At 38.4% G+C, this 144,179-nt stretch overlaps 3 protein-coding genes across 9 annotated transcripts; 2 read left to right on the top strand and 1 right to left on the bottom strand.

Moving 5' to 3' along the window:
- Window positions 1-29,846: 29,846 nt before the first annotated feature.
- AP3S1 (adaptor related protein complex 3 subunit sigma 1) lies at window positions 29,847-99,355 on the bottom strand. 6 transcript variants are annotated; one of them, XR_004031443.1, is made up of 8 exons: window positions 98,732-99,355; window positions 77,691-77,782; window positions 73,962-74,073; window positions 48,909-48,980; window positions 41,099-41,206; window positions 37,246-37,286; window positions 31,793-31,840; window positions 29,847-30,565 (listed from the first exon to the last, which is right to left on the bottom strand). XR_004031443.1 is itself a non-coding variant. In XM_030817974.1 (7 exons), the coding sequence occupies exons 1-6, from the start codon at window positions 98,798-98,800 to the stop codon at window positions 37,251-37,253; spliced, it is 489 nt and encodes a 162-aa protein (XP_030673834.1). In that variant the 5' UTR covers window positions 98,801-99,355; the 3' UTR covers window positions 29,847-30,565; window positions 37,246-37,250. The 6 variants fall into 6 exon arrangements, 5 of the variants coding, with proteins under 5 accessions (XP_030673834.1, XP_030673822.1, XP_030673854.1 ...); XM_030817974.1 differs by lacking the exon at window positions 31,793-31,840; XM_030817962.1 differs by lacking the exons at window positions 31,793-31,840; window positions 37,246-37,286 and adding an exon at window positions 32,103-32,168.
- Window positions 98,998-110,103, top strand: ATG12 (autophagy related 12). Of its 2 annotated transcripts, XM_003259859.4 has the most exons (4): window positions 98,998-99,453; window positions 103,071-103,207; window positions 108,150-108,212; window positions 108,940-110,103. In XM_003259859.4, the coding sequence occupies exons 1-4, from the start codon at window positions 99,150-99,152 to the stop codon at window positions 108,997-108,999; spliced, it is 564 nt and encodes a 187-aa protein (XP_003259907.1). In that variant the 5' UTR covers window positions 98,998-99,149; the 3' UTR covers window positions 109,000-110,103. The 2 variants fall into 2 exon arrangements, with proteins under 2 accessions (XP_003259907.1, XP_030673877.1); XM_030818017.1 differs by lacking the exons at window positions 103,071-103,207; window positions 108,940-110,103 and having other exon boundaries at window positions 99,138-99,453; window positions 108,150-108,211.
- A 13,788-nt stretch (window positions 110,104-123,891) lies between these two features.
- CDO1 (cysteine dioxygenase type 1) lies at window positions 123,892-136,098 on the top strand. The gene is made up of 5 exons (XM_003259857.4): window positions 123,892-124,620; window positions 127,643-127,720; window positions 129,576-129,730; window positions 134,309-134,478; window positions 135,372-136,098. Exons 1-5 carry the CDS (start codon window positions 124,451-124,453, stop codon window positions 135,399-135,401), a joined length of 603 nt encoding a protein of 200 aa, XP_003259905.1. The 5' UTR covers window positions 123,892-124,450; the 3' UTR covers window positions 135,402-136,098.
- The last annotated feature ends 8,081 nt before the right edge of the window (window positions 136,099-144,179 follow it).

Here is a 144,179-nt window from a genome sequence, read left to right as displayed (position 1 = left end):
TAACAAAAGGCAGATTAACAAGAGAAAAACAAGCAGATGTTTATTTATATATATATTTCATATATATGTGGGAGACACGCAGGGAACAAGTAGTTTTCAAAAAGGTGGCTTCGAATACCAGCTAAATAGCATCGTGAACAAAGAATAGTACATTTTTAAGTAGTGACAAGACAAAGTGAAAGGATTTTAAGCCTCCAAAGGCGGCAACGCCTTAATCCTTCTCCTTGAGGTGCAAGTCTGAGGCCCCTAGAACATGTGACCAACTGGCTTCAAGTTGGGGTTTCATGACCCCTCTGGTTTTGACTAATTTGCTAGGCTGACTCACAGAACTCACGGAAACACGTATGTTTGCGAGTTTATTACAAAGGATATTTTAAAGGATATAAATAAACAGCTAGAGGAAGAGATACAAAGGGCGAGGTCTGGAAGGGCCCTGAATGCAGGAGGTTTTATCCCCGTGGAGTTGGGGTGCACCACCCTCCCAGCACATGCATGAGCTCTTCACCTTTCTATTGGCCTCTAGGTGTTCAGCTCTCTGGAAGCTCCCCAAACCCTATCCTTTGGGGTTTTTAATGGAACCTTCATTATAGGCAAAATTGACAACCATGTAGAAAGGTGATTGGACAAAAAGGGTGTGATCTCAGATGTGAGTTCATACACTGACGAGGAAAGCCAGGGAGGCCAGACCTGTTCAGATTTTTCTTGGCCTTTCTGTGCAGCATTCCTTCCTCCAGAGTATGGGGCAGGAGCCTCTCTGGAAGCAGGGCCTTTCGATCCACAATCAGATTAGAGTCCTGCCTTTAGCAGGCAAGAGGAGGACAGGAAAAGGTGAGAGAGAGAGAGAGGTTCAGTTTCCTGAGGCCTGCAGTGCCCCAAGATTATAACCAAAGACTGTAACAAGTGTAACAAGGGCTATGGGAGTTATGAGCCAGGAACTTTGGACAAAAGACTATTTCATATACGTATGATGATTATATTTATACACATACATAATATATATAATGTATATTATGATTATACATAATCATAGTATCACAATAAGCATAAGTATAAATATTTCTATATATATCCAGCTGTATTTATATTCAGCTAAACATGAGTTTCCGCAGATGTCTCCAATTCTAATCCATTACCACATATTTTGTAGATAATACAACTATGTAGAAGTATAAAGAGAACCTGACTTTCCCCTTTTCTACATGACTCACTTTTCCTATCAATTTTCTTATCTTGAAATTTAGCAACTCCAGCAGACCCTATATTGGAGTGAATTTCTGTATATACGGACATATATATTTTTTTCTTGCATCTCATGGGCCGTTCAGCCTGCAGACTCAAGATTTTGTTTACATCTACAAAGTTTATTTTTAAAATCATATTCTTTTTTAAATTTTATTACTATACTTTAGGTTTTAGGGTACATGTGCACAATGTGTGGGTTTGTTACATATGTATCCATGTGCCATGTTGGTTTGCTGCACCCATTAACTCGTCATTTAGCATTAGGTATATCCACTAATGCTGTCCCTGTCCCCTCCCCCCACCCCACAACAGTCCCCGGAGTGTGATGTTCCCCTTCCTGTGTCCATGAGTTCTCATTGTTCAATTCCCACCTATGAGTGAGAACATGCGGTGTTTGGTTTTTTGTCCTTGTGATAGTTTACTGAGAATGATGTTTTCCAGTTAAAAATCATATTGTTAAATACGTTTGGGGTTCTATTTATTCAGTTCTGTACTTCAGAAATACTAACTGTGTGACTGTTGAAATTTCCTTTATCTATCTTCCAAAACTATCATATTCTCTAGAATCAATTTTTATGTCCTTTGTTTGTTTCTGTCTCATTGTATGATTTTTCTTAAGCTCAATTTTTCTTTCTTTCTTCCTAATCTTTCTTTCTTCCATTCCTCCCTTCCTTCCTGCATCTCTTCTAAAGTATAATTATTTTTCCTTTTATTTCTTTTTGAGTTATCCAGGTCTTTTTATTTTCTTCTCTCTTATGTTCTTTAAATTCTCACATCTGTTCTCCGAGTTCTCTTTTTAGAGAAATCATGCTATCTAACATTTCTTTGAAACTCTACAGGGCTTAATTAATTCCTATGTCTTTGAGCGCATTTTGCTCTTTTCCTCTTTCCTTTTTTTGGTGGTATCTATGTATATATGCCATGTTATTCATTTAAAATCATTGCTTATACTGTCAACTGGGGTCAAAAAATAGTGTGTGGGGGGGTAGGAGAGTGTACTAGAGCAGCTGTCTTCTTTGTATCAGATTATTTCAATAATAACTTATTTTATTTCTTTTGGAAGCATGTCTTTTTTTAATTTTTAGATGTTACCATTCAAGAGGCAATGTGGCTCCCCAAGCTTTAAGACCCAGGCTCTGTGTGCTGGTATCCGAAGAGCAGGTCTTCAAATGTGGATTCATGTGATCTCCCCAGACAAGGAGGCTTGATGTGGGTGAGGGTGGCACATCAGCAAAGCTCTCCTTCAGCCCCATGGCCCGGCATCCTGTGGTTCCTAAACTGTCTCGAGGGATTCCCTGCTTCTCCCCTGGACCATCTACATCCTTAGGCATGACCACATTAAAAGATTTTTTTAGATAAACCTTTCTACAACATAACAATTCCTTGCAAGGAAATGTTTCCAGCTAAAGATCTTAGAAGGTAGGTTTAATTTTCACTTTTCTCCCTCGCTTTGCTTTCACAATATTTCAAGTATGCTTTAAGTTTGTGGCCTGGACTTAAGACCATTTCTTTATTTTATTGAAGATAGAGGGTTTTTTGTTTTGTTTTGGTTTGGTTTGCAGCGGTGGGAAGATCTTTTTGTTTCTGTCCTATTATTGTTAGATTTTTGAGTGAGTTTTGAGGAGAATGGTGTACTAAGAACGCTTATTCAATTATGTTTAACTGGAACACATAATTATTTCTTAAGTATTTCTTTTCCAAATTGATGAAGCTAGATATTTCAAACATTGGTTGAATGTGCATTTATCAAAAAAAAAAATTGTCAATGTGCTTAAAAGCTTTCAGGAAATAACATCAGAACTTTTTCAGCCTAATTTTCAAGGCCTAGTTTGCTTCTCAAACAACACACCCACCACTCCCTCTCTGCACCCCTCCACTCCTGAAAGCCTGATCTTTACTTCCTTTAATAAGCCAATTCATTCCAGCTCCTGTACTCTTGCTTACCTAATGCCAGGTGATCTAATATATATGACCAGCCCTGAAATAAGTATGGTGATTTAGCGTGTTAGTTATTTTTTTTATTTTTTTTATTTTTTGAGAAGGAGTCTCGCTCTTTCACGCAGGCTGGAGTGCAGTGGTGCAATCTCGGCTCACTGCAGCCTCCGCCCCCCGAGGTTCACACCATTCTCCTGCCTCAGCCTCCCGCGTAGCTGGGACTACGGGCGCCCGCCACCTCGCACGGCTAATTTCTTGTATTTTTTTAATAGAGACGGGGTTTCACCGTGTTAGCCAGGATGGTCTCGATCTCCTGACCTCGTGATCCGCCCGCCTCGGCCTCCCAAAGTGCTGGGATTACAGGCGTGAGCCACCGTGCCCGGCCCTTGTTAGTTATTTTTTACATTCACTTGATGAAAGTGGATTAAATGAGGGGAAAAGTCTGTTGTAAAGGTTACCACAAAATTGTTTCTATTTGGCTGCAAACTCTGGGATTCCTGCATTGAAAACTTTGATGATCATCAACCAGAGACAGGTAGGGCAGCATCCTCCCTGCTTTGCAAATGGAAATTGAATCCCTGGATTTTTAATATTCCTGCCGGACTGTTAATGTACAGGGAACTCTCATGGAGAGTCTACATTCTTTGTAAATTAATAAACCCTCTATTGAGGATACTTTCATCTTTGTAGATGCAGCCCACAGAATACAATAAAGCATTTCATTTTTATTTGCTAATGTGATCTTTATTGAGCAATGAATCCTTTGTATATAAGTCAGAAGTTTACTGAATAAAAAGGAAATGTCTTAATAGTAAGCACTTGTATCATCATGGCATAAATAAGCTTTGAAGTTTCACATTAAGAACTTTGTTCTACTATATTTAGTGGTACTGAAAAGTAATGGAGGGATCTACAAAGCAGACAAGCTTTAGGAAAACATTTTAAGGTTTTTGCAGAATAATTTAAATGTAATTTTAACAGAAGAAGGAATTCTTTGGGATTTTTTACTTGGGGTGAATAAAAGCAAGCACGCAAGTGCTAGGTCAAAAGACATGGCATTTACTGTTGGAGAGTAAGTACTGTTGCTTCACAGGCCATTCAAAGATAAGCCTGTGGCTAAACATTGCAAAAACTTGACCTTGGCTCACAGATTTTAGCTTCCATACTTTAGTCTTCCCATCTCAAAAGAATAACCAGTCGTGATTATCATAACTGCACTATTAGGAATGACTAACACCATTTTTCCTGTTTATTTACCCTATTGGGTCATATTATCTTAAGGAACAATGGATAACTGTGTGTGATGCCGGTGACTCCTTGGCCATCAGTGGAACACAGTCAGTCTGAACTTGCATGCATGCCACATGAATGTTCCAGATCGCCATATGCAGCTGCGACACTGGTGAAAGCAGCATGTCATGTTTCTAATAAGCCTGTGTGTTATTATAATACAGAACATACAGTCATAATACAGAACAGGTCACTTACCTTAGTTTGCACTTGCTGCCCTTTGTAGTCAGCTCCTTCCCTTATTCCCAACCTTTGATAACCACTGTTCTTCATCCCTATAGTTTTGTCTTCTCCAGAATGTCATCTAAAAGGACTCATACGGTATGCAGCCTTTGGGGTCTGGTTTATTTCAATTAGCAAAAATGCATTTGAGATCCCTCCATGTTGTTGGATAAAATCACTTAATATTCATATTCACATACCACACCTGCATAGTTTAGATTCTGCTCTGGTGAATCCCTTGAATACTGTTATTAGTTTTTTTTATTGCTGTATAACAAATTACCATAAACTTACAGGCTTAAAACAATTCCCATTATAACCTCAAAGTTTCCATGGGTCTGGAATCCATCCTCTGTCTAAGGTCTCACCAAGTTGCAACCAATGTTGTCCAGGGCTACAATCTCACCTGAGGCTCATGGTCCTCTTCTAAGCTCATTGGCTGTTGGCAGAATTCCACTATAGGACCAAGGTCTCTGTTGTCTTGCTGGCTGTCAGCTGAGCATCTCTCTCCCCTCCTCAGCTATCTCAGGCTGCTGCTTCCTGCCATGTGGCCCACTCTACGACATAGCTATTTGCTTCTCCGAGGCTAGCAAAAGTATGACTCTCTTGCTTCAAATCTCTCCCTGCCCCAAATGCTTAGACCCTACCCTCTTTTTTAAAACTTGCCTGATTAGACTGGAACCACCCAGGAAAATATTCCTCTTTGTTAATTCAAAATCAACCGGGTAAGAACCTTAATTACATCTACAAAAATCACTTTACCTTTGCCACATAATGTAATCTAGTCACAGAAGTAAAGTCGTATCATATTCCCACATATTGCCCACACAACGGGGAGGGGATTATTCAGGGTTTGTACACTAGGATGCAGGGATGTGGGGGACTATCTCAAACATTCTACATATCATAATATCCTACTCCTTCCTACCAATTTAAATGCTTCTCAAAATCTCTCTCACATCCCACTTATTTACAAAGTCTTTCAATGCTCATTTTCGTAGCTAACAAAATTGAGTCTCAGAGAGTATATGACAATGACTCCACCGATTAACACAGAGCCAGTACCACAGACTTATTTCACCTCTGTAGCCCTCACTTTCTGCATAGCAAAGGTAGGAGTTTAACGTGAAAATTTGTCAGGTTTCCCTGGCGCTAACAGCTATAGATGCAAATGGGATGGCTCCGTGATGACAAACTGGGCAGGTCACTGTGGGGGAACAGAGAAGTTCAACTTTCATCTTATTCACATATTGTCTATACCAAGTAAAATTGTGTGTGAACCAAAATTTCAAGAGCTTCATAAAAGGAGCTTGAACATGAGTGATTTAGCCTAATCTCATCTTATGGATTAGAAACACAAGGACCTTTCTTACTCAACATGTCCAATTCTGGGAAGTGAGATGAAAGCCTTAATTGAGGGGTTGATTTGAGTCAGTACAGAGAACAATGGCCTTCTCACAAAAGTAGAGCACAGATTAGGTGTGAAGATGTCCATGTCTTAATTCTTGGAATTTGTAAGTGTTGTTTTATATGCTAAAAGTTGCTTGGCAAAAGTGATTCAGTGAAGGATCTTCAGATGGGGAGATTACCTTGGGTTATCCTGGGGGGTTCTATGAAATCACAGGAGGCCCTAGAAGAGGGAGGCAGAAGATCAGAGAAAAGGAAGACAACATAAAGAGCAGCAGAGAGAGATTTGAAGATGCTATACTCCTGACTTGGAACATGGAGAAAGGGGCCATAAGCCAGGGAATGTAAGGAACGCAGCTCTAGAAACTGGAAAAGACAAGGAAAATATTCTCCCCTGGAGCCTCCAGGAACCAGCCTTTCATTTTGCCTTTAGAGCAGTGAAACTGATTTTAGATTTCTGACCTTCTGCAAGAGAATAAATTTGTCTTGTTTCAAGCTGCTAAACTTGTAATAATCTGTTTCAGCAATAGGACACTGATACGTTAGGCATTAGGAGTGAAGTGTATGTCCAGGGGATATGTTAAAATAGAACAGGGATTCTCAAACTTTTTTGACTGCAACTTTTGATAAGGAATACATTTTACATCAATATCCAATATAGTCAGAGGCATGGGAACCAGAGCAACTCCATCGTGAACAGGAGCTGGGTAAAATGAGGCTGAAACCTACTGGGCTGCATTCCCAGACGGTGAAGGCATTCTAAGTCACAGGATGAGATAGGAGGTCAGCACAAAATACAGGTCATAAAGACCTTGCTGATAAAACAGGTTGCAGTTGTTAGATATGAGTTCTAAATTTCTTTTCAAGGAATCAATATGTCAGTATGTTCAATTCTTTGCCTTCTACGTTTAAACTTAACTTCCTCGTAAAGCAACCTTTTTCGATTACCTGCTCCACCCTGACTAATTCCAATTACCTACTCCACCCTGACTCATTCTGATTACCTACTCCCCCTTGACTCATTCCAATTACCTGCTCCACCCTGACTCATTCTGATTACCTGATGCACCCTGACTCATTCGGATTACCTGATGCACCCTGACTCATTCCGATTACCTGATGCACCCTGACTCATTCCGATTATCTGCTCCACCCTGACTCATTCCGATTACCTGCTCCACCCTGACTCATTCCAATTACCTGATGCACCCTGACTCATTCCAATTACCTGCTCCACCCTGACTCATTCCGATTACCTGATGCACCCTGACTCATTCCAATTACTTGCTGTGTCATAACCATTTTTCCCGCCAAACCACTCACCACATCACTCTCTTTAAATTAGCCAATCAGAATTAGTTTAGCCTGTGAGGTCTAACCCTGGCCAATAGCAGAATGACACAGCAGCAGGGGCCACGTGCGTCAGTGATAAGAACCTCTTCTCCTGCCTTGTCCAAGTGTGTGCTCATCATTGCTCCATCTGTAAGGGTGCACCCTTCTGTAGAAGTACCTTGCCTTGCTGAGAATTAAAAACAAACATTTATATTCAAGTACTATTTCTTTTGTCGCACTGAAACTTTATAACACAGTAAAAGAGCCAGCGAAAACCCACCAAAACCAAAATGGCAACGGGAGTGACTTCTGCTCGTCCTCACTGCTACAATCCCACCAGCACCATGACAGTTTACAAATGCCATGGCAACATCTGGAAGTTACACTGTATGGTCTAAAAAGGGGAGGTATGAATAATCCACCCCAAATAACCATAAAAATGGGCAACCAGCAGCCCCCGGGGCTGCTCTGTCTATAGAGTAGCCATTCTTTTATTCCTTTACTTTCGTAATAAACTTGCTTTCACTTTGCACCATGGAGTCTCCCTGAATTCATTCTTGCACAAGATCCAAGAACCCTCTCTTGGGGTCTGGATCATGACTCCTTTCTGGTAACACTATGAATAAACATACAGTTGTGCACACACACAGAATAAAAAATCTTGCAAATCAGTATTATTCCACAAAATGTATTGATATTTTCTGTATTATTTTATTCTATTCCATTATTTCATTTTTTAAAAAATACTGGTTAGGACCCACTAAATAGATTGCATAATCCCTTAATGAGTATCTAACACTGGCATTCAAGGAAGAGAGTAGACTCTGAGAAGTGTAGACTGGGATCCAACTGAAAGGGGCTTTAAATGTCAGACTCTTGACAGCATATGATAAATGCCTCTTAGTAGCTCATAGTTGGTGCCACTGCCATCAGGGCCCTAACAAAGTACAGACTATATACCAAGTGTTTCTCTAGAACTCTGAATTCTCTCTGTCAGTAGTTCTCAATTGAGGTTGGCTTTGCAACCCAGACTCATTCCAATTACCTGCTGCACCCTGACACATTCCGATTACCGGCTCCACCCTGATTCATTCCAACTACCTGAAGCACCTTGACTCATAGTTGTCATAACAATGTTGGGCAGTGTCTGGAGATATTTTTGCTGTTACAACTTGGAGGGGAGGCTGTCGTTGGCATCTAGTGGGTAGAAATCAGGATGCTGCTGCTAATCATCCTGCAATGCACAGGACACCCCCCAACAACGATGAATTATCCAGCCCAAAATGTAAGTGCAGAGATTGAAAGATCCTGCTCTGGCTGGATCTTCTCTCAGTCAGTTGTGTCCAGCAGTAGTTCAATCTCTTTTGAAATCCTTCCCCAGCTGTGTCCTCCCTGTGCTCCAAAACTATGCCTCTCCTACCTGGTGTAAAACATCACAAGCTCTTATGAATTAGGCTTTTGATAAGTGATGGCTGCATTAAAAAGAGTTGATTATATAATGAATCTGAAAGTGGTGATTGTGGATATGTGCAAAAGATCATCTTGGCACATGGTGGCCTGTTACGGGTTGCCACTGTCAGTCATCTAAACAAGCAAATCTGCAAATTGTTTCAAATCTCCGGAACTACAAGGTAGCTAATTTCTGTCATCTAAACATGCATTTTAGGTTAGTAGATTTTACTGCAATCACATTTAAAGTACATTTAAAGATCATTTGAACAGGGCTTAGGTAGTACTGGTACAGTGAAAACTGAAAAGATAATGACTTCCACATTATAAAGCTGTTTAGAAGCTCTTTTTGCTCAAAAAATAATTTTACCAGTGTCTCTAATCCTATGTGGTCCATTGTAGGGCACTAGAAAGCAGCTTAAAGGTAGAAGGAATAGTCAGTAACCAGCGTTTGTTGTTTCTACAAATAACTTGCATAAAATATACCACATGTTTGGGAAATAATATCTAATTAAAGCCAACATGGGACAACTTTCTGGGAGGCCCAGGCCACATTCACAGGGCCAGCGCATTGGAGTGGGGGTGGGGATAGAGTGGTGGTGCTGGTTAGTGTCAAAGGATGGAATATGAAAATGATCTATTTTAGCCTCCATAATGAGGGGAGGGGTCTTTGAAAAACAAATGTAACATGTATTGCTAATAATTCTAGAATAAAGATTTTTTAGATTTGTGTATAGTATCTCTTCTAGTTTCTTTGGAACATGAAAGAACCTATAAAAATAAACTCCAGGAAGTGGAAGATAAACTACAAAGGGAGTTTTAAATGTAATAATTAGAACCTCTGCCCCTTCAAACTAAAATAGCTTTACTGTGGAAAATACTCTGATCTTAATTTCTATGTTGCAATATGTAGTCTCTCCCCAACCCTAAGAGAGACTGGCGTGGTGGTGAGGAAAGGTCTTAGCACACCAAAATTTGGGAGCTTGAATAGTTAAGATGGTATCAGAGAGAGAAGTTTCCAGATAAGCATGTTCCAAGGAACAAAGACTTGAAAGTGAAAAACTATTTACTAACCAGTGACTTGTTCCTTCTGTATTTGTATGGTCTTACTGCTGAAGCAAAGGCATATAAGTTAAAAAAAAAAAAAAAAGCTGTAATTTTATGAAATGCTGAACTTCTTTGTGTTTGGCACATGCTAAGCACTCTATGTGGCATGTAATCATCACAATAGTTCTATGAGGTAAGTACCACTGGCATTCCTATTTACAGATGAGAAAACAGACTTACAGAGATTATTTGGTTTAATTAAAAGACCAAACTAGGTTTAGAAATCAGGTGTTTTGACTCTAGAAGCCATGTAATTAATCACCCTCAGACATGCAGTACATGGAATTATTTCAAGCACTGACAGCAGTTTGTTTTATGATGGGCTCAGAGTAAAGGGAATTGTTAAAGTGTGGATGGTTGAAATGGTGGATATCAGTGAGCTTCTTTTTCTTTTTCTTTCTTTTTTTTTTTTTTTTGGGATGGAGTCTTGCAGTGTTGCCAGGCTGGAGTGCAGTGGCGTGATCTCTGCTCACTGCAACCTCTACCTCCTGGGTTCAAGCGATTCCCCTGCCTCAGCCTCCTGAGTAGCTGGGACTACAGGCGCCCAACACCATGCCCAGCTAATTTTTTGCATTTTTTAGTAGAGACAGGGTTTCACCATGTTGGCCAGGATGGTCTCGATCTCCTGATCTCATGATCCACCCGCCTTGACCTCCCAAAGTGCTGGGATTACAGGCCTGAGACACCACACCCAGCCGTCAGTAAGTTCCTTTTTATCTTTTTCCCAATCCTATTCATTTTACTAAGCAATCTATTATAGAAGCTAGTTATAACATAGAAATTATATTTCCCAAATCCTGTGATCTTACACAGGCAAGTTACCTAATATATAATAGGTTATATATATATGTATATATATATATACACACACACACATACATATACGTATATATATATACACACACATATATATATACGTGTATATATATATACACGTATATATATATGCAGTGGATAACTTGATAGGCTATATATATATATATATATATATATAGTGTGAGGAGGTAGAGTATGTTAAATGTTTTGGTTTTTGCATCTCACTGAGTGAGCTGTATTGCCAGTAGTAGCAGAGTCCTAATGAAATCTGCCTCCAAAATGGCTGTGATTTCCACTAGATGAGCCATTATAGCTACTATTTATGGTACTCTGAAAGACACTCTTTTGGTCAGACTTCAATGAGCTGTGGAGTAACAGTGGATGCAAACTCCTTTCTTTGCCTACTGGTCTCCTGATTTGAGGAGCCAGAAGGACTAAAAGACAGCTGTAGACTAAAAGCTAATGTGACTCTGGTTCTGCTTGAAAGCAGCATTTCCTTTTTGGGAACCAAGACTTCTATACCCATAGATCCTAGACTTGTGAGGACCAGAAGCACAAATTTCCCAAGTGGATCACTGGGAGAAGTGGGGCCACTCCTACTTTTACCTCTTGATGCCTGGACCTATGGAGTCTACCTACTGGAGACACAGCACCATACATTTGTTATGATTTAGGGTATATGTTACATCCTATAGAATATGTCCCTTTTCACAAGGTATCATCTCCAAGCTGGTGTTCAGGTGTCCATTTAAAAGGCCATTTCATTACTCTATCCATCCAGCAGCTTCTAGGTTTTGGGGCTTTTGACAAGACCAGTCAATCAGTCTCATTGATCTGTATTCACTGCTGTACCTCCTTTGTTGTAAAGCGAATTTCTTGGCCCTTTGTGAGGTTATGTAGGATCCTAGGTGGGTGGATCAAACCTTTTGTAGGTCTTTGGATAGTGATGTTGGCTGAGGCCATGCAGCCAGGAAGGGAAAGTTCATATCCAGAATATGTATCAATTCCAGTCAGAATTAATTTGCTCCCTTTTCAAGATGGAAGGGATCCAAAGTTACTTGCCACCAAGTGGCTGGTTTCCTCAAGGGAAGGTGTTGAATCAGGGGCCGAGCCTTGCTCTCTGCTACTGGTACATGGGATATTTGACACAAGCAGTAGCTCAGTCAGCCTTGGTGAGCAGAAGCCCCTGCTGTTAGGCCCATGTGGAGCCTCCATCCCTGTCACTACGGCTTCTCTACTCAAGTTCCTATTGTGCCAACACTGCAGTGGCCAATAACAGAGGCAGAGTGACATTCTAGTGAGTCATTCTGTCTGATTGTGTAAGCACCTCTTTGTGATAGATGCTCTTGGTCAGGTAACATACGATTCAGACTTTTCAGATACCAAACAAAAAGAAAGATTGAACTTTCATGCTTATTCCCATAGATTCACCCACATGCCTCTTACCCAAGCCTCCTTGTTCCTGATCTTCTGATCCGTTAACTAACCAGCCAAGCCATTAGCTATTGCCTATGCTTCCATATGTATTCTTACCTCAGGCCACTTTTACTTTCATTTCTAGTGGATGCCCACGTGCACAACTCAAAACTTCTGCCCATTGGAAGGGTTTCTCCTCACCTTTGTCTTACCCAGGAGCTGAGGGAAAGGCATTGGTCAACAGTGGAAAATGAAACTGGGGCCAGGATTTGTGCAGCTAATGTGTGCACTCTGGCCCCATTCTTTCCCATGTACACCACTTCCATTTTACTAGAGATTGTTGCTGTGTCTGCCTAGCCTTATGATTTTGTGGGCTGGACAGATCTCAGGTCAGTTCTGGAAGCATGATTCCTTGTGTCAACCAGGGCGCAGTAGCACCCAAGGAATTGTTTTTCAAATGGTTTATAATTTTCTACTATGGGTGTCATGGCTTGGTTGCAGAAATCTAGGGGGCCTGTGTTGTTATTCTCCAACTGGAACATGCCCAGAAACACCACACGACACCTTTTCCCATCACTGACCGCTCTAATATCATTGGGTTTGTTAGATAGTATGGTCCAAGAAAAAGAATCACTTGCCTTGTAGCCTGGACCTGCTGCAGAGCCCTTTTTTGTTCTGAGACTCATTCAGAGCTGGGTGCTATTTGTGTAAATGAGTTGGAATAGTGTTCTCTGTATGAAATATGCTTCCTCCAGAGTCTGAAGGGGCCTAACAACCACTGTGCTTACTTCTGAGTGGGGAAGTTATGAAATACAATATTCCTTTGACAGGGATATCACAGACCTTTGGATCCCAGACCCCTGAATCTTTATAGGGTTTCTCTTTCAACCACTGAGGGCATGTATCTTACCGAGGCCTTTGATATGTTTGTAATTTCTTGTTCGTGCAGTCCAAATCACACCATTTTATCAATATGTGGACTAATGTGATATAATGTCCAGACGATCCAGACCCTTTGACTATATTATGACAACGGGCAGGTGAGTTAATATTTATAGTTGACTGTTGTGCATCCAAAGTGAATGCGAACTTTCTAGACTTCCCTCCTATAAGGGATGGGAAAGAAGGCATTTCCCAGATCAATGGCCACATACCAACTATCTGAGAGCCTTATTAATCTGCCCTAACAAAGATAATACATCTGCCGCAGCAGCTATAATTGGCCAATTTGCAGTAGTCCACTGTCATCCTCCAGGATCCATCTGTAGGCAGCAGACTGGTTAATTAAGTGGGACATGATGGAGACCCATTCCTGAATCCTTTTAGGTCTTTAAGCATGGCATTAATCTCTGCCCTTGTCCTCAAGTTATAATATTGTCATTTACTTATTATTCTGGCTAAGAGTGGTGTAGGGGCAGTTTCAAAGATTCCACTTAGTATTCCTTTCTACTGTATCTCTTATCCCACAGACTAGGGAACCACTGTAAGTTTTTACCAAACGCTCATACCAGTTAGATATATTCGAGGATAAGGAAAATATAATAACCATGAGGTCGACCTGTGGACCCAGTAGACTCAATATAAACTACACCTGGGCCAGGACTAAATGTATTACCCAGCCCTCCTATGTTCCCAGTGAAATCGGGGAAGAGGCGATGAAGATAGTTGGTCCCTGGGAATCAATGGCAACTTGGAAACTGTGCCCGATAATTCCCAATACATTGGGTTTTCCATTACCCAGTGCACAGTTACCCAAGTAAGTCCCTTTAGGGGAAGCACTGAGAAAATAAATAGCTTATCCATTTGTGATGGTATTGCAGGGTCCTTCCTCCTGGAGATTCAGCGTTTCTATTTAATCAATGAGTTCTGATGCTAGTAAAGGGTTCATGACTTTTTATTCCAGCAGCTGCTCTCATCCTCCCGATGATCCATTCTTGATTTCTTTTGGTTGTACAGATTAGGCAATGTCTTTACTGGCTGCCCATCTATCTTACATCTACTGAAGCCATGTTCCATTAAACATCTCTATAGCAAACCGCAGACCACAACACTTGGCTGACACCTTGCAATTCATTAAGATAACTTATCCACTTTTCTCCTGGCAGTGAAGTGCAGAACCTAACTTCTGTTATTTCAGGACCCCATCATCCCTATTATTATCAAGGCACCCAATTCTGTAACATTTCCTACCCTCAGCCCTGGCCTTCAGAGGACAGCCTCTTCTGAGCTTCTGAATGATGCTGATGCCCCTTTAAACAGCACATTCTTTATTGCTTTGGTAAACAGTCACCTCTGGGCCTTCCTGCCTTACACAGTATATTCACTCTAGCACACGTACTTCTCTGAGCCTTTTGATCCTTTGGCTGCCTTGGTAGTTCTGGTTATACTTCACTTAGCTGGGCCAAAGTAAGTGGCTCAGGCTTTCTCCAAGCTTCCCAAAATTACCCTAGCCACGGGTTAGCACTGTCTTGCCAGATTATTATATCTTTTATCATTGGAAAGTGCTTAAATATAAATAACCTCTCATTCAACTTTATGTTCCTTCCGCCTTGACCCAGAACCCTCAGGATCCAGGCCCACCTATACTCCTTCAGCTCCTCCAGGTTTGTTTTGGCAAAGTTCTGCAGCCAAACTTAAGCCCTGGGGCTGCTCCTCAGCTTTCCTGTCCTCCAGCTGCAGGAGATGAGAGTTTTCATGTGCTGCCAAGGAGGCCCTCTGGCCTTCATAAATAGCCTTACTTGGTGATTAATTACTGTCAGCATTTCTCTATACAGTGACTGCCCAGAATAGCCATCCAATCCCATGCTCTTTATAATTACTACTTCCCTTGGACTTCTCAAACGCCTGAAACATTGTTGGTATCAGGTCATTCCCAGTAACCCATCCCAGTTCACCACCAGTGAAAGTTTCCACAATTATACTGTTATAGCATACAAATGGTTTTACTGCCACCAGTGATAGGGTCCTCCATTGCCAGCCTGCCAATACCGATCCAGCTCCAAAATGTCATTTTAGAATCTGCTTCTGGCTGGGCGTGGTGGCTCACGCCTGTAATCCCAGCACTTTGGGAGGCCAAGGTGGGTGGATCACCTGAGGTCGGGAGTTCGAGACTAGCCTGACCAACATGGCGAAACCCTGCCTCTACTAAAAATACAAAATTAGCCAGGCGTGGTGGCGCATGCCTGTAATCCCAGCTACTCGGGAAGCTGAGGCAGGAGAATCACTTGAACCTGGAGGTGGAGGTTGCAGTGAGCCGAGATCACGCCATTGCACTGCAGCCTGGGCAACAAGAGCAAAACTCTGTCTCAAAAAAAAAAAAAAAAAAAAAAAGGCTGCTTCTTCAGACCATTTTTGGCAATAACTGCTTTGATGAACTTCCCTGAGAAACAGACTCAGGTGGATTTATGTGCCCATTTACTATAGTTTGCCACTGGGATCAAAGTCTGTGAGAGTCTGAAGGGGGTAGGATAGGGCAGAGGAGGAGGTCAATTGCAGTGCAGTCACAATGAAGGCCTCAGCTGATCCCATGGGTAGCACTGGAGCTGATGGAATGGCCTTTCAGAGCTGTTGTGCCTTAGCTAAAGGGGCTAAGCTTTTAGCACTTGGATGCAGGACGTCCTTGTGAGGAGCCATGGCTTTGGGTGACGCAGCTCTCTCCAGCTGGTGGCAGTACTCAAAGAATAACTCAACGAGTGGTCACTGCCAGCAGCTGAAGAAATGAGTGCCACAGTCCTGACAGATGCACATAAGAGCATCCACTACAGGTGCCAACATACTTTCTCCTTAGCTTACCCCACAATCCACATACCCAGCCTCAGAAAAAAAAATATTACGAACACTATGATTACTGAAAACAATGTAATTTTCAGGGGTGTGGACGGCAGGTCGTTACTGGCATATGGTCAAGTGTTTTAGAGTTATGTGAAATAGTTCCCCTCCGGATGATTATGCCACAACTGATTGCATAGTTCAATACATTTGCTCTGCTTTCAGTTTTTAGAGGGTACATTTTCAAAATTTAAATGTATTTTACTAAGTGTGTAAAATATTTACATGGTTCCAAAACAAGGTACATTCAGACAAGTCTAGATTCTATCCCCAACCTCTGTCCTGTTTCTTTCCTCTCATACATTTAAAAAAATACGTACAGTTGGCCAGGCATGGTGGCTCATACCTGTAATCCCAGCACTTTAGGAGGCTGAGGTGGGTAGATTGCTTTGAGCTTAGGAATTCGATACCAGTCTGGGCAACAAGGCGAAACGCCATCTCTACAAAAAATACAAAAATTAGCCCAGCATGGTGGCATGCGCCTGAAGTCCCAGCTACCCAGGAGGCTGAGGTGGGAGGATTGCTTGAGCCTGGGAGGTAGAGGCTGCAGTGAACTGAGATCATGCCACTGCACTCCAGCCTGAGTGACAGAGTGAGAACCTGTCTCCCTCCCTGCCAAAAAAGCATAGTTTATCTTTCCATTTAAAAAATCTACAAAACTTACATACTCATTCTCTGTTTTTCTTAGATAATTGATAGCACACTCTGATGGTTAATTTCATGTGTTAACTTAAATGAGCCATGGGGTATCCAGATATTTGGCCAAACATTTTTTCTGGATGTTTCTGTTGAGGGTGTTTTTGGATGAGATTAAAACTTAAATTGGTGGACTGAGTAAAGCTGATTCCCCTCCCTAGTGTGGGCGAGCCTCACCCAATCAGTTGGAGGCCTGACTAGAACAAAAGGTCTGACCTTCCTGATCCTTCCCAGAGTAAGAGATAATTCTTTCTTCCTCACTGCTTTTGAACTGGGGCACTGACATTTTCCTGGCTTTGGACACGAACTGAAATATTGGCTCTTCCTGAGTTTCAAGCCTGCTGGCCTTTGACTAGAAATGCATCATCAGCGATTCTGGGTCTTCAGCTTGCTGACTCAACCTCAGACCTTGGGACTTGTCAACCTACTTAATCATGTGACCCAATTCCTTATATTTATAAATTATATATACTATGTATGTGTATAATCTATAAAGAAGTATATATATTTCTATATGTATCTCTTCTCTGGAGAGCCCTAATATGCATTCCATATGTACTCTACTTCCTCTTTGCTTTTTTAAGCTAAGACTATATTCTAGGAATAACTTTGTAACAATATAAAGAGATATTTCTCATTCCTTTTGGTAGCTCCATAGGACTCCATAATATGGATGTAATCTAGCTTTTCCATCAGTCTCCTTCTGACAAACATTTAAGTCATTCGAGTTGTTTGCTATTGCAACTAGTGTGGCAGTTACTACAATTTATTCAACTATTTCCATACTGGTGGGCATTTAATATATCTCCAGGTTATTTTTCTAACTCACAAAAAAGTTTGATATAATAAATACCTTTCTATACAAATAAACCAAGAAGTGCTATATAAACACAGAGTTCCCAAATGAAGTCATGGGGTATGTGTCATATGTGTATTTTTAATTTTTTTAAATTTCCACAGAACTTGACTTTTAAAAAAAAGTAGTAGTACATTACATTCTCACTATCAAAATATGAGAGTTCACATTATCCCATTATCTTTTCGAGTACTGGATGTTGTCATCTCTTCTAATTTTTGTCAATATGATAGGTGAAAATAAAATCTAATTGTTCACTTGCATTCCTTGACTACTAGTGAGGTTAAGTATCTCTATATATTTATTGGCCACTGAGATTTAGTTTTCTATGACTTGTCTATTTCTATCCTTAGCATATAATTAGATTGTCTTTTTCTAATTTGTGAGCTCTTGGTATATCAGAAATATCAACCTTCCTTTTCAAATTATACTAATTAGTATGCAGGCCCACAAAAAATATCTTAAACCTTGCTATATACTATAGCAACATAAAGCTTGCTCTTTTTGGGCATTCTACATATGCTTAAAAGAACTTCTAAAAGCTACAATATCTGGTTCATATTTATCCTGACATTCTATAAGCCTAGCTGTCTTAAAATATCAATTTCTGAAAGAGCCTCCCTCTCACCTCAATTTTATCAAACATTAAAGTTACTTTCACGTAAAAAGCTATTTCTACTAATATAAAGATTGAAATTACAGTTGCCCCTTGAACATGGGTTTGCATTGCACAGATGCACTTATACACGGGTTTTCGTCCACCTCTGCCACCCCTGAGACAGCAAGACTCCTCTCCTCCTCAGCCTGTTCAATATAAAGACAATGAGGGTGGAGACCTTTATGATGATCCACTTCCACTTAATGAATAGTAAATATATTAATATATTTTCTCTTTCTTATGATTTTCTTAATGCTTCTTCTCTAGATTATTTTATTGTAAGAATATAGTATATAATACATTTAACATACAAAATATATGTTAATCAATTGTTTAGGTTATTGGTAAGTCTCTGGTCAAGTAGCCCATTACTTATTTTTGAGGAGTCAAAATTATATGCAAATTTTAGGCTGTGTAGGGGGTCAGTGCCCCTAATGCCCATGTTGTTCAAAGGTCGACTATCAATAACTTACAAAATAATCAAGATAAATAATAATGTAACCCTACATTATATTTCTCAAATTTACTAAAATGTGTTTATTTTTTAAGTTTAATTTTAATTAATTTATTTTTGAAGACAGAGTCTTGCTCAGTCACCCAGGCTGGAGTACAGTGGCATGATCTTGGTTCACTGCAACCTCCGCCTCCTGGGTTCATGAGATTCTTCTGCTTCAGCCTCTCAAGTAGTTGGGACTACAGACGTGCGCCACCACACCTGCTAATTTTTTTATTTTTGCTAGAGATGGGGTTTCACCACGTAGCCCAGGCTTGTCTCAAATTCCTGACCTCAAGTGATCTGCCCACCTTGGCCTCCCAAAGTGCTGAAATTACAAGCGTAAGCCACCACACCTGGCCATGTTCTTTTTTAAAGAGCCACCTTTCCTTGAACTCTTCATTTTCCTGTTTCAATCTAGGCTAATTGTCCGTTAGGTCTGCCTACGGTTCTAAGCTATGGTTCTAAGATTCACCAACATCCTGTGACTTTCCTTCATCTTTCTCCTGTGCCGTATCTATTGGTTACTGGATCTCCTGATTTTTAAAAATAATGTATTCCTTTACTTTGGTGGTGCCAATCTTTCAGTAGCTTTCTGAGAAAGAGAACATGAGAAATGCATTTTTTGAGACTTTGCATGTATGAAAACATACTCATTATAACTAGATATATACCTGAACATTTTTCTGGCACATAATTTTGGGTTCAAAATGATTTCTCCTCAGAATTTTGAAGTCATTTCTTTCTCCTTGTCTTTTGGCTTCAGTGTTGATTCTTGATCTTCTGTGAATTGCTTTTTCCCTCCCTATCCACAGATTTTAGAATCTTTTACAATCGCAGTGATGTCCCTTGGTGCTGTGGTCTGAATGTGTGTGCCCCTCAAAATCTGTATGCTGAATCCTAATCTCCAATGCAACAGTACTAAGAAGGGGAACCTTTAGGATGTAATTAGGTCATAAGATGGGAACCCTCATGAATGAGATTACTGCCCTTATGAAAGAGGCCTGAGGGAGCTCATGTGCCCCTTCCTCATGTAAGAACGCAATAATAAGGTGCCTTCTAAGGGAAATAGGCCTCACCAGGCACTGCTGGTGCCTTGGTCTTGAATTTCCATCCTCCAGAACTGTAGAAATAAATTTCTGTTGCTTATAAGCTACCCAGTCTATGGTATTTTGTTATAGCAGCCAAAATGGACTGCTAGACACTTGGTATGGTCCTTTTTTTCATTCACTGCTAGGCAGCCTAATGGGCCCTTCAATCTGAAAACTCATGTTCTTATGATCTAAACAATCTTTAAAAAATTTTTTCAGAGGGAAATTTTCTTCCCTGTATTTTCTATGTTCTCCCCATCCCTCCCCCTGAATTTCTACTGGTCAGATATGGAATTACCTGAAGTGATCTTTTAATTTTACCTTTCACATTCCATCCATTTGTCTTTTTATTCTACTTTTTGAAAATCCTCTCAACTTTATCTTCCAATCTTTCCATTAAATATTCAATTTTATAATATTTTATATTATATCCAAAAACTTCATTTAGTTCCGCATATGTTCCTTTTTTGCTCTTATTCTTGATCTTTTATTTCCCTGTGTGTCGTTTAGCCTGGGTTTCCTGAAAGCAGAGCCTGTGACAAACACTTATGCACAGAGAATATTTGGGAAATGTACTCCCAGGAAGGTGTACAGGATATGAACTAAACAAAGAAGGGGGGGGAATTTTTTTAAAAAACGACATATTAGGGAGTTGGTTACTGCTCCAGGCAACTAGTTTTCAATCCCATGGGACTTACTGAGAAAGACTTTTGAAATACTCTCAACTGTCTGCTAAGGTATAAAACAGAAGTATTTATTGCACTCACAGGATTCAGAATGGTGTTAAATTTCCCTCATCTCCAAATTGTACATACATAAGTACCAAAAGGGTTCCTACATTTCAGCTGGGGTGAAGAGAAGGTCCAAGGCAGAAAGCAGGAGGTTATAGCTTGGGCCAAAAAGAAGGCAATATCCAGCTGTAGTTGAGCAAAGCTGGTCAAGACTATGAAGAATTAGTTACTACAGCAGTGGCCGAAGTGGTGGGCCAAGAAGATTCTGAAGAGGTGTCTAATATAGCAAGGGATAAGTGATGATAACTTTTAATTTTAAGATGTTTTTCGTAGTAATTTATGTTGTTTGTTTCGGCCTCTACCTTTCATGTTAAAAGCTCTCCTCAAATGTTTGGTGATTTTTGGCTTTCTGCTCATGTGTGAGGCCCCTAAACACCTGACTAGAAGCTCTGCATACATGGGAGAAGCTTTTCAACGAGGGGCTTTAGCGGAGGATGATACGGATGGTCCACATCAACGGGCAAGCTTAAAACATCATTAACTGTAGGTCTTTTCTTATGGGCTAATCTCCCCAGGGAAGAATATGCTAGAATCTCCTGCTTGTGGACAGGGTAGAGAAGAGTATAAGCCTGGCTACTAACAGTCTAGGAGCTGAGGGACAAAGTGGGCTGAGGTCCCACTGTTGAGAAGGTATTTAGGGTAATCTCCAGGCTCTTAGATCAGGGGTGAATGAGAGACAATTGCTAAGGTTTGTGATATGGTGTAGGGGATCTGAGAGTCTATCTGCTTTGATTTATATGACAATTTGATAACTGATAATTCTATTCACAGTTCCATTAGTACCTCTACTTCCTAAAGTCTTTCGGGATTCTGTGGTGCAAATCCACATGCTTTCATGATTATTCCAGTGCTAACTTAAATTCCAGCTTTCTCAGGTTTGCTCACTCATATACTACGCATTCATAAGCTTTCCAGCTTCAAAAATTTTGTAGCTATTATCACCTGTCTGATTCTTTTTGTCCATTTGGGTCTATGTCATGTAAGACAAATTCTTTACTGTCAGTTTAGCGTGGTTTGAAAAAGCACAAACGTGAATGTGTTTAATAATGTACATTTAACCAGAAGTTTATGCCTTGTTACTTTCCAAAATATCAGAAAGTTTAAAAGCTAATATCCCTTATTGTGTATTGCCCATGAATAAACATTGTGAGAGACGGACAATAGGAACATTAAAGAGCTCACTCTCCCTCTTGCCCATTTTGCTATTGGCTCCTTGCTGTTTCTCAAACGTCCCAAGCACGCCCCTGCCTCTGGGCCCTGCCATCTGCTACTTGCTATGTGGATTTACTCTTGCTCCACAATTTCCCATGATGCCTTCCTTATGTCCTTCAGGTTTTTGTTCAAATGTTACTTCATCAGAGATGCCTCCTCCTACCTATTCTATAAATCATAGCAACAGCCCAGCTCCTACCCCCTAACCCTACTACTCCCTATCTTTTACCCAGGTTTACTTTTATCCATAGCACTTATCACCTCCTGACATATATATTTATTGTTTCACCCCACATGAATTTATGTTCCAACAGAATCTAGTTTGTTCCCTGCTCTATCCTAGTACCCAGAACAATGCCTGGCACACAGCTAACGCTAAGTATTTGCTGCAGGAAAGAAAAGAGGGAGAGAGAGGAGATGAGAGAATGGAAGGGGAGGAAGGATGGTTGGTTATTGGGGCATTGTATTTGATAGAATATAATGGGAGATAAAACACACTTTTGACTGTTTCTTGAAGTTAAAGTACGGTCGGGCCCAGAGGTTTCCCTAATTTTGGCATATCCTAACCAAACCAACACTCAACCTTCCCATAATTTGTTTCCCCAAAAACAAAGAGAAAAGGAAAAGGGTGGGGTGGTGGTGAGGGGAGGGGGTACTGCTAGGCACTCTGTGTTACTGATATTGCTCCATAAAGACACGGATGGCCGGGCGCGGTGGCTCACGCCTGTAATCCCAGCACTTTGGGAGGCTGAAGCGGGCGGATCACAAGGTCAGGACATCAAGACCATCCTGGCTAACATGGTGAAACCCCATCTCTACTAAAAATACAAAAAATTAGCCGGGCGTGGTGGTGTGTGCCTGTAGTCCCAGCTACTCGGGAGGCTGAGGCAGGAAAATGGCATGAACCCAGGAGGCAGAGCTTGCAGTGAGCCAAGATTACGCTGTGCACTGCACTCCAGCCTGGGCAACAGAGCGAGACTCCATCTCAAAGAAAAAAAAAAAAAAAAAAAGACAAGGACTTGGGGGCGCACAGTAAACACTTATTAAACATTGTCAAATGACTAAAGACCAGGGACCTCCTGAAATGCTCTACTTTGCATAACCTTTCTCTAGGACTTTTTCTCATCTCTGAGCTGATGGAAATCCCAATAATCACAGATTAAATTTCCTGCTACCCTAACACGCTGGAGAGCTTAGAGACAGACTAATTTTATTTAGAAAAAAATAAAGTAGGGGGGGTGGAGCCAAGATGGCCGAATAGGAACAGCTCCGGTCTCCAGCTCCCAGCCCCAGCGACACAGAAGACGGGTGATTTCTGCATTTCTGCTTGAGGTACCGGTTTCATCTCACTAGGGAGTGCCTAACAGTGGGTGCAGGACAGTTGGTGAAGTGCACTGTGCGCGAGCCGAAGGAGGGCGAGGCATTGTCTCACTCGGGAAGCGCAAGGGGTCAGGGAGTTCCCTTTCCTAGTCAAAGAAAGGGGAAGCAGACGGCACCTGGAATATCAGGTCAGTCCCATCCTAATACTGCGCTTTTCCAACGGGCCTGGAAAACGGCACACTAGGAGATTGTGTCCCGCACCTGGCTCGGAGGGTCCTATGCCCACGGAGTCTCGCTAATTGCTAGCACAGCAGTCTGAGATCAAGCTGCGAGGCGGCAGCGAGACTGGGGGAGGGGCACCCGCCATTGCCCAGGCTTGCTTAGGTAAACAAAGCAGCCAGGAAGCTCGAACTGGGTGGAGCCCACCACAGCTCAAGGAGGCCTGCCTGCCTCTGTAGGCTCCACCTCTGCGGGCAGGGCACAGACAAACAAAAACTCTGCAAGAACTTCCACAGACTTAAATGTCCCTGTCTGACTCACAGCTTTGAAGAGAGTAGTGGTTCTCCCAGACGCAGCTGGAGATCTGAGAAGTCAGACTGCCTCCTAAAGTGGGTCCCTCACCCCTGAGCAGCCTAACTGGGAGGCACCCCCCAGTAGGGACAGACTGACACCTCATTCAACCGGGTACTTCTCTGAGACAAAACTTTCAGAGGAACTATCAGACAGCTGAATTTGTGGTCTCACGAAAATCCGCTGTTCTGCAGCCACCGCTGCTGACACCCAGCCAAACAGGGTCTGGAGTGCACCTCTAGTAAACTCCAACAGACCTGCAGCTGAGGGTCCTGTCTGGTAGAAGGAAAACTAACAAACAGAAAGGACATCCACACCAAAAACCCATCTGTACATCACCATCATCAAAGACAAAAAGTAGATAAAACCACAAAGATGGGGAAAAATCAGACCAAAAAAACTGGAAACTCTAAAAAACAGAGCACCTCCCCTCCTCCAAAGGAACGCAGTTCCTCACCAGCAACGGAACAAAGCTGGATGGAGGATGACTTTGATGAGTTGAGAGAAGAAGGCTTCAGACGATCAAACTACTCTGAGCTACGAGAGGAAATTCAAAACAACAGCAAAGAAGTTAAAAACTTTGAAAAAAAATTAGAAGAATGGATAACTAGAATAACCAATGGAGAGAAGGGCTTCAAGGAGCTGATGGAGCTGAAAGCCAAGTTTCGAGAACTACGTGAAGATTGCAGAAGCCTCAGTAGCAGATGCGATCAACTGGAAGAAAGGGTATCGCTGATGGAAGATGAAATGAATGAAATGAAGAGAGAAGGGAAGTTTAGAGAAAAAAGGATAAAAAGAAATGAACAAAGCCTCCAAGAAATTTGGGACTATGTGAAAAGACCAAACCTACGTCTGATTGGTGTACCTGAAAATGATGGGGAGAATGGAACCAAGTTGGAAAACACTCTGCAAGATATTATCCAGGAGAACATCCCCAATCTAGCAAGGCAGGCCAGCATTCAGATTCAGGAAATACAGAGAATGCCACAAAGACACTCCTCGAGAAGGGCAACTCCAAGACACATTATTGTCAGATTCACCAAAGTTGAAATGAAAGAAAAAATGTTAAGGGCAGCCAGAGAGAAAGGTCGGGTTACCCACAAAGGGAAGCCCATCAGACTAACAGCTGATCTCTCAGCAGAAACTCTACAAGCCAGAAGAGAGTGGGGGCCAATATTCAACATTCTTAAAGAAAAGAATTTTCAACCCAGAATCTCCTATCCCGCCAAACTAAGCTTCATAAGTGAAGGAGAAATAAAACACTTTACAGACAAGCAAACGCTGAGTGATTTTGTCACCACCAGGCCTGCCCTAAAAGAGCTCCTGAAGGAAGCACTAAACATGGAAAGGAACAACCGGTACCAGCCACTGCAAAAACATCCAAATTGTAAAGACCATTGAGACTAGGAAGAAACTATAGCAACTAACGAGCAAAATAACCAACTAACATCATAATGACAGATCAGATTCACACATAACAAATTAACGTTAAATGTAAATGGGCTAAATGCTCCAATCAAAAGACACAGACTGGCAAACTGGATAAGGAGTCAGGACCCATCAGTGTGCTGTGTTCAGGAAACCCATCTCACGTGCAGAGACACACATAGACTCAAAATAAAGGGATGGAGGAAGATCTATCAAGCAACTGGAAAACAAAAAAAGGCAGGGGTTGCAATCCTAGTCTCTGATAAAATAGACTTTAAACCAACAAAGATCAAAAGAGACAAAGAAGGCCACTACATAATGGTAAAGGGATCAATTCAACAAGAAGAGCTAACTATCCTAAATATATATGCACCCAACACAGGAGCACCCAGATTCATAAAGCAAGTCCTGAGTGACCTACAAAGGGACTTAAACTCCCACACAATAATAATGGGAGATTTTAACACCCCACTGTCAGCATTAGACAGATCAACGAGACAGAAAGTTAACAAGGATATCCAGGAATTGAACTCAGCTCTGCACAAAGTGGACCTAATAGACATCTACAGAACTCTCCACCCCAAGTCAACAGAATATACATTTTTTTCAGCACCACACCACACCTATTCCAAAATTGACCACATAGTTGGAAGTAAAGCTCTCCTCAGCAAATGTAAAAGAACAGAAATTATAACAAACTGTCTCTCAGACCACAGTGCAATCAAACTAGAACTCAGGATTAAGAAACTCACTCAAAACCGCTCTACTACATGGAAACTGAACAACCTGCTCCTGAATGACTATTGGGTACATAATGAAATGAAGGCAGAAATAAAGATGTTCTTTGAAACCAACAAGAACAAAGACACAACATACCAGAATCTCTGGGACACATTCAAAGCAGTGTGTAGAGGGAAATTTATAGCACTAAATGCCCACAAGAGAAAGCAGGAAAGATCCAAAATTGACTCCCTAACATCACAATTAAAAGAACTAGAAAAGCAAGAGCAAACACATTCAAAAGCTAGCAGAAGGCTAGAAATAACTAAAATCAGAGCAGAACTGAAGGAAATAGAGACACAAAAACCCTTCAAAAAATTAATGAATCCAGGAGCTGGTTTTTTGAAAAGATCAACAAAATTGATGGACCGCTAGCAAGACTAATAAAGAAGAAAAGAGAGAAGAATCAAATAGATGCAATAAAAAACGAAAAAGGGGATATCACCACCGATCCCACAGAAATACAATCTACCATCAGAGAATACTACAAACACCTCTATGCAAATAAACTAGAAAATCTAGAAGAAATGGATAAATTCCTTGACAAATACACCCTCCCAAGACTAAACCAGGAAGAAGTTGAATCTCTGAATAGACCAATAACAGGTTCTGAAATTGTGGCAATAATCAATAGCTTACCAACCAAAAAGAGTCCAGGACCTGATGGATTCACAGCTGAATTCTACCAGAGGTACAAGGAGGAACTGGTACCATTCCTTCTGAAACTATTCCAATCGATAGAAAAAGAGGGAATCCTCCCTAACACATTTTAGGAAGCCAGCATCATCCTGATACCAAAACCTGGCAGACATAACCAAAAAAGAGAATTTCAGACCAATATCCTTGATGAACATTGATGCAAAAATCCTCAATAAAATACTGGCAAACCGAATCCAGCAGCACATCAAAAAGCTTATCCACCATGATCAAGTGGGCTTCATCCCTGGGATGCAAGGCTGGTTCAACATACGCAAATCAATAAATGTAATCCAGCATATAAACAGAACCAAAGACAAAAACCACATGATTATCTCAATAGATGCAGAAAAGGCCTTTGACAAAATTCAACAACCCTTCATGCTAAAAACTCTCAATAAATTAGGTATTGATGGGACGTATCTCAAAATAATAAGAGCTATCTACGACAAACCCACAGCCAATATCATACTGAATGGGCAAAAACTGGAAGCATTCCCTCTGAAAACTGGCACAAGACAGGGATGCCCTCTCTCACCGCTCCTATTCAACATAGTGCTGGAAGTTCTGGCCAGAGCAATCAGGCAGGAGAAGGAAATAAAAGGTATTCAATTAGGAAAAGAGGAAGTCAAATTGTCCCTGTTTGCAGATAACATGATTGTATATCTAGAAAACCCCACTGTCTCAGCCCAAAATCTCCTTAAGCTGATTAGCAACTTCAGCGAAGTCTCAGGATACAAAATTAATGTACAAAAATCACAAGCATTCTTGTACACCAATCACAGACAAACAGAGAGCCAAATCATGAGTGAACTCCCATTCACAATTGCTTCAAAGACAATAAAATACCTAGGAATCCAACTTACAGGGGATGTGAAGGACCTCTTCAAGGAGAACTACAAACCACTGCTCAATGAAATAAAAGAGGATACAAACAAATGGAAGAACATTCCATGCTCATGGGTTGGAAGAATCAATATCGTGAAAATGGCCATACTGCCCAAGGTAATTTATAGATTCAATGCCATCCCCATCAAGCTACCAATGACTTTCTTCACAGAAGTGGAAAAAACTACTTTAAAGTTCATATGGAACCAAAAAAGAGCCCGCATCGCCAAGTCAATCCTAAGCCAAAAGAACAAAGCTGGAGGCATCACGCTACCTGACTTTAAACTATACTACAAGGCTACAGTAACCAAAACAGCATGGTACTGGTACCACAACAGAGACATAGATCAATGGAACAGAACAGAGCCCTCAGAAATGATGCCGCATATCTACAACTATCTGATCTTTGACAAACCTGACAAAAACAAGCAATGGGGAAAGGATTCCCTATTTAATAAATGGTGCTGGGAAAACTGGCTAGTCATATGTAGAAAGCTGAAACTGGATCCCTTCCTTACACCTTATACAAAAATTAATTCAAGATGGATTAAAGACTTATATGTTAGACCTAAAACCATTAAAATCCTACAAGAAAACCTAGGCAATACCATTCAGGACATAGGCGTGGGCAAGGACTTCATGTCTAAAACACCAAAAGCAATGGCAACAAAAGCCAAAATCGACAAATGGGATCTCATTAAACTAAAGAGCTTCTGCACAGCAAAAGAAACTATCATCAGAATGAACAGGCAACCTACAGAATGGGAGAAAATTTTCGCAACCTACTCATCTGACAAAGGGCTAATATCCAGAATCTACAATGAACTCAAACAAATTTACAAGAAAAAAACAAACAACCCCATCAAAAAGTGGGCAGAGAACATGAACAGACACTTCTCAAAAGAAGACATTTATGCAGCCAGAAAACACATGAAGAAATGCTCATCATCACTGGCCATCAGAGAAATGCAAATCAAAACCACAGTGAGATACCATCTCACACCAGTTAGAATGGCCATCATTAAAAAATCAGGAAACAACAGGTGCTGGAGAGGATGTGGAGAAATAGGAACACTTTTACACTGTTGCTGGGACTGTAAACTAGTTCAACCATTGTGGAAGTCAGTGTGGCGATTCCTCAGGGATCTCGAACTAGAAATACCATTTGACCCAGCCATCCCATTACTGGGTATATACCCAAAGGACTATAAATCATGCTGCTATAAAGACACATGCACACGTATGTTTATTGCGGCACTATTCACAATAGCAAAGAGTTGGAACCAACCCAAATGTCCAACAACGATAGACTGGATTAAGAAAATGTGGCACATATACACCATGGAATACTATGCAGCCATAAAAAATGATGAGTTCGTGTCCTTTGTAGGGACATGGATGAAACTGGAAAACATCATTCTCAGTAAACTATCGCAAGGACAAAAAACCAAACACCGCATGTTCTCTCTCATAGGTGGGAATTGAACAATGAGAACTCATGGACACAGGAAGGGGAACATCACACTCCGGGGACTGCTGAGGGGTTGGGGGAGGGGGGAGGGACAGCATTAGGAGATACACCTAATGCTAAATGACGAGTTAATGGGTGCAGGAAATCAACATGGCACATGGATACATATGTAACAAACCTGCACATTGTGCACATGTACCCTAAAACCCTAAAGTATAATAAAAAAAATAAAAATAAAAATAAATAAATAAATAAATAAAATTAATTTCAAAAAAAAAAAAAGAAAAAAATAAAGTAACTTTTCTTATATCTTAGGGTTGTTGGAGTAAAATTCATACATGTTGCAAGTCTATGGAAGTGTTTCAAAGAGAACATTTGAGGAAGGAGAACTAGAACTGTAAGGAAAACCTTAGTCTAACTGGAAAAGTAACCTCAGGTTACTCACTCACAGTTCATGGAAGACCAAATAAAATGTAGGCCAATTATAAGAAACTAGAATATGTGAGTGTTAGGACTTAACATTAGTTTAACTTTAGTTTAGGATGAAACAGACAAGTACAGCCCCAAGGGTTTTTGTATTCAAAATCAATTAGGTATTTGCTGAAATTATTTTTTACCATCTGGGCAAGAAGGAACAAGAGGCAAGGCTTAAAGCTATTTGCATAAAAAAGATTTTACATTTTCTCAATAACATTTTAGAAAGACTGTCGCCCCCCACTCCAGATCTCATCTTGCGCAATATGCCTAAGATACACTGCTCCTGATTTGTGAAATAATTGAGTTTCAGAATAATTTACTGAGTTTCTGAATATTAAAAACATGAGTATAAAATAAATCGACATTAACAGCTGCTTAATAGTGATAAAATATACTTTTATTTACTTTGTTGAGTCAGAGGGTTGTAAAAAAAATTATTGCTAAAGTAGATATGAGGCAAACAGAAAGGTGCTTTAGAAGTCCATTTACCTTGGAGTTTATTTAAACTAAGAGAAAAAAGTCATAATGTTTTCATGCAATACATACTTGGTTCTTTAAATAACAATTGTGTGACAAATAGCAGAAGGAATTAGGGAATGCTGCACTTGTGATCCATACAAAACACCAACATTTTAGGTTGTACATAATTAGAGAAATATCTGAAACACTTTTTAAAACACTGTAGTAGCCAATACATAGAGGCATGCCGTAGGTGGGCACAGGAATGCAGTTTAGAAAAGAAAAAAAAAAATCACATAGGACTACTAAATTTCTTTAAAATCACTGAGCAAGAAAAGCAACATTGAACTTTCATACTGATTTTACACAACTTCTATACAGTACCTTGACTTAAATCCAAGAGCAAAAGTTAAGACTCTCCTCCTCTATTTTTGGTAAACAACTGCATGGTAAACTTAGATGACTCTTCCCCCTGGATTTTACCTGGGAGTGGCCTTTTTACATTTTTATTTAAAAGAGGGCAGGTTTGGCACTTTTATACTGATGTCACCAATGTTAATATTTCTTGGGATCTCAGGAAGATTCATATTCTTTACAGCTGATACAGCACGGGCTGGAGCTCCCGCTAAGCCAGCCTGTATACAGAAGCAAATAAAAGAAAAAGAAAATGTACAACTCAGGTGTAGCTCATCATAAAACACTTACAATGGAAGACAATGATGAAAGATTTTCATATAACAAGCTTAGGGACCAGATGGTAGTTTGAATTTGTATGGAATGGTTACTTTGAAATACTAATCTATAAAGAGAAAACAGTGACACATTAAAAAATACAGTGAACACATGCAATGATAACAATGTAAAGATTTAAATACAAATTAATGTGCACTACCACATAATATTCACATAAAACCTAAATCTTCACCTATATCTTGATTTAACTGACATATAGCATGAAGCATGATTTATATTAGTTTCCTTATTAAATATCTCTTGCAACGATTGTGATAGATTTTCTTTTGCTTTTAAAATGGCATTTATTATCAATATGTGCTGTGAAATAAAAATTGCAAGTAATAGATCGTGCTTGTTCAATTTCTTTACTTTGGGATAAACCCTTAAAACATTTTAAAACAATAAAATTAGGTTTTTAAATTGTGAGGGCTCTTTTAAACTTTTCTAAGAAAGTTCTAGAACATTAAAAAAATAGGCTTTTAAGTAAAGCCTCAATCCAAAGAATATAGTTCTGCCTAAAGATGAAACTACACGAAGAGGATCATTCCAACCCTTTGATGCATTAGTAAAAATATAATGATTAAAAATGTTTTGTCATACAGCATAGATTCAGCAACATATATTCAGCTTACAGTTTACAAATTTAGAGAAAGAAAAACATAAATGCGAGAGGTAGTAAATATAAATAAATGAATTCTAAAGTTTCCAGTAAGTACCACTACTGCATAATATTTGGCTTTCCTATTAGTAGGAACATTTGTAATTTGTGAAATAATTTTAAAAGAAAATATGCTAACAAATGAAAAATGCATATATATCATTTTTCTCACCTACATTAACAGCCTTCATATTTGAGGTTTAATTTATATACCAATTACATTTCATTACTTTTTATTCAGGCTATGTAAATAAAGCAAAGTCAACAAAGACATCTGAGTTCAGTGGCATCATTTTGTACAAAAATAGACGACAAAAACGAATCTTCCACTTTGATTAGATTATATATAAGGCAATGTCCACAAAATTAGAAACACTAGCTTTAAGGTCCCTTTTCATAATTTCAGTTTTCTTTTCTTATGTAATCCTACCTTTGTTAATTAAAATAAAAATAATAATAAAGCTGTTACCTGAGAAAAATCTTGACTGATACAAAATAGGCCAGTGTAAACTATTTGCTAAATAAAGGATACAAACATTGTTAAGCAATGAAATAAAAGCCATGGATTATCAATTCAGAATTGGAAATAATAGAAAAACTAGTAGAAGAGTATTAATAATAAGTATACTTTACACAGGCAATAATAAGGGTGATACAAATGAATAACTCCATACCCAATTAAATGTTGAATAGGGCTGGAGAATTTTTATAATTTAATGGATATTAGTTATTTTTGATGTACAACTAAAAATGTGATTGACCTCTATACTTATACCTACCTGAAGCAATGAAGTTTTTGTTATCCCCCCTTCCTTCCTGCTCCCCCAGAGATGTTGGAGATACAACTAAATAATAATTAAGGCAGCATGTATAATATCTGAAAGGGTCTTTAATTTGATCATTTCCAGTTAAAGGTCTAGCTACGAAAATTTACAGTGGGTTGGGATCAAAGAAGAATCCAATTCAAAGAGGTTTACTATCTTTTGGCTTTCTTTTACCAGGAAGTATGTTGTCTACTAAGGAAGAAAAATTTACAAAATTGCAGACATCCTGGAGGTAGTATCATTTTTTAGATAGGAGGATTTTGTAATTTTTCTAGTTAAAAGACCAACTCGCCACTATTTTCACTTTGGAATTTCCATAAAGAAGACAAATGATGAACTGACTATAGAAAAGTATTGACAAAATATTTGAGTATAAATATTTTAAAGGCGTGAATTATTAAGGGATTTTATTGCGAGAGAAACTGTGTGTGCGTGTGTGTGTATCTGCGTATTTTATTGGACACTATGGTTTACACTTATAAATAGTAAACATAATGTTTTCAGTATTAAATGTATATGAAGCTCTCTTTTCCATAATATCCTGTACCATGAAGAGCTAAACTAAAGCAAAAAATAAAAAAAAAAAAAATTTAAAAACGCATCCTGTTAAATTTCATTAGATTGAGTTGTATCTTTGTGACCAAAGATGGTGTCGACTGTTGGCTGCTAACGAGAATACATAAAGTCAATATAGCAATTGATTTAAATAGCATATTTGTGCTTAATATGTAAAACCAAAAGAAGTTTCTAAGTACAACAAACTACAATTCTTCTAAACATAAGCAGCAAGCCATAGACATGCAAAAGATGGGAACTATTCAGAACACGCAAATGAATTAGGAGAATCAAATTATTTCTCAAGCATGTTCAATACTTTTGTGTAGTATGCCATGAATTTAAACGGTGGGAAAATTTAAAATTGTAATATGTACTTTAAGTTTTAATTAAACTAACGTTTTAAAAAGAAATCATATTATGCAAAATATAAAATGTGAGAAAATATGATAAGGACAATTGATCAATAGATGTTTAAACCAGCTAGCAATGTTTATATATAAAAATTTAGGGCTAAAAAAAAAAAGACTTTATGTCACTCAGTCAACACCAGAATGGCTATAAAACAAATTTCATTTTCAGACATTCATGAAAGTGATGCCTGAAACATTTTTATTAAAACACAAAATGCAAAGTAACTTTCCATTAGGGAATCAGTTTGCTGACACGGAGGTATGAAGTAATTTTCATCTTGGTTAAGATTTTTTTTTTTCCAGTAAGATACATTCAAAGCAACAAAATAACTTTTACTAACACTTAACTTTTCAATGCTAAAACTTACAGAAATTGTTTACCTGACTTGTTAACAGTACAGTAGTCCCCCCTTACCTGCAATTTCGCTTTCCATGGTTTTATTTACCCGTGGTTAACTGTGGTCTGAAAATAGGTGTGTACTGTACAATATTGTGATAGAGAAAGGCCTCAATCACATAACCCCCACCCCCCCCTTTTTTTTTTTTTTTTTAGAGACAGGGTCTCACTCTGTCACCCAGGGTGGAGTGAGTGATGCAATCATGGCTCACTGCAGCCTCGAACTCCTGGGCTCAAGTGATGTTCCCATCTGTCTCCTGAATAGTTAGAACTACAGGTGTGTCCCACCATGCCTAGCTAATGTAAAAAATATACACTTGTAGAGACGGGGTCTCACTGTGTTGCCCAGACTGGCTCAAATTCCTGGCCTCAAGTGAGTCTTCCGCCTTGGCCTCTCAAAGTGTTGGTATTATAGGTGTGAGCCAGTGCACCTGGCCTCACATGGCTTTTATTGCATTACACTGTTATAACTGTTCTCTTTTATTATTAGTTGTTAATCTCTTACTGTGCCTATTTTATAAATTAATTTTTATCGTATGTATATATGTATAGGAAAAAACATAGCATATATAAGGTTCAGTAGTATCCACAGTTTCAGGCATCCACTGGGGGTTTTGGAATGTACCCAACACAGGTAAGGGGGGATTACTGTAAATACATTTTTAAACGTAAAAGTAAGATATTTCTGACAGTACAACATAGTTCTTGAAGATTTAAGATTATATAGTTGACACATAGCAGAAATAAAAAGAATGAAATTCTACTGGAGAAATAACTTGTTTCCATCTATGTTATACTTGAGCACCACCATGGCAGGTAAAACTGCAGCGACTACACCAATAAAAACAAATATATGAATCCAAAGCAGTTAAGAATATGAACTGGATGAAAGAATGAAGTACAGTATATAAAAGAATGATCATGTTTTCTCTCCCATGAGATTAAATAAATTAACAGAATTAAGAGAAAGAAAACAAAATGAAGTCTGCAAGTATACCAAAATGAGGCCAAACAGATAAAGACTTATACAGACATACTCTTGGAAATTTCAAGCACTTGAATCACAAAGATAGTAATGGATGGATATGATTTGTTTTTGATTTTGTTTTTAAATTGCCAGACCCAAAAATAAACAAAATATGTGCAAGCAAAACTGAAAAAGCGGCATTACTAAAACATATTTCAAAGACCCTGAAAACTCCCTTTTCCTCATGCAATAAACAACAACTTTCTTGAAGGGAAAAGGAAAGTAATATAGTAATCTTGTTATTTATTTCATCTAAGACATAAAATACCAGCTTACCATCTTAAAATATTTTTTTTTTCAAGTTTGAAATACAGCATAATAAGATGGTAGTTGGAACAATTTGTACATATTAAAACCTTTAACCACCCTTCCTGCTGGAAGTTGCTATATGCACATTCGTAATTTTGACCTAACAGCAAAGTGAAAGAACACCAACATTAATAAACACAATATTAAATGGTTTCAGACTCAAAATCATTAACAAAATAATGGCAGATTTTGAAAGCATGTTTTTGAGCAAAAAAGAAAATGTCAATAGTTTAAAAAATTTCTCAATATGAGGTAGAATAACTTTTAATCTAGGGGTATATAATAGGCTTGTTCTTTGTTTTAATGGCAGTGCTTTAATACTGCAATTATAAACATTTAGATAAGCTCATGACAATTCTCTAGTGAGCAATAACTATGGTGTTTTACAGTTTTAACAAAATTAGAATGTTCAAAAATTTAAAAAACCTTCCAAATTATTAGTCATTTTGTACGGATTATCTTCAATTATAGCTTTAATTTCAAACATAGGACTTGACTGCATGAAAAAAAGAGAGCAGACTAATGACTTTCATGGATTTATTATTACTAGTTTTGACCATTACAAGTGACCTCAAGGGTTCTCATCATAATTTTGTAGAAGTACAAGACAAATGTGTACGTCAAGGTAGAGAGGCAGAACCAACTCATGAGCTGACCTTCCAACATCGGTATCTTAGAGCCACTTTTCTTATTCTCTCCTCTTTGAAAACAGAAACTTGAAATTGGCAATAATTTTGACCAATGGTGAGAATGAGACTACTATCTATTCTCTATACTAGGGACAAAATAACATGGATAGAGGGACCAGAAATGGTACCCCAGTTTTGTGATATAGCCCACAATCTCAAAATAAGATAATATAAAGCCACCTGTATGTTGTTACTTCTCAAATACATGCAGAGAGTAAGTAAAAATTTAGTGGCTAAAAGGCAATGCTTTGTGATATCAACACAATCATCAATTCTCAGTGATGTTTTTCTAATTAGTAAGTGCATAATCTAACTTCGTAAGTTTATACATTTTTTCCTCCATAGGACTCAATAAATTACTTTTATTTTGAATTTTTTTTTTTTTTTTTGAGACGGAGTCTCGCTCTGTCGCCCAGGCTGGAGTGCAGTAGCGCGATCTCGGCTCACTGCAAGCTCCGCCTCCCGGGTTCACGCCATTCTCCTGCCTCAGCCTCTCCGAGTAGCTGGGACTACAGGCGCCCGTCACCACGCCCGGCTAATTTTTTTTGTATTTTTAGTAGAGACGGGGTTTCACCGTGGTCTCGATCTCCTGACCTCGTGATCCGCCCACCTCGGCCTCCCAAAGTGCTGGGATTACAGGCGTGAGCCACCGCGCCCGGCCGTATTTTGAAATTTTCAATCAGAGACCTTATAAACATTTCTTTTGCTTACATGGTTTTACACAAAAGAGTTAGTTGCTCATCACCACGTACATGGAACTTTTAAAAAAGTAATTCACATAGTTAATTTATGGTGTGAAAAAACGTACAGGAAGTATCAGAAGAAAAATTAGTTTTGTAAAACTAGAGGTCTATTAAAAACATTTCCAATATATGCCAATACGCTTTGCAAAAATATTCAGGGTTTTTTATTCAATACTAAAACATTAATATATTTTTATTGATTCTGATTATAACATGTTTGGATGTCAGAAGGTTTGCTACAATGAAAATCCATTGTATTTTGGTCAATATATTTAATTCCATTTTTCGAGCATTCAAGTTTGAAATACAGTCAAGTTTTATAAGATTTCTGATCTTATTTTCTGATCTAATATGCACCTGCAGGTCAAAACTGTAAAAGCAATTCTGTTAAGACTTTGGAACTGAAAACCATTTGAGGGGAAAAAGTACTATTTAACAGTCACTATTCTAAGCCTTCACTGCTTCCCATTTTGTATGCAAAACTCTGAAGGTTCAGCTTTTGGTTTTTAAATTCACAGCTTCCAAAACCCAGCAGGCAATTTTATGTTAGAATCCTAATTTAGAGATGGAAAAAAAACAAATCTGTGAGAGTTAAATTAAGATTGGTTCTGCTATATAATGCTCAAAATAAATTTTACGTTTTTATATACAAAGTAAATTGTCATTTCTGCAAATGCAATTTGTCAGTTAGATGACAATGTTTCAAAAAAATTTAAACTTTCCTTTTACAATGCAGGCAGACAAAACAGAACAAACATGACATCAATGATATACTAGTAAAATACACTAAGTCCAATAAAAGATGAAGAAACTACAAGGAGAAACTAGAATGGAAAATAGGCTACAGGGACTATATGGGTTTATTAACACAAAGAATTTTTGAGTCTGGCCTAAATAATTAATTGCCTTTGACATCATTTTGCTTTCCCTTTGTTATAGTACATATTTCTCAAAGTCAGCAATACCTTGTCTACCTGTCCTGTCTGGGAGACTGAAAGATAAAGGTCTGTAAGAGAGAAGAATGGAAAGAGCTAGAAAGATCAGGATGTTCGGAAAAAAAAGAGGACTGACTTTCAAAAAGTAGTGACTAAATTCAGACCCACTTATCCATCTTAAGAATAACATGAAATACATAAAAGCTAACAGATCTCCCCAACCCCACCCCTCTACCTCCACCCCCAGGGAGTCCTTTTATCCTTAAGCAGGTTCCTGAGTGCCTCTTATACTTCCCCCGAATCCCATCAACCTCCCAGCTTAAACCCTCCTCTCCCAATATTCCAATGTTATAGTAAGCCATTTTTCTATCAAAACAGAATAGATGGAAATACATTCAGAGTATATCTTTGCTTCTCTCTTTCAGGATCTGGGAGAGCTTTGCTTCTACCTGTCCAGGTATTGGGAATTAAACTGGTTCACTTTTTTCCATTACCAGAAATGTACTAACTTTAGACCAACACAATAAAAGCTTTGATTTCTGACAAAGGCCCCTAGATAAATGCATGTTATGTTTAAAAAGCTGTGTCTTAATTATACCCAGACTGATTTTTAAATATAAATGATGTTCCTAAGATATTACTTAAATGATTTTTAAAAATACTGATAACCAGTTCTTTTCATCAATCAGGATATTCTCGATTTTAAACAAGTCTTTTTTTGTGTGTTTGTTTTTGAGATGGAGTCTTACTCTGTCACCCAGGCTGGAGTGCAGTGGTGCAATCTTGGCTCACTGCAACCTCCGCCTCCCAGATTCGGGCGATTCTGGTGCCTCAGGCTCCAGAGCAACTAGGATTACAGGCAAATGCCACCATGCCCGGACAATTTTTTTGTATTTTTAGTAGAGACGGGATTTCACCGTATTTGCCAGGCTGGTCTCAAACTCCTGACCTCAGGTGAGCAGATCACCTGAGTGATCTCAAAGTGCTGGGATTACAGGCATGAGCCACTGCGCCCAGCCAAACAAGTCTTTTAAGTTTGTGCTTATATAATAAATTTTAACTGAAATTTAGTAAGAAGATTAGTAAAAGTTTATACTTTGCTTTCAAGTAATTTTGTTTCATTCTGCAGAGTAGTATCTCTGGTAAATTTAACCAACTGAAGTAACATGGACATGAAACATATGAAAGCTTTTGACATTTCAATGTGTCTGGAATAAAGCTAGAAGCCTTTCAAACATACTTAAAATATACAAAAGCTATGAAAAATTAGTCTTCATAATTTTCAGTGCTGTTTTAAAAAGATGATCAGGACTAAATGGCCTCACTTTGACTTGAAATCCGATTTCATAACTAAAATATTAGCAGATGTTACATGTATAGAAAATATATAATTTTGTAGTTTATCCCCATTCAGACTTAAAACATACTTTCTTGTTAAAGACAAAAAAAGAGAAACTAATTTGGTACCAGATAACAATTATGTATGATGCAAGATGATCAGGGAATGAATAATAGAAGTAATCACCAGTATTCTAAACTATTTTAAATAGCATTATTTCTGTGAATAGATTTTAAGTTATAGTATTCTTATAACTATTTCCATTGAAATGTAAATTACGCATTTTACTGCTCTTTATAGATAAGAAAAAATTGCCTCATTAACGAAGTTTTATTCAACAATCAAAAAGCAAATACCCATTATGCAATAATTACAGGTCCTTCATGACTTTTGTCAATATAGCACATTAACCCATTTATGCCGGAGGTTGCCAACTTTTTTTTGTGAAAAATCAGACCTTGGGGATGACCTTGAGCAGTAGGATATAAATAACTCCCACAAGCTTAGCATTCCAATAATGGAACACCAGGCATAAATGTGTTAAGTAGCAGAAGAAAAAGAAGGACCACCACCAATGAAAAGGACTTAACTACCTGGAAAGGTGAAAATTCCAGACAACTGGTCAATATTTTTTACAGATGATTATACAGAATTCACAAATCACTAGATACTCATTCATTATACCAGTTATTAAAGGATTGCATCACTGTTTGTCCCTTGGCATTTAAAATCTATAACCATACAGTTTTGCACAGCAATGTTTAACAAATGACACACATTTTAAGTTCTTTTAAAACTTTAAAAGCAATAGCTCAGGGTTTATAATAATCTTTTCTTTACTAAATAATATATTGCAAGTCAGTTATATTAAATTAAATTATGAGTCTTTTTCCTTGTCCTAAAACAAAATTTTGTCTATTAACCTAATTTATGTTTTCTACATTCAAAAGCCAATATTTTAAAAATTGGCTATAGGACAAACAAAAAATATAGTCAAGATAATCTTAGCTCTAAATCACCATTATAAACTTCTCCTTTGGGAAACCAACAGGAATGGGAAATTGACATAAAGAAAAATGCAAGACTATTTTAAATTTAAAACAGAACATTGGAAAATGTTTTATAAGCTTCAACTGTTTCTAGATTTGAGGTTTATTCTTCATCCTGTGTTTTCTTCAATTAAAATGGACACAGAATTGAGTTAAACTGATCCTTTAAAATGCCAACAAGGTAAAATTTTTCAGAACTCACCTGTTGTAAATTAATGCCAGTGTATTTTTAATACCTTGATGCTTTCATAGTAATATTTACTTTAAATCAACGAAACATCTGAGCTTAACACTAATAATTATAAAAATAAAGTTTGTTTTTTCCAATCTGAGTTATGACTGCAAATACCAAATGTAAGAGTATCCTCAAACAAGTTGGGTGGTGAATGAGATATTAAAATTATTGATCTTTCTTTTTTTTTTTTGAGATGAAGTTTTACTCTGTTGCCCAGGAGTGCAGTGATGTGATCTCAGCTCACTGCAACCTCCACCTCTGGGGTTCAAGTGATTCTTGTGCCTCAGCCTCCCGAGTAGCTGGGATTACAGGTGCGCTCCACGTGCCCAGCTAATTTATTTATTTTTATTTTTATTTTTTTAGTACAGACGGGGTTTCACCATGTTGGCCAGGCTAGTCTCGGACTCCTGACCTCAAATGATAAAACTGTTGATCTTTCTAAACCTCTGCTAGGGTAATAAACAACCAAAATAATGTGAACCCGTGTGGCTCAGCTATAGCACCTGCTACTGATATTCAGACTCATGCTTGAGGGAAGAGACACTAAAATTCTGAAGTAGGGTTTTATACAATGCTAAAGTGCTGGTTGTTCCTCATTTATCCAATCTAAGGTTGACTCTAACAGCAGAAAGTTAGCTAAGTATAACAAACCGATCTTATAGAATGCAATAAAGACCATGGATATATATGTACTAATGTCTAAAATATGTGACTTAACTAACTTGTCAGTGAAATCTTAGGGAAAGATCTAGAATTAAAAGATTAAGGTATTGAATTTCTTCTTTGAACGTGAACTCAAACATGCTAGGCATTTATTAGTAACTTGAAACATTACTTACTTCCTTGTAAGAATTCCATTTCCTGTCCTTTCCCTTTCCAGAAGTAGTTTTGTAACACAAAATTTATATATCTTTAAAATATTAGATTTCCTTGATAATTACTGACTGAAGTTTTACAAAGCAAATATTAGATTCCATTATTCAGATAATTCTTTTAAGCAATAAGATTTGGAATTGTGCTTATTACCCAAGGCAGCTATGACTGTGGCTAAAAGAAGAATACACAAAGCTGTTTGGTAGATAATAGTCACAGAACCTTTAGCATACTAATATGTGTATATTCCATTTTTTAAAAACCGAATAAGCATAACGGCTGAACCTAAAGGGTGATACTGAAGGACAAACAGTGAAAACTACAAATCATGCGTAATCTGTCATCATGCTTAGAACCTTCCTTAACCACAGCATTTTCCATTCTTACCTCAGATTTTTCCAGTTTATTTTGTGCATCAATTTGTGTAACAATCTCATTCATATTTGTCTCCAATACCATTCCCCCCATCACCATTTCTGCAAGAATATTGTGAACCTAAAGGGAATAAAAGAATATATACCCATAAAGAAAATTCACTAAAAAGAAGTTTCATGATTCACTTTTTGTTTCAAATACCACTTTGTCTATGTTAAAAGTATGTGCGGTAAAAACAACTTGGAGAAAGGGCCCATAATCCACTTTCATCACTGCTGTGAAGCCCTAGGCAGTTATATAACCTCCTTAAGTCTGAGCTGAATGGGCTATAAAACAAAAACAATAGTACTACCTTCATAGGACGGTTGAAAGGAATAAACAAGGTAATCCAACGCAGTACTCAAAACAAAGTAAATGACTAGTAAACATTAACTACCATTATTATTATTATGTGAAGTTTAATACTAAAATATGATTTATAAGGGCCTTTTATGCCAGATTCTTAGCCAACAATAATTAAGTTGTTATTTTACACTCATGGTACTTAATGAAGCAATGTAGTACAGTACTTCTAACAGGCTCTAGATTGGAAAAAGGTAGAATTTTTTAAATTGTGGGTACTTTAATAGTGCTTTTACCCCCAAATCCTCTACACATGTAATATTCAGATTTCTTCTAATAAATACATCTTACAATGACTAAAAATGATGTCTTCCATTGGGGAGTAAAAATGTAACTTCATGTCTTTTCATAAGGTATTATTGGATCAAAAAATCAACAGTTCAGAGCTGAATTACATTTCACAGAAGAATCTACTCTGCTATAATTTTTTTAAAATAATGTGGTAAGGTTAGAAAGGGAGACTCCAAAATTAGATAAGTATGAATACTGACTCTACCACTTATTACTTGTAGCCCTTGAGCAGTTACTTCAGCTCTCTGAGTCTGTTACCTTATTTACGAGAGACAGAAATAATATAGGCACCTCCTAGGATTACCATAACAATTAAACAACTTATGTAAGTGCTTAGCATAGAACCACTAGGTATTATAAGGTAATTTTTTTTTCAAGAAACTCTTTTTAGGAGTTAAATATATATTACTCAATTTAAATTTCTTTGTAAGATTTCATGCAAATTTATTCATAATTTTAAAAATATCCCTGGAGGCTGGGTATGGTGGCTCACACCTGTAATCCCAACACTTTGGGAGGACGAGGTGGACAGATCACTGGCAATATGGCAAAACCCTGTCTTTACAAAAAATGCAGAAAATTAGCCAGGCATAGTGCCTCACGTCTGTACTTCCAGCTACTCGGGAGGCTGACCCAGGAGGACTGCCTGAGCCCGGGAAGTGGAGGGTGCAGTGAGCTGAAATCACACTACTGCACTCTAGCCTGGGCAACAAAGTGAGACCCTGTCTCAAAAAAGAAAAAAAAAGAGTCATCATTATTTACTATTTTTCACTTTGGAAACATGGACACCTCATGCACAAATTTGGAAGACAAAATTTATATAAATTAATTTTTCTAGCCAACCAAACCAAACCAGACATCACAGTGTTTTGAAAACTACCGTAACTTTAAAAAAAAAAAAAAAAATAGAATATAGGCAAATGACTAAAAGTTCATACAGAAACTCATGTATGAACAACAATAGTCCCTACCACACTCTGCATCTGTTATTAGGTCCCTTTATCCAAAGCTAATCAGCTAGCTGTATCTTAGGTATCCTAGAAAACTTGCTGTGCACATACTTGTTATACGTGTGTCTATGCATATCTAATTTACACAAATGAGAACATATTATATACATTAATTTTTGCAGTTCTGCAAGAAAATAAAAGAATTGAAAGAGGCAGGAAAGAATAAGAAATTAAGTTAGGAAAACCATAAAAGAGACTGGTGCCTGATATACATCTGACAGTGATAAATGAAACTGTGTTGGTAAGAGCAAACAAAGAAAAATATAAAAATTTAAAACAGTGAATCAACATTAATTATTAGACACATATTTTTATAATGCGATCTCTCACTGATCTCTGTCAGAGAAGCAAGTTGCAAATATGGAAAACGAGAAAGCCAGAAGAAATTCTGTAGTATTGTACTAGATTCTGAGGTATCAAGAAGTGGTCAGTGATTTTTAATATACATATCAAGATCTAGAAACAGCTGTGTGTGTATACATACATCTATTTCCCAGCTCAGTTCACTAAGAACCAGGAGTCATGTCACCCCAGTAACAATGAGAAAACACAGTGCCCAAATCGTCATTTCTAAACATCATTCTCTACTGAAAGAAGCCAGGGTTCCTTGGAGAAATGGCTGACTTGAGGGCTGGAGCAGAAAATATACAAGATGCTCTGTTCATTGAAAAGGCCAAGAAACAGTGAGCAGCTTCATAATTATGAGCACCTCTAGACTGTAGTTACTATATACCATCGTCAACAAAAAGGAATCAGGGCTCCTAGAAAAGAATGGTTGACAACATGTCTGGGACAGGAAATGAATAAAATGAGCTGGGAACATCTAGCTGGACCACAACACAAGACAGCTACCAAAGCCTATGACAGGGGGTGGGTCACGTCAAATGAACTAGCAAAGATAATCTGAAGGGGTTCCCACTGGCCAAAGATGGGCAACTTGAACATAAAAGAAAATAATGTCTGCAACTGATTAAAACAAATCAAATATATTAAAAATTTTACATCATAGGATACTAAAAAACTTAAATGATCTTTTTTGGTGAATATTAGAAAAGCAACCAGTAATGAAAATTGTTAACTATAAAGAAAAATACTCTAGAATTTATCTGGCCTTTCCTATATAAACTGTGCCTTTTATTTAAACCCATCTTTGTCTTCAGTGAATTATTTCATTCAATGCACTTTTAGTGTATTGAATATTATTTCTACCTTTAATTATACTTTCTCTTTTCTCCCAATATTTGTAAGTTTGATCTAATTTTATTACACTATTCTCTTCCTTTTAAATATGAGACTCTACTGTGCTTATTCTTCCCAATAATAAATATCTCTCCCTCTTAAATGACTTTATTATTATTTATAAAACAAATATCAAGTCTTTCTAGACCACTGAGAGACCTTGTTTTCCTACTAAAATACTTTAATTATTCCTCATTCTTTTTTCTCTCAATTGGATAAGACCCTCCAAGTATTTGTATAATACATGTTAAACGTGTCCTTCAAAGTCTCTTATCTTCTTCATGTTTTCTATCTTTCAGTCTTATGCTTTGGGATTATTTCCTACACTTGATCTTCTACCTTTAATTCAAGTCTCAATTGTGACCACCTTCTTTAAAAGTTTTCAGTCTGAAAAACTCTTTTCAAGCCCAAGAAGACTTTTCCAAATCTTAAGTACTTTTAAAATCATTTTAAAATTTCAAGTGAGGCCAGGTGGTGGCACACACCTATAATCCCAATGCTTTGAGAGGCCAAGGCAGGAGGATCACTTGAGGCCTGGAGTTCAAGACCAGCCTGGGCAACACAGCAAGACCCCAGCCATACCAAAATAAATAAATTTTAAAATTATAAAATTTCAAGCATTACTCTATCTTCTCCAGTAGTTCTTTTCCATGGAGTGTAATTTCTCATTGTTCAATCTGTTCATCTCTCTTGTTCAGATGGCAGTGCGTTTTTTCTATTGGCTTACTGTGCTCAGGGCTGGCTTCCAAGATGTTATTAATGGCTAGCTCCTTTATTTGGTGAAACTAAAAGGAGTCTCTCATTCTGTGCCTGTGGTTAAAGACCAGGCTATCCAAATCCTCAAGAGGGACCAGGTTGGAGGAAACCACTCTGCTCTTAAGTCTTCATTCTGTCAGCCTCAAGGGTAGGGAAGACACCTGGGCCTCCAATCAGATCTCTACCCTAATCACTTGTGGAGGCAAGCGGTGGAATGCAGAGAGGAGAAGAGAGTATATTAATAGCTGTCATTATCAAAGTCATACATTCTCCAAACCAACCCCTGCACAGAATCTTTAGCTCTCTCATTTTGCCCTGGATTTCGATGCTTTGTTCCAATAAGGGCAACAACACGGGGCCACCCAATTGGAGCCACACTATACAGGAAATGGGCAGATAACTCAGCAGCTCTCCCAGTAAATCCACAATATAGTGTAAGTAAGAAACAAACTGAATGATTCACATTTTAGGATTTTAGGGGTAATAACCACAGCATACCTTAGCTGTAAGTGACAAAGGGTCTGACTCCATTTTTGATGTTTGTCTGCTCACAGCCTTCAAGTTCTACTAGTCCCCATTCCTCTTCTGCCCCATATCTGGACAAGCTGTTAAGAAGGTCTGGATGCTCCTTCCTTTACACTAGTGGAAAGTTCAGACTACCTAAGACCTGGCCCACATGCAGAAATCCTCACACCCCATCCCCACCACCAAACCACCATAAAACCTAAGCCCCGTGTTGTTCTCTGCTTTCTCCAGAAAGCCTCATTATGTGAGTAATAAACCTTTTCGTATCCTCTTGGGGCACCTGTGACATTGTTAGTCTCTACATCCAAACCAACTGTGAGTAGGGGTGGGTCTGTCCCACTACTTCAGGGTGACTACACTAGCCTATGTGATTGACACAGTTACTAGCACGTAAAGATTTATAAAAAGAAACTGGTAACAACCACAATAAAAGAAAATGTGTGAGAGTGGTTTACAAGTTGGGCAGCTGGCCACACAGAAACTGTTATATTGGAGGCTGGAAAGTTACTGATCCAAGTTTGTAGTGGCAAAATATTTGGTACAATTATCATCTGTGATACCCTGAAAAGCAGACAAATTTACCCAATGAAAACTTTTTTTCTCCCTGACATAGAAACTAACAATGTTCTGGATAGTGGCAGCTTTGTTACCATGGATCCCAAAATGACAGCATGTGGAATACGATAAACATACTGTGTGAATGGGAAATAACCCTTTTTTGTTTTAAGGGGCTAACATTTTCATGTTCACTACTGCAGCATAAATTAGCTCATCCTGACTGATAACAAAAGGGGTATTCTCTACAACTTTCTCTTTTCATCTACTCAGTTGTGACCCAGAAGCAGTCTGAGGGTGGTGTGCAAACCTCCCTATGTCTTGCCTTTAAGAAAATGTGAGCTGTGGCCAGGCATGGTGGCTCACATCTGTAATCCCAGCCCTCTGGGAGGCTGAGGCAGGCGGATCACGAGGTCAGGAGATCGAGACCATCCTGGCTAACACCGTGAAATCCCATCTCTACTAAAAAAATACAAAAAAATCAGCCAAGCGTGGTAGCGGGCGCCTGTAGTCCCAGCTACTCGGGAGGCAGAGGCAGGAGAATGGAGTGAACCTGGGAGGTGGAGCTTGCATTAAGCCACCAAGATGGCCACTACACTCCAGCCTGGGCAACAGAGCGAGACTCCATCTCAAAAAAAACAAAAAAAAAAAAACGTGAGCTGAGCCAGTCAGAAGATCCCTACTGCTGGAAGGTCCAGAGCTGCTTAAAAGTTGAAATTTAAAAAATATATATATTTTTTAAGTTGAAAATAATTTTCATCAAAGGGCTGATGGCAAAGTTAGCACTGTCTTGGAGAATAGAAAGGAAATACTTGTTTGATCTCTGACTCTTGGTATCCTAAAACTTTTGTCTCCTTGCCTTGAAAAAATAAAACAAGATCTTAGCCCAGAGAAAAGAGAGACAGCTAATTTTGGCAGGTTCTAAAATAGTGATATAGTGTTGTGTAAAATGAACAGGCTAACACAAAATACATATTGTATGATCCCATCTTTATTGTTTTAAAGATGTATTTGTTTAAAGATTATTTGTTTTAAAGATGTAAAATCAAGAACTATACATATTCTAAAATGTTAACACTAGGCAATCTCTAGGATAGGGATGATTTTCACATATTTTTCTCATCTGTATTTTCTGATTTTTCTAAAATGAATGCATACTAATGAGAAATAGAAGTTTTAAAAACATTTTGTGTCATGTATGGAAGTTGCAGATGAGTACAGCTTAATTTCCTTAAAAACTTTTATTCTCTTTCTCTAGTGAAAAAATATAAGAACCTTACTCTTACCATCACATTTCACAAGAGAGTCCTCAATTTTCTTAAAAGATGGTAAATGTATTTATATAAGCTAATGGTGACCTCTCAGCATTCACTTTAAAACACAGCTTTCTAAAAATTTTAATCATGTACCAAAACATAAATTTTTTTCTTTTTTGATACAGGGTCTCACTCTGTCACCCAGGCTGAAGTTCAGTGGCACAATCATGGCTCACTATGGTCTCAGCCTCCCCAGGTTCAGGTGATCCCCTCTCCTCAGCCTCCCAACCAACTAGGACTACAGATGCATAACACCACACCTGGCCAATTTTTGTATTTTTTGTAGAGACCGGGTTTTGCCATGTTGCCCAGGATGGCCTCAAACTCCTGGGCTCAAGCAATCCTCCAGCCTCAGCCTCCCAAAGTGCTGGGATTACAGACATGAGCACCTGCACCTGGTCTTCAAACATAATTTTGAATATTGTGAACCCTAATGACTAAAAATAACAAGCGCCTCTGTAAGTGTGAAAAAGCATTAGACATAGCAATTAGAGAAAAACAGCAGAACACTAAAAACAGACTCATAAAAATATGCTTAAGTACTCTACCCAAAATGAATTAATTTATAAAATCAAACCACTTGGTAAATGAGAGATATGATCTAGAATATTGGCCAAAGAGAAAAGTATTTTTTTGACATTCACAAATAATGAAATGCATTCCTTGGACTTTGATTGTGATGCTGGTTACATGTACTATACACAGTAGTTGAAACTTGGTTTTGTAAGCTTAAAACTGTTGACTTTTAACACCTGTAAATTATGCCTCAATAAAGCCAATTTTTAAAAATCACACTGGATTTTTTTTCTAAAATTTTCAGACTCTTACTCAATAGTTGAATCACTCATAAAGAATCTCTTAGATTATACAAACTTAATACAGAAAAAAATCTGCACATAGTGAAAGTGGAATCTCTTCCTCCTGGGTTCCGTATCACAAGTATCTACTAATACTGGTAGAAATCTGTCATTCTTTCTCTCACCGTCAGCTTTCAATAAGCCATCAAATCCTATCAACTCTACCTTGTTCCAAACCTAATCTTAGAGTTTTTCCTTCTTTCAAACCTCATCGTAGTGTCTTAGTCATTTCTTTCTGGACTGCTGCAATAAACTCTTAATTGATTTCCATGTGTTTAATTTCCCAGCCTATCAATCCAATCTCCATAACACAAGAAAAAATCATTCTATCAAAAAAATATACCAACAAAGCAATAATAATGTCAGTAAAAACTTGTTTAAAAATATTAAATTGCCTCACAATAAAGTTCAAAGTCATGGCATTAATGGTTCTTTTAAATTAGGCCTGTTGATCAGTGTCAGTCCCTCCTCACAAAAAGGCCTATATTTTATATCTCTGCCAGGAGGACCATCCTCTCCTTTTCTATGTATGAAATACCTACTAATCCCTTAAAAATCCAGTTTAAATGTAATTTCCTCCATTCACAGTCTCCTAGGCAGAGGTAAGTGGTTCAGCTGTGTCCCCATTAACATGCTATACACACTATTATTATTTGTTAATGCCATTGTTTCCACCCTTAGATGTGAACTCCTCTAAGGCAGGATCTGAATCTTCTCCACCAAGCACAAAGCCTGGCTCACAGTAAAAACAGTTTATGAATTGAATAACAAAAGAATAAAAATAGAATTATTGATTAAAGCCATTTTTGCTATGACAATTATAAGTTAATGTTTTTCTTAAAAAGCTTAGATGTGACAATAGAAATAGTACCTTGTCTACATGGAAAATCAAATCCAGTTCACAGACATTTTCAAAACATTTGTCTAACGTTTCCACAAATACCTATGGAAAAAGAAAAAAGGTTTTGAGAACTGTTTAAATTTATTCAAACCTATTATCTATAAGGAAGGCAATTCTTAATTATGAACTAAAATTTTGTATTATACATTTACCTTTTTCAAACTAAAAATTGTATTAATGCAAAAAAAGTAAAAAAAGAATAGAGTCCTACCAAGTTTAACTACAGATAAACTACTTTTCAATACGTTAAGTATAGAAAACAAACTTTTTTTGGAAATGACTAAAACTAGAAAGTCTTAGCACCATTTCTTACAAAAACACTTAAAAATACTCAACTAAGACTCCTTATTTTGATGTGAGGGGGAAGAAAGCTCATTAGGAAATATCTATCAAGAGAGGTGAGGCACAGTCCAAGTCCCTACTGTATCTAATGTAGCCAGTAATTTTTAATTATCAAATCAGTATAAAAGACCACTAAAAACTACTTATGGAAAAAGCACAGACTTTGGAATCAGACTTACCTGGGCTCAAACTCTAAACTGAATAACTTGTATGACCTCGGATGGAAGAGTCACCTCAGCAGGCTTGCGTTGTTCAAACTCTGCACATTCCCATAAATGGACTGTTTTCAGGACTAGCCCTTGGCCAGCTCCTGAGAACTAAGCTCTGACCTTTCAGAAAGTTGTCTGATTAGAGTGTTTTCATATGCTGGAGGTCTTCGGCCATGCTGTACCAATTTGAGCAGGTACTTCATGTTAATAATGTGATTTATAGTGAATGCCTGCTTTTTCTCCGAGGATCTGAAGCTTAAGTAGCCAAGGTCAGTCATGCAGGCATGACATACCTATGTGACTCACCCCCACGGTAAACATCCCTGGTTGGGAATACTCTGTACACATTATCACATATTTTGGGGGAAATTAAGCATGTCCTGTGTAACTCCAGGAGAAAGGAACACCTGACAGCTTGCAACTGGAGTCTTCCAGACTTCATCCCATGTGCCTCTGCTGATTTTACTCTGTATCCTTTTCACTATAATAAACCATAGCATGAATATAGCAACTTCTGAGTCCAGTGCATCCTAGTAAATCATTGAGATGATCTTGATGATCCCTGATGCAAACCTTCAAAAATCAATCTCTTAAATTCCACCTTGCATAGTTGTCACTGACTATTCTATTCCCATTTCTATTCTCACCACCCCTTTCAGTGGTAACTTAAGATAAAGGGACCATATAATTTATCATCCGAAATGGGGTAGTATTAAAAGTAAAAAGGAACAGCTATTAATAATAAATTATATAATAGTATGCAACATTATTATAATGTAATAACAGCCTGGAACAACAGCTATAAACCAGGACTATCCCTAGTTTATTGAAATGAATAGTCATCCCACTATTCACAGGTGATCCTATGGGGAAAGGGGTAAAATGTAAGCAAGAAGCTTCTTGCTATAGTTGCTCCTATGTAGGGCACGTTTCTACATATCCACAATCCAAGGTTCCTTCCTGGCATCAATGTTAGATGGCTAAGTGGACATGTAACTACAGTTCATCCTTGAACAACATAAGGTTAGGGACTCCATCCCTCCAGGCAGCTGAAAATCCATGCCTAACTTTGACTTCCCCAGATCTACTAATAGTTTACTGTTGATGGAAGTCTTACCAACGACATTAATTAACACATATTTCATATTTCACAAAAAAAGGTGAAATAACGTTTTCATGCCTGCTGGGGTACGACTTCATGAAATTTCCTAAAAATTTCCTTTTCTTGTACAACGGTCTATATGTTGGATCCACTTATCTTGAAGTGGAAAGCAACCACAGCTGCAGATTTCAATCTAAGGTACATATCAAGTGATTCAACTTTTGCTGGTAATGTCATGACACTCTCTGCTTCTTGGGGGCACTTCCACCATCACTAGTGGCACTTGGTATAGGAGTTACCGTGGTGTTATTCAAGGATTACGATATTGAGTAAACATGATGAAAAATACACAAGAACCAGAAGAGATTACTTTTTGCTCATTGGGAAATTACTAGCAGGACATAGCAATTTAAGCAGATACTCAAAACACTTGACCTCACCACAAGGAGGTGACAACAAAATTATTATACTTAATATATACAGTTAATTTTGTCTAGCTATAATTTAATTTCTGTGGGTATACAATAGGTATATGTATCTGTGGGGTACATGAGATGTTTTGATACAGGCATGCAATGCACAATAATCACTTCAAGGAAAATGGGGTATCCATCCCCTCAAGCATTTATCCTTTGTGTTACAAACAATCCAATTATACATTTTTACTTATTTTTGAATGTACAATTCAATGATTGACTATAATCACCCTATTGAGCTATCAAATAGTAGGTCTTATTCATTCTATTTTTTGTATCCATTAACCACCTCCACAACTATCTCCACCTTTCTCCAACTCCCCACTACCCTTTCAAGTCTCTAGTAACCATTCTTCTACTCTCTATGTCCATGAGTTCAACTGTTTTGATTTTTAGATCCTAAAATTAAGGAGAACATATGATGTTTGTCTTTCTGTGTCTGGCTTCTTTCACTTAACATAATGATCTCCAGTTCTATCCATCCATGTTGCTGCAAATGACAATATCATTCTTTTTGCTAGTACTCCATTGTGTATATGTACCACATTTTCTTTATCCATTATTCACCTGCTGATGAACACTCAGGTTGCTTCCAAATCTTAGATATTCTAAACAGTGCTGCAACAAATATGGGAGTGCAGGTATCTCTTTGATACACTGATTTCTTTTCTTTTGAATATATACCCAGCAGTGAGCTGGATCCTATGGTAGCTCTATTTCTAGTTTTTTGAGGAACCTCCAAACTGCTCCCCATCGTGGTTGTGCTAATTTATGTTCTCACCAAGTGTACAAGGGTTCCCTTTTCTCCGCATCCTTGCCAGCATTTATTATTGCCTGACTTTGCATATAAGCCATTTTAACTGGGATGAGATGATATCTCACTGCAGTTTTGCTTTACATTTCTCTGATGATCAATGATGTTGAGCACCTTTTCATATGCCTGTTTGGCATTTGTATGTCTTCTTTTGAGAAATGTCTATTCAAATCTTTTGCCCATTTTTTGGTTGAATTATTAGGGCACATGAAAGTCTGAAATCCAGTGGGGGAGTCAAATCTTAAAGCTCCAAAATGATCTCCTTTGACTCCATATCTCACATCCAAGTCATGCTGATCCAAGAGGTGGGCTCCCACAGCCTTGGACAGCTCCAACCCTGTGGCTTTGCAGAGTACAGCACCTCCCTCCTGGCTGCTTTCACAGGCTGGTGTTGAGCGTCTGTGGCTTTTCCAGGAATACAGTGCAAGCTGTCAGTGGATCTATCATTCTGGGGTCTGGAGGATGACGGCCCTCTTCTCATAGCTCCACGAGGCAGTGCCCCAGTACGGACTCTGTGTGGGGGCTCTGACCCCACATTTCCCTTCCACACTGCCCTAGTAGAGGTTCTCCATGAGGGTCCCACCCATCTGTATCCTTTGTAATATTCTTTATAATAAGTGGGTAAATGTGTTCCCCTGAGTTCTGTAAAGTGCTCTGGGAAATTAATCAAACTGAGGAGGGGGGTCACAAGAATCCCAATTTACCATCACTCAATCAAAAGTACAGGTCACAAACTACTACTTGCAACTGGCATCTGAAGTGGGGGTAGCCTTGTGGGACTGTGTCATGGGATCTGATATTATCCCCACGTAGATACTGCGAGCATTGAATTAAAGGACCCCCAGCAGGAGAACTGCTTGGTGTGTGGGGGACAAACTCCCACACATCTGGTGTCACATGTATTGCATTGAGTGACTGTGGAAGTAGAGGCAAAAAAAATCTTGTATTTTCCTTTTACAACAGGTCAGCCACAAGTGAGACTTTAGTTTAATTTCTTGGTAGGTAAAACATTAGTATCATTTAGTATCCACCCAAACTCCCAACTTTATCTATTTCTCCTCAAGGCCCTGGTGACATGGTGCCTGAAATGACTTTACTCATTCTATTTCTAACTAATTCAGATACATTTTTCCTCTTTGATACAACAGACTCCTGTTGTGAGGACTGAATGCGGTAATGCCGCTTGAACACAGAGTAAGCAATTAACAAATATTAACTTTTTGGAGCGACTAATAATAGGAGTGAAAAGAGGAAAATTTTCACTGTTAACAGGGCAGCCCTGATGAAATGGCTGGGAAAGTTCTTCTCCTTACTGTTTTGCTTTAGACCCCTACTAATAGGCACATCTGCTTAAAGAAACTAGACAGCCTGGGATGATACCAGAGCTCTGGAAACAACTCAAGTTACTGGTGACATTTCCACTGAGAAAGAAGAAAATATTTACTTTGAAAATAGTCTTTAACTTAGAAATCATTTGAATACTTATTTAGAAAATCATAGTTAAAAGTTATGGAAAATAAAGCCATTTAAGTTCCACCCCCACTTAAGTATTTACTTAAGCGTAACATACACATAGAAAAGTACAAAAATCATAACATGCAACATAAATTTTCTGCATAATCGACACTCAAATCATGTTTTAATGTTACCAGCATTATAGAAGCCTTCACAGAGTCTATCAGTCACTTATCGACCATCAAAGGTAACCAATATCCTACTTCCTAACACTATGAATACATTTTATCTATGGCTGAACCATATTAAAATGAGATCATAAGATATATGCTCTTTTGTGAGTGGCTTCTTTTACTCACTGTTATTTTTTTGTGAGATTTATTTAGGTTATTACATAATACAACAGCTAATCATTCTTAGTTGTACAGTATGCCATTGAATTAGAATATCACAGTGTGTCCATTCTACTGGTGACATAAATTTGTGTTGTTTCCAGTATGGTACCATTACAATTAGTACTGTTAAGAACATTTCTTACACGTCTTTTAGTGAACATATATATATGTATACACATATCTACTGATTGTATACTTGGAGTAGAACTTGCTAGGTCAAAGAGTCATGTAGGTTAAGCTTTAGTATACAGTGCGCCAAATAGACTTTCAAAACAATTATACACACTTAGACTTTAAAGAGCAGTATATGAGAGTTTCTGTAGTTCTATAGCCTTGTCACCACCTTATGTTATCCATCTTTCAACTTTAACCATACTCAAGGGTGTGTGGTGGTATATGATAGTATTAGTTTGTACTTCTCTGATACAAGACTGTGTACCATTTCATCTGTATTACCCATTTAGATATCCATTTTCATAATGCCTGTTCAAGATTTCTGCTCATTTTCTATTGGTCTTTTTATCATTTTTTTTTTTTTTAAGACATGGTTTCACTATGTTGCCCAGGCTGGTCTCAAACTCCTGGGCTCAAGCAATCCTTCCACCTCAGACACCTGAGTAGCTGGGATTACAAGGGTCTGTATTTTCTTATTGATGTATAGGAATTCTTTATATAGTCTAGCTACAGTCTTTCGTCATACGTATTACAAATATCTTTGCCAGTTCTGTGGCTTGCCTTTTCATTCTCCTAACAGTGTCCTTGGAAGAATAGAATTTTTCCATTCCAATAAAATCCAATTTTTCAGTTTTCTTCTTTATAGTTAACATTGTTTTATGTCCACTTTAAGGAATCTTGGCTTACAGCAAGGTCAGGAAAGAGATTCACTCAGAAGAAAACAAAAGCTTTATTATTTTACTCTTCATGTTTGGACCAAATTTATCTGAAATTGATTTCTATGTATGACGTGGAGTGGTCTTACTTGATTTTAAATCATTATTAGATTTACTAATCAGAATACAATTTCCAGTATGACTTTATTTTTTCTTTCTTAATTTTTCTAGTTCCATTGATTACCTACGTGTTGCAGTCATATTTTTTTAACCATTAGAAGACCATCTTGGTAAAAATGCTGTCTAAATAGTTCCCCTTCACTTACATGTATTTATAAAAGATCAGCAGAACCTACTAAATGTGCAGATTATATTGGGCAAAAAAGAAAAAAAAAGTTGGTGATAGCATTAAGTGTGCCTCTGGTAAACTATGGAGTGGTAAAAAATATGGGTTGCCTATAGAGGCAGTACAGTACTGTGTTGAGGATACATGCTTTGAAACCAGGAAGACATACATGGCTTCAAATCCCTGCTCTGTGGCCTCAAGTATCATTTAACTCCTTTAAATCTCAGAACTATCAGATAGAGATAAAACTACCTACTTTTCTGGATTATCATAAAAATTGAGTTAAACAATTTAGATAGACTGCCCAGCATAGTTCCCAAGACCCATTTAATAAATGGCAGCCAGAATTATTTATCTGGCTGTTCAAAATACATGGTAATTATAAAATTAAAATAGAAATAGAAAATTATAATTCTGCTGATAAATACTGATATAAAAGGAAGATAACTACATGCCACAACTGCCAAGACACTGTGATTTGTTAACTTAGGAAGAAAAAAGTGCTGTCCACATTTAATCCAGAACAGTATAACATGTAAAAAAATGTGAATACTATAAAAAAAGTACCTGCAGCAAAATGTCGTTATAACTGCATGTTCTTAATTTATGAAAAAAATTCTTAAAATTTAAAGCACTCAGATACTACATTCAGTTTTAAAAAAATCAAAAAACCTTCTTCAAAAGACTTTCTAATTTTCTTTTGATTTAGCAAAAATTATTTAATATAATCAGAAATCTAGACCCCTAAGGTCCATTACACACTGATGATCTGTTACATGGACAATGCCAACAAAAAACAAATAATCGACAATCTGAAGTGAAGAAATTAAGGGAGAAAAATTAGAGTCTTGATGGTTCTAACCATAACAACAATAAAAAAATTGCTGTTGCATTATTATTTCACAAGGAGAAAGTTAAAAGGAGCTAAGACCTAGAAGTGTCATAGTAAATAGCACCCTCTTGTGCTTCAACTTTAAAAAAATATAAAGTTTAAAGCCAATTTCAATATAACAGGTATCTAACTACTACTGAGTAGCTACTCAGGTGCCAGGGATATAAAACCAAAGACCTAAACTCTGTCCTCAAGGAATTCAAAAGCTGGTGGGAGAAAAATTACTCCTAATTTACAAAAAGAATAAAATTTTAAACTGTCCTGCATTTTAATTACCTAGTATTCAAAAAATAAATATAAAAATTAAATAGATTCCAAAAAATGCCTCCTCCAAATATAAAGAGTCCTCCTTTCCCATGCTATTCTAGTTATAAAACATGCTTGTGTTTTCTTTACCTTTACATCCAAGCCACAAAGAGTAACCTATATATCCAGGCCACAAAGAGTAACAGGTATCTATTATGTGACAGCTTAGTAGTTAGCACTCAAGAGCACAAACTTTAGCATGTGTATACTCAAATTCTAGCTTTACCTCTAACTCTGAGATCCAGGGCAAGTTATTTAACACTAAGCCTCAGTTTCTTATCTAGGCATAATAATGGTAACCATATCATAGAGTTGTTTTAGTGATTAAATGAATAAATATAAAAGGCTTAAAACAATGTCTCACAAAAGAAAACACTCAATATACATTAGCTAGTATTATAATACCAAACATACGGAGAAATAAAAATGTACACAAGATAAAATAAAAATACCACAAATTACCCTTAAACAATACCACTTATTTGGCAGATCCCCTTTTGAGTTTCTAAGTCAAAAAAAAAATTGGTTTCTGGGTTTAGAAATTTCTGTTAAAATTCAGGAGAAACAGATCCTGCTGTTTTGAATCTACAATAACAAATGAAATAAAAAAGGGTTACACTGACATGTTATAAGACAGGGAAAGTCTTTAGTGTAAAAATAGGAGGCATAAATTTAAGGATACTAATACGCTGAAGCCAAAAAATTTTTTTTCATCACCAGCAAGATGTTCTAGAGAGAAACATCTTGGTTTAACTCAAACCAATAACTAAAAAATACCATTACAAATATTGAATGTACCAACAGAGCTAGGGAAGACAAACTGAACTTAAAATCAGATCATTTACTTCTGAAGAACAATTATGAATGTAGCCTAGGTACACTCTCCAACATGTACCACTGCATGTACCATTAAGAATCTTTAAAGTATGGTGTTTAAGATATGTAAATAGCACTTGACTCAACATATGACTGCATTCTGGAATGGATTTCTATTAAACCTCACTTGGACACTCACATGCCAGTGATGACAATGTTAGCAAAAACAGTCATTTATTGTGCATTTACTATGTACCATGCACTTAACACATAATGAACTCTTAATGTCAATATAGAGAAATAAAGAGCTGAAGAAAGGACCATCTAACTTCTATATCATGTCATAATAATTCTGAAAGAGTTTACATTAATGATTCTCTGTGATTTATAGAAAGTTCATGATAATAACAGCTAGCATTTAATTGGTACAGTTGATCTTTGAACAACAGTGGGGTTGGGATGCTGACTCTCCACACAGTTGAAAATCGGCGTACAACTTCTGACTCACTAAAAACCTAACTACTAATGGCCTGCTGATGACCAGAGGCCTTACCGATAACATAAACAGTTGACTAGTACACATTTTTTGTTATATGTATTATATACTGTAATCTTACAATAAAACGAGCTGGAGAAAAAATGTTATTAAGAAAATCATAAGGAAGAGAACATATATTTACTACTCATTTAGTGGAAATGGTTCATCATAAAGATCTTTATCTTTGTCTTCACATTGAGTAGACTAAGGAAGATGAGGCGTTGGTTTTGCTGTCTCAGGGGTGGCAGAGGTGGAAGAAGTGGAGGAGGTGGAATGGGAGGCACGAGAGGCAGGTACACTCAGTGTAATCTTTATCTTAAAAAATCTGTGTATAAGTTGACCCACACAGTTCAAACCTGTGTTGTTCAAGAGTCAACTCTACATAGTATTGTGGCATTACCACTGTTCCGACGGCTTTAAGTATATTATTTTATTTGAGCCTTCACAGTAATCCCATAAGGCAACTACTTTTATCATCAACCATTTGCAGAAGAGTAATCTACAGCAAAAGGTTAACCAATAACACTTAATGGTAGAGTCCTAACTGAAATCTCAAAAATCTAATTCCAGAACCCACATCAACAACAAATAATATGTTATTTCTAATGTAGTAAGAAGTGATCATTTAGAAAATATGGAAAATACAGAAAAGTATCAAGCAAAAATTTGAACTGTCCATACTTACAGCACCCACAAAAATCTACTGTTAACAGTTAAAATCTCATTCATAACATCCTTTTAAGTGAAGAAATAGAAAAAGAACTAACTACAAACACAGGCTTTTCACACCATTCTTTAAAGTATTTCATCCGCCTAAATCAAATGATAAAATTTAAGGAGAAGAAAATAAATTAACAAAAGTATTCAACACAGTGATGGTTAATATTAGCTGTTAACTTGAGTGAAGGATGCCTAGATAGCTGGTAAAGTATTGTTTCTGGGCGTGTCTTTCAGGGTGTTGCCAGAGGAGACTGACATTTGAGTCAGTGGACTGGGAGAGGAAAACCCGCCCTCAATGTGGATGGGCACCATCCAACTGGCTGCCAGCGTGGCTAGAACAAAGCAGGCAAAAGAAGGTTAAATAACCTTGCTTGCTGAGTCTTCTGGCTTTCATCTGTGTCCCAAACTGATTACTTCCTTTGGTTCCTCCTGCCCTAAAACATCAGACTCCAGGTTCTTCAGCCTTTGGACTCTTGGATTTACACCAGTGGTTTGCCAGGAGACTCTCTGGCCTTTGGCCACAGACTGAAGGCTGCACTGTTGGCTTCCCTGTTTTTGAGGCTTTTGGACTTGGACTGAGCCACTTACTGGCTTCTTTCTTCCCCAGCTTGCAGACGGCCTATTGTAGGACTTTGCCTTGTGATTGTGTGAGCCAATTCTCCCTAATAAACTAACTCCCCTTCATATATACATATATCCTATCAGTTCTGCCTCTCTGGAGAACATTGACTAATACAAATGGAAAGTCATTAATGTGTCTTTGGAACCAGGAGGAAGACACTGAAATATCTCAAGAAAGCAGAGAAAATGGAAAAACAACTAACGTAGTAAATTACATTGGCCATAATGTTAGTGCAGACTTCTGGAAGTAGAAAGAAGTAGTAATAGTTAAGTTCATAATATTAAGTCATATGGCTATGATTTCAACCTAGGAAGAACTCTGAGATCAACCATTTTTCTATGTGATAGAATGTCTGTATCAGTGTTCCTATCAGTGTGTTAGCAAAGAATCAATCTTGGGATCAGGCCAGGGCCTCTCAACTCAACATATAATAACCTCAGAAACTAGGGAAAAAAAATGGTTGCCTTACTAGTTAAGTGATTTTTTAACCCAGAAAAATTTAAAGTAACAGAAATTATGATGTGAACCTATAATATCAATATTTTCATGTTAAGTTTAGAAAGAATCTGTATAGTTGATATTTAAACACTTAAGCCTTAAAAGATGTGGTATTGTAAGAATACTTAACAGACTAGGCTTTTATAAATCTATGTAAACCTGAATATCCGATTGGAATGGGATTTTTGTTGTTGTTGTTGTTGTTGTTGGAGACGAGGTGTCACCCTGTCGCCCAGGCTGGAGCTCACGGCAACTTCCACTCCCCTCCCCACCTGGGGCTCAAGTGATTCTCCTGCCTCAGCCTCCCAAGTAGCTGGGATTACAGGTGCGCACCATCAAGCCCGGCTAATTTTTTGTGTCTTTAGTAGAGACGGGGTTTCACCATGTTGGCCAGGCTGGTCTCAAACTCCTGACCTCGTGATCCTCCTGCCTTTTGAAGCTGAAAAGTAAAGGAAAATTTGCCTACACTGATTAATGTATTAGAATATTTAAGATAACTTAAGAGTCACCATAATATATGAACTTCTAAAAATTAATTTGAGATATTTAAAAATTTGAGAAAGTTTGACAAAATATGAGCATAAAAATAAAACATATTAAATATATAAATTCAGTTTAAAATACAGGCACTCCTTGCTTTATACAGTACCACGTTAACAGATCTCAGCAACCACTGAACCATGCAAAGTGATAAACATGGTTCCTATAAACATGAATTGTTACCATGGTAATCTGCAAAGCGAGGACTGCTTGTACTATAGGAAATTTAATTCTGTTTCAGTCCCTCCATTTTAGTGACTTAATTTGATTTGTATGTTGAATTTAGAATTCTAAGAAAGAACAGGGTTTATGAATTTGTAAGGTTAATTAAGTATTATTAAAACTGAAAGTAACCTCTGAATAATTTCTTTCTGTGTACAAAACTACTCCTGAGAACATTTTTTAAAGCTCATATTGATATAAATTGTCAAAACTATATTTAAACTCCCAAGCAAAAGCTGATTTTTAAAATGGTATTTGGCCTAAAAATACATTCTTCTACCTATAGTTGAATATGGTATGATTGATATTTTGAGCAGTGACTTAAAAAGAGTAAAAATATTACAAAGGAGGTGGCTGGCAAGATGGCCGAATAGGAACAGATCCGGTCTGCAGTTCCCAGCGAGGTCAACGCAGAAGGCAGGTGATTTCTGCATTTCCAACCGAGGTACCTGGCTCATCTCACTGGGACTGGTGAGACAGTGAGTGTAGCCCACAAAGGGTGAGCAGAAGCAGGGTGGGGGCATCATCTCACCTGGGAAGAGTAAGGGGTTGGGGGAACTCCCTCCTGTAGCCAAGGGAAGCTGTGAGAGACTGTGCTGTGAGGGACGGTGCCACGCGGCCCAGATACTACGCTTTTCCTATAGTCTTTGCAACCTGCAGACCAGGAGATTCCCTCGGGTGCCTACACCACCAGGTCCCTGGATTTCCAGCACAAAACTGGGCGGCCATTTGGGCACACACCGACCTAGCTGCAGGAGTTTTCTGTCATAGGTCAGCGGCACCTGGAACACCAGCAAGACAGAACCGTTCACTCCCCTGGAAAGGGGGCTGAAGCCAGGGAGCCAAGTGGTCTAGCTCGCTCAGTGGATCCCACCCCTATGGAGCCCAGCAAGCTAAGGTCCACTGGCTTAAATATTTGCTGCCAGCACAGCAGTCTGAAGTCAACCTGGGATGCTGGAGCTTAGTCAGGGCAGAGGCGTCTGCCATTACTGAGTCTTCGGTAGGCGGTTTACCCCTCACAGTGTAAACAAAGCCACCTGGAAGTTCAAACTGGGTGGAGCCCACCACAACATGGCAAAGCCGCTGTGGCCACACTGCCTCTCTAGATTACTCCTCTCTGAGCAGGGCATCTCTGAAAGAAAGGCAACAGCCCCAGTCAGGGGCTTATAGATAAAACTCCCATCTCCCTGGGACAGAGCACCTGGGAGAAGGGGTGGCTGTGGGCGCAGCTTCAGCAGACTTAAACGTTCATGCCTGCCAGCTCTGAAGAGAGCAGTGGATCTCCCAGCATAGTGCTTGAGCTCTCATAGGGACAGACTGCCTCCTCAAGTGGGTCCCCGAACCCATGCTTCCTGACTGGGAGACACCTCCCAGCACAGGTCAACAGACATCTCACACAGGAGAGCTCTGGCTGGCATCTGGTGGGTGCCCCTCTGGGATGAACCTTCCAGAGGAAGGAACAGGCAACAATCTTTGCTGTTCTGCAGTCTCCTCTGCTGATACCCAGGCAAACAGGGTCTGGAGTGGACCTCTAGCAAGCTCCAGAAGACCTGCAGCAGAGGGGCCTGTTAGAAAGAAAACTAACAATCAGAAAGGAATAGCATCAACAAGGACAATAAGGATGTCCACACAAAAACCCCATCTGAAGATCACCAACATGAAAGGCCAAAGGTAGATAAATCCACAAAGATGAGGAAAAACCAGTGCAAAAAGTCTGAAAATTCCAAAAACCAGAATGCCTCTTCTCCTCCAAAGGACCACAATTCCTCGACAGCAAGGGAACAAAACTGGAAGGAGAATGAGTTTGATGAATTGACAGAAGTAGGCTTCAGATGGTGGGTAATAACAAACTCCTCTGAGCTAAAGGAGCATGTTCTAACCCAATGCAAGGAAGCTAAGAACGCTGAAAAAAGGTTAGAGGAATTGCTAACTAGAATAACCAGTTTAGAGAGGAAGACAAATGACCTGATGGAGCTGAAAAACACAGCACGAGAACTTCATGAAACACACACAAGTATCAATAGCCGAATCAATCAAGCAGAAGAACGGATATCAGAGATCAAAGCTCAACTTAATGAAATAAAGCTTGAAGACAAGATTAGAGAAAAAAAGAATGAAAAGGAACAAACAATGCCTCCAAGAAATATGACACTATGTGAAAAGACCAAATCTACGTTTGATTGGTGTACCTGAAAGTGACAGAGAGAATGGAGCCAAGCTGGAAAACATTCTTCAGGATATTATCCAGGAGAAATTCCCCAACCTAGCAAGGCAGGCCAACATTCAAATTCAGGAAATACAGAGAACACAAAGCTACTCCTCGATAAAAGCAACCCCAAGACACATAATCGTCAGATTCACCAAGGTTGAAATGAAGGAAAAAATGTTAAGGGTAGCCAGAGAGAAAGGCTGGGTTACCCACAAAGGGAAGCCCATCAGACTAACAGCAGATCTCTCTGTAGAAACCCTTCTGGCTTGTAAGCCAGAAAACAGTGGAGGCCAACATTCAACATTCTTAAAGAATTTTCAACCCAGCATTTCATATCCAGCCAAGCTAAGCTTCATAAGTGAAGGAGAAATAAAACCCTTTACAGACAAGCAAATGCTGAGGGATCTTGTCACCACCAGGCCTGCCTTACAAGAGCTCCTGAAGGAAGCACTAAATATGGAAAACAAAAATCGGTACCAGCCATTGCAAAAACATACTAAATTGCAAAGACCATGGACACTATGAAGAAACTGAGTCAACTAACGGGCAAAATAACCAGCTAGCACCATAATGACAGGATCAAATTCACACAAAACAATATTAACCTTAAATGTAAACAGGCTAAATACCCTAATTAAAAGACACAGACGGGCAAACTGGATAAACGGTCAAGACCCATCAGTGTGCTGTACTCAGAAGACCCTTTCACGTGCAAAGACACACAGGCTCAAAATAATGGGATGGAGGAATATTTACCAAGAAAATGGAAAGCAAAAAAAAAAAGCAGGGGTTGCAATCCTTGTCTCCGATATAACAGACTTTAAACCAACAAAGATCCAAAAAGACGAAGAAGGGCATTACATAATGATAAATCAACGCAACAAGAAGAGCTAGCTTTCCTAAATATATATGCAGCCAATACAGGAGCACCCAGATTCATAAAGCAAGTTCTTAGAAACATAAAGAGATTTAGACTCCCACATAATAATAGTGGGAGACTTTAACACCCCATTGTCAATATTAGATCAACAAGACAGAAAATTAACAAGGATATTCAGGACTCGAACTCAGCTGTGGACCAAGGGGACCTAATAGACATCTACAGAACTCTCCACCCCAAATCAACAGAATATACATTCTTCTCAGCACCACATCACACTTATTCTAAAATTGACCACATAATTGGAAGTAAAATACTCCCCAGCAAATACAAAAGAACAGAAATCATAATGAACAGACTCTCAGACCACAGTGCTATCAAATTAGAACTCAGGATTAAGAAACTCACTCAAAACCGTACAACTACATGGAAACTGAACAACCTGCTCCAGAGTGACTACTGGGTAAATAATGAAATTAAGGTAGAAATAAATGAGTTCTTTGAAACCAATGAGAACAAAGATACAATGTACCAGAATCTCTGGGAGACAGCTAAAGCAGTGTTTCAGTGGAAATTTATAGCACTAAAATCCCCACAGGAGAAAGCGGGGAAACAACTAAAATTGACACCCTAACATCATAATTAAAAGAACTAGAGAAGCAACAGCAAACAAATTCAAAAGCTAGCAGAAGACAAGAAATAACTAAGATCAGAGCAGAGCTGAAGGAGACAGAGACACGAAAAACCCTTCAAAAAAATCAGTGACTCCAGGAGGTGGTTTTTTGAAAAGACTAACAAAATATATAGACCACTAGCCAGACTAATAAAGAAGAAAAGAGAGTAATCAAATAGACACAATAAAAAATTATAAAGGGGATACCACTACTGATCCCACAGAAATACAAACTACCATCAGATAATACTATAAACACCTCTACGCAAATAAACTAGAAAATCTAGAAGAAATGGATAGATTCCTGAACACACACACCCTCCCAAGACTTAAACCAGGAAGAAGTCGAATCTCTGAAGCAGACCAATAAGAAGTTCTGAAATTGAGGCAGTAATTAATAGCCTACCAACCAAAAAAAGCCCAGGACCAGACAGATTGACAGCCGAATTCTACCAGAGGTACAAAGAGGAGATGGTATCATTCCTTCTGAAACTATTCCGATCAATGGAAAAAGAGGGACTCCTCCCTAACTGACTTTCTGAGGCCATCATCATCCTGATATGATACCAGAGCCTGACAGAGACACAAGAAAAAAAGAGAATTTTAGGCCAATATTCCTGATGAACATTGATGCGAAAATCCTCAATAAAATACTGGCAAACCAAATCCAGCAGCACATCAAAAAGCTTATCCACCACAATCAAGTCGGCTTCATCCCTGGGATGCAAGGCTGGTTTAACATATGCAAATCAATAAACGTAATCCATCACATTAACAGAACCAGTGACAAAAACCACGATTATTTCAACAGATGCAGAAAAGGCCTTTGATAAAATTCAACACCCCTTCATACTAAAAACTCTCAATAAACTACGTATAGATGGAACATATCTCAAAATAATAAGAGCTATTTATGACAAAACCACAGCCAATATCATACTCAATGGGCAAAAGCTGGAAGCATTCCCTTTGAAAACCGGCACAAGACAAGGATGCCCTCTCTCACCACTCCTATTCAACACAGTATTGGAAGTTCTGGCCAGGGCAATCAGGCAGGAGAAAGAAATAAAGGGTATTCAAATAGGAAGAGAGAAAGTCAAACTGTCTCTGTTCGCAGATGACATGATTGTATATTTAGAAAACCCCATACTCTCAGCCCAAAATCTCCTGAAGCTGATAAGTAACTTCAGCAAAGTCTCAGGATACAAAACCAATGTGCAAAAGTCACAAGCATTCCTATACGCCAATAACAGACAAACAGAGCCAAATCATGAGTGAACTCCCATTCACAATTGCTACAAAGAGAATCAAATACCTAAGAATACAACTTACAAGGGATGTGAAGGGCCTCTTCAAGGAGAATTACAAACTACTGCTGAAGGAAATAAGAGAGAACACAAACAAATGGAAAAACGTTCCATGCTCATGGAAAGGAAGAATCAATATCGTGAAAATGGCCATCCTGTCCAATGTAATTTGTAGATTCAATGCTATCCCCATCAAGCTACCATTGACTTTCTTCACAGAATTAGAAAAAAGTACTTTAAACTTCAGATGGAACCAAAAAAGAGCCTGTAGAGCCAAGACGATCCTAAACAAAAAGAATAAAGCTGGAGACATCATGATACCTGACTTCAAACTACACTATAAGGCTAGAGTAACCCAAACAGCATGGTACTGGTGCCAAAACTGGTGCCATACACACCAATGGAACAGGACAGAGGCCTCAGAAATAATGCCACACATCTACAACCATCTGATCTTTGGCAAATCTGACAAAAACAAGAAATGGCAAAAAGATCCCTGTTTAATAAATGGTGTTGGGAAAACTGGCTAGCCATATGCAGAAAACTGAAACTGGACCCCTTCCTTACGCCTTATACAAAAATTAACTCAAGATGGATTAAAGAGTTAAACATAAGACCCAAAACCATAAAAACCCTAGAAGAAAACCTAGGCAATACCGTTCAGGACATAGGCATGGGCAAAGACTTCATGACTAAAACACCAAAAGCAATTGCAACAAAAGCCAAAATTGACAAATGGGATCTAATTAAACTAAGGAGTTTCTGCACAGCAAAAGAAACTATCATCAGAGTGAACAGGCAACTTACAGAATGGGAGAAAATTTCTGCAATCTATCCATCTGACAAAGGGCTAATATCCAGAATCTACAAGGAACTTAAACAAATTTACAAGGTAAAAGCAAACAATCCCAACAAAAAGTGGGCAAAGGATATAAACAGAAACTTCTCAAAAGAAGACATTTATGTGGTCAACACATATGAAGAAAACCTCATCATCACTGGTCATTATAGAAATGCAAATCAAAACCACAATGAGACACCATCTCACTCCAGTCAGAATGGCGATCATTAAAAAGGAAACAACAGATGCTGGCGAGGATGTGAAGAAATAGGAACGCTTTTACACTGTTGGTGGGAGTGTAAATTAGTTCAACCACTGTGGAAGACAGTGTGGTGATTCCTCAAGGATCTAGAACCAGAAATACCATTTGACCTAGCAATCCCATTACTCGGTATAAATCATTCTAAAGGATTATAAATCATTCTACTATAAAGACACATGCACACATATGTTTACTGCAGCACCGTTCACAATAGCAAAGACTTGGAACCAACCTAAATGCCCATCAATGATAGAGTGGATAAAGAAAATGTGGCACACATACACCACGGAATACTATGCAGCCATAAAAAGGATGAGTTCATGTCCTTTACAGGGACATGGATGAAGCTGGAAACCATCATTCTCAGCAAACAAACACAGGAACAGAAAACCAAACACTGCATGTTCTCATTCATAAGTGGGAGCTGCACAATGAAAACACATGGACACAGGGAGGGGAACATCACACACTGGGACTTGTCAGCGGGTGGAGGGCTAGGGGAGGGATAGCATTAGAAGATAATGCTATCCTACATCTACCTAATGTAGATGACGGGTTGATGGGTGCAGCAAACCACCATGGCACGTGTATACCTATGTAACAAACCTGCACCTTCTACACATGTATCCCAGAACTTAAAGTATAATAAAAAATATATATATATATATTACAAAGCTTTTCCTCACAGGAGAATTTCAACTATTAAATATTGAAGGCATGATAGAAAAAAACCCCCATCATTTGGTAAACAGCACAAATATTAATAATTCTTTTAGGTAAGAATGATCAATAGATATTAAGATGAATTAACAAATATATGATTAGAAAAAGTATATTTATATAGTCTCAAATATTCCCCATAAAATACTAGCACCATGGGAAAATGAAACTTTATGTGCATAAACCTGTTGGACTCGACCTTAACCAAGTGATCATCACAAATATCACAAGTAGTGGAACAAATGGACATCATATACCTCTTGATATGATGCACTATGGACATAACATCATTTCTGTGGTATTCTTGCCAAAAATGCACAATCTAAATCATTAAGAAGTATCCAACAACCCAAATTGGGGAATAGCAAAATAACTGGCTAGTACTCGTCAAAAGGATCAGTATATGAAAGTCATGAATGAAAGACAAAGTTAATGAATTGTTACACAGTAAAGGAGATTAAGAAGACATGACAGCTAAATGGAATGTGTGAATTACATCCAGAATGAGAAAAAGGACATTAATGGGACAAGTGGCAAATTGTAAACAGGCCTACAGATTATATAGTAGTGTATCAATGTTAATTTCTTGGGTTAATAGCTGTACTGTGGTTAATGTTAAATTTGGGGAGTCTCTCCACCATGTCCAGTTCCTTCCTGAAAACCAATCATTCTACATTAGGACATGATGAATTTACCTTAAATCAAAGAAAAAGACCAACATAACCTGAGTTTTTCTCTTAAACCTACATTGAAGGGAAGAAAATAAATTTTAAGTCACTTCCAGCTCCAAAATTCTGACTTTAATCACTTGAGTTCTAAACTACTTCCTTCACTACTGTGAAGTAACTAAGAAAAGCGTGTCTACTATATTCTAGACCATTTGCTGGTCGTGTTTATATAAATTAGTTCTAATTCTTACAACAATGCTGGTGAGATAAGTATGAATATCAGCACTTAAAAAAAGAAAACTGGCGACAGATGAGGTTAAGTAATTGCCTAAAGTTATGTAACTGTTAGGTGACAGAGCCAACATTCAAATCCATACTACCCGACTCTAACACCCTGACACTCTAAACTTGACACCATGATGCCTCCTAAAAGAAGTGCTAAGACATCAATGAAACATGTAAATTAGAAAAGCAGTTATCATCAAATTTGATACCAGGATTTGTCAAAAATAAATACCAATGTAAATAACTGAGAATTATTGTATTTGCAATTGCTGGAAATTAGACTTCTCAAGTATGAAAATAACACAGGAAAATAATTTTAGGAATCCTGCACAACCCTAACAATCTGACCCAAACTATTTTTTAAAAAACTGGGGGTTGCCCAAAAATACATGAGAAACAAATCCTATTGAAAACAGAAAGTTTTAAATAACCTGGTAATACAGTGTAATGTAGGAGGCAGAATTTTCCTAAAATGATCCTGGGCATTCACTTCAGTGCCTGGAAAATAAGCTCACTAGGCCAGGGATCCCTCTTGCTCCAGCAGAAGGAACTGAACCAGAAACTCATCTTCCTCTGGGACCAGGAGTTAGTTCATCTCCAACAGGAGAGTTGCAAATTCCCACAATTTCCAACTGCTGGACAGTTGGTTTTCCCAGGCAATTTTAAAAAACAGGTGGTACCCAAAACTGCATAGCCCAAGGCTTAAACAGTGTATCTGTCAGCCCACCACCAAGTGTTCTTTCAGGCCTACCATCATGATACATGAGAACGATAATTGGGTGGGCCTTCATCCGCACACCACTCTATATTCAGTTGGTCAGCAGTACCTACCTCACCATAATTTGCTAGGTGATGCTGGGAAGATCAGAGACCTTTCTTCACTTAAGTATTCTTGGCTTATAAATTTCCCTAATGAAGACTATTTCTTATCACCTAAATGTGTCGTATAAAATTCATTCCGAGCCATCAAACAACATATAGGATAAAAAGATTCACAAATGCTTCTAACAATGAGAAAGTCAGATTAAAAAAAACATATTTACTTAATTCAGTTTGTGTACTAACAAAATAATATTTTATATGCCTTTCTTACAAATACATGCTTTAATGATGTTAGCTAAAAACCACTGACATGTTAACATGATTAACATTTAGTCACGGGTTTCACATGAAATTTCTTTTTTTAATGCTCACACCTACTCTGTGAATTGGTGTTATTATTATTATCCCTGCTTTGTGGATGAGGAAAGTTAGGGTCAAAGAGGTTACATAACTTGCCCAAAATTACATAGCTAGTATACGGCAGAGCTAAATGCTTTTAACCACTACAAGATAATAGATAGCTTTAATTCACAGGTCTTTCTAACAACCTCATGTCTGTAGGCAACATGTTGAAATAAGCATACTTTACAGTTAAAAAAAAAATTAAGGTCTATAAAGAATAAATAACTTGCTCAACATCATACTAAATTAGCATTCATAGCCACGAATAAAATAATTCCTCAAAAGGTAGTTTAACAGTACTATAATAATAACAAATACTATATATGGAGCTCCAGTTTAAATATACATTCTAACAACATGGTCACAATGTATCTTTCTAAACCTAAAGAAAAGTTTAGCTTTTAGTTCTCAATTTTGTCGTTTTTTTATCTAGCTACAACTGAATAAGACAGATGCTCTGATTACTGTTACATGTGGTACAGAAAACTATAACAGAAATTTGGAATTATCCAGTGAATTTATATGCCTCCATTATCAGCTTGGCATAATAAACTAATTAAGGACAATACGACTGCTTATAAATAACTCAACCCAATATTAATATTTAATAAACTTCTATTCTCATCCTGTAAATATTTTAACACTTCCAATAATAATATGCTACAACAGAAAGGACTCCTTAAAAAGCTAGCTATTAACTCTAGCATATATGGCATACATAGCAGTTAATATCACACTAAAATGGTATATATCAATAAAAAAAAGTCCACCCCTTTTTTCCAAACTTACAAGGAATTTTTAAAAAGAAACAAAAGAAAACAAAAACTGATCGTTCGTTTGGGTAGCTGGTGTAAATTCTGTGGACTACTGACGTAAATTCAGTACTGGTGGAATAGTGGTGTAAATTCCATATCGAATTTACTAATAATGCCTTCTCCCAGATTTTATACAAGATACAAAGTCATATTTGGGACAACATATGCATACCTTAGAGACACTAACTCTCTGCATTAAAATATATGCTTCCAGTTATATGAATGGTATCACTGTAATATTTAAAATATCAAAATTGTAAGCATAGGTTTAATAGTTACATGTTGAGTTTTCTTGCTCTGTTCTCTAAAAGAATATGCAAGACCAAGAGGTTTTGATGTAAACTCTCTTGGTTTATAATTTTCCACTTTTACTTTTTACATTAAAATTGCCTTTCTCAAAACTAGAGGATGAACAAATTAAGAAAATCAGTTCTCTCTGAATAGCTATTTGATGAAACAGAAGCAGGAACAATAAGCTACGCACTTCCATCTTTGTTTACTCAACTGATGTTTTTAAAGCGACTGACTCAGGTATGCTCAGTACACTCCCTCTTCAGTATTTGATGAACTGTGGTAACTGAAGGGGAAAGATCACAACCACAGAACTTCCAACATGTTCCTGGTAGTGACAGACATAGTACCTATAAGGTGAATTACAGAACTCTTCTGTTTTGTGACACAATACATCAGCATGTGGTAACTCAGGGGTATTGTAAAAACGGCTCTAGCCTACTTTAGTAATCGGAAAATGACAAAGTCCTCCTGAAATCCTTTCTTCTGTATGTTATCTAATATCAAAACAAATAATCAACGTGTGAAGCATGGATAAAAAATTTTGCAAAACACAAAAGATAGTTTCCACTTTCCATGAGTACATGACAGAATTTACTTTGGATATGATATATTAACAGCATGTTTGTTCTTTGAAAACTCCCCATCTAATCCCCTTTGGAGACAGAACTACTTTCTCATAAGAAGATCAACAACAGCATCAAAATAATAATCAATGGTGATGACTTAATCTCAGGACGCAAGCATAAAATACTTCTGATTTACCTCTAGGAAAAGACACATTTGTTTTGGTCTTTCTTAATAGCAGTATTTCCCTTCAGTAAGAGACTAAATTTGAAATGGTACACTTTCTCCTGTTTTTCTTCCTATAATTCTAGTGGCTAGGCTCAGGTAAATAAAAACAGTGTTTTGGAACATAGTGTGCATGTCTACCACTCTCTTCAGTCATGGGTAACAGAGAAATAGAAAGCACAGTTCTATATTAATTTTTTTTCTGTAAAAATATAATGCTCTCTTGACATAATGATAAAATGAATTAACTATTCCCCTAGGTAGGATAAACTAAGAAATGTAAGAATAAACAAAGTTACAAGGCAATGCAATATATAGTCCTGATCAACCCTTCGATGTCATCAAAAGTAAGATTTGGCTTCTTTTTCTTTACTAGAAAAGCCTTGAGAAAGCAAAACATAACTTAGCAGTGTTTCTCAAGTAGGCCCCAGGAGGAAAGTGAACATATACCCAAGGGATCTCGGGGCACCTTTACCTCAAGCTCAAAATTTCTTTCAAGTCTCCACTTAGAGCTTTAAATATCATGAAAAATTTGTATTCTACCTCATAATATATACATGTTTACGTTCATTTCCTCACTGCCACCAATCTTCGAAACAAAGAAAAAACATATACCAGGAATATGTGCCATGATTACCTTGTGGTTTCATTTAACTTCCACACCCAGCTCCTCCCAAAAACCCAGTTTAAGAATTATAGATTTAAGAGTAGCATGGCATACAAAGAGATCAATTTATCATTTATCTCCTTTTTTATTTTATTAACAATGTTTTTATTTCTATTTTTTTGAGACAGAGTCTCACTCTGTTACCTGGGCTGGAGTGAGCGGCACAATCTCAGCTCACTACAAGCCATCCTCCCTGGCTCCCGCCTCAGCCTCCCGAGTGATTGGGACTACAGGTGCAGAACAGCATACCTGGCTAATTTTTGTAGAGATGGGGTTGCCCAGGCTGGTCTCGAACTCCTGGGCTCAAGTGATCTGCTCAGCTCAGCCTTCCAAAGTGCTAGGATTACAGGTGTCAACTACCACAGCTGGCCACAATGTTTTTATTTTTAAAGCCTTAGCCACAGTACTAAGAATTTGTTACCTAAGTTGTCTGCTTGGGTTAATTTCTTGTCTATTCTGTAACACCAACTAGAGCTCAAACCATGCCACCTTCTTGCTAACTTCAAAAGCCAATTTTATCTGTGCACTGGGAAGCAAGGTGCTAGAAGTGTTAGATATTTTAGGAGAGAGGAGACTGTATGAGTAGTCATCTAGAGGTATGGGAGAGTAAACGGACTGGGGAAACAGAAAACGATTCTTGGGTAGCATAAAGGACTCACTGAGCTAAGGGATCATTAATTTAAAGTGAGACTGGTAAATATAGTTACTTTTTTTTTTCCTCTAGGTATGTTCAGATGTATGGGTGTGGGCAAGGAGTTCAGTGTACACAAGGCTATATCACTATCATGACTATGAAATTTAAGCTGGATAAGGAAAGTAAGGCATCAGTAAAATCAGAGTGAAAAAAATGATACATTTCTAAAACTGAGGGTTACAATAGGTCTAAAGACTTCAAAACTGTGAAATTGAGATTATGGAGGGGTTACAGTTTAGACAAGGATAAAATCTAGAAATGGGTACATAGTGAGAGGGAGTGGAGGGGAAAATTTATTGGAAGAGAGGAGTTTCAGATTTTGAAGACACCAGGGTATTGGGAGAATTATACATATGAACAATGGAATCACCAAGAATTACAAAACAAGCAGTACTGGAATGAATGCCAGTGAACCAAGAACCAAAATCTATTAGGAGACAATTTTACATGGATCTTGTGTTTCCACATATATTGTGAGCAGAGGCATTGACTGTCTTTGTTCTGGGCTTTTTAAGCATGCTTGTATATCAAACAGCCCTGGAAAATAGACAGTGTCTTCTTCCACAGCAAAGGATAGGTTTCCTTACACTCTTGGAAGAGACAGTCTCTTCCTTCCAAACAAGGGCAGACATGCTTAGTATCCATTATAAAAGATTCCAGTTCCCTAAGCTTGGCGTTCCTCATCTGTCATTTAATCCACTCTGTGTGCAGGTATCATCTGGACCTCTTCATATCACCCCTTGAGAATTAGAAAATTCGTGCAAGCAAATGCTGTCACTTTAGCTAATGTTTTTGCTATTAGTAATAAGGTCCTTTGTCTCTGGCCCAGACATCTCCTGCCTTCTACCAGCGTCCATGAAATTATGGCAGGTTAACTTCTTAGCTTGCAAGTAAAGCAAATCTCGGACCCTTCACAATTCTTAACAAAATCTCCAATGAATGACAGATGGAGATGAGTGATGACTATAACTAAATGGATAGAAGGTGGTATAGTCTGATAAGATAAAATTTGGAGGTGTTTGAGAAGAAAGAACGGTCTGGAAAATGCAATGAGAAGCTAAGAGTATACCTCCAGGCTCAAAGGCAGAAAAGAAGCAGGAGAGAAAATGGCCACTACTTGAAAGGGTTGCAGGTAGTATCACCAGGGAAGCAAGATTTAATTTAGAGCAAAATGTAAAGTAATATTAACAGAAGAGGCTGAAGATAAAAAGAAATTTGCTGATGACTGACCTTGAGTTCCAGGGACATTATGAAAGATTTTCAGGAGACAGGGAGAGGTAGGTTTTAGGGTTAGTTTTGGATACATGTGTTAAGAAACCCATGAGTCTTGAGCTCCTTGTTGTAACTTACATGAGCAAGATAAAACGTCATGATTAAACTAGTTATGACAGTTTTAATCAGATCAAATGTTTGCTTGTTTCTATGTCCTCTGACCTCTTTAACCAACACAGCATCTATCATGAAACGCTTTATTTCTTACTAACATCATTTTAGAAAATTTAGAATATATGTTTTTAAAAATTTAAGTGTCAAACTGTTATTTAAGATAGTAAGAAGCAAGTGTTAACTTACTTGAATTAGATCTAAAATGCCAAGTTCGCTTTCTGAAGAGTCCACACAGAAGACAAAATATAACGTTGCGTAATGTCTATAAATCAGTTTGTTGTCAGATCCTCCAATTAATCTAAATGACAAAAAAATTGTAATGTTATTGGAAACAAAATGCAAATCATTTTCATTAGCTCAAGCAAACTGACAATTTGTTTAAAAACCACTTGTCAAACGAAAGGTGACATTCAATGGCAAAGCATTTAAGTGAACTTATTCAGAGACTAGGTAAACTAAGATGGCTGTTTTCTTCAGAAATATCAAGTAAAAGAAGCCAGTGCTTAATTTCAGTTCATTCATTCATTCATTAAACTATTCTCTGAGTAACTACTATGTGCCAAGCACTGGTAGTGGGGAAGGAGCAACACACACACACATCAGAACATCATCAGATAGTGGCAAGTGTTACACTGAGAATCAAAATACAATGATGATATATTGATGGGTTCCCTACTTCAGGCTGAATATTAAGCAAGAGTGGCATTTAAGCTGAGATCTAATGATAAGGAGTTGGCTTGGAAAAAATTTAGAAAAGAGCATTTCAAGCTAAGATAGTAAGTAATAAAAGGCCATTTCATCAAGAACAAAGTATGTATGTTCAGGGAAGAGAAAAAAGGCCAGTAGATAAGAAAGGATTAGTAAATGATAAAGTCAGAGAAGTAGGCAGAAATTAGATCATGGGGCATTTGTAAGTGCTTACTAGATTTAACTCCATACATCACAGTAAGTTACACAGCTTAAGCCTGATTATCAACCAGAAAAAAAAGAAGAATGACACTTCTTAAGTTTTGGATAGGTTTACCATCAAGATCTCTTCTAAAATTACATTGTTTTGAAATATAAATGCAAGAAAACTGAGCTAAGATACTAAACTCTTTCATGAAATACTCTTATTTATAATGACTGGAATTTTAGTATTTTAAAAATAGTAATTTAGGAATCATTCCAAACATCTTATATTTTTCTAAATATAGTTTAGCTATTTCATAGTTAAGTTTACAATAATGAATTCACCTTCTTAAAAGACCCCGAAACACTTACATAATTTACAATCAAGGCTATATGTAACCAAAATTAAATTAACATCCATCCCAACAGAATATAGGAAAATGGCATCTTTCCCTCCCTCCCTCCCTCCCTTCCTTCCTTCCTTCGTTCCTTCCTTCCCTCTCTCCCTCCCTTCTCTTTCTCTCTTTCTCTGTCTCTCTGTGTCTCTCTCTCTGTCTCTCTCTTTCTTTCTTTCTTTCTTTCTGAGACAGAGTTTCACTCTGTCACCCAGGCTGGAGTGCAGTGGTGCTATCTCAGCTCACTGCAGCCTCTGCCTCCTGGCTTCAAGCAATTCTCCTGCCTCAGCCACCAAAGTAGCTGGGATTACAGGTGCACACCACCACACCTGGCTGATTTTTGTACTTTTAGTAGAGATGGGGTTTCACCATGTTGCCCAGGCTGGTCTCAAACTCCTGAGCTCAGGAGATCTGCACGCCTAGGCCTCCCAAAATGCTAGGATTACAGGCGTGAGCCACCACACCTGGCCAGCATCTATTTCTTACACAGTAAAAATAATACTAAACTTATAAGTTCTGTAGAAACAGCTTCTCAAGGTATATACTACTTCTATGTCTTCTAATAGCAAAAGGAGAAATGATCTTTGACAAGAATAAAAATTTCCTATATGCTAGATACTCTTCTAGAGAAGATGTTTAATTTAAAAATATCTACATGCAATTTAAAGATTCTGAGAGTGTATTTATAGACTATGACAGCAATTGTTCCTTGAAAGAGGCAAAAAGAACACAAATTGGAGGCTTTACTTCATTCTGAATCAGCGATTTAGTGATTATCTTAAAACTTTTGCTTTATTTAAAAGGAGAGCAAACTTCTGAAGAATATAAATTTCAAAAAGGCCAATAATGCTATTAAAAGCAAGCAAAATATTAATGTGGCAAGTACATACTTTGCCTTTAAAATATAATCTTGGCCGGGCGCGGTGGCTCATGCTTGTAATCCCAGCACTTTGGGAGGCCGAGGCGGGCGGATCACGAGGTCAGGAGATCGAGACCACGGTGAAACCCCGTCTCTACCAAAAATACAAAAACTTAGCCGGGTGTGGTGGCGGGCGCCTGTAGTCTCAGCTACTCGGAGAGGCTGAGGCAGGAGAACGCCGTGAACCTGGGAGGCAGGGCTTGCAGTGAGCCGAGACTGCGCCACTGCACTCCAGCCTGGGCAACAGAGCGAGACTCTGTCCCAAAAAAAAAAAAAAAAAAAAAAAAAAAAATATATATATATATATATAAACAATCTTATCTTTAAGCTATAGTATAATACTGATAAAAATTCCTGTACAGAATGTAATACATCATATAAAACCACAGGATTGAGAAATCCTGTTAGTCCAAATAACTCATTTTATAGAGGAGAAAACTGAGGCCTGAGAATTTAAGTAACCTGTCCAAGGAAATCAGCTGGTTAGTGACAAAACTAGGATTAAACTAGATGCGAGGCCTCCTCTCTGCTGCGATATTTGCTTTCTATTTTTTGTAAAGTTAAAAAAGAACAATCACAATTTCAAGCCACAATTTCTAATTCAAATAGCACCCTAGTTAGATGAATCAGGTTCTTACATGCAGTGCACTGTGCTGAGTGGTAAGTTTCCTAGGCGATAAGAAATCAAGAGGCTAGGATGAGAGGAAATGATAGTAATGTCAAAGACAACTAAAGTTAAATAAGCACAAGTAAAATTCAAAAACAGAATCAGGTACACTTGTCTCAATTGTTCAATTAGAAGCCTTGAGTTAACAGCAAAATTTATAAGTATGTATGGGACATTTAAGGACAGCATGATATAATCTTTCAGGAAACCGAAGTTAAGTGTTCCACATGATAAAAAGTAACTTATGACCATGGATTCCCTGTTATCCAGAGTATTTCTCATCCATCATACACAGTAAAATACAGAAAATTCTAAGTTTCTCTGAGTGATTTATGTTTGACAACACTGTTTTCATGGAAGCTATTAGTTTAAAAGTATTTATTTGTAATATTTGGCAATATTCTTATTCACTTTAAAAATAGAAAAATTGATTAGCTGAATTAGGTATATTGGAAAAACAGACTTCAGTCTTGTAATAGTAAAATAAAGAATGTAGTCTAATTTTTATGAACATTCACACAAAGGAATACTCTGTAGTCACTAAAAAGAATAAGCTTGTCCTAGATGTATTTATATGCAAAGCTTTTGAAAATACTGAGAACCAGCAACATGCAAATGAGCATTCCAAGTGTGATCTCATAAATAAAAATTTTAAGGTTGTATGTTAGTCAACACATAAAACATACTTTATATGTTAGTCAATACAAACAATTTTCTAGAAGGATACACAAGAAATTGGGTAGAAGGACTAAGTTTGAGAGATTCTTATTTTACATTTTATACTTCCCTGTAATGTTGGAATTTTTATGATTTAATATATTACCTTTATATAAAATTCCCTTCCGAAATTTTTAAGAGGAAAAAAGATTGCATATCTTTAAAAAATAATTCTTTAAGTTAGATTTATAGCTAACATAGGTGGCAATTAATTCACCTAATCCAATTAATCAAAATTAGAAAACTTTTGCCATAAACTGATTAAACAGTATATATTTTAATCACATAGTCAAAGCTTAGAAATGTCTATGAAATGCTTTACTTACAATCCTCCTTCTAGGAAATTACAAACATTTTCATCTCTCTTAGATACCAAATGGAAAGTCTCCCTGATGATTTGCTGTTGTGTATCTTCACTCTGAGGAAGAATAATTCATATATATTAGGATGGAGTGTATAGGTTTAATAGCATTTTAAGAATTTTTAAAATCAAAGGTAGTAATATCTGTCTGGGAAAAACATCTAAAAGAGGGGTCCTTGGAGAAGTGACTTAAATTACACCTTACAGAAGCAAAACCCAATATTTTTTGATGAAAAAGGAAAAAAAAACCCAATTATTTATATTTACCACTATAATAAAAGTAACATATTTCTAAGTTTCAAAAACCAACAAGAAAAAATATTAGATGAATTACATACACTGGTAAAAGGGAAACTAGATATTAACTAGTCAAAGCTGATTATCTTACAAATGAGTAAAATGAATCAGAAAGGTAAAGTTATAAATAGTGTAGCTAATCTATATTTGAATGGAGGAAAGAAATAGAACTATGGAGCTTCCAATTAAGTTTAACCTTTACTAAATATAGACTGAGGTAAGAGTCCATCCATCTTACTCATCTTTATATAAGCTGATCTAAAGCCAAGGATTGGGTCAATAAATATTTATTAACCTGGACCAAGCAATTCATATTCCAGTAAGAGTCAGCATCCTGGCCGGGCACAGTGGCTCACGCCTGTAATCCCAGCACTTTGAGAGGCCGAGGCGGGCGGATCACAAGGTCAGGAGATCGAGACCATCCTGGCCAACATGGTGAAACTCCGTCTCTACTAAAAATACAAAAATAGCTGGGTGTGGTGGCGCATGCCTGTAATCCCAACTACTCGGGAGGCTGAAGCAGGAGAATAGCTTGAACCCAGGAAGCAGAGATTACAGTAAGCTGAGATCGCACCACTGCACTCCAGCCTGGCAACAGAGTGAGATTCCATCTCAAACAAAACAAAACAAGACTAAGTTTCCTAAACACTGCAATAGAAAACTGAGCAAAATCATGAACACCAATTTCAAAGGAAAGGATGTGAATGGTCCACAAAGAAATGAAAAGATACTAAACCTCAGTAGTAATTAAGTGAAATACAAATTAAAACAACGAGATAGCTCCACATGTACCATATCAGCAAAAGTATAAAAATATGATAGTATAAAATGTTGACAAAGATGTAGAGCCAAAGAAACTCTCATCTCACCAGTGGGAGGGTAAACATATAATCACTTGGGGAAACAGTTTTATTAACCAGCACTTTCTCTCCTAGATACTATTCTAAACCATATGAAACCAGTTTTTGAAGATCAAAAACAATTGAGCATTGGCAATTACATAGACAGGTGACCCTTGAACCATGTGGTGCTTAGGGATGCTGATCCCCCATGCATTTGGAAATCTATGTATAAGTTTTGACTCCCCAAAAATGTAACTCCACTACACTTTTTCTCTTAACAATTCTTAAAGTAACCTAGAGAAAAGAAAATGTTATTAAGAAAATCATAAGAGAAAATATATTTACTATTCATTGAGTGGAAATAGATAATCACAAAGGCTTCCTCTTTGTCTTCATGTTAAGTAGGCTGAAGAAGCGGAGGGCGAGGAGAGGTGTTTGTTTTGTTGTCTTAAGTATGGCAAAGGCAGAAAAGGTGGAGGTAGTGGATGGGGAGGCTGGAGAGGCAGGCACACATGATGTAACTTTATGGAAATACATAGTAATTTCTGTCTGCCATTTTGCTTTTTCATTTCTCTGAAAATGTTTCTATACAGTACTAATCCTTGTTCCACTGTCTGCTTTAGTTTTAGCATCCATATTACAGAAGGGTCCATGTCATTAAAAGAAGTCAAAGCAGTCTCGAATAATTGGAACTCTTTTGCCAGATTGTCTAATGTCAATTTGTTTTCTGGCGCTGCTTCTTCTAAGTCTTCTTCCTTATCATCTGGCAGTGTTCAGAAGCACTCATCTCCATCAAAATGTGTTCTGCTAATTACTCTGTTGTGCTAATGCACTCTTAGATTTCTCTGAAACCCTTATCTTGAAACCTTTCATTCTCCCACCTTTTTTGCTACATTCACAATCTCTTCCATGTTTCTTTGATTGGTTCTGTCATAAATCCTGTGAAGTCATGCTCCACATATAGACACGGTTTTCTTCAGCAGGAATGCACTGTTTCAGGCCTCATGGCTTTCACAGCTTTTTCTCTAACAACGATGACATCTTTAATAATGTAATCGTTCCAGACTTGCATGATATTCTATCAAGATTCTCTTCCACAGTGTTGAAAATCCTTTCCATAAATACCAAGTGTAATGAGCCCTAAAGGTCCTTATGACCCCGATGTTTAGGCTGAATTACAAACTTTGTGACTGGGGGCAAGTTGACCACTTTAATGCCTTTGGTGTTGAACTCATGGGGTTCTGGGATGCCAGGGGGATTGTCCAATATCAAAAAAACTTTAAAAGGCAGTCACTTACTGGCAAGGAATTTCCTAACTTCAGGAACAAAGTATCTATGGACTCAATCCAGAAAACGGGTTCTCATCCACTCCTTCTTATAGAACCAAGAGACTAGCAGCTGTTGTTTATCTTTTCCCTTCAGGGCTCAGGGATTAGCAGCTTTATAAAGACAGTCCTCATCATAAACCTGAGTGCATTTGCACAAAACAGTAGAGTTAGCCTATCCCTTCCAACTTTAAATCCTGGTGCTTGCTTGTTCCTCTTCCTTACTAAAAAATATCTTTCGTGGTAGATTTTTCTCTTTTTTTTCCAGAATAAGGCACTTTCATCTGCATTAAAAACCTGTTCAGGCAGACATCTTTTCTCTGCAATGGTTTTCTTAATGGTGCCTGGGAACTCGTGTGCTACCTCTTGGTCAGCAACAGCTGGCTTCTCCTATCATCTTGACATTTTTAAAGTCAAACCTCTTTCTATAAGCATCAAGCCATCCTTTGCTGGCATTAAATTTTCCAGCTTTAGGTCCTTTACCTTCCTTATGCTTTATGTTATCATATAATGACTTCACTTTTTCTCAAATCATATTCTATAGGTATGCCTTTCTCACAGCATTCCTGTGCCCACATAAGAGTTGGATTTTCGGCCGGGCGCGGTGGCTCACGCTTGTAATCCCAGCACTTTGGGAGGCCGAGGCGGGCGGATCACGAGGTCAGGAGATCGAGACCACGGTGAAACCCCGTCTCTACTAAAAAAATACAAAAAATTAGCCGGGCGTGGTGGCGGGCGCCTGTAGTCCCAGCTACTCGGAGAGGCTGAGGCAGGAGAATGGCGTGAACCCGGGAGGCAGAGCTTGCAGTGAGCCGAGATAGCGCCACTGCACTCCAGCCTGGGCGACAGAGCGAGACTCCGTCTCAAAAAAAAAAAAAAAAAAAAAAAAAAAAAAGAGTTGGATTTTCAATAAGACATAAAAAGGGATTTTGCAAAAGGTGCAAAGTTTTCTCACACACTGGCATAGCTATAGCTACAGATTGATGAATTTTCTTTTTCTTTCTTTTTTTTTTTTTTTTTTGAAATGGAGTCTCCCTCTGTTGCCCAGGCTAGAGTGCAGCGGTGCAATCTTGGCTCACTGCAACCCACCTCCAGGGTTCAAGCAATTCTCCTGCCTCAGCCTCCCGACTAGATGGGATTACAGGTTCCCGCCACCATGCCCAGCTAATTTTTGTATTTTTATTTTTATTTTTTCGAGACAGAGTTTTTGCTCTGTTGCCCAGGCTGGAGTGCAATGGCATGATCTCGCTCACTGCAACCTCCGCCTCCTGGGTTCAACCGATTCTCCTGTCTCAGCCTCCCAAGTAGCTGGAATTACAGGCGCCCACCACCATGCCCAGCTAATTTTTGTATTTTTAGTAGAGATGAGGTTTCACCATGTTGGCCAGGCTGGTCTCGAACTCGACCTCAGGTGATCCACCCGCCTCTGTCTCCCAAAGTGCTAGGATTACAGATGTGAGCCACCATGCCCAGCCATAATTTTTGTATTTGTAGTAGAAATGGGGTTTTGCCATGTTGGCCAGGCTGGTCTCGAACTCCTGACCTCAAGTGATCCGCCTGCCTTGGCCTCCCAAAGTGCTGGGATTACAGGCATGAGCCACTGTGCCTGACCATGAATTTTATTTTCTTTACAATAGTCCTTTTGCTGGATTCATTTATCTTGAATACTGGGCAACCACAGCCACAGACCTATATCTAAGGTATATATCAAGCAATTCAACTTTTTCTTGTAGTGTCATGATATTTGTCTGCTGCTTGGGAGCACTTCCAACATCACTAGTAGCACTTCATATGACTCCCATAGTGTTATTCAAGGTTTATGATATTACAACAAACATCATAACAAACTACACAGGAATTGGGAGAAAGCACTTTTTACTGTGAGGTGTAATTTACTAGAGAGACAAATTGCTCACCAGGAGATGATTAGCATCACACAGCATTTTAAGCAGATTCTCAAAACACCTGAATTTACCACAATAGCAACAGAATGTTGGAATTATTACAGTAGTACACTACGTATGTCTGGAAGTGACGATAAAGAGAGTACTGTAAAATAAGGACTAAAAGTTTGTTTAAAAAGCAGAAGGATCACTAAATTCCCACTACCATCCCCAACAAAAGTTCTTAATTTTATTACTAGGAATAGATCAAAGGGAGGGTCTTCGGAGAGCAAGGGGTACTGTGGTAGCCAGAAAAATGGCCCACCAAAAAATGGCAACACCCTAATCCCTGGGACCTGTAAATATGTGTGGTTAACATGACAAATGCCTTTGCAGATGTGATTAAGGACTCTGAGATGAAGATATTATCCCAGATTATATAGGTGGGGCTAATTGCATCGCACTGTACTTTAAAATCTACTTCCCATGACCTTTTTCTCAAGAAATTACTAGAGGGTATTACTGGCTCCACCATGGCAGGATAATAAGCAAAGAAACGAAGCAATAGGAGGTCCAACACAGGAAACAAGCAGAAGGAATCCCCTAAAATAATAAAGATCCCAGCATGACTGCCATACAACTGGTCTGGATTGGTCCTAGTCAAAAGGCTCCAGAAGAGATTTATTTAAGAACATAAAACTGAGAAAAGATGTGTATGATTTAGACAACTGGCAAAGATGTAAACTAGTGATAAGTGCATTAAAAACTACATCAAATGAAAAGGTAATTACAACCTTTAAAGAGAATAAAGTGTCAGGAAAGAAAAAACAGTACAGTTAACAACATGGCTCAGCTGAAGATAGTGTTTACATAATAAATTAATGTAAACATCAAACACTGATCTAACCAAAATTATGAAATAACTATGAGGGGACTGGGAATTAGTTGTGGAGGAGAGGACAGCCAAATAATCATTTTTAATAGCAGAATAAATCAGGTCTACAAGTAATAAATCAGGCAGTAAAAACAAGTACATTATTTAGACACATATACATAAACACTGAAATCAGCAGCTAAAGGTAGTTACTTGTGGAAAGGGAGAAATGAAGAAATGTTATTTTTCATAACAAATCTTATGAAACTATTAGATTCTTTAACCAATATGTATGTATAACTTGAAGAAACAAACTAAAAGAAGGAAAGGAGGAGAGTAAATAATCTGCAACCAGATATATGGGTTTATGCCTGGATGTACTCTTTGTTAACTCTGTGACATTGAGCAAGTTACTTATCCTCTTTGTGCCTGAGTCTTCCTCATTTGTAGCACGGAGAAAGCAACAGTAGCTACCTCATGGTGGTGTTGTGAGAACTGAGTTCATACACTTACTTTATACATACATGTACATACTTGTAGAATGATATCTGGCATATAATAAGCATGCATTAACACCAACTTATTTTTAAGTAGTACCTCTGGGCCTTATCTGAAAAGTCAGCTCTAGAATTCTAAGGACAATAAAATCTTATAGGAAGTTTTCTTTTAAGAAATGTTATCTTTCTGCATTATGTTACTGCTTATTAAGGAAGAGGTTAACTGTGCTAACCATTAACTATGTTTCACTACATTGACAGTGAAAGAATTTCTCATACGAACTTCAACTGCTGCCCCTTGGAATCTAAGAATGCTGGCAATACTCAACTAAGAAAATCAGTAGTGGTGGTTACCAGGGGCTGGTGGTGGGAATAAAAGGAGGAATGGGGAAAGCAAAAATGTTGATCAAAGGTACAAAGTTTCAGTTAGACTGCAGGAATAAGTTTTTGTGAACTACTGAACTGCATGGTGACCACAGTTAATAATAATGTATATTTTAAAACTTCCAAAAGAATGTATTTTTAACATTCTCCCCACAAAGAAATAATAAGTTGTTGAGATGACAGATACGTTGCTGGGTGCAGTGGCTCATGTTTGTAATCCTAGCACTTTGGGGGGCCGAGGCCGGAGGATTGCTTTAAGCCAGGAATTTCATACCAGCCTGAGCTACAAAGTGAGACCCCATCTAAACAACAACAAAAAAAATGTCTTAAAAACTTAGTTGAGCACGGTGGTGGGCACCTGTAGTCCTGGCTACCAAGGAGGCTGAGCCAAAAGGATCCCTTGAGGCCCTTGAACCCTGGAGGTTGAGGCTGCAGTGAGCTAATGATCACACCACTGTCCATCAGCCTGGGAACCAGGGCATTCCAGCCTGGGAGACAGGGCAAGATGCTATTTCTAGAAAAAAAAAAAAAGATGCTGGATATATTAACTAGCTTGATTGAACCCTTTTATAATGTATACATAGATCAAAACATAACACTGTACCCCATAAATATGCACAGTTATTATGTCAACTAAAAATGAAGAAAAAAAGAAAACAATATAGGAAAGAATGCCTTAAAATTTTAATCAAACATCCAAAGGCTAAGCTAAAATTAAATAAGTATCTGCTGACATAAAACTATTTTCCTTATTTAACTTAACGGCTTTCATTAAGGAGCCTAGAACTTGCTTCAGGCTGATCAGATTTCCTAACAGTACAGTTTCACAAGAGAAGTCAAAAAAGCTATATTTCAGTTGGTCACAACTCCTAAATTACATCAGTCTAAAGGCAACTACAGTTACAAAAAGGCAAAAACTTTTATTATTTTAGTATTTCTTAATGCAGTAATGAAAAACAAAAATAAACTTTAAAAAAACAGAAACCCACTAACAATATTTTCTCTTTTCCTATGTTTCCCTCCTGTCCTTATGCATATATCACACAGGCAACTTTAAAACTTCCCTCTAATCATAGTCAATGTCATCCCCCATCCTCATCATTCTTTTAAAAATTTAGGAAAGTATTTTCTTAAAATGCATTCATTCACTCTGGTAAATGTTAAAATATAGAGGATTACCAAGATCAAAGACAAATAGATCCTTTTCTCAAACAGCTTATGATCTAATACAAGAAGTAAAATACAGATATCATTATTTTGAATTTATAGTTTTGTATTTTGCCTTTTTTGTATTTCAAAAAAAGAAACAGAATTCCTCATAATCAACTGGGTGCAGTGGCTCAAGCCTGTAATCCCAGCACTTTGGGAGGCCAAGGTGGGAGGATCACTTGACGCCAGGAGTTCCAGACAAGCCTGGGCAACATGGTGAAACCCCATCTCTACAAAAAATACAAAAATTAGCCGGGCATGGTGATGCATGCCTGTAGTCCTAGTTACTCAAGAGTCTGAGGTTGGAGGATCACCTGAGCCCAGGGGGATCAAGGCTGCAGTGAGCCATGATATACCACTGGACTCCAGCCTAGGTGGCAGAGCAAGGCCCTGGTTGAATAAAAATATTAAAATAGGACTGGGCGCGGTGGCTCAAGCCTGTAATCGCAGCACTCTGGGAGGCCAAGGCAGGCAGATCATATGAGGTCAGGAGTTCAAGACCAGCCTGACCAACATGGCGAAAGCCCGTCTCCACTAAAAATACAAAAAAAGTGGTCAGGCATGGTGGCGTATGCCTTTAGTCCCAGCTACTCAGGAGGCTGAGGCAGGAGAATCGCTTGAACCCAGGAGGTGGAGGTTGCAGTGAGCCGAGATTGCACCACTGCACTCCAGCCTGTGTGACAGAGAGATATATACATAAATATAAAATATATATTATATATAAATACAGAAAAAATATATATAATATATATAAATATAGAAAACATATAAATACACACACACATATATAAGCATACATATATAGAAAATAACTTTATAATAAAAGGTAGAGGGTGATTTGACATAAGAGTAGTACAAATAACATACTGTAAGAAGTCAAGAGGAACAATGATTTTGAGCAGCAAGATAGTCATCTTCAAAGAAAAGTGACAAATACAGAGGAAGGGCATTAAAGAATAGGTACAATTCAAAAATATAGAGAATGGGGAGTATGAAGTTACATGAAGGGCAGAAGTAAAATGTGGACAAAATCACAGAATCAAGAAAATATATGAAGAATAATAATAGTTTATGTTGCACTTAAAAAAAAAAAAAAAAGAGATGTCTGAGGACAAAGCCTCAGAGCACTACAAACATTTAGGAATCATGAAAAAGAGAAGACCCCAGCAAAGAAAATTCAGTTAGTGTGTTTTCTGCCAAGGTCTCTCCTAAGAAGTCTGGCTGGAGACTCTGTGTACATGGACAGGCCTAACTTTAGCCAGAGTGTGCAAAGAACCAGCAATCAGGATAGCAGTGTCCTTAAATCCCAAACAAGAAGAGACTAGGGCACCTACAATAGTAACTTAATTAGAACTCTGCAAGATATCTCACTAAATTTCTTTAGAGAAGAATTCTCTCCTATTTTCTCTTACAATGTATAAAAAATGCTTAGCATGCACAAAAAAGTACTCAATAAATGGCAGGTATAATTAACGCCCTAAACCACCATCAACCATTCTGCTTTGGTTTGAATGTATCCCCGAAAGTTCATGTGTTGGAAATTTAATCTCCAACGTAAAAGTGTTAAAAGGTAAGACCTTTAAAAGGTGATAAAGTGATGAGGGCTCTGCTCTCATGAATGAATGAAGGTCATTATTACAGGAGTGGGTTTGTTATCAAAGCGAGTTTTCTCCCACACTTGCCCACATGTGCATACCATGTGATGCCTTTCACCATGTTATGATGCAGCAGGAAGGCCCTCACCACACATGGCTCCTTGACCTTGGACTTCCCAGCCTCCAGAACCATGAACCAAATAAATTTCTGTTCACTATAAATTACCCAGTCTCAAGTATTCTGTTACAGAAGCACAAAATGAACTAAGACACATATTAAAATATTTCCCAATTTCAGTGGCAAACACTCTATTACTGAAATAACAAAAAGCTGAGAAGGTGACAGACTGAGTTTGAAATATTTAGAGAGTCAACCATGGTGGTAGCTGGAAGGTCTAAGAACTCCAAGAACAAGATAAAATTTGGGAGGAAAACTTGGAGTAAAGTACCAAGGCAATTCAATAGGGAAAGAACAATCAACAAATGGTGCTCAAACAACTAAATATCCACATGTAAAAGAATAAAACTTGATCCCCACCTCACACCATACACAAAACTAACTTGAAATGGACCACAGACCTAGGTATAAGAATTAAGGCTACTAAACTCTTGAAAGGAAACATAGTTACGAGATTTTTACCTTGGAGTAGGCAAAGATTTTTTAGATAGGATACCAAAAGCTCAAGGGAAGAAAAAAAGAGATAAATTAGATGATATCAAAATTCAAAACCACTGTGCTACAAGTGATAGCGGCATGAAAGTAAAAAGACAACCTATGGAATGGGAGGAGATACGTGCACATCATATACCTGATAAAGGATTTGCACTTAGAGTATATTAAGAACTCTTACAAGTCAATAATAAAAAGACAACTCAACTTAAAAACAGGCAAAGGATTTGAATATATATTTCTTTCAAAAAGATACGTAAATGGATGATAATCACATGAAGAGATGTTCAACATCATCAGTCAACAGGAAAATGTAAGTGAAAACCACAGTGAGATACTACTTGACACCTGTCAGGACAGCTAGAATAAAAATAACCAACAATAACAAGAGTTGGTTAGGATATGAAGAAACTGGAGCCCTCAGACATTGTTGGTGGGGATGTAAAATGGTACAGTCACTTTAGAATATAGTCTGGCATTTCTTCAAATAACTAAACATATTCCTACCATATGATTTGGCAATTTTACTCCCAGTTATGTACCCAACAGAAATGAGAAGATATGGTCACAGAAAAATTCATACATGAATGTTCATAGCACCATTATTCATAGTAACCCAAAAGTGAAAACAACCCAAATGTCCATCAATTGATAAATGGACAAACAAGATACAGTGTGTATATATCTCTCCATACTAAAATATTATTTAGCTATACAAAGTAATGAAATATTAATATATGCTACAACATAGGCAAATCCTGAAAGCACCATGTTAAGAAAAAGAAGCCAATCACAAGACTGTAATATTTCAGGATTCCATTTATATAGAATGTTCAGAATGGAAAAATCTACGGAAACAAAACAGATTAGTGGTTGCCAGGGACAGTGGGGAGTGGGGATTGAAGAGTGACTGCTAGTAGGTACTAAATTTCATTTAGTTTGATAAAAATGTTCTAAATTTAGATTGTGGTGATGGTTGCACAACCATGATATAATTCTAGAAGCCACTGTATTATATACTTTAAATGGGTGAATCTTATAGCATGTGAGAGCTACATTTTAATTAAGATTTTTTTTAAAAGGTTAGCTAATTTCGCAGAGAAAATGAAAGAAGCTGGGGCAACTTTTATAGCCATACTTTCTCCTATACAAGTCTTCTTACAGAACTTTTCTGTGGAAGAGTGTTTGAGGACTTTCCATTTTATAATAAGCAGCAAGTTCATTCCAAAACAGGGCCCACATACTCTGGTTTCTCTTCAGATCTTATAAACCTTTTGCCTTTTACCAAAACAGGGCCCATATAATTTAAACACTGGGGTTTTTAGAAAAAAATAAAATAAAAGAGATAATTCATTCTGAGAAAATACAAAGAGTATTTGAGAACAATCTCTGGTGTGTTCTATAGTCCTATGACTGACTACATGATCTTCCAATTAGAAGTAGGAAGTAACAAGCAGTAATAAAAGTAATCATTATTATTTACACAACAATTACTAAGTCTTTATATGTCAAGTTCCACAACCATTCTCTTATTTAATCTCATCAAAAAACCTTACTCAAAATTGAAGTCCACATTGATTGGTTAAATTATAGTATACTATACAATGAACTATTATATAGTAATTAAAAAAATATTTTCTGGGTATGATACCAAAAGCAAGCACCAGCAACAACAACAACAACAACAACAAAAACGTAAATCTCATTAAACAGTTGTGTGTATCAAAGGACACTATCAACAGAGTAAAAAGGCAATCACAGAATCAGAGAAAATATTTGCAAATCATATATACAATAGGAGACTGATATCTAGAATATATTTTTAAAACTCCTACAACTTAACAACAAAAACAAACAACTGAATATTAAAATGGGCAAAAGACTCAAATAGATATTTTTCCGAAGATATACAAATGGTCAATAAAAACATGAAAAGATCTGCAACAGCACTAGTCACTAAAGAAATGCAAATCAAAACCTTAATGACACACCACTTCATAAACATTAGGATGGCTATTTTCAAAAAACAAAAAATAACGTGGATGTAGAGAAACTAGAACCTTTGTGCATTGCTGGTGGGAATGTAAAATGGTATAGCCACTGTGGAAAATGATGAGCTGCTTCCCCAGAAAAAAACAAAACATAAAATTACTATTTAATCTAACAATTCCACTTCTGGGTATGTATCTATAAAAAGTAAAAGCAGGCACTCAAACAGATATTGGTACATCTATGTTCACAGCATTATTCATAATAGGCAAAGGATGGAAGCAACCCAAGTTTCCACTGACAAACGGATAAACAAAATACGGCATTGAGAAGGAAACATTTATCTGAGGAATGCAGGTCCTTTTAAATGATCTGGCCCAGAAAGGCATTAAAATGTGACAGCAATCACATCCTACTTCTCTCTTTTGAGCTTTGATAAATATTTATCTATTGAAACTGCTTTATACTGCCACAAGTAACTAGAAAATAACCTAATAATACTACACCACACACTATAAACAATTCCCTGTATCTCAACAATGTTAGTCAATCATTAACCAAAGTTATTTCTATAAACTAGCGAGAATTCCTGACAGACAACTTGGTATCAGCCCACTCCATGTCCCCTTTATTTAATGCCTTCACAAACCTGCTTGTTAACAGTGGCCAAGGGGAGCTCATATCCAAGGATACTTGAGTCTCCCAGGCAACTGTTCTCATTTTGGCTCAGGTAAACTCTATGAATCCTATTTTGTGCTTCAGCCTCTTCCTTTTAGGTCGATGGTATGTACATACATACAATGAAATATTATTCCGCCTTAACAATTAAAGAAATTTTGATACATGCTACACAACATGAGTGAACTTCGAAGACATGCCAAAAGAAAAGCCAGTTTCAAAAAGACAAAAATTCCATGATTCCTCCTACATGAGGTTCTTAGAGCAGTCAAATTCATAGCGACACAAAGTAGAATGGTGTTTCCCAGGTACTAGGAGAAGGGGAGAATAGGAAGTTAGTGTTTAATGTGTAAGGAGTTTCTGCTGGGAAAGACTAAGTTCTACAGATGGATGGTGGTGATGGTGACACAACAATGTGAATATACTTCATGCCACAAAACTGTACACTTGCAACTGTTAAAACGATAAATTTTATGTTATATATTTTTTACTACAATAAAACTTATTTTATAACCCTTTCATATCACACTAAGATATATTAATGATAGGAAATAGGATATGTATGCAGTAGAATCAACTGGTACTCTTCCTCAGTAAGCACAAGGTAATCAAAACAATTCAGTGGGTCTGGAATATTAAAAGTTAGCCCTTTCCTCCTGAGTAACAAAGAGAACTGTGACTGACAGCAAGTGATTCTTGTAATTACATCAGGCTTGCAAGACTGGAAAAATGTAAATGCTTTTCAGCACAATAGAGGTGGGTCTAGTGGGCTTCACATAAACTCTATTCACATATAATTAAGACAACAAGCTAAGAAAAAAATGGTTTTCTTCTTGAGTTGTGTTCCTTCACAGGTGACTTAGGAAAGCTTGATCACAGGTTTCATTGATAGAGAGGCTGTACAGAACTGGAGCACTCATGTTTTTTGTTTCCTTTGTTTTTGTTTTTTTTTTTAGGAGACAGGGGTCATGCTATGGTTGCCTAGCATGGCCTCAACTCCCGGGCTCAGGCAATCCTCCTACCTTACCCTCCCAAGTAGCTGGGACTATAGGCACACACCATGCCTGGTTTTGATGCACTGACTTTTACCTTCATTCACTGGCCTAGCAACCCCATCTTTCCAGAGCCTAACAATAACTGAGTAGAGAAGAAAGTAACTAATCAGAGGAGAGCCTCACTGCCCCTTCTGCAGAGGCACTGTTTAAATGGCAAAATGCAAGTATGATTCAAAGAAGAGTTGCTCCTCTTGTGGAGAACATGCTGGGCATGATGTCATCAAACTGAATTATGTCAAGGGGCATGGTGTGGCATACAGGCATGATCTGTCCCCATCGTTCTCTTTAGCTTCATCTCCTGCCTCTCTTCCCTGTGATTTCTCAGCTTGCCTTCTTGCTATTCCTGAACACATCAAGTGTGGTCCCATTTGAGGGACACTGCACCTCTTTCTGCCTGAAACATTCTTTTCTTTGCTGTTCTCATATTCTTCCTCTCTTATCTCATTCAGTTTTCCTCTCAAATGTCAGGTCATCAGAGGTATTCCCAATGACCCTATCTAATATAGGCTCTCCTCCATCAAGCTTTATTCCCTTATACGGTTTCATTTGTCTTCAGGCTAATTGCAATCTTAAATAATTTATTGCCTATCTCCTATCACCAGAATGTAAACCCATAGGGCAAGCGTGACATCTGTCTTACTCATCGCTGTATTACTAGTGCTTAGAATAGGGCCATACAAATAACAAATAAATACTTGAAAGAATATGGACAGGAAAAGAGAAAGAGTGTAATGGAGAGACAGATCAGGAAGTATCCAGAAAGCCCACCCCTCTTCCCAGAGGCCTATCTCTAGAAGGCCTAGTCAGAGGCCTAATTCTACAAGGGCTTCCTCCACTTGGAGTCTTAAAACAGTAGTTAGCTAGAATTGTCCTTTATTCACCTCAATATCCTTCTAAGAGTTGCCTGATTCTTTAGAAAAGAAAGCTGTTTTAACTATATTGTAGTTCAAAGGATTTGATGAGAGGAAAGCTGAAAAGGCAGATGGGTGAGGAAAGAATGTGTTTAGTTAGCCTAATGTGACAGTTTTATACAACAAGAAGTTGGAATGGGACTGCGCCCTCTAGACGGTAACAACTCAGAATCACCTTGAATTATAAACAGCAGTGACAGAATCCATAATCCACAGGTACAAAAAAGACTCTAAGTGCTAAAGGCAAGAATGAACTCTTGACTTTCAAACAAAAATTAGCAAAGATTTCCCTTTAGAATGAAAAAGACAAGGACAATGATAACCTCAGGTTACATAGGTAAGTTTAATTTTATACAGAAGAAAGATATATACACATTTCTTAAAACATGCAAATTATTAATCTGCTATTAACATATACTGTCTTTTTTAAATTTTAACAAGAGAGTGGCTGAATATTAACATATTCAGTTATCTTAAAGCCACAATGTTTAATAAATCCATCATCAACTTCAAAGCATTTATTTGTGTTATTAATGTCTAAAAGGTATGTCCTATTCCCTGGGACATTCTGAAAGGAAAAATAAAGACCAGGGGAAATACACTAAGTGTTAATAATTATCTGTGTGTGATAAAACCAAGAATGACCTTAGTGGCCTTAATACTTAATTTTCCACACTCACAAAAAAAGAAACTTACTTAAAATTGAAAACAACTTTGCCAAAGAATATAATATAGGTACGTTATGTAAGGCCTTCTTTTAGAAAAGCCATGAAATGACCTATAACATTGTCCTATTTATAACACTTCCCTCATAACCAAAAATCATTTTAACTTTGAAGACTTTATTTCCTCCTTTACAATTAAATATTCAAAAGGTTTAATCTTAATTTTTAAAAAGCAAGTTTTCCAGCATACTCCATATAAAAACTGTGAACGTATCAGCATTTGGGTTTTTCGAGGATACTTTGATATAAGGAAAACCTGAAATTAAGATCTATTGTGACACATGTTCAGTATTGCATATTACAAGGAACTACTCCTGATATTAACAACCTCAGAAGCAATCTAAAATTACAGAAAACTAAAATAAATTAAAAGCTAATAAAGAGGGAATAGTGGTGACAGATATGTTAGTTAGCTTGACTTACCCATTTCACAATATATACATATACGAAAATAGCATGTACACTGTAAATACATGTAATTATTTTTGTCATCTATACCTCAATAAAAATATATATATATTTTAAATTTGTTGAGACAGGGTCTCCTCTGTCACCCAGGCTGGAGTGCAATGGTGCAATCTCAGCTCACTGCAGCCTCGATCTCTGGAGCTCAAGTGATCCTCTCACCTCAGCCACCTAAGCAGCTAGGACTATAGGTGTGTGCTAACATGCCTCGCTAATTTTTGTATTTTTTGCATACAGACAGGGTTTTGCCACGTTGCCCAGGCTCGTCTTGAACTCCTGGGCTCAAACAATCCTCCCATCTAGGCCTCCCAACGTGCTGGGATTACAGGCATGAGCCACTGTGCCTGGCCATAAAAATAAATATTTTTTTTAAAGTTTAGAAGAAGAAATAGCAGACCTTTGTTTGCCTACCCACCATCCACTCCTTTCTTTCATCTTTCCAACAGAATATCCATTTTATTCCCGTTTTCACTCTCATCTTCAGCTCCAATCCAAAGTTGGATCTTGATTAGGGTAAGCTATTAATATTATCGGTCTTGGGTGGGTCTAACCAGAATGAAGGGAAAGACACAGTCCAGGACTGCAGAAACAGATAGTTGTCTCTTTCTGAATTGAACTGATTACCAAAGGAGAAAAACAGCCTTTGGATAATAGTAATTTTGTGATGAGTAAAGCAGAGAAAGAGAAAGAAATTGGATCTACAATAAAGTCATTGATTTGCTGAATCAAATACTTTTGGAATCGGTCTACTACTCTGCACTTCCTATAATGTACCTAACATAGTTCTTTCTAAGCACTTGAGTCAGGCTACATAAACCCACTTTATGTAGACAAATGCATTATAACTAATATGGAAGGAAACCAAATCGTATGGAATTTTCTTCTTAACAAAAAGCTGAAATGCCGTGTGTTAGTATGTGTTAACACCCTCATACTCAGGAGTGTTGATAATTCTATCTTGATCACAGAGATAAGTTTAATTATCCCATCTGCCACAATGTCTTAATAGTCACTAAAAAAAGACTATATAGTTCACTACTATCCATCCAGTGAACATGGATGGATCTTTTTAACGGATATTTTTAAAAGAAAAAAGAAGCTATCTATACTTTCACCACTTTGTATTTTTATGTTAAGATTAAAAAAAAAATGAGAAAGAAGAATCTTAGAGTTCCTCCTAAGGCTTGCATTTGGTTGACAGTTTAATTACATACAGTTTATTAAAAAAATTGAGGCAACTCATATAGGTTAATTTGAAAATTTTCCTGCTTGCACTTCATATGTGTGTGGTGTGTACGCACACATGCATACATACACACAGTATTTTACAACTGCAGAAACAACTAAGATAATTCACACAAAAGAAAGACATTTCCACTTTATAAAAGTAATTCACAGGCCAGGCATGGTGGCTCAGATCTGTTATCCCAGCAGTTTGGGAAGCCAAAGTTGGAGGATTGTTTGAGGCCAGGAGGTTAAGACCAGCCTGAGCAACATAGTGAGATCTTTTCTCTATAAAAAAAGAAAATTTTTTTAAAAGTAATTCACCAGAGGATACCCTATGGAATCATAACCCAAGGGATTTTTTTTGTTTGATAGCTATGTAAAAATATATTTGGTTTAGAAAATATAAATCTCATTAGTTATTTACAGTAATGCACAAATACTGTCAGGCAAGTATTAAAAGACTAAAGGTTACTGTTGCCAAGTCGCTGAAGCTAAGCATCAACTTAAAAAGACAAACCAAGCAAAACATTTGAATTTGTGCAGTCATAGACCAAGGATATAGAAGGCAAAAACAAAAAGGGATGCATTTTGAGTCCAAACTTGAATTTATTTTTTTTTTTTTTTTGAGATGGAGTCTCACTCTGTTACCCATGCTGTAATGCAGCGGCACGATCTCAGCTCATTGCAGTCTCCACCTCTCCAGGTTCAAGCAATTCTCCTACCTCAGCCTCGGAACGAGTAGCTGCACTTATAGGTGTGCGCTACCATGCCTGGCTAATTCTTGTATTTTTAGTAGAGATGAGGTTTCACCATGTTGGCCAGACTTGTCTCGAACTCCTGACCTCAGGTGATCTGCCTGCCTCGGCCTCCCAAAGTGGTGAGATTACAGGCATGAGCCATGGCACCCAGCCCACACTTGAATTCGTAACGTCTGACTCTAGCAGAAGGAACCAAAACTTCGGTTTAACAAAACAGGTGTGTAACTTCATATTTCTCACATATAACAGCTTGGAGCCACAATCGAATCTAACAATCTATCACAGCATGAAATGGAAATGTGCACTGTTAAAGGGCAGAGATGAATATATAAGTTGTTATATTTGAGGGAGATAAATGAGGAATGCAAATGCAGTGCAGTAGGATAAACTTGTTGGCAAATGGTTAAACATTTTTTAAACTGCCCAGTGTTAAACGATTACTGTTGGACTCAAACCTCAGCATCCTGCCAGCATATGGAATCGTTAGCTCAGTCACACCTCTAGATATTGATATTGTTTAATAAATTAAACTCAATATTTATTTTTTATTCATATTGGACATATACTTCTAAGAGACCTCTTAAAACATAAACAGCTGAGTAACAGATATTCCATCATTACTTTTATGCTAAAGGCAGAGATTCTTAAAACCTCTAGTTAGTGAAGGACTACATTTTAAGAGATAGAAGGAAACTCAGCAAGTCAACTAATCCCAACTGTATCCCAAGCTAGGAGATTATAAATAAATGCATTTAGCAAAGAGTTAGAGAGTTTTCTAGGTTCAAGACTCAGTGTTGACTGCTAAGAATGACAAAAATATACCTAAAATCTGATAAGTTCCTTCAGGTATTCTATAGGATGGCTGCCACGAGGAATTGTAGGCTGTGAACGAGAATACTGTGTCATAACAAAGATAAAAAATAAAACCCTAAAAACCAAGAGAAGCCTTTGAGCAAGATCAAAGGCTTCACAGAATGTTTAAGTGATGTTTGTGCTGGGCCTAGAACAAGGGGTTGAATTTGTACACGTGGCCATGGAAAGGAAGGACATTCCAGGCAGCAAGAATACAATGACGCCCTACACAAACAGACACTTCCAACTAATGTTCCCTTACACAGACTGCTCCTGCTATGTAGAAGTTCCTGGGGTTCTTCAAACAGGCACTCTCCTCAGGGTTTTGGCATTTGCTGCTCCTTCTACCTGGGATGCTCTTCCCCCAGATATCTGCAAGGCTGCCTTTCTTACCTCCTTCAAGTCTTTGCTCAAATGCCACTTTCTCAGTGAGAACTTACCAGACTACCCTATTTTAAACTGTCATCCTCTCACTCTCTAAGACGCTTACCTGCTTTATTTTTTTTCCACAGCACTTAATACTATCTGGCATGCTATAATATAGCCTACTCCTTAATAGCGCTATGTTTCTCACACAAGAGCGAAAGTTATCTGCTCATCTTCAGATTTTAAAACAGTGCCTGCACATGGTTGACATAAATTAAATATCCGTTGACAAACTGATGGAATGAATGAATGAAAAAAAATAACTGCCCTCAAAAAGGTTATGGTCTAGTGGAGGAAGCAAATATATAAATAAATAATCTTAAATTATTCCTGAAAGACAAAAAAAAAAAAACACTCGGCAAAACCCAACTTATAGAAACTTAATACATAGAAACAACTTCTCATACTCCACTTATACATGGCCAGTGGCCACCAGATTCTTCTTTTTATATCTTCTAGCTCTGTGCCCTCAGTGGCACTGTCACTCATACAATGGACAAAAATGCCACCAGGGCTGCCACTCCTGCCAAAACTGCCTCTTCCCACATTAACCGTCACTGCTACCTAGTAAGTGATGGTAAACAATACCTCTGTTCCCACTTTTGGACAAGGGAAAGACAGATTCCTGAGTTTCTAAATTAAATGCATTTTTCAGTAGATGGTTAAATTATACACTATACGAGTAGTATACACCGATTATATGGATTAGCCAGGAAACCCAGTATTTTGAATATTGCTTAAGTTTAGATATGGAAAAATAATTTTTTGAATTGTTTTACTATTGCAACATACCTTTTTTACACTGCAAATGGATGACACTGGCAAAATGGTTACGACAAAGACTCCTTCAATAAAGACTGGTACTATATTTTAACAAACAGGTAAAGTTAATGGCATTTTTTTACATTCGGGAGGATCAACTAGAACTTAATCTGGATTAAAGAATGATGTAGAATTTTCAAACAGACCATTACTATTCAAGTTATACTAAATTAAAACCACACACGAGTAGCAGAAAATATTCTTTATAGCTAGCAAAAGCAAAACAAATGAAACAAATGAAGAATAAGCTCAAGATTTCTCACTTCAACTAACACCTCCAGACTGCATTATCATTTTAGGCAAACTGACATTTTCACATATACTTTGTAATGGCAAGATTGATTTCCATCTGGGACTTATCTGCATAAAAGTGTTACCCTTGGCACAATTTCAAAATTGAATTGAAAGCTCATTTCTTGCTATAAGCAAAGTGCCACAATACCACACAACAGTTATACCTCACATTAATCCTACCACTGGGAGTCCAATTTTATGTGTTTCAGCTAGTGAATTTTGCCCTCAGATAAGCACATAACTCTGTAAAACACTTCCTTGATCATCAACAAATCTCTACTACCTTATCTCTACTACCTTAATGCCTCCTGCACTTGTCCATACTAAACAGTATTTACACGTCTAAAAGAGAAGTTCTGCAAATGCTACTATTCTTCATAAACAGAAAAAAACTATAAATGAGGGCAAATTCCCATACGTGGAAAAATGCCAAACCAGAAGCTGAAATCATAACTTTTAGGTATAGAACCACAGTTGCAATCAGTCAACTACAAACGTCGCCGGTTACTTGAGGGTAAATAATTTGCAGCCAGCTGGTAAAAAGCCTGATAAAAATATTAGGTCCTCACATATCTTCCTTTTTAATAAGGAGACACCAGAAAGTCACACTGGGCAGTCTGTCACGTATCGAAACATACAGAAGAGAGACTGTACAGAACATGCAGTTATCAAACGCAGGAAGCCAAAGTTCCTGGGCTATGAGAGGATTACAGTGAAAACCAGTAGCCCATCTGTTCAAAGAACAGAAAGAAGTCCACCTGGAAAAGCTAGGAGTCGGGGGAGGGGGGCGAGGAGAACGAGTTCCGCGCCGTCTTCCTCCTCCCCGGCCAACTGCAGCCGCGGGCGGCAGGAAGGCAGCCGCGTGGGGTGGGCTCTTCGGGCCGGGGCGCAGGGCTCTGGGACGCGGGTGGGCTGCGGCTGCCCAATCGGCGAGGGCCGGGCACCGGTAAATCTCCAGGGCCTCGCCCGCACAGCCGGGAAAGCACGCAGCCCACCGACGGGCGGAGGAACCGCCCGGGCAAAGCCACGTCGGTGGCTGACCGCGCGGCAGGGAGGTGGGCACCCCGTCCACACCCACCGAGAGGCTGACAGCTGGTGAGGGCCAGGCGGCCGGGACGCGAGAAGGGCCGCAGCGCGCCGGAGGGGGTCGCTCTGAGAAAGCCGCGCTGGGCGCTGCCCGTCGCCAACGACTCCCCCTCGCCCGGATCAGCGGCAGCTGGATACTCACATAGGGCTGGTAGAACTTGGAGAGCCGCGGCTTCCCGTGGTTGTTGAAGATTAGGATCGCCTTGATCATGGCTGTGCCGGACCGACCAGGTGGGCACTGGGGGCCAGGGCGGGGGCGGGCGCGCGAGCCTCGCCTCGTAATCTCGCCTGCGATCCTTCCCCACCCGCCCCCTCCGGCACGCGCCCGCGCGCGCTCCCGAGCCGCCGGGCGGGGCCCACGGGGCGGGGAGGGGCCTGGGCGGGGCAGGCACTGAGGAAAGCGGAAACATTTCTAGGTCCGAGCCAGCGGCCTAAGGGGAATGTGCGCATTCGACCGAGCACGGACACGTTGCCCACCGCTCCTCTCCCGAGGTCTGTAGTCGCGGAGAAACACATGTTGCGTTATTAACGTTCAGAGGTCTGCGACAGCTTCGATTTGAATGACTAGCCGGGAACACCAAGTTTCACTGTGGAATTGCGTCCTCCTACTCTGGCGCCTCCTTTGCGACGCTCCCTGGAGAAAAGCACGCCCACTGCACGCGCTCGGTCGCTACTTCCGCTCTGGAGTCTCTCCAAGCAAGATGGCGGAGGAGCCGCAGTCCGTGTTGCAGCTTCCTCCCTCAAGTGCTGCTGGAGGGGAAGGACTTACGGAGGTCTCCCCAGAAACAACCACCCCGGAGCCCCCGTCTTCCGCTGCAGTTTCCCCGGGAACAGAGGAACCTGCTGGCGATACCAAGAAAAAAAGTAACTGAATTTTATTTCCGGGCAGAGAGGCGGGAGGTTCAGATTGCATCTGACTAGGGTTGGCGGCCAGTAAAGAAGCAAAATTTGGAGGAGCTCCTGTCCTAGACCTGCATTTTGACCAGTCATCAGAAGAAGTGTACTTTTTTATTTTTAAGGCCTTTAAGTTGAGTGTTAAAATATCATCTCTGTCTATCGGTGTAGGGCCTGATACTTGACTGCCACACTTCTTTTTATACTGTATTTTTTGAGCCGGCCAGACTGCGAGCTCTTTGAAGGAGGGAGGAGCTGAGTGGGGGGTCTCGGTAATTCCGGGTACTTAACACAAGAGCTAATTATTTGAGTAATGTTTTCAGATGGTAGGGATGGTCATTGGCAAAGCCTGGATTAGAATTCACGCCTTCCAACTTAACTCGCTTTTGCTTTTTTCCGCCTCCCACTTGGTTGTGAATTCACTCCTTAAACCAAAAACCAAATTCTTACGCAAAATGAAGACTGCTAAGGGAAAGCCAAAGGCATAGATGTTACCTTTTTAAGAAACACATTTTGGAACCTTTGTGAGTTATTTCATTGCGTGAGCCAGCAATCCTCAACCCTTTATTACTTGAGAATGTTTCCCTTAGTAAAAGAGATTGCTAAGGTTACGTGTACTAAAGCACTTTGTGTAGAGTTAGAGTTGCCTATGAGAAAAGCAGCATAAAAGCATCCTCGATTCAGAGAGGCTGATTTTGTCCTTAGACAAGTTTTCCCCATTCTGTCTTAAGATGACAGTGGTCTCTGGCCGGGCGCGGTGGCTCACGCTTGTAATCCTAACATTTTGGGAGGCTGAGGCGGGTGGATCACCTGAGGTCAAGAGTGCGAGACCAGCCTGGCCAACATGGTGAGACTCCATCTCTACTAAAAATATAAAAGTTGGCTGGGCGTGGTGGCGCGCGCCTGTAATCCCAGCTTCTCGGGAGGCTGAGGCAGGAGAATCGCTTGAACCCGCGAGGCGGAGGTGGCAGTGAGCGGAGGTCGCGCCATTGCACTCCAGCCTGGACAACAAGAGCGAAACTCCGCCTCGAAAAAAAAAAAAAACACATTGGTCTCATTGCCTTTTCTTCAACTTCTGCTGCTGTGGAGGATAATTCTCTCCCAAGACTGCCCCCATTCCCCCTTTAAATCAGACTCCCATTTCCACGTGATGCACTATGAGTATTTCCATGGATAGCCAATAGAATCTTTCTTCAAAAGAATTCCGCAGGTTTTACAGTTTTTTGTTGCATTTTTTCTTCCAATTTACTATAGGCAAGAGCGGACTTTCAGAGATTCGTTTTAAGGTCTAACAGTCTTAGTCAAAACTTGTTACTTAACCCTGATGATAGCTGTGTAAAACAAAAGCTAAAAAAACAATGGCTTACAATCTAAATATTGCCCGAGGGCATATTTTCTTGGTCTGGACAGTATTTTTTTGCAAATTGAACTGTCATTTAAGGATGAGATTTTTATTTTCTGGCTCTCGTTAGCATTTGAGTTTGCCTCTCCAGTATATAACTTAGTTTCTAACTATTCCTACCTTGAGGTTGTCATCATTTGTTAAGGATAATATGATGAAAGCAGCTTAGCTGTTTTGTATCCTCAGCCTTTGTTTTAATCTACAGAAGAAAGATTGTTGAAACAGACCAAGGTTTTGGCACTGGCGGTATGTTAGGTTTCCTGGGGAGTAAGTGTTTCCCTAGTTGATTCTAATGTGTATCCGGGTTCAGAACTACAAGCAAATCACCTTTAAAATTAAAAAGAGAGGGCAGCTGTAATTATTTTCCTTCTCTAGTTTCTCATTGTCTTACACTTCTTCCGTGGTAGCATAACTCATGATATTTTCTGCTTCACTTTCTGGAAATGTTTAATTGCATTAATCGATTTATTGATAGCCCCAGGAGATTTGAGGGAGCAGTGAAGGGAGATATGAAAGATAGGCTAACTAAAATCCCACGTTATCTCCAAATTCATTCCTATTCCCAAGATAACTGGACCTAGGATAATTAAGTAGTTCTTTACTAGGAAGATAAAGTGTGCATGCATCATGTGTTCTAGATGCCTTCATTCCAGGAGTAAACTTGAATAAAATGACCTCTGATCTTTTGGCCCCAACATTTAATACCAAAAGAATGGAGCAAGAAGGGTGTAATAGAATAGAGTTAACTTTAGGGGGCAGCAATACACTATTTTGCTTTCAATGTGTCTTGCTTTTTGACTAGATTTTTTTTTTTTTTTTTTTTTTTGAGAGGATGTCTCAGTCTGTCACCCAGGCTGGAGTGCAGTGGCGCAATCTCGGCTCACTGCAACCTGCGCGTCACAGGTTCAAGCGATTCCCCTGTCTTAGCCTCCCAAGTAGCTGAGATTACCGGCATGCACCACCACGCCTGGCTAATTTTTTGTATTTTTAGTAGAGACGGGGTTTCACCATGTTGGCCAGGGTGATCTTGAACAAGAAGTTGGAAGGGGACTGGGCCCTCTTGAACTCCTGACCTCAAGTGATCCTACTGCCTTGGCCTCTCAAAGTGCTGAGATGACTGGCGTGAGCCACCACGCCCGGCCAGATGTATGTTTGTTTTGTTTTAGCAAATAACTTTATGTCTGAGAGACAGATTCATAGGGTTTGGGTTTGCATAATCTGTGTTTTGAATCGTTGAAACCTTAAGATTTCTCTTTCTGCAACTTCTTTTTGGCCTTTGGTTGTTCTATTATTGTTAATAACTTGTTGCTTTCCTTTATTAAGTTTATTACAGAAAATTTGGTAGTTACAGACAGCATAAGTAAAACCAAGTAATCATTGCCTACAGTGTCACTACTGAGAAATAACATTTTGGTGCATATTCTTCCATATTTATGTGAATGTGTTTGTGATGGTTTTTAATGAATTTGAGATATTGTACATGCTGTTGGAGAGATTAAATATCCACATATATACCCAGCAAGTGGCAGAGCCAGGATTCAAACCCCAGGTAGTTTAAAGTGTATGCTGCTTACTACATTCTATTTAATCAGTCACCTGCAAATACCCTTTTTGGATATTTAGGTTTACCAGTGTTTCATATAAAAATAAATGCTTAAATAGAGGTGAAATCTTTTTAAGTGAATTTTTACACATCTCATTTTCTTACACTAGATTCCTAGAGGTATTATTGAATCAAAGTGTACCTTTATTGGGATCTGTATTACCATATTGCATTCTACAAAGGGTATACCATTTTACATTCTCAAAAGTAGTATCATCTACACTGGTAATTATTCTAATTTTAACTAGTTTGGTGGGTGGAAAGGGACATGACATTATTTTACTTTGCTTCTTGTGAACTTAAATATTGTTTGTGTATTGATCATTTGTATTTCCTCTCTTTGGAATTGCCTGTTAAGATAAAATGTATTTTAAAAAGTAGTCCTGTTGGGAGAACTTCGTAGGATCAAGAAAAAAAATGATGGAAAAGAATCTAACATTTTTACACCTCTCACATATCTTCAGTATCATAAATACATAAGATGGATGTAGATTAAATATTTCTGGTTTCTAAGTCTTTTATATTCCATTCTCTTTAGATGTTTCAGTGTAATTGTGAGTAAATTTTATTCTTCTTTTACAGTTGACATTTTGCTAAAGGCTGTGGGAGATACTCCTATTATGAAAACAAAGAAGTGGGCAGTAGAGCGAACACGAACCATCCAAGGACTCATTGACTTCATCAAAAAGTTTCTTAAACTCATGGCCTCAGAACAGTTGGTATGAAACCAATGGTGAAGTTTTCCTACAAAAATTTGCAGTAGTTCCTAGGCGACAGTGAATTAACTGTTGTTTGTAGAAATGCATGTGGAGCCACATATGTTGCTTTTGTTATGCCCTTTTATCCCTTTATTTTTTTTTTATTTTTTATTTTTATTTATTTTTTTTTTTTGAGACAGTCTCATGTGTTGCCCAGGCTGGAGTGCAATGACTCACTGCAACCTTCTCCTCCTGGCTCAAGCGATTCGCCTGCCTCAGCCACCCTAGTAGCCAGGATTACAGGAGTGCACCACCAAGCCTAGCTAATTTTTGTGTTTTTAGTAGAGACGGGGCCACCTCAGAAGTGCTAGAATTACATGAGTGTGCCACTGTGCCCTGCCTTATCTCTTGTTAGTGGAGTTTATGTACTTTATCAAAGGATTCTCTGGGGAATTCCGAAATGATATGTTTTAGATTTGTTTTACAATGTGAACCAGTTTATTTTTTGCCTCCTGTATTGTTTTCCTCAGAAAGTCACTGAATACCCATGCAGAAAAATCTATCATAGAGCATTGCAATATCTGTACATTACTACAGAAGTTTTGGATTTTTTCAGTTTGTTTTGATAGCAGTTACTTTTTTCCTATTTTTCTTGAGGTAAGCAATGTATCTTTGCCATATATTGTGAAAGAACGAAAATATTTCATGTTACAGTACACGTTAAGCACTTCACAATGGCAGTTGTAGTAAAGGTTAATTCTTTAAATGCCACTGCATTTTAATTTGGCATTTGACTACAGAAATTTAAATGTCTACATGTATTTGGCACATTAAGTGTTTTATGTATATACATAATTATATATATGTCAGACACCTTTATCTGCAAGTAGATCACAATCTTGGATAGTGTTAACTGAGATAGCATGAGTGGATAGGTAGTTGAAGAATCGCTAAGTATTTTTTAAATAAAATCAGGAATTTTTGTGTAGGGGCGCTAGGGGGAAATATTTGCTTCTGAACAGGCGTGTGCGTGGGTAAAACAAGTGAACTATCATTAAAGCAGGACATGTTGGAATTTCTTTTTGTCAGGGAGGAGCAAAAACTGACTCTGATCTAAGAGTTTGGCTGCAAGTGCTTTCACAAAAGTGAAGCTAAATGGAAAAGTCAGGGGAATGAGGACATACACTTCAGAGAAATGAGCAGAGGCTGTATCTTTGCTAAAGACGCAACATGAAGAGTTGGTAAAATAAGAGTACTGAGTAATTTAATGCATTAGTTTAGAAATACATGGAGATTTAAGAAAAATGAAATGATACTGTGTTCTATGTTAAGAGTCTTGAAATTTTGTATTGCCTGTATTCATTCAGTAACCTGAAAGGACTTGATTGATACCAATACATAGTAGGTTGAACCATATAAAATTGCCATCATTCAACCATTTTACCCTATGAAAACAATTTCATAAGGGTTAAATTAAAGCCTCTGTAGTGAATATGATTATCCTTTCCCATTTAAGCAATAGGAAACATAAGAATTATTTTGTCATTTTCCTAGATTAAACTAAAACTGATATCTCCTGAATTTTATCTAGCAAAATGGACGTTAAAGGAGAAAAAGTAATGCTAGGAATTCTGGGAAGATAGTGGTATCAGAAGGTATACGTGAATCTCTCTGAATTCTCACAAAACTTAGTCAACTAGATAGCAAAACCAAAAACCCCTGATTAGTATTTGTAACAAAACTAGGTGATAAGGTATCCCCATGAGCCCCAAAACACATGTTGGTGGGGACAAACCACCAGCAACCACAGGACCTGCATGGTATCAGCATCTGTGCTGAAAGAAGCAGTAAGAAACAGGGTTGGCATCTGATAGCACTGAGAAAAGAAGAACCTCAAAAGCGCTAATAGATCCTGACTGGGAAGCAAAGTGAGCCAATTTAAGAATAGAAGCTGACTAAGGAGTTTTGCCGTCTCCTGTAGCACGTGATGACATTACATTTGCACTAAGGACTTGGAAGGGCTCAAGCAATCCCAAAATGGACCCAGGAGGGCTCCAGGACCCCATACTGAGGAGAAATTTCAGGAAGTGAAATGAAAATGGAAAAGGGTAGCGATGTGAGAAAGGAAGGAAAAAGAAAGACCAGATCAAAATGGAGGGGAACAGAGCCTGGAAAGCTCAAAGCCAGGCCTCCATTGTTTTGAATAGTATACAAAAAACAACGGGGAGCTCTGTGAAGTTAGAAAAACTACCCTAATTCACCTCATTCTAAAAGTTGAGGAAAACTGATTTCACATAAAAACAATAACAGGAATAACAAGGTCAAATTCCGTACAGTGTTACAAGAAAAAAGAGATGTGGAAAAGAACAACATCCCTAGAGACGACAAAATCAAGCCAGAAAAATACACCTATAAGACAAGTCGAAAACTGTAACCTTGTGTTTCAAAATGAGCTAAAAACAAGAAAATGGTATAAGACATGAAAGAATAACAATCAGCATTAGTAAAACTAAGAAATGAAGCTCAGGAAAAGAATTAGAAATAAAAGAAAATTATTTCAGAAATGGAGACTAAAGTAGGAGGAACATATTAAACGGATAATGTGTTAAGAAAAATAGAAGATGAAAAATATTTAAAAAGTGAGTCAACCTTTGGGCAAGAGTCTGTGAAGAAGAAAACCAGAGCAAGGGAACAGAAAAAATACTGTAAAAATGTCATTTAAGATAAGAGATTTGAAACTACATATTGAAAAAACATCCCAAGTACCTGAGAGTATCAACCCAGGATAATGAACACCAGGATGCATTCTGTTAAAATTACTGGACTTGAAATCATTTGGAAATGTAGGGGATGGGAAAGAGGGCATGACTTAGAAAATTAGGCTGTCATCAAACTTTGACAGCAAAGATGCTTAAGGAAAAAGTGTGAAATAAGGCTTTCATATCCTGCATAACTGACTTAATCGGGGCACAGACTATTAGCAGAAAATGCTATTCCAAGGAACCATGAGGAATCCACTAGACAGAGAGCTTTATAACCAGAATAACTAGACATCAATTTTAAGACTGCTGATTTAAAAGCAAAAAGAAAAAAAAGCTGATTTAAAGGCAAAGTAATAAAACTAATTTTGTCTGCCCAAGTTCTTTTAGTTTGGAAATAATACTTTCATGGAATTTTACTTTCACAAACCTGGAGTAACTACATCTACTTTAAAGTAACAAATTATAAGCCACTCAGCGATTCTACGGTGGAATTGATGATGTTAACCTGTTACTTATATAGAGCTTTATAGTATACAAACAGATTTATGGCTTTGTCACTTTTAAACTAACTGAATTGTTTTTTAAAATTTCCATTTAACACCTGTTACAAAATCACATTGAATTCCTTTGGTTGGTTCTCTGCTCCATCTAGTCTGCTGTTTTCTGTGAACACAACACCATCTTACTCTTTGTCTCCTTTGCCTACAAAGTCCTAATTACTGCTTTCTTCACCTGGTTAAATCCTGCTTATTTCTTATTTCCCGCAAAGCCATCATTGACCCTTTTGCTAGGCTAGGCTAGTGTACATTTCTGTACGCTACATACTTCATTAGATGTACTTTTCTCACCTGTATTTATTCATGTGTCTGCCTCTCCTATAGATTATAAGCTCATTGAGGGAAGAGATCACATTAATCTTCATAGTTCCATGTACAGTTCTCAGCACATCATAGACACTGATAAAATAAACTAAGCTGTTATTGAGAGCCCGTCCCCTCATTTATAATGTACAAGAGTAAAATCTGGATTTGCTCATAAATTGTCAGGCACTGAACACAAATTATATCTGTATTACGAAAAATTCACATTATAATGCACATTGTTTTCTGTTACAGTTCTGAAATTTTTGTGCCAAAACTCTACTCAGCCGTAACCACGAATTGATATTTCAGCATGAACTATTTAAAGATAATTTAACAATAACGTCTATTGAATACATATACCAGGCACTGAAACTTAGTGTATTATCTCATTTTGTCTTTCCTAACAGACCCAAGAGGTATAGGTCCTATTATTTTCCATATCTTACAAATAAAGAGGATAAGAGATTATTTGTATTTAAAGCCAGGATTCAAACCCAGATGTATCTCAGAGCCTATACACTTAATCACCACATTATATTGGCTAAGAGAGATGAAAGCAATATTGATGGTTCATGGTTGGTGATCAAAATAGTATCTGTCAACCAACTATTCTGATACTTTTTTTTTTAAATACTAAGTTTAATCCAGGACATTTTAGTCCCAAATTTGGATATTAAACGAAAACTAAATATGTTACCTGCAAATAAAGTTTTGTTTTCCAAAAAGAAAATTATTAGAAGGCACCTCGACATTGTGACTTTAAGTACTAGAAATATTTTAGTATAAACAGACTAAACTGAAACATTGAGCAGTGAATCTTTTAAAGAGCAAGGTTATAAGGTTTTAATTATGTTACTTTTTTTCCTGCTTCATTTGCCTGTAAGTGACTTTATTAAAAAACCTAAGTATATATGTCATACATTTACCCAAGGAAAGTGCACAAACTACCTTGAATATTAGACATACTGATTTTTGGCTGTGTGCGTGTGTAATTATCTTAGGAGAAATTCTTTGTGGGTAAGTGGGGACATTTTTACGATAATGTAATTTCTTGAATAGCCAGCTCTTTAAAAGCTATTTGTAAAAAATGTTTAAAAGTTTCTTAGTTGTAAAAAGGAACCACTGTTCTAGGAACTGGAATTGTGTTATTTTTGTCCTCTGGAGGAAAAATGAGATCTTCATAAAGATCTCTTTAAATTGACTATTTAGAAAAGTTAGGAGTTCAGAGAAGCTTTCTTCAATTGTGAAAACAATACAAAATAGCTAGCTGATTGGAATGCAGAAAAATGCAGATTAGGATACCATTAAACATCTCTGTTTTTCCTTCCTTCCTTGTAGTTTATTTATGTGAATCAGTCCTTTGCTCCTTCCCCAGACCAAGAAGTTGGAACTCTCTATGAGGTAAAAAAAAAAAAAAAAAAAGAAATCACTGCTTTTTTTCCTTAATGGAGTATGCACATCTGTATAATATGTATATTGCGTAGTATTGTTAATTCACATTTTTATTTCAAGAGACGGCATGCCATTCTTAATTCTGTGGGGTAGAAAAGATGACTTTCTTGTTCTGTTATCTAACATCTTGATCATGTAAGATATTAATAAATTATACAACGATTGAAGAACCAAGGAATAAATTACATTTCAAAGTCATCTTCGTAATTCTCAGAAAGTAAGGCTTTTTCTTTATCTACATTTGATTTCTTCTACATTGTTCTTCTAATCTGTTATCCAAATCTGCCCACCAGAAATTGAAAAAGCAGCATAAGAATGACTTTGTTAAACATCTTACAGGGTCATTGGAATAGTCATTAGAGTACACATACTAGCACCACTACTAGAAAACAGCTGAAATGACATACATTGTGGTTGGACATGTAGAGAAAGGACAAGATTAAAATACATAAGCTCATTCATGCCTGAGATGCTTAAAGGACAGATTTTATTAAACACTTGGGATTATTATGTGTCTGATAGAAACAGGCATCCTTTGAAAGAGATAGCCTGTAACATAGGTAACTTAATATATGTGTGTGGATATTTCTGATACATGTGGCATTTATTTTCTTAGTTTCATCTAAGAATAATAAAGATTGAGTTTGATTTATTGCCTTTTTTTTTTTTTTTGTAGTGTTTTGGCAGTGATGGTAAACTGGTTTTACATTACTGCAAGTCTCAGGCATGGGGATGAACCACAAAGAAAATCAACTTGCTACATAAAATGGATTTTCACAGAAGAGACAGCTCTGAAAAGTTTTGATGCTTGTGGCAAGAGACTTAACAGATGTGATCTATTCAGTATGTGTCTACTCTATGTTTATGCATAAGAAAACATCCATAGCATGAATGGACTCAGAAAAATGTGATTTGTATTAATACACCAGTCATCATAAAAGATGGTCATTATAGTACATCCATTGCTCCTACTTGTTACTATTATTGCTGCAGATCTGCCTCCAAGGTTGAAAAGGAGACTAAGACTGTATAAACATCTTCATTGCCAGTTCTCAAAATGACTGAAATGGTTTTCATGGTAAAAGTTAGTATACTAAAGGGTTCCTTTTTTTTTTAATGTTTACATTTGTGTCTGTGTTTACCTTCTTAGTCACATCGACCTGCTGGCTGAATACCTCAAATAGTCCAGTAGGAGGGCAGCCCACCAGGCAGAAAAGGTTAGGCACTTTGGTTTCACATCTTTGCTGGGGAATAATAGGGGAAATGGCTGTTTTTGCTAATTTTTAGCTAATATCTAGCCAGGAGAGCAAGCACATTGGACAGACTGAAAGACTGTAATTTTACACAATACACATGGCTTATTTTATTGGGATACAGAAAAACATAAATTCTGGACAAATAAGTCTATACCTGTTTTCAGTCCTATCATTTAAGGATTCTTGAGTCCCAATCACATAACTGTGGTGTTACTCTGTCATTTATATAGTGTCAAAAGCACTTGATGAGTAAACCCAGTAACATCTTTTTGAGTGTTTCATAATGCATTTTCCAACTTGAAAATACTCAATAATTGAAAAATAGCCTTATTCTGTATTTTATGCCATGACTAAAAGTGCCATTTTTACTGATGCTATTAGACTGATAATTTCTTGAAGTGAGATTTAACCTTTTTTTTCCTCTTCAGTATTATATTTATAATGCCATATTTTTAGAAAGCATTCCAGATCAGACATGGTGGCTTACACCTGTAATCCCAGCACTTTGGAAGGCCGAGGTGTGGGGATTGCGTGAAGCCACAAGTGTGAGACCAGCCTGGGTAACAAGGCAAGATTCTCAACTCCAGAAAAAAATAAAAAAAAAAATTATTAGGCTGCAGAGGCAAGAGGATCCCCTGAGCCCAGAAGTTCAAGGGTATAGTGAGTCATGATTGTACCACTGCATTCCTGTTGGGCAACAGAGTGAGACCCCATCTCAAAAAAAAAAAAAAAGGCATTCTAGTAAATCGAATGTAATGTGAATGGAATTTCAAAACAGGATCTAAGATGGTATGTAGTAGAATTCCAAGTAATATCATTTTAAAGTTAAATAAGTTGAGTGTGTAAAAGGTCTGTTCTGTAGTTTTGTCCAGTTCAGTTTACTGAAGGAATATATTTAATTATATTCATATATTTAACAAAAATATGTTGAATTTTTGTATTGTTTGCCACTGAGGTTTCAGATGATGGACCTCAAAAATCGAAAATACTGGTTGAATTTGTAGCATCCATTTAATTATTGTTTTTGACCTAAGTAACTTAATAGTTTATTAAATCTAAGGTTAGCTAAATATGTAGCTAACCTTATTTGTTTTCTTTCCTAACAACTCTGAAGAATACATAGGACTTTGCACTTTTTTTTTTTTTTTTAAGAGACAGAGTTTCGGTCTTGTTGCCCAGGCTGGACTGTAATGGCGCAATCTCAGCTCATTGCAACCTCTGCCTCCCGGGTTCAAGTGATTCTCCTGCCTCAGCCTCCTGAGTAGCTGGGATTACAGGCACCTGCCACCACGCCCGCCTAATTTTTTGTTATTTTTAGTGGAAACAGGGTTTCATCATTTTGGCCAGGCTGGTCTTGAACTCCTGACTGACCTCAGGTGATCCACCTGCCTTGGCCTCCCAAAGTGCTGGGATTATAGGTGTGAGCCACCGTGCCGGGCCTGGACTTTGTACTTTTTCAAATCATATTTAATTATTTCTTGGTCTTTACTCAAAGAATCATTCTGCGCTAAATTTGCAACATTAAACAATAATTAAGCCTGGATCTGATAAGTTATTGGGTGACTAGAACCTACAACACAATTTATTTTTAATTTAAACTCTCAAATCTGATTAAACTTGGGGGAAAAACTGAACATTCAGGTGATATTTTAAATTTTCTTTGTGACTAAATAGATGTGAATAATGTCATGCTTCATCTTACTGTGCATAGATGACCCATGGCACACAAAGTATATGTATAATATTACAATATTATACTTCCATCTTTAGAAATATGCCAAAGACTTCATAATGAATTCACCATATTTAAGGAATAAGGCAAATTAATGTTTTATCGGAAATCAAAATGAGATTGGATAATTCCTGGAATCTGATTTCTGCAAGTTTCTGTCCTAAAGGGACCTTAAGTATCTATAGAAGTACAGTGTATTTCTCAGATTACATGACATTAGTCAACCAATTTAGTTGTAACACAAAGTGGGAAAGCCTTAGGTGTTGAAGGAGTGTGAAAATAAAAATCTCTTTTCATGCAGTTTCTGCTTCATTTTCCAAGGATTATAATATGCTGAGTAAACTTTTGGCAATAAGGAAGCCAGCTACAGGCCACATAATGAAAACTATTCAGAAAACAGTTCAGCAAATATTACTGTTTGAATACTGTTCAAATTGTATTTATATAAATACTGTTTGCCTACATTATTTAACCCAAACTGGATTATTCACTATTCTTTGAAGATGCCTTGTGTTTTCTACTTCTGCTCTTGCAGTTTACTTACACCTTCACCCTTTCAAATCCTAACTCTTCTTCAAGTCCTGATTCAGATAACTTTTTAAAGGCTGTCTGAATCATTCAAGCAGAAGATACCCTTTCTCTCATAAAAACACTTAGCGCAAACTACCACTATTACAGCACTTACTGCGTACTGCCTCAGAGCCATGTGTCTAGTTATTCTGGTTTTTATCTGGTACCCACACACACATAATACTTAGTACATCTACTTATACATAAATAATTAGTAATGTAACACATCGAGTGAATGAAATTGTGATTAGCAAAGTATGACAGCTAAAAACAAAGGACATTTTATATAGTTTAAGTTTTTGGCCGGGCGCCGTGGCTCACGCTTGTAATCCCAGCACTTTGGGAGGCCAAGGCGGGCGGATCACGAGGTCAGGAGATCGAGACCACGGTGAAACCCCGTCTCTACTAAAAATACAAAAAATTAGCCGGGCGTGGTGGCGGGCGCCTGTAGTCCCAGCTACTCGGAGAGGCTGAGGCAGGAGAATGGCGTGAACCCGGGAGGCGGAGCTTGCAGTGAGCCAAGATCGCGCCACTGCACTCCAGCCTGGGTGCCTGGGTGACAGAGCGAGACTCCGTCTCAAAAAAAAAAAAAGTTTTTGTACAGCAGAAGGTAATGGAAAATATTTGCAACATATGACTGTTCTTATGTCTTAAATATATGAAGAATTCATTTCAATTGGTAAGAAAAGACCAACTGAAAAATAGGAAAAACATACCAAATTTCGATTCACAAAAAGATACAAATGGCCAATAAAACATGAAACACCTTGAACCCCATTGGTTACAAAAAATACAAATAAAAACAATGCTGATTAACAATAAAAATAATGTACATCTTGCTATTAGCAGAGTTGTGGGGAAATCCTGTCATATTTTGGTGAATAGAATATGAGTTGGTATATCACCTTTAGGGGGCCATTTGGCAATATCAAAAACCTTGAAATGTAAGTATAAACTTCAATTTGTTCGTATAACCTTTCATTCACATAATGAGTGCCTACTATGTCCTAAATATTGGAATAACACTAATAAAGCTCATAAGAGATTAATAAAGTCCCTGTTCTTGGAGTCACTTTCATGTTGACTCAAGGGGATAGGACAGATTTTCAGATTTGAATTTAAATCTCGAAGTTTTTAAAATTGAATTTTTAGAAATAATGGAAAGTAAAAATATTTGATACCTGATATTAGCTACTATACCCATGTTTTCATATTTAATATTAATGAAAGATAAAACATTATGTGAGTAAAATCTTTAGAGGAATCCTTATAAATCAACTCCCATTGTTCCTTCTGTCATCATAGCTGATAATACATGAATCTAGGTTGATTACTTCTAGTGATAGACAACAAGGATGTCTTGTCCATTTTGAGATGGCTCTATTTGTTTCATAACTGTCTTTCTTACAACATGGCAAAATCTGCCTCCTTGCTTCCTCCAAGTATTTGTTCCCAGTTCTTTTATCTACATCTACAAAACATACCTTTCCCCCTTTCCTGCCCCACTTTTCCCAAGTCTTAAGAATGATAAATCCATCCCTCTAGTTGCTTAGAATCTTGACTCTCTTCCAACCCAGTTTCAATCCATCAGCTTTACTACCAAAAGCAATCTACAGATTCATTGCAATTGCTACCAAAATACCAATGACATTTTTCAATGACATAGGGAAAAAAAAATCTAAAATTTGTATGGAACCACAAAAGACCCAGAACAGCCAAAGCCATCCTGAGCAAAAATGGCAAACCCAGAGGCATCACATTACTGGGCCTCAAGTTATATACTACAAAGCTATAGTAACCAAAACAGCATGATAGAAGCATAAAAACAAGACACAGGCCAATGGAACAGAATAGAGAACCTAGAAGTAAATCAATGTATTTACTTACAGTCAAGTCTTTTGACAAAGACACTAAGAACATACACTGGGGAAAGGACAATCTCTTCTATAATAAATGGTGCAGGCAAAACTGAGTATCCAAATGCAGGAGAATGAAGTTAGATGCCTCCCTCTCACCATACACAAAAATCAGAATAGATTAAAGACTTAAATATAAGACCTGAAATTATGAAGAGAAAATTGAGGAAACCAAAAGTTTAAGCTGGGCAAAGATCTCTTGTAAGACCTCAAAAACACAACCAATGTGAAAATGAGCAAATGAGAACATATCAAGCTAAAAAGCTTCTGCACAGTAAAGGAAACAAAGTGAAGAAATATACTACAGAATGGGCAAAAATATTTGCAAACTACTCATCTGACAAGGAATTAAAAACTAGAATATATAAAGAGCCTAACAGCAAAAACCAATTAAAAATAGGCAAAAGATCTGAATAGATGTTTCTTAAGATATCAAAATGGGCAACAGGTATATGAAAAAATGCTCAACATCACTAATCACCAGGGAAATGCAAATCTAAATGAGGTATCACACCCCAGTTTAAATGACTTATCCAAAAGACAGGCAATAATGGATGCTGGTGAGGATGTGGAGAAAGGAAAATACTTGTACACTGTTGGTGGGAATGTAAATTACTAAAGCCACTAAGGAGAAGAGTATGAAGTTTCCTCAAAAAATGAAGAATAGAAATACTGTGTAATCCAGTATTCTCACTGCTGGTTGTAAACCCAAAGGTAAGGAGATCAGTATATCGAGATACCTGCATTGCAGCAGTATTCACAATAGCTGAGATATATAATCAACCTGAGAGTCCATGCATGGATGAATGGGTAGAGAAAGTGTACATGATGGCATCTTCAGCCCTAAAAAAGAATGAAATCCTGTTATTTGCAACATGGAACTGGAGGATATTGTGATGTTAAGTGAAACAAGCCAGGCACAGAAGGACAAATAGCACATACTGTCATAATGTGGGAGCCTAAAAAAAAAAAAATGCTTTTAGGATTGGCTGGCAAGATGGCTGAATAGGAACAGCTCCAGTCTGCAGTTCCCAGTGAGACGAACGCAGAAGTGGGTAATTTCTGCATTTCCAACAGAGGTATCCTGTTCATCTCATTGGGACTGGGCAGGCAGTGGGTGTAGCCCACAGAGGGTGAGCCGAAGCAGGGTGAGGTGTCGCCTCATGCAGGAAGTGTAAGGAACAGGGGAGCCTACCTTTCCCAGCCAAAGGAGGCTGTGAGGGACTGTGTTATCTGGCCCAGATACCACACTTTTCCCCTGGTTTTAGAAATCCGCAGACCAAGAGATTCCCTCATGTGCCTACACCACCAGGGCTCTGGGTTTCAAACACAAAACTGAGCAGCTGTTCAGGCAGACACCGAGCTAACTGCAGGAGTTCTTTTCACACATCGATAGCTGAATTGATCAGTGGAAGAAAGGATATCAGAGATTGAAGATCAACTTACTGAAATGAGGTGTGAAGAAAAGATTGAGAAAAAAGATTGAAACGGAATGAACAAAGCCTCCAAGAAATACGGGACTATGTGAAAACACCAAACCTACGATTGACTGGGGTCCCTGAAAGTGATGGGGAGAATGTAACCAAGTTGGAAAACACTCTTCAGGATATCCAGGAGAACTTCCCCAACCTAGCAAGACAGGCCAACATTCAAATTCAGGAAATACAGAGACTACCACAAAGATACTCTGAGAAGAGCAACCCCAAGACACATAATTGTCAGAGTCTCCAAAGTTGAAATGAAGGAAAAATGTTAAGGACAACAGAGAGAAAGGTCAGGTAACCTACAAAGGGAAGCCATCAGACTAACAGTGGATCTCTGCAGAAACCCTATAAGCCCGAAGAGAGTGGAAGCCAATATTCAACACAGTTAAAGAATTTTCAACCCAGAGTTTCATATACAGCCAAACTTACTTTCATAAGTGAAGGATAAATAAAATCCTTTACAGACAAGCAAATGCTGAGGGATTTTTGTCACCACCAGGCCTGCCTTACAAGAGCTCCTGAAGGAAGCACAAAATATGGAAAGGAAAAACCAGTACCAGCCACTGCAAAAACCTGCCAAAATATAAAGACCAATGACACTATGAAGAAATTGCATCAACTAATGTGCAAAATAATCAGCTAGCATCATGATGACAGGATCAGATTCACACGTAACAATATTAACCATAAATGTAAATGGGCTAAATGCCCCAATTAAAAGGCACACACTGGCAAATTGGATAGAGAGTCAAGACCCATCAGTGTGCAGTATTCAGGAGACCCATCTCCCGTGCAAAGACACACATAGGCTCAAAATAATGAGATGGAGGAATATTTACCAGGCAAATGGAAAACAACAACAACAACAAAAAAGCAGGGATTGCAATCCTAGTCTCTGATAAACAGACTTTAAACCAACAAAGTTCAAAAAAGACAAGGGCATTATATCATGGTAAAGGGATCAATGCAACAAGAAGAGCTAACTATCTTAAATATATATGCACCCAATACAGGTGCACCCAGATTCATAAAACAAGTTCTTAGAGACGTACAAAGTTACTTACCTCACACATAATAATAATGGGAGATTTTTTAACACACCACTGTCAATATTAGATCAAAGAGACAGAAAATTAACAAGGATATTCAGGACTGGAACTCAACGTGCAAAAATCACAAGCATTCCTATACACCAATAAAGACAAGCAGATAGCCAAATTATGAGTGAACTCCCATTCGCAATTGCTACAAAGAAAATAAAATACCTGGCCAGGCACGGTGGCTCATTCCTGTAATCCCAACACTTTGGGAGGCCGAGGCGGGCAGATCACGAGGTCAGGAGATCAAAACCATCCTGGCTAACATGGTGAAACCCCATTTCTACTAAAAATAAAATAAAAGTAGTCGGGTGTGGTGGTGGGCACCTGTAGTCCCAGCTACTCGGGAGGCTGAGGCAGGAGAATGGCGTGAACCCAGGAGGCAGAGCTTGCAGTGTGAGCTGAGATCGCACCACTGCACTCCAGCCTGGGCAACAGAGCAAGACTCCGTCTCAAAAAAAAAGAAAATACCTAGGAATACAACTTACAAGGGACATGAAGGACCTTCAAGGCCCACTGCTCAAGGAGATAAGGGTGGACACAAATTGAAAACACTTCCATGCTCATGGATAGGAAGAATCCATATCATGAAAATGGCCATATTACCCAAAGTAATTTATAGATTCAATGCTATTCCCATCAAGCTACCATTGACTTTCTTCACATAACTAGAAAAAAACTACTTTAAATTTCATATGGACCCAAAAAAGAGCCCGTATAGCCAAGACAATCCTAAGCAAAAAGAACAAACCTGGAGGCATCACACTACCTGATGTCAAACTATACTACAAAGCTACAGTAACCAAAACAGCATGGTACTGGTACCAAAACAGATATATACACCAATGGAACAGAACAGAAGCCTCAGAAATAACACCACACATCTACAACCATCCGATCTTCAACAAACCTGGCAAAAGGAAGCAATGGGGAAAGGACTCCCTATTTAATAAATGGTAATGGTACTGGGAAAAATGGCTAGCCATATTTAGAAAACAGAAACTGGACCCCTTCCTTACACCTTATACAAAAATTAACTCAAGGTGGATTAAAGAGTAAAATGTAAAACCTAAAACTATAAAAACCCTTAAAAAAACCTAGGCAATACCATTCAGGACATAAGCATGGGCAAAGACTTCATGACTAAAACACCAAAAGCAATTGCAACAAAATCCAAAATTGACAAATGGGATCTAATTAAAGAGCTTCTGCTCAGCAAAAGAAACTATCATCAGAGTGAACAGGCAACCTACAGAATGGGAGAAAGTTTTTCCAATCCATCCATTTGACAAAGGTCCAATATCCAGAATCTACAAGGAACTTAAATTTACAAGAAAAATGAAACAACCCCATCAAAAAGTGGGCAAAGGATATGAACAGATACTTCTCAAAAGACGATATTTATGCAGCCAGGAAACATGAAAAAGAGCTCATCATCACCGGTCAATTGGAGAAATGCAAATCAGAACCACAATGAGATAGCATCTCACACCAGTTAGAATGGCAATCATTAAAAAAACCTGGAAACAACAGATGCTGGTGAGGATGCGGAGAAATAGGAACACTTTTACACTGTTGGTAGGAGTGTAAATTAGTTCAACCATTGTGGAAGACAGTGTGGTGATTCCTCAAGGATCTAGAACCAGAAATACCATTTGACCCAGCAATCCAATTACCGGGTATATACCCAAAGGATTATAAATCATTCTGCTATAAAGACACACGCACACTTATGTTTATTGCAGGACTGTTCACAATACCAAAGACTTGGAACCAACCCAAGTGCCCATCAATGATAGACTGAATAAAGAAAATGTGGCACATATACAGCATGGAATACTATGCAGCCGTAAAAAAGAATAAGTTTATGTCCTTTGCAGGGACATGGATGAAGCTGGAAACCATCATCCTCAGCAAACACTGTAATGGAAAGCCAAACACCTCATGTTCTCACTCATAAGTGGGAGGTGAACAGTAAGAACACATGGACACAGGGAGGGGAACATCACACACTGGGGCCTGTGGGTGGGTTGGGGGCAAGGGGAGGGAGAGCATTAGGACAAATACCTAATGCATGTGGAGGTTAAAACCTAGATGATGGGTTGATAGGTGTAGCAAACCACTATGGCACATGTATACCTATTTAACAAACCTGCATGTTCAGCACATCTATCACAGAACTTAAAATGAAATTGCTTTTATGGAAATAGAGTGTAGATGATGGTTACCAGAGGCTGGGAAGGGTAGTAGAAAAAAGGGAATAATAAAGGGTTGGTTAACGAGTAAAAAAAATACAGTTAGAAGGAAAAAGATCTAGTGTTGGGTAGCACAATTGGGTGACTATAGTTAATAATATACATTTCAAAAAATAACTAGAAAAGTGGAGTTGGAATGTTCATAACACAAAGGATGAGAAATGCTTGAGGTGATGGGATATTTCAGTTACCCTTATTTGATCATTACATATTGTATGCTTGTATCAAAATTTCACATGTACCCCATATATATGTACATTTATGTATCCATAATAATTTAAAAGCCTGACTGATTTACCTGCAAAACATGTTCAGAGTCCAGCCATTTATTATCTGCTACCACTGTGGACAGAGCCACTATCATATTTTTTTTTCACTCAAGTTGTAACAGCTAACTCGTTGGTTCCTCTGTATCTACTCTCTCCTCCCCTAGAATCCCCAGTGGCTTTCTATATTGGTGTAAAAGCTGAAGTCTTTACCTTGGCCTATGTGATACGTAGTCATCACTTTCCCACACTCTGCCACCCAAATGCTGTTACTCAAACACTAAGCTTTCTCCAATCCCAGGGCTGTTGCACTTACTGGTTCTTCTACCTGGAAACTTGCCCTAGACAAATGTCTTGCTAATATCCTTCAGTCCTTGCTCAAATACCACCTCAAGGAAATGTTCCCCTGAACTCCCTCTAAAACAGCAACTCGCCACTCTACATACCCAACTTCCCCTGTTTTATTTTTCTCCATTGTACATTTTATAAAGTATTTGTATGTCCATTTCTCCATGTATGCTGCATACAATATTTGTTCGTGTGCTCCTCCTACCAACCCAACCCCATTAAAATGTAAGCCCCTCTGAGGGCAGTGGCTTAGTTTTGTTAGCAGTGCCTGGCATATACTACATGCTTTTTAAAATATGTTGGATAGTTCCCTTCTCTTTATATCTACCACCATGTCAATGTGTGTCTGAAAATGTGAGTCACTGATTGCCCTAGGCAATTCAGAGTACAGTAGAGCTACCTCTCTGGATCTAGGTATTCTACTTATGTTAATAGAGTCTATAATGTCAACTTTTTAAAATGACTATAGTTAGGTTACAATATGCAACATTGTTGGGAAGAATTCAGATGCCCTTTGCAAAGAACCTGAAAAAAGTCTTTCCTGGATTTGAAATCACAACCCTAGGATCCTTAAAGAGGAATGAGGAACTAGATGAATTACTTTAGCCAATATGCTTTTACTAACTTCATTTATGCATGCACTTAAGAAATATTTCTATTTGTGCCTAACCTGCACAAAATACTGTGTGCTAGGCACCGATGGTGATATAAAAATAAAATATAAGAGGAGCCTGTCTTAAAGGTTCTCACTGTCAAAGTGATCCACGTAAGTAATTGCAATACATGCTGAGAAATGGTAAGTGCCTTAAGAAAGATAGTGATTGTTCCGTTGTTCAGGAGGAGGAGAGATGGCTCATTTGACAGGAAAGTAAAAGCTGGATCTTAAAATAAGATTGGGACATGTTGAAATGACTGGCTAGGATTTAAGCAGAAGGAAAAGCTTGAGCAAAAGAATGGATTTGGTAAGCACATTCAATTTGGCTGAAAGATAATATTCATAAAGAAAAATAATAAAAGGCAAAATATCAAGAAACGTAGTTTACAGCCAAAATATGAAAAAAAAAATTAATGCCAGGCTGATAAGACCTATTGTATAGGAAAGTTAGAGTTATTGGAAGAATGTGACCAGGAAACAACATCATCAGTTCTGTGCTTTAGGCTAATTAATCAAGCGATTGTGAATAAAGGATACATATGGGAGAAAGCTGGAACCAAGGAATCCAGTTCAGAGTCCAGTGCCATAATCCAGCCAAAATCGAATAGAGGTTTGAATAGTGGAATAGCAGTAAGAATACAAAGTAGAGAAAATGATAAGAAGATACAAAACTTGGCAATTGGTTGAATGGGCTCTGGATAATGATGCAAGGAAGGAGTAGGCAGCATTGGATGAGGTTTTTGAGCTTGGGTGCCTCACTGCAGAAATAGAACCTTTAGGAGCTTGGAAGAGCATTCTTGAGAGGAGTTTCACACATACTGCATCTGAGGTGCCAAAAGGTGTTGGAGATTGCAGTCTGCATGTAAAACAGGGAATATGGGAGGCATCCACACACAGATGATCAATGAAATCCTGAGTGTGGGGGGAGGAAGTTGAGAGAAGAAACAATAAAAATGTGTCAATATCACTACATTAAGAAAGTTCCTTGAGGTTTTTGAAGGTCAAGAGGGGGAGTCAGATGGACATAAAGATGGCAACAATAGACACTGGGGACAACTAGAGGGAGGATGGAAGAGAGCAAGGGTTGAAACTGTTGGATACTATGCTCAGTACCTAGGCGAAAATAACATTTTTACCAGAAACCTCAGCATCACACAATATAACCAGGTAACCTGCACATGTAACCCCTGAATCTTAAAAGTTGAAAAGAGGGTAGGCACAGTAGTAGCTCACGCCTATAATCTCAACACTTCAGGAGGCTGAGGTAGGAAGATCACTTAAGCTAAATAGTTCAAGCCCAGCCTGTGCAATATAACAAGACCACATCTCTACAAAACAATTAAAAATTAGCCAAGTGTGGTGGTGCACACCTGTAGTCCCTGCCACTCAGGAGGCGTAGGCAGTAGGCTTGCCTGAGCTCAGGTATTGAAAGCTGCAGTGAGCCAATGGCTCCACTGCACTCCAGCCTCAGTGACACAGCAAGACCTTTGTCCTAATAAACAAACAAAAGACAAGTCACAGACTGGGAGAAAATATATACAAATCACACATCTGACTTGTTTCTAGATTATATAATAAACTCTTAAAACTCAACAATAAGAAAAGATAATTAAGTTTTTAAAAGGACAAAATACTTGGATATTTCACCAAAAATTATTTACAAACAACTAATCACATAAAAATAAGCTCAACATCATTAGTCATTGTGAGAGACAGGACCAGTTGGATTTCCTAGGCCGACTAAGAATTCCTAAGCCTAGCTGGGAAAGGTGACTGCAACTACCTTTAAACACGGGGCTTGTAATTCAGCTCACACCCAATCAATTAGGTAGTAAAGAGGGCTCACTGAAATACAAATTAGGCTAAAGCAGGAGGTAAAGAAAGAGTCAAATCATATATCGCCTGACAGCATGGGGGAGGGACAATGATCGGGATATAAACCCAGGCATTAAAGCAGGGAGTGGCAACTCTCTTTGGGTGCCCTCCCATTGTATGGGAGATGTGTTTTCACTCTATTAAATCTAGCACCTGCACACTCTTCTGGTCTGTGTTTGTTATGGCTCGAGCTGAGCTTTCGCTCGCTTTTCACCAGTGCTGTTTGCCACTGTCACCGACCTACCACTGACTTCCACCCCTCCAGATCCGGCAGGGTGTCCGCTGCTTTTCGGATCCAGAGAGGCGCCCATTGCTGCTCCCGATTGGGCTAAAGGCTCGCCATTGTTCCTGCATGGCTAAGTGCCCGGGTTCGTCCTAGAACACTAGTAGCTGGGTTCCACGGTTTTCTTCTGTGACCCACGGCTTTTAATAGAGCTATAACCCTCACCGCATGGCCCAAGGTTCCATTCCTTGGAATCCATGAGGCCCCCCCAGTTCAGAGAACAAAAGGCTTGCTGCCGTCCTGGGAGCGGTGACCACCATCTTGGGAGCTCTAAGAACAAAGACCTGCCCGTAATAATTAGAGATATAGAAAATGAACAACACAATGCAATATCAGCACACCTCTATTTGGCCACAATCGATAAAACTGACAATACCTGGTGAGGATGCGGGGCAACTAGAACTCATACATTGCTGTTGAGAATGCGAAATGGCACAGACCCTTTGCAAATTAGTCAATTTCTTGCAAAGTTAAACATGCACTGACTAAATGGTCCAGCAATCTCACTCCTAGGTATTTACTCAGGTGAAATGAAAATTTGTATTCACCTGAAAAAACATTTTTTGAATAAATTAATGAATGAATAATAAACGAGTGGAGCTATCATAATGTAAGATGACTAGATAATATCTAAAATTGCTGAAACAAAAAAATATAAGCCTATTTTTGGAAAAACGAAGTAACTACCACAAGGAATAGTTAGAAGAGTTAAGAGACTGACTCTTTAAGCACAGGACAGATGGTCGGGAATGGTTAAAAGGGTCTGCTGCTTTTCATTGACCTTCCAGTACTATTGATTTTTTTTTTAACTATGTGAATATATTGCTTTCATAAAAATGTAAAAAGAGAAAGAGGAGTCAGAGAAAGAAAATGAATTGTCAGAAAAATTTGAAGTTTTATCAACTGAAATGCAGAAAAGATAAATTGTGCTTGCATTTTATTTTTGTTGTTCATTCCAAATATTTATGGATTAGACTAGCTGAAATGAAGTAATTAAGAGACTCAATAGAAAACATTGCCAAGAATAAAAAATAATTTGAGTAAACAACGAAAAGTTTACAGGTTACTCTGTCACAAAATACTTTGTTGATTCACTACCCCACAGCAACACACATCACCAAGGCTGGCTTCCGGAATGCTTTCTACCTGTAGCCGTTTTTGAACAATAGGTGATTGAGCTTTTAACAACACTGTTAGAATATAATGTAGTAGCGAGTTTTACCAGAGATGTTTAAGACTACCTGGCACAAGTCAATTTCATTGTATACATGTATATACACGAGGGAGGGCGATCTTAGTCTAGAAAAAAACAGGTCTTCAGAAGTCTAGAACTTTAATAACCTTAAATCCAAATTATTCCCTAGGCCCATCTATAATGAGAAGGAAGAAATCTACACTTGCATTTCTTCCATCTTTGACATCTTTCTCATTTAAATCCTACTCTTCTTGATTTGTGTTGTTACCAACGTACTAGGTGCTATGCATGACGTAGAAACGTGTTTCCTTACATGTATGTACCAGCAGGCTCCTTCAAAAAATATGTGTGTGTATACTTAAATATATATATTATATAATATATAAAATATATTATATATAATATTTATATATAATATTTATAATATATATATTTATATAATATATAATATAAAGTCTTGGACTTATTTTCACCTAGCCTGGGGCATATCGTGGATAGTTTCAATCGACAAAACAGACACTCTCTGGCCTAGGAGTGGAATCCATCCTCAATCTTCGCAGGCTCCTCACAATTCTATATTTGGAAGAAGTGTCCCTCTCCTTCCCTTTTCTTTTCCTTCTTCACTCAGCGTCAGCCCCCGCAGCCATCTCCTCCGACCCTTTTTGTCTACGTCCCAGCGTCGCGAACCACAGCGGCGGAGGTGGAGTGGGGAGAGGCGTTAGGCCGGGCGGCTAAAACGCGCCGTTAAAGTGGGGGAGAGATTGCGCGGAGCCCACGCGAGCCCTGGGACGCCGGAGACAACGAGGCTCTTGGGAAGGCGCGGAGCCCCGGGGAGCAGGGGATGTGCGCGTGGGCCGTTCCCGCAGGGTCTCCCCGCCTCCGCCACCTTTCTTTGGTGGCTCTCCGCCTCGTCCACCCTCCGAGGGCCGTTGGTACATTCCTAGTGACTCCAAGCGCTTAAAAGGGGCCCGGGAGGGTGAACCCCACAGATCTGAACCTGATTTGTGTGCGCGCCGCGTCTCCAACGAGCCCGGATCCACTGCGCTGCCAGGGGCGTGGGGGTGGGTCTCTTGCTGTCTCTGCGACGACATCCTTACGTTTTGGCATTCGAATGCTGGGTTTGTGCGTGTGCGTCTGCTTAGCGGTCTAGCGGTCTAGCGGGCTGTTAGGCTCCCTCGCCCCCAGCTCCTTGGCTCGCTCAGCTCCTCCACCGCAGCCCAGCAGTGAGACGCGCGCGCCGCCAGCTCCGCACGAGATGGAGCAGACCGAAGTGCTGAAGCCACGGACCCTGGCGGATCTGATCCGCATCCTGCACCAGCTCTTCGCTGGCGATGAGGTCAGTGTAGAGGAGGTGCAGGCCATCATGGAAGCCTACGAGAGCGACCCCACCGAGTGGGCAATGTACGCCAAGTTCGACCAGTACAGGTGAGCGCGGTGCAGCTTCAATGCCAGGCGGCGCCCACTCCCCCAGTCTGAGGAGGAATGGACGTGGGGGTCGCAGCCCAAGGTGACTGGTTCGGGAAGCTCGGGCCGCGCAGCGTCCGCCGCTCGCCCACTCGCTGGCGAGCCGCGGGGCTGGCACGACTCGCTTGGGGCTCCGCGGCCACAACGCAGGCGGAAGGTGGATCCTACTGGCCTTGCTGGCCTCCGGCCGGGGACGGCGGGCAGGCGCCGGGAAGGGAGGCCACCGCGCGTCTGCGAGATTTTCTGTTCTCTTCTCTCCCGCAAACTCCTCTGCTTCTAAATCACCAGTCCTCCTGCCCCTGGCCTCGGGAGCAGTGCCCACACTCCGAAGCCATCGTTAACCCCGGGCGCGGAGATGGGGAGAGACCGCAGTCAGGTTCGGGCCCGCCTGGCACCTTAAGGAGCCGTCTGGCCGGACTAGCAGCGGGTGCTCCCAGGAGAGCACTACATCAGCCATCGGGAGAAGTGGGTGATGTTGAAGAAGACAAGTCACCCGCGTCAGTTCTCCATCACTGCGCCTTTGGTCGCCTGCAACCGGGCACCTTATAGCAGGCATTTTTACTCATGTGAAATAGCGTCTTGTGGCCGTCAGCTGCCACTACGCATTTTCTGCTGTTCCCTTTCCCAAACCAATTCAACTAACTTCCCCGACTGCGGGGTTATTCAAATCCACTGCCAGGTTTCGCAAATTAAATATTCGACCGTCTTTTTTTTCAGCCCCCAAATGATCTGATTTCTCTTATCCTTGATTCTGAGGATCTGTAATGTAAATTAAAGACCCCTACTTCCCAGATGTACTTGAGTGAGGTGCCCTGGTAAGCTGGCTTTTTTGCAGCCCCGGCTTGGTGATTAAGCTGAATCTCTCTACCAGTCCTCCGGGGCCAGAGGTAAAATTTAATCACCCCGAAGTGTGAGAGCTTCTACTTTTTCTGAGCAGCCAGTGCGTCAGTCTTTATGGTTTTTTGGGTTTAGGGTTAGGAGAAAGGGGTAAGTGAAAGAAAAGAATAAGGAAAGAGTAAGTTTGTTTTTCTTGGGAGCAGGTTCTTTTAGTCACTCTTTAACATGTAGGATGTTTGGTAAAGTTTTGTTGGCATGGGCGGTTTCAACTGTATTTTAGGATTTGAAATAGAAAAAGTGAAGACCACTAAGGATCCCATTTTTCATACACGAGTGACTTGAGGAAATTCCTTTGGCTCCTGTCAGCTTAGTTCATGGTAGAGCCCTTCTGTAGCCGTGAAAGCTACCAGAGAGTCTAGCTTTTAAATTTTCTTGCATTTGCTTCAGGTAATTGAAGACTTGCTATGGAACAGGTACTGTTCCAGACACTTGACACATATGAGGAATGGTAGGCAATGAAGGTGAGGAATGGTAGGCAATGAAGGTGAGGAATGGTAGGCAATGAAGAGGTTGAATGACTTGCACTAGGTCTTCTATGGAGTAGCGGCTCCAGGCTCCGGGGTTAGCATTGTTGTTCCAGAGCCTACACTCTAAACCACCATTAAACCAGGATAGGTTGTAACAGTTTTTAATCTTTAATCTTTAAAACAAGTGTATTTTCAAGGACCTTGAATTAGTCTTGATTGACAAACTAAGCCTTTTGAAGTGCAACCAGTTGGGTTGATTGGTCTCTTCACAGATATCTGAGGTACAGCTCATTAACATAATGGATGTAGTCCTGAGGGGGCAGTTGGGGGAAGACAGGAGATGGGAGAGAATTCAATTCTACAGTATTTTTTTGCATTAAATAGGTGCCTAGCACTGTGAAGGATTCTGTTCTCTGACTTTGGGAGGGCCAGTGCAGAAGAATCAAGACAAAATATGCTCCAGTGTGGGCCAGGCTGTGAATTCTTTGAAAGAAGCTGCAGAGAAGCAAGCAAGATTATCCTAAGACTTCTGGAGGAAGAATTAGGATACTTCTGCAGGAACTCAGTTTACTGTGAATTGAAGGTTGTGTGCACAGCTTCTTGTTACGTCATAAAGGCTACAAAGTAGGGAAAACAGAGGCTAAAAAGCACTTACTAAGTAGCTCCCTCAAGGATCATGCTCTTCAGGCACCTCGGGGTGGGGAGGAATGGGACAGGATGGAAGGGGCATGCTGGACAAGAGTTAACTGATGACCAAGGGAAAAAAAAAAACTCCCGAAAAATGGAGTAAAGACCCCTTTTCTTTAACATGACTGTCTAAATGAATGTCATAATTATGAAACTTTGCTAACTAGATGCTGACCACAGTACACCTTGGACCAATAGAAACTTTGACGTTGGTTTTGCTTTCTTCATGGTCATGGTCGTGGTTTGCAGTTTGTTGGTGGTGGTGGCAGTGGTGGTGGTTGGTTGTGGTGTGTGTGTCTGTGTGTATGTGTTTGCCAGTTACTGGTTACTCCTAATTGTAAGAGGTTTAGAGGGTTCTTTAATTCAGTAATGTAGTCTTCTTTGTTCTGGTACTTAGATCAACCCCCACGGTATTTGTGGAAGACTTTTCATTATAAGGGCTTTTGAATGTGGTTTGTGTCTAGGCTTTAGTAAAACTAAGAATTCTAGAACAGCTATTTAATGAAACCTTGTTTCTCAAGTCCTGATTTAGCTACAGGCAGAAAAAAGAAAGAAAAAAAAAAAAGATAGCAACATTCTTGCCTGAACCAGTAATGCACTTCGGAATACTTTCTCTGAGAAACTTACTCCATCAGTTTGAGGCTGTCACGTTGAGAAACATGCAATTTCGCTTTTTTTTCCTGTTATTTTTCCCGTGCCATTAATTAAAACTGAGCAGCTACCTCTGTAAATGCAGCAGTTCAAAATGAACTGAGAAAAAGGATTTTTCATTTGCGTTGGATTTCTAATTAGAAAACTGCATTCAAAGTTGCTTAGAGGTGGAAATGTTAACATTTGTGAATAAATGGTACTTGGTGACACACTTATTTTTAACAGTGCTTGTTTCAGCAACCAAATTGAAACTTCTGAATATATTGGTTTTTTTTTTTTAGGTATACCCGAAATCTTGTGGATCAAGGAAATGGAAAATTTAATCTGATGATTCTCTGTTGGGGTGAAGGACATGGCAGGTAAAATAACCATTCACAGATATTTATTAGAGCAAGTTTTCTAGCATATGAAAAATATAGTACCAGGCTAGCCACAGGTCTTACAAGTAGTAACAAATCTCTTTTTTTTTTTTTTTTTTTTGAGACGGCGGTTTGCTCTTGTTGCCCAGGCTGGAGTGCAATGGCATGATCTCAGCTCACTGCAACCTCCGCCTCCCGGGTTCAAGTGTTTCTCCTGCCTTAGCCTCCTGAGTAGCTGGGATTACAGCCATGCACCACCATGCCTGGCTAATTTTGTATTTTTAGTAGAAATGGGGTTTCACCATGTTGCTTAGGCTGGTCTCGAACTCCTGACCTCAGGTGATCCACTCACCTCGGCATCCTAAAGTGCTGAGATTACAGGTATGAGCCACCACTCCCAGCCCTCATTTTCTAATTACTTGTTCACAATGTTCCCTAAACCCAACAAAAATTATCAATGGAATTAGCACAAGGCATTCAGGCATACACCACATATATTAAAACCAGCCCCCAAAATGAATAGTAAATCAAAGGAGGTAAGTAACCCCCTTAAGTTAACCATACTCTGTTTTCCGTGCAGTTAACTTTTATGTGAAATTGTGTTTACACTTGACATTTGTGGTGTTTGAGGTGTGTAAACAATCGTGGGACCAAAGACCAAAGGATGGAGATTTGAAGCTAGAAAAGCATTGCAAATTCAGAAAATGTCTTTCTACTTCAAGTTCATTCTTTAGTTTCTTTACTGAAAAGGCAACTTATACTGATTCTTTGAAACTTAGCTCCTTAATTTGTCTTTAGTTTCATGTTTGACAGTCTTATTATCAACTAAGTATTACTATCTTTTGAAACATATCTTTCTCAGTCTATTGAGAATGGTAAAAGCAATAGTTTAGATCCATTTTTATGAAAGGAAGCATGAATTTGTAAGTGTTTAGAAAGTTAGGTCTGTAGAGTGCATTTATTTGCTCATATGGAATGAAGTGTTTCCATTCATTCTCTCAATATTTTTGAAAGCACATTATGTCCGGAGTGGGACTAGGCTCTGTGGATTTAGGAAACAAATTCTTTTTATGGTACATATATAGATTAATACAATTCAATATATGAAATGAATACCCAAAATGTATATAGATACATATATTTTAATTAACCCTGTAACCAAGACTGCTTCATATACTTAAATACTATTTACTCTGAGATTGCATAAATAAATCCTTTGTTTCCTCAAATCCAATTAACTTTTTCCCACCAATGTTGGAAGGTAATCACAGGTAGAGCACTCTAAATTGACACAATGTTAACATTTTATATACAGTGTAACTTTAGGATGGTAATACACATATAGATACCTTCTCTCCCACAGCTCCCCAAAGGAAGGAGAAAAGACGAAAGCCTTGGGGAAAAAACAGTAAATGTTAAGTGGATCTTCTCAGTGTGGTACAATTACTGTGGATGATTGTCTTAATCCTTTCTAAAATTTCTCTAATGTGCTTTCATAATCAAATTCTAGCCCAGTTTAAGTGAGTTATATGTATTTGGGGGAAGATAAAATGTTACTGGTTTTGTGTTTCTGTTATCAAAGTAGTATAACAAAGTTAAAAAAACTGTTCTTTAGTAGGGGTATGCATCAAAATTGTACCTTTTATATGAATTGATATAGATGACATATTATTACTTTACCCTGAACATTGTTGAACTGTAAATTGATAACATTTTAAAAATTCAGCTGAAATGGATTTTGGCTGGGGAGATGGCTTATTGACAGTGTGCAGATGTCAGTTCTGGGAAGACTGTTACTGCAGGTCTGGATACTAGACCATCCACTGAGTTCGGTTGTCATTTTGTGTGCATATAGCAGTATTCATGACCATACCAACTCCCACTGCTTTCTGAAGATGCTACAGGGAAATCTAAAGGAGACATTATTTGCCTGGCCTGACAAAAAATCCAATGAGATGGTCAAGAAGTCTGAAAGAGTCTTGAGGGAAAACCAGTGTGCCTACATCAATGGTAACATCTTACTCGTTTTCTAAGGGCAAGCGGGAAGAACCATGACCTTTCGTCTGAAATATTGACACTTTTTATGCAGTAGAACCTGGATCATGAGTCATGATTTAAAATACTTGGGAAATGACTTAAACATAGCAGGTTTTGTTTTTTAAGCCTTTGCATCTTGGTTGGAATCACTTATTGAAAACATATGCATGCAGATAGTATCCACTGAAAAGTCATTTACTTGCCAAGACTTAAGACAGTTAAAATAAAATATGAATTTACTTCAGTGGAGTCTTTCAACAAAAGAGATCAAGTTGGAAACATTAGCCTTGTGTTAGAACAAAATGTTCCGTAACTAATTAAGAATGCTAGCTAGTGTCTGTTTTTCTAAAATACATATAGCATAGCTAAAAAGTATCCTCCAGGGAAATTTTACAAAGCACATTATTGGCCAGTGATTTATACATATCTTACCAAGAATTCATTATCTTTTCTAAATGGGATATGGGATAGCCAGATACTTTTCAAGAGAGGCAGTGATTAACTTCCATATTCCTAAAAGGAATAGTAACTTTCCAAAAAGCTCACTAAAATGTACATGAGACAGATAGTTTTTTATTCCCATTTACATAGGAGGTTGCCAACACATAGGAAGATTAAACAATTTGTCCAAGGTCACTCAGCTTTTAAGTGGCAGCCAGAATTTGAACCTAAGCAATTTGATTCAAAAACCTATGCTCTTCATCAGCATGTACCCCACATATATAAAGTATTGTAGAGCTTTGGAGGATTTTTTTTTGGCAAAGCAAGTTTTTCTTCTTCATAATCTTACTGGCCTCGATATTTGGCCTATATGCAAGTCACTTGCAAAGATCAGATGGTATGGGAAGTTGTCCCTCATTCACATAACAGAAGGATGTTAGTTTCCTATGTGGCAGGAAGCTCTGAATCATTTACCCAAATAATGTGAGGGTTGCTATCTGTAAGGCACACCAGATTTCCAGGAAAATTCTGTTGTCTATACATTCACACTAAAGCCACACACCTTTCAGAATAATTACTTTCAGCTGGAGTCAGAGTGCTTGTGAAAATAGATCAGATCTTTAAGAATAGGTAAGCTTTTTCAAGGGTCTTCAATGCAAAAGCCTATAGAATCCCAACAGATAAGGAAGTGGTATACATCAGGGATAAAGCTGTGGTGAGGCCTGGTATGAACTGGAGTATACAAGCCTCATATTAAGGTGACAGCAGTGGCCATCCAGCTCCAGTGAGATCAACCTGGTTTCTTTTTCCATAGAAGTTGGAAATTCTGGGTTTTATGTGAAATTTTGCCAATTAGTAAAATATTGGGTGGGGTATGTTAATTATTTCTGTAGACTAATTACCCAAATAACTTAAAAGCCACAAATTTTCAACTTCTGATTCTTACAGATGCAGGAGTAGGGGTGGAGATGGATAGTGATCAGGGGGAAGGATGTTGCAAGTACAAGGAAGAGCACAAGTGAAGGTACAATTGTAAAAAATGGAAACTCTTCAAGCATTGGGGGAAGGAAAGAAAGAAGAATGAGTTTGGTCAGTGGATTAGCAGGAGAGTAAAGTGAGCTCAGGGTATGGGCCTGCAAGACCAGCTAAATGTAAGGACTTTCTTTGGTCAGCAGAGTTGTAATTGGGAATATCTTGATCGATATGGTAGCAGCATGCAATATAGGGTGGAGGAGAAGGGAGGACTGGGACAAGGAGACCAAGTTGCCTATTGTAATGAGCAAAAGGTCGACAGGGCCTGACCTAACTGTCCTTCATAAATATCCCCAAGAAAAGTCCAGTATTATTGTGACAGAGGGTACACCATGACCATAAAGGAAAAAGAAGCAAATATCAAAATATAATAATAATGCCTGGATTATTAATAGGAGCTTCTCTAAAGGATGGGTGACTTGTTTTTGCAGGGTCTTTGCTTGCAGATTGTCAGCATGCATTAGATGATGCATGGACCTGCAGTGTTGAACATTTGTTCAAAACTGTGCTTTAGCTAGTATATTATGAACGGAACAAGCTACAGGATCAAAGAATTTGCAGATCTGAGAATTAGGCACCAGTTTTAGAAATAAGGAAAATGAAAGATCCTAGAAAATGTGACTTGTTCAAAGATAGCTTCACTAATTACCTAGAAGTAGAACTCAAGTCTTCTGGTTCTATGCTTCATTCTTCTTTATGATGTGCACTCATGGAGCTAGATCATAAAGAAGAAAGCACAAAGCCACATGGGGTGCCTACATTAGTTACGCTAAATTCATTACTTGATTAATGCCTGAAACTTTCTTGTAACTGTGTAAGTTTATTAACATTGTTTAATTGAGTATTTCATCTTGTTTTTTTGTTGTGTGTGTGTGTATGTGTGTATGTGTGTTTTTTTTTTTAATCTTCTTGAAGATCTCTCTCCCAGGGCCTTTTGACTGCTTCAGCACAGATTCGTTGATCTCTAGGCCAGGGGTGAGCTGTGATCCTGAGATTCCTTACAATGTAAGGCTTACATTCTCTCAAGCTTTTCCTTTGCTATTTCCTGTGGCTGGATCCCCTCTTTACTGATCTCATGATTTTTTTTCATTCTTGGCTGATGCCCTTGTTTTGGTGGAGCATATGCTCCAATGGCTCCACAAGAAAGGATTCATGGAAGGTAAATTTTTGAGACCCTATATATTTAAAAATCTCTATATTCAACTCTTACAACTTGATTGATAATTTAGCTAGGTTATGGATTATCAGCTGATAAACATCTTCCCTCAGAACCATGAGGGTAATTCCTTTGTCTTTTAGTTTCTAGTGTTCTTATCAAAAGCCTAGGGCTGGCCAGGTCACCACCTGTAATGCCAGCACTTTGGGAGGCTAAGATGGAAGAATTGCTTGAGCCCAGGAGTTCAAGAACAGCCTGGACAACATGTTGAAACCCCATCTCCACCAAAGACACAAAAATTAGCTGGGCATGGTGGCAGGTGCCTGTAGTCCCAGGTACTTGGGAAGCTGAGTGGGAGGATCACTTGAGCCCGGGAGGTGGAGGCTGCAATGCGCCAAGATCCCACTGCTATACTTCAGCCTGGACAGCAGAATGAGACCCTGTTTTTTTTGTTTTTTTTTTTAAAAAAAAGAAACCTGGTCCTATTCTGATTTTTGAATCTTTCTATTTTCTTTCTCGAAACTTTTGGGATCTTCTTTTTTGGTGCCTTCTCTCTATCCTCAGTGTTCTGAAATTTCACAGTGATATATCTTGTTTGATGACTCATTCTTTGTGCTGGGTACTCAGTGGGTTTTTAAATCTGGGAATTCGTGTCCTTCAACTCAGGAAAACATTAACAGGTTATTTCTTTGAATTTTTTTTTAAATTCTGTTTCTGAAACTCCTATTTAGATATTAAACCTCTTGAACTGTTTCCTCTTTTTTTTCTCTTTCTTTTCTATTTTCCGTCTTTGTCCTTTTGTTCTTTGAGTCTTCCTCAGCATTTCCTGCCAATCCTTTTCTGGTTTCTGTTTCTTCAACCTCTTTTTGTTTTATGGTCCCTTTTATAGTATTTTCTCTTATTTCTGGACAAACATTAATGGTAGGTTTTCGAACACTTCCCCTGAGTAGTCTCTGTTGCAGCTTGCTTTTTTGTTTGCTCTGACCTCTGTCTTTCATACTAGAGGCCTTGCTCAAATGTCTGATGACCTTGGCAATGTGCTAATATTTAAAAACCAAGAACAAAAAATTTAACTGGTAACCTTGAACATGAGTGGCGCTTGTCAACTGGATTTCACTTTTTGATAGTCCGGCAGAGCCTTTTTCTTCAGGAACTTCCAGCGACAGTATCTTTAAAGCTTTTTTCTTGAGCCAATCGGATTCTCTGAGAAGCTGCTTCCTGTCTTCTGCCTGGAAAGAAAAATCTTGTCTGGCAGCATTCTCGCACCTAGGTGATGACTAAAGCAGGGATTTTTACCATTCAGTAAGGAAACTTTTGTTTAATTCACCTGTTTTTCACCTGATTTCCATCAGTCCCAAGTTGATCTCTTACACTCTTTCTAGAGACTAAACCTTAGTCTGCTGCTGAAAAGAAAGAAGAGAGAGAATTGGTAAAAGGGTTTTGAGACTCTACTTCTTAAACAGGCTTTAAACCAGTTCTTATATTTAGAGCCCTGTCTTTACCCTCATTTCCAGAAGTACCTGGTGCTGTCAATTCCTGTGCTATTTGGAGTTTCAAGATATAAATCAGATTATTTCTTGGTTTTCCCCATGGATAGCTTAGGATTTAGCTTTCTCTGCTCTGTAAAGCTATCCGTCTTACTTTCTAAGCTTCCAAATTTTTGTTAGTGTTTTCTCTTTCCCTATTTTGTCTTTGTATATTGATGTCTTTTTTATTTTTTTACTGCCATTGGAGAGGGTTTTCAGGAAGGAGCAGAGGCTAATGCATGTGTGTCACTTACTATCTTTAACTGCAAGTTCAATTCTAATTAATATCTATTCCGTTTGCATCACAATTGATTCATGATCTCAGATGACTCACAGAGATTTTACCTACAGCTGTTGTCTAGGTTTATCTATTTTTCCCTTTCGGATATTGTTTAGATTCCATTGGCTTACATCGAGTAGAGAACATCAGCCATACGGAACCTGCCGTGAGCCTTCACTTGTACAGTCCACCTTTTGATACGTGCCATGCCTTTGATCAAAGAACAGGACATAAAAACAAAGTCACAATGACATTCCATAGTAAATTTGGAATCAGAACTCCAAATGTGAGTATAATTTTTTCTAGGTTTAAATGCTGTGTAGGTTGGCACTGTTACACTGCATGTATGCAAAGAATGAGATGAGTCTTAATTCATGGATAAGGCCCAATATATCTTGATTGTTTTATTTAACTTTAGAGACTATCTTTTCAATTTATTTTTAAAAACTTATTATGTTAGATCCAAAGATTATTTGAGAAACTTCAAAATGTATGCTTGGTTGTAAAGAAAATGTTTTCATTTACTTGGGAAATAAGAGTGAAAACTATTATTTGATATAACTGTTACTGCCATGACTTACTATTCATAGGTCTAATTTGCTGGGCCAACAGGAAAAAGTTGCATAGTTAAAGTTTGTAAAGGTTATTCTGGTGATATAACTAAAGAAAATTGTCTGTTTCGTTTGCCAAGGTTGCTTATTCTTAGAGTCGTTATGCCATGTATACCACAAATAAGAATAGACTATACTAACATGTTCCTCCTTGAGAAACAAGCATTTCCTACTAAAAATAAAAAGGCAACCAACGCTAATACAGCAGGGCAGTCTTCTACCTCTGAAATAAGTTTGTCATTTAGAGGAATAGTCTTTATTTAATTATCAGAATATCCAGAAATAGACAATGTGTGAAATTGGAGACCAAAACAATCTTTATGAGTCTTAATGAAAGCACAGCCTCTGAGGGAAGCCAGGGCAGAATTTTCTCATTATCGCCCCACTTCGTCTTTATCATCCACATTCCAAACCCTAAGAGATATTTTTATTGCAGGAAAAACAACAAGGCTCCCTTGCCCTTGCTGAGTTTTCATACACTGCTACAAAAGCAGAAGTGTTTAGAATGAGTTAAAATGTCTTTTGTAAAGATTCTTATACAGCTTTCTTTTTTTTCCCTTTTTTACAGGCAACTTCGGGCTCGCTGGAGAACAACTAAGGAGCACCAAACCCTCTGAGGTTTTACTTTAAGGCTCGCTGTATGTTTGCCTTGGACAAAAAGGCTACCTACCACGTGCTATCCAGTAATATACTTAAATAAGCCAATACTTAGATCTACTGTAAGGCAGATGCTAATTATAAGGCATTAAGTAAGCAAATAGTGCCCTCGGCTACTGCAGAAGAAAAGTCCCTCTGAGGAAAAGAAAGTCTTGTGATTTTTAAAGGCAAGTTGTCAAGTGCTCTCATAGTTCTATCTTCTAATTCCATTAAATCCATACTAGGAGCGTCAGTGAGGGTTTTCATAGCTTTTGGAAATACTTTGGTCTCTGAACTGTAATTAGCAAGAAGTAAAAACAGAAACATCAAACATCGTATGTTTGCTTTGTTACCTGGAGGACTAAATGTAGATGTCTTTAGTATACTTTGTATGTTCTTAATATTGGAAGATAATTTTGTGAATCTGTAGATTTTATTTTTTCAGTCTTACCTTACAAATTTCTTTTCTATGAATAATAGAGGAACTTACGGCACTCTGCCGTTTGGTAATGAAAGGAAGTGCAGAGGATTTAGAAAAGTACATGCTCGCCAGACCACAACAGACCAAAACATAAACTCATGTCTGCATCCCATGGTCATAGTCAAAGATTTTGTATTGCTAAAATTGCCAAATAATTTTAATAAAGTGGATTTGAACATAATTTGAAGTTGTGTTTCTGATTAACATGATACAAACTTCACATAAATCAGTTTCTTAGATCTAGATATACAAAAGCACCATGACAATTTTTTTTTTTTTTTTTTTTTGAGACGGAGTCTCGCTCTTTCACCTAGGCCAGAGTGCAGTGGCGCTATCTCGGCTCACTGCAAGCTCCGCCTCCCGGGTTCACGCCATTCTCCTCCCTCAGCCTCCCGAGTAGCTGGGACTACAGGCACCTGCCACCGCTCCCAGCTAATTTTTTGTATTTTTAGTAGAGACGGGGTTTCACCGTGTTAGCCAGGATGGTCTCGATCTCCTGACCTCGTGATCCGCCCGCCTCGGCCTCCCAAAGTGCTGGGATTACAGGCGTGAGCCACTGCACCCAGCCGAGAAATGCTTTTATGATGTAAGAATATGAGAGAGCCAAAAAACATTCAAAAACAACTTAACCTTTTTGGACTTAATTAATATCTTCACTAATTGGTCAGAGACACCAACCTGAGAGCCTCTGGCTGTAGTGTGGCTCGGATATGGTGAGTTTTGCCTGAAAATTGTGTGTCTATATCTGTATGTGTTTAAATGTGGATTGGTTTTCAACATTTAAAAACTGGAGATTTCATAGAAGTTGAGGGATTCTAGCCGCTCAAAATTTGAATTATCTAGAACACGTGGTCTGCACTGCGTTTTTATTGGTATTAGTCGGCTAGGCTAGGGTTTGCCTCTTAAATGGGCCGGCCCTCCAATCTGCTGCAGTCCCAAACTCACCTGTTTCCATTATTTGTTACCTGTAAAGCCTGCATATGCATTCGAGTTTGCGCTTCCTGCTCTAAGCACCTTTTTAAGGAATATCTATCATAATCTTAGAGCTTATTAATTCTGGGAATTTAGTTAGCAAAGTCCTTTAAAAATAGTTTCTCATAGCTCATTGGTTATATTGTTTATATATCTCATATTAGTATTTACGTGTTAGCTTCCTCTGTCATCCTTTGGAAAGATATTAACACTTATTGAATGCTTACTGTGTATTAGGTATTGTTATAAGTTGTTTGAGCCTACTAATAATTCTGAAAAGTAACCTTAATGAATTGGTATATTTCTGCTGCTGTATGTAGCACATTATCACAAACTTAGAGGGTTAAAGCAATGCAGATGTATTATTCTATAGCCCTGCAGGTCAGAAGTCTGTTTCACAGCACTAGAATCAGTATTGTAAGGGCTACACTCTTTCTGTAGGCTGCACAGTATCTGTTTTCTTGCTTTGTGGGTTTCTTTTTCCCTCAGCTCCTAAAGACTGTCCAGTATCCCTTGACTTGAACATCCTTCCTGCATCTTCAAAGCCAGCAATGGCGGATTTAGTCCTTCTTCTACATCTCATTTACTTCCTTTTTCTACTTCGAGGAACTAGACAATGTCTCCATCTCAACATTGTGTCCTTGGTCACATCTGAGAAGTTGTTTTGTTTTTGGCCACATGAAATAACATTTCTAGGTTCTGAGTATTAGATATGAGTGCCTTTGGAAGGCCTTTCTCCTGATCACAGAGTTACATCCCATTACAATATCAACTCAGAAGTCCAAAACCCTTATCCATATATCATTATCTAAATTAGGTATGAGAGAGGCTCTTTTTACCATCCATCCTAGGACACAGTTCCTGTCTATATATACACATTCAGCATGTTTGAGAAACTCGCCAAAAGGTATCTAGCCAAAATATTACAGAGCTAGGATTGAAGCCAGGATTTGATCTCAAGCAATCATCCTCTAAAACTCATTCTCTTTATATTTAGGCCTTCCAAGATAAAAGAAGGCTGGGCCACTTCTCATTTTTTTTGTATCCCATAATAACAAAAAGCAAAATTATGGTATAATTACATGTTTTATACATATACGTAAGTGCTCAATAAATAGCACCGTTAACACACATAAATGATATAATACCCTATGTATGACAGTGATGGTCAAATGTAAATGTGAAGAACTTTGTGCATGTGAGGCTCAATCTAGATGGCCTCACCACCCTCCCTGCCTCTGTGATTGGCCTGCTCCCTCCAGCCTATAAGAACATTTATGCAGGAGCCAACTTACTGCTTCTCCCAGAGCTTACTGTTTGCTTGGGTCACTGGGATGTTTGCACATAAGCAAGGCAGTGATGGCATCAAGGGCTCAAGAGGACTTTGTAGGAGTGAGAAGGAATATTGAGGGCTGGAATCATACTGTTTGCTAAAATGTAGGTGGGAGGTAAAAGGGAGTGGAGCCCTGAGGGTAGAAGAGGAGTAGCCCTAAAGTGAGGAGACAGGTGGCCAATCACCCCGTAGTACTCAGTGCCTCCAATCTTACCTGCAGCAGGAGTTTGGCACTGTGGCTCCCTCTGCCTAGAATGTCCTTTCCCAGCTCTTTATGTGGCTGGCTCATTCTTGCCCATCAGGTTTCAGTTCAGATGCCATCTTCCCAGAGAGGAATTTCCCAGTCGCACTATCTAACAGTGAAATCTCTAAGCACTCTCTGAAGCACTTACGGTTATCTGAAAGTGTCATTTCTTTTTTCTCTCCTTTATTGTCTAAATCCTAGTAATAGGATGCAAGCCCCCTTAAGAGGAGAGACATTGTGTTATTTACTACTTTAGATCCTGAGTGTTTGGACTATACCTGACACATAGTAAGTGTTCAATATTTATGAAATGAATGAAAAAATCCTCAATCTCCTTACATGATAATCTTGTACTAACACACATGGATGCTTTGGTGTTTTCTGTGTGCCACCAAATCAAATGTGCCATGTTATTTTTATTAAGGATGGAAATTCTAAGGATCATTTTCTTAAGCCACAGACTTCTTTTGTAAAGCCGATTCAGAAACTTATCTTGGCGTGGATTCATGAATCATGTACTCACACAATCTTTTTGATGAACAAGGCGTTTTTACATCTGTTCCAAGGAAGGGGACAGAATTAATTACCCTATTTAACAATGGTACTTAGCCTTTTTAAAAATTATTATTATGGACCACTTTGAAAATCTCTGAATGCTAAAGAACTTATCTCCCAAAAGGGGACACGCAACAAATTTGCATGCAATTTCAGAAAAGATTCATGGACTCTCTGAAGGCCTCTAGGGCCCCTCTTGAAAAAGCTCTGCCATATATGAGCCAAGGTTTGTGGGAAATGGTGGCTATTTGAATTCATTTTCTGAGATTAAGCTGGGCAACTAGTTAACCTTTTAAAGGTTACAATGAGTTATCTAAGGTTTCTAGGAAACACCAGGCATGAGCTACGTTGTCCAAGGCACGTCAGCACATTTCACAAGATCTGTTCTTTTTTTTCTAAAGACATGAAGGACGTTTCAAACTTTCACAACTTTATTTATCCAGCTGATAGATATTTTCTTTAGAAAACAAAAGTGTGTGGGAGAATGGCATAAGCCAGACAAAGAACAAATATTTTATGATTCCATTTGTACAAGGTACCTAGAATAGGCAAATTCATCAGAAGTAGAACAGAGGTTACCAAGGGCCTGGAGGGAGGGAGAATGGGGAGTTATTGTTTAATGGCTAAAGAGTTTTCGGTGGAAATACTAAAAATTTGGTGGGTATAGATAGTGGTGATGGGTACACAGCACTCTGAATCTATTTAATGCCACTGAATTGCACATTTACAAATGATTAAAATAACTATATTTTCCCATGATAAAAAATTATTTCTGTAAAAAGTATATGTGGGAAAAAAGTGTGTTCATGTGTGTGTGTTTTGGTATAGGTAAGACACACTGATCATAGCAAAGTCTAAAATGCTAAAATGTGAGAAACCATTTTATGAAAAACATAATGTGAGAAGTCTCCTTCCTAACCCCAAGCACTTCATTTCGCTCCCTAAAAGTAGCGAATATTATCACTTTCTTGTGTTTCCTCATTTATTTTTTCCCATTTTTTATACACCAGGTAGCTTTCTGAAGTCAATGTTGAGAACTTATAAGGAGATCTTTCCATATCAGGATACCAACAGCTTCTTTATTCTTTTGTATTGATGGCTGTATGCTAGCCCACTGGATGAATGTACCATAGTTCCATTAACTAGCCCTCTCCTGATGGACTTTTCAGTAATTTCCAGCCTTTTATAGTTACAAGCAATTCTGCAATGAATAACCGTGTGCATAATGTCATTTCACAAATGTCAGTTGACATATTTCTTTATTGCAAAACAAGCAAGATAACAGGGCCCAGGAAATGAGGTAACAGCAGAAAGTCACAGCCAACTGCCCTGCTTGAAGACTTCCCTTTAGTGCACAGTCTGCAGCTCCATGTCTTAGCTCTTCAATTCAGCCATTTCCATTCTGTTCACTGGCTTACTGTATTCACGTGAAGCTCCAAAGCTATCAGAAGTTTGACACTCATAGACAGAGTATATACCACAACCAAGAAAGCTCTAGGGCCCCTGTTAGTAAGAAAAGTCAAGATCTAGTCATGGTCAATTTAGTATTCAGCCCCACTATAGGAGAGTTGAGGCATTCCTGATGTTTGTTTTTGTTTTTTATCATTGAGCTTTCTATGCAGTTGAAGGAGATGTAATAGCTTTCTGGGCTGTTTGAAAATATGCCTCACCTGTTGCTTACTGAGGGGCGTTTGGTGAATTTTTTGAATAATTCACACAGAGACATCAACTGTGAGAGACTGACTCTCCCTCAGTAATCTGAGGGACATTCTTCTATGAGCTCAAGGAAGTGGTTATCTACTTAAAATATCTGTATCTAAATATCCACATACTAGAGTACTATGTGTAATGTTTGCCTAAAAGCATCACCAGACCAGTTCCTTGCTCATGAGGGATAGATATATTACAGAACTAGAAAGCAAATTAATGCAAATAAAGATTGATTAGCCTTCGATGCCAAGATCCCTGCTAGGCATGTCCTAGAGTAAAGAAAAAGTGTCATTACAACAGTAGATGACTGCAAGGCACCTTGCAGTGAAAGCTGTATGATTATAATTAGTGAAACAAGTGTTTTGATAAGTGAAAGCAGAGGAGCTAACCAATGGATCTGAGCAACGTTGTGCTGGTATAGACTCATACGGCCCAATTAGAGCTGATATTCGGGAATTTTGCAAGCAAATTGGTAGGTTGAAATTGACTATAATGATAGAATTTCTACTGCGGAAATTAGTCAACGCTACAAATTAGGGTATTTTTATTCCCTCAGAGAAGCTTTTGTTAAACATGTGCCAGCACATTCTTATAGCTAAGGTTATTCAACCAATTCAGAGTAAAAACAAGAATTGCTTGAGCAACTTATATATACATTTTTAGGTTGGGCGAGGCGGCTTACGTCTGTAATACCAGCACTTCGGGAGGCCAAGGTGGGTGGATCACCTGAGTTCAGGAGTTCGAGAGCAGACCAGCCTCGAGATGGCGAAACCCCGTCGCTACTAAAAATACAAAAATTAGCCGAGTGTGGTGGCATACGCCTGTAATCTCAGTTACTCAGGAGGCTGAGGCAGGAGAATCACTTGAACCCAGGAGACAAAGGTTGCACTGAGCCCAGATTGTGCCTGACACTGCACTCCAGCCTGGGCAACAGAGTGAGACTCCAACTCAAAAAAAAAAAAATATATATATATATATATATACTTTTTTATGCTTTCATTTGTACTGGACTTCTAAATTTTAAAATATCTTTTGCATATATATTTGTTATTGTCACTTCAGAGAAATAGATCTTTTAAGGAAAGATCTATTTCTTAAGTAGATATTATTTCTCCCTGCTCCATTTCAGCAATGAGAACACTCAGCCACACATACATGAAATGTTTTGCCCAAGGACACACAGCTTCATAATGGAAAAAACAAAATAGACATCAATTCTGCCCAGGACATTGGACCTTTGACAAAAAAGAAAAACCATTAAGCAGGGACAGGAAGTAAACAATGTGGCCAACGCAATTGTGATTATGATTTTCCTGTTTGATATCTGTCGACTGGTTTCTGACTTCACAGTTTACAAAATGTATTTGTAAGATACTCAGGCCCAATGGAATAGATAGTATTCTTTTTCCTGAATAGATCCAACTAATGATTGCGTCATAGCAGAGGCTGAGACTGGGCTTTGCTTATGCCTACTTATTTGACAGGGCATAGGTGATCAACTTTGGGGACCATGTTCTGGCTATATTCCATGGCACCAGAGCAGTATTCCAGGTTGTTTCGTTAGGGCTTGCTCAGTTGCAAGTGACAAAATGTGACCCAAACTGACCTGAACAAAGCAAGCTCATGTTACCGTAAAGTCCAAGCATAAGTAATCAGGCAAGCATGTGCCAAGGAGTTCAAAGAGCTTATTAGGACTCTTTCATGCTCTCCATATTTCCTGATCCTAAAGTCTACCTGTGTGTGTTAAGATGACTCCCCAAACCTGCAGGTTTATGACTGAAACTCTCTATTTCAATTTTGGCAAGATAAGGGGTCATTTATTCAGAATCTTTCCATAGGTGTTGAAAGGAATTTAGCTTTATGGGTGCTGAGTGCATCAATGACTATCCCCGACCCATTCACTATGGCCAACAGGGTGTGATCTCTGGCCTGGCCAGAGTCCAATGTTGGCCTCTGGAGTCGAAGATGGGACCAATTCCAGCAAATCATATTTGTTAAAAGTATGAATAAAAGGATAAAATGAAGAATTATAGCAACCAAATGGCCATCACCTTTTTACCCTTGATAGCACTATTTTTTTTTTTTTTTTTTTTGAGACAGGCTCTCACTCTTTCTCACTCTTTTGCCCAGGCTGGATTGCAGTGACAGGATCACAGCTCACTGAAGCCTCACCCTCCCAGGCTCAAGCAATCCTCCTGCTTCAGCTTCCAGAGTAGCTGGGATCACATGCCACCAGGCCCGGCTATTTTTTTTTTTTTTAAAGGTCATGTCTCACCATGTTGCCCAGGCTTGTTTTGAACTCCTGGGCACAAGCCATCCTCCTGCCTGGGCCTCCCAAAGTACTGGGATTGTAGGCATGAACCAACGCACCTGGCCATATAACACTACTTTTAAAACTGCAAGACTAGGTTGTGTCTTTCTCTTCTTTTACTGATGAAACTTATAAAAACATTCTCATCGCTCCAAAGATAAAGCACTTTACAGATAGACTCATGAGTGAACTCAAGGGAAAGCTCCAAAGTCTCGACATCCTCCATCAATCCCAAACCATGTCAAAACTCTTCCATCAGAATTACTGCTCTGTGTAACAGGAGACAGGTGGGATTTTTTCAATGTCCTGAAATCTAGCTAAGGCCCGAGGCCAAACCCAAAAGATATCAAGTACCCTCACATTACAAAGAAAACTGACAAAAGTCAGTAAGAGCTTAGGGTCAGGCATTTTCCCTTGAGGAATTACTAGGTGTTGGTGGAGCCTGCTCTCCCAGCAGCACCCCTACACCTTCACCATCTTTGCATTGCCATGGTGAGTTAATGAAATACCTCTCTTAATGTTTATTTCTAAGCCTGTATGCATTGAGTCTGTTACAATCATATTCTAGCTTCTGCTGTGATTTCACCCCACATAGCTCTAGCCCTGACCCTCAATCTACTTCCCCCTTCTCCTGCCCAATAGAGTCAGGTTTGCACTTAGATCTTAGCACCCCTCAATCCCTCACAAACACACACAGCTTCCCCACCCCGTACTCTGGACAAATAGCACTTTGCTACCTCACTGGTTCTGCTCTGCCTCCTCCTTCTGTCTAAAATGCACTCTGTCCCAGTTCCCTGCCCTCTGGGTACATAGCAGCTCCATTCCAAGGCCCAGCTCAAATATCAATTATTTCAGAAGTTGCCCCAGTGGGAGGCAATCTCTCTACCTTTGGGCTCCCATAGAATTTTATTTTCACTTTCTTATAGCACTTGCCACATTCTGCTCTGTTACAGGAATTAGTTTGTGTTTGCTCTGGTATGAGTTAAGAAGTTCCTGAGGTACCAATTCTTGCATTGAGTTGTAGCAGGACAATTTTTAAAATTAATTTCATTTTTTAAAAAATTAACGAGTAATAATCGTACATACTCTTAAGGTACGTGGTAATATTTTGATACATATCATGTATAGTGATCA

Source organism: Nomascus leucogenys, chromosome 2 (genome assembly GCF_006542625.1).
Source record: "Nomascus leucogenys isolate Asia chromosome 2, Asia_NLE_v1, whole genome shotgun sequence".
Taxonomy (NCBI): Eukaryota; Metazoa; Chordata; class Mammalia; order Primates; family Hylobatidae; genus Nomascus; species Nomascus leucogenys.
This window is presented reverse-complemented; position numbering and strand designations above follow the sequence as displayed.

Excerpts from the sequence above, each read along its gene's own strand:
- AP3S1 (XM_030817962.1), bottom strand. The coding sequence starts at position 98,800 with ATGATCAAGGCGATCCTAATCTTCAACAACCACGGGAAGCCGCGGCTC. Across the intron at positions 48,981-73,961 it reads GCATTTTAGATCTAATTCAA|GTATTTGTGGAAACGTTAGA; the intron begins GTAAGTTAACAC and ends CTTTTTCCATAG. Across the intron at positions 32,169-41,098 it reads ATAAACTGGAAAAATCTGAG|TTGTATCTCCAACATCTCTG; the intron begins GTAAGAATGGAA and ends ATTATTATTTAG.
- ATG12 (XM_003259859.4), top strand. The coding sequence starts at position 99,150 with ATGACTAGCCGGGAACACCAAGTTTCACTGTGGAATTGCGTCCTCCTA. Across the intron at positions 99,454-103,070 it reads TGGCGATACCAAGAAAAAAA|TTGACATTTTGCTAAAGGCT; the intron begins GTAACTGAATTT and ends CTTCTTTTACAG. Across the intron at positions 108,213-108,939 it reads AAGTTGGAACTCTCTATGAG|TGTTTTGGCAGTGATGGTAA; the intron begins GTAAAAAAAAAA and ends TTTTTTTTGTAG.
- CDO1 (XM_003259857.4), top strand. The coding sequence starts at position 124,451 with ATGGAGCAGACCGAAGTGCTGAAGCCACGGACCCTGGCGGATCTGATC. Across the intron at positions 127,721-129,575 it reads TGGGGTGAAGGACATGGCAG|CAGTATTCATGACCATACCA; the intron begins GTAAAATAACCA and ends GTGTGCATATAG. Across the intron at positions 129,731-134,308 it reads CCAGTGTGCCTACATCAATG|ATTCCATTGGCTTACATCGA; the intron begins GTAACATCTTAC and ends GATATTGTTTAG.